Source organism: Dipodomys merriami, unplaced genomic scaffold, assembly GCF_024711535.1.
Source record: "Dipodomys merriami isolate MVZ:Mamm:240054 unplaced genomic scaffold, mDipMer1.0.p SCAF_11, whole genome shotgun sequence".
NCBI lineage: Eukaryota > Metazoa > Chordata > Mammalia > Rodentia > Heteromyidae > Dipodomys > Dipodomys merriami.
Window position 1 is genome coordinate 43,561,578 of NW_027202382.1, and position 111,877 is coordinate 43,673,454.

Below are 111,877 nucleotides of genomic sequence, written 5' to 3' on the forward strand. Positions count from 1 at the left end.
TCTGTAGATCTGATGATTTTAAAAATTAGTTATTTCCAAATTGATCTATAGATTCAATGCAATTAAAATAAAAACCTCAGCAGGTATTTTTCTCCCTAGAAATTTACAAGCTGGTTCCAAAGTTAAGATAGAATGTCAAGGACAAAATACAAAGGTCAAAATAATTTTGAGAAACATTGGGCAGTGTGGATCAGCATTAGAGCATCTGAATAGCATGCTTGAAGCCCTGGGCTACAATACCAGCACCAAGATTAAACAGATAAAAGCAAGCCAGATAAGTGGCTCATCACCATAATCCTAGATACTTGGCAGATAGAAATGGGAAGAATTGAGGTGAGAGGCCAGCCTAGCCATAAGGTTCATGAGCCCTCAATCAAGAAAGCTGACTATACTAGTGTGTGTACCTATCATTGCCATCTACATAGAAAACATAAATAGGAAGCTCATGGTCTGGCTATTAATGCAAGACCCCTGCCTTTGTGCAATTATGTCAATGCTTATTATATATTTCATACAAAGGTATTTATTTATTTATTTTTGCCAGTCTGAGGCTTGAACTCAGGGCCTGGGTGCTGTCCCTGAACTTCTTTAGCTCAAGGCTAGCACTCTACCACCTCCGGCTTTTTCTGCTTATGTGGGGCTGAGGAACTGAACCCAGGGTCTCATGCATGCACTCTACCACTGGGCCATCTTCCCCAGAGATGAGAATGTTAAGGACTTCCCCTGACCAGGCTAGCCTCAAATTGTGATCCTCAGATCAAGGTTGAGATTCTGAGACACTTATCTACCATTAACGACCAAAAGGCCAGAAATGGAGCCCTAGCTCAAGTTGTAGAGCGACAGCCTTCAGCACAAAAGCTCAGGGTCAGTGCTGCCTGAGCACTGAGTGCAAGCCCCAGGACTGACTGGCACCAAAAGAATAAAAAAGAGAAAGAAAAAGAAACCGAACAGTAGCTCATGCCTGTAATCCCAGCTATCAGGAGGCTGAGAGCTGAGGATTATAGTACAAAACCAGCTTGGGCAGGAAAGTCCTTGAGACTCTTGTAAGGTCTGAACAGGTACACCTCCCTCCCTCTTTTTTTTTTTTTTTTTTTAAGTTATTTATTTATTGTCAGTTCTGGGGCTTGAACTCAGGGCCTGGGCACAGTCTTTGAGCTGCTTTTGCCACTTCTGGCGTTTTCTGTTTATGTGGTGCTGAGGAATTGAACCCAGGGCCTCATGCATGAAAGGCAAGCACTCTACTACTGAGCCACCTTTCCAGCCCCTCCCTCCCTCCCTCCTGGCTAAGTTTCTGCCCAGTATCTGTTACCTAGGTAACTGGCAGACCTGGAAGCAGTCACCTTCCCCTCCTGGGCCAGTCACATCCTGGGCCACTTCTGGTTACAAGCCTCCCATCTGACCTTAGGAGGGTCCCAGGCCCTGATGTCACATCCGGATCCAGTGTGGCTACACCTTTCCCCCACCTGGCCACATGGCCTAGGCCTGTCGTTGGCCTAGATAACTCCTGGCCCAGCGGTGGATCCTTCCCCCACCGGGGCAGCAGATGAACTTCTTCTCCTGCCTGAATAGCGCATGGTGTTCTCATCCGTGAAACCTACCTATTTAATATACCTTACGACTCTTTTTTTTTTTTTGTCGGTCGTGGGGCTTGAACTGGGCGCCGTCCCTCAGCTCTTCAGCTCAAGGCGAGCGCTCTACCACTTCAGCCACAGCGCCACTTCCGGTTTTCTGGTGGTTTATTGGATAGGAGTCTCATGAACTTTCCAGCCGGGGCTGGCTTTGAACCGTGATCCTCAGATCTCAGCTCCTGAGAAGCTAGGATGACAGGCGGGAGCCACCTCCCTGCCCCTTACAACTCTTATCTCCAATGAAGAGCTGAGGGACGGCGCCCAGGCCCAGAGTTCAAGCCCCACGACTGCAAATACTAAGAAAAGGAAAAAAAAAAAGTTCCCGGAAGCTCAGGAAAGCACACGAGGCGCGCGCAGAGCGCATGCGCAGCGCGGGGGGGGGGGGGATGCTCCGCACGTGACTGTGGGCGGGGCCGGGCAGGTCGGAACGCGCACCGCTCACGGGTTTGTTTCCGGCCGGAGGCTTTCGCGGAGCGCCCCGCGTCCCCGGGGGGCGGCGGTGACTCCCGAGCCTGCACAGGCACCCGGGGGTTCAGAAGTCAACGCCATGTCGAGTCTGCACAAGAGCCGGTAAGGGGCCCCCGAGCCCGATCGCCCCGGCTGCCCCCGGCTAAGCGCCGGGGCTGCGGTGCAGGGCGGGCCGGCGCCTGCGCAGCCCGGAGTGCAAGGCCCGGCCGAGGGTCGCGGGGGCCTCCGCCTCGCCCCGGGGCCTGTGGGCCCGAGGGGAGGAGTAGCCGAGCCGTAGAGTCCCCGCGGACGTGGCCCTCCCTGGCCCGAACCTCCTCCCTTCCCGAGATGTCCGCCTCTTCCAGCATCTGCCCCCAGCACCCCCCCCCACCCCGTGCCCCTTTCTTCCTAGAAACCCGAGAACCAGCCTGGCCTCCCCCTGGTCACGTCTTGCAGCGTTGGGCAATTTTTTTTCCTCCTTTTTTTCCCCTCTTCTTCCTCTAGTAGTTACTATTTATCTTTGTCCTTGCCCGAGGACAGGCCTGGAAGACTTATAATAGTTACTTTTCTGAACGTGGAAACTGCGGGCAGATTGCACAAACCCATTGTTTGCTAATCCAGTTACTCCCAATTCCTAGAATTGCTTGAGTCTCGTAGTAGTAGCTGTAATCTGGGCTACTCTTGGCCTTTTTGTAGTGTTCAATAAATAAACGCCAGCTCTCTGGATAGTAGAGAATGCTTTAATTAAGTAATTTACTTTTTGTGCCAATACTGGAGCCTGAACTCAGGGCCTAGGCACTGCACCTGAGCTTTTTTTTTTTTTTTTTTTTTTTGCCAGTCATGGGGCCTGAACTCTGGGCCTGAGCTCTGTCCCTCAGCTCTTCAGCTCAAGGCTAGCGCTCTACCACTTGAACCACAGCACCACTTCTGGCTTTTCTTTTCTGCTTATGTGGTGCTGAGGAATCGAACCCAGGGCTTCATGCATGCAAGGCAAGCGATCTACCACTGAGCCTCGTTCCCAGCCCACCCCTGAGCTTTTTTTGCTCAAAGCTAGCACTCTTGCCCTTCAGCCTCAGCTTCACTTCTGGCTTTTTGGTGGTTGTTCAGAGATAAGCATTTTATGCCCTGGCTGGCTTTGAACCATGATCTGAGATAAAGCCTCCTGAATAGGCTTAGCAAATGCTTAATTTTATAGTGCTCATTCCAGTGCCCTATAGACAAGAAAACTGCTCAGATCTCTTATTTATTCATTTATTTATTCATTTATTTATTCATTTATTTATTTACTTATTTTGCCAGTCCTGGGCTTGAACTCGGGCCTGGACACTGTTGCTGAGCTGCCACTTGAGCCACAGCATCACTTCTGGCTTTCTCTGTTTATGTGGTACTGGGGGATCAAACCCAGGGTTTCATGCATGCTAGGCAAACACTGTACCACTAAGCTGCATTCCCAGCCCTCTCTCCTATCTTTTGATGGCCTCCCCGTTCCTGGGTTTAATGAAATGATCATTACACTGGTGGTATGAGGGGGGGGGGCTGCAGTCTTGGGGTCTAAGTGTGCTCCAGTTACCTCCCTCTCCTCCTTTGTAGGATTGCAGATTTCCAGGATGTCCTGAAGGAGCCCTCAATTGCTTTGGAAAAGCTTCGGGAACTCAGTTTTAGTGGTAAGAAGCAACTACAGCATTATGGCTAGGATGGGGAGGGGAAGGTGTCAAGGTTTTATCTGGTCAGTTCTAGAAGCCAGACTGACCCTTAGGGTCTAATTCAGAGCCGTTTCCCAGAGGAGTGGTGGCCACAGTTACACCTGGGGGAAGAGGCAGCAGTTCCTCAGTCACTGGAGAGCCCAAGATGGAGAAGGAGGGTGGGGAGACCTTTGGATCCTGGTCAGGCCTTTCTTCAGTCCTCAACTCTCTTCCTGCATTACAGAATTTGGTTAGCTGCGGTATGTTTCTTGGTTCCCTCTCTGGTTTGGGGGTCGAAGCCAACAGTGAACTTTGGTTCATAGTAAAATTCCAGAACATTGGCTTGAAAGAAGGAACTGAATGAACCTCAGCCATTTTGAACTTTGCCCTCCCTGACATGGTTAATTTTCCAGTGTGAAGATAACTTGTTGTTGGTGGTGGTGTTTTTTCCTGTCTTTAAAAATTACCCAAAGTGACTGGGCATGGTGGTATGTGCCTATTAATCTTACCCACAGAGGAAAGCCTAAATGGGATTGTGGTCCAGGCTGGCCCTCCTGGGGTGGGAGTGTGTGTGAGCCCTATCTCAGTTAACCAGAGCAAAAAGAGCTGGAAGTGAGGTTCAGATAGTAAAGGACCAGTTTAACAAGTGGGAGGCCCTGAGTTCAAAACTCTGTTTTACCACCAAAAAAAAAAAATCCCCAAGTGTTGTGTAGCTCCCTAACTCCCTGCCACTACCCTGTCCCTGGCAAGGCTTTTATGTTGCCCTGTCCTTCCCATGCAGATACTGAGTGGGCCCTGGCTGATGTAATTGTACCAGGGAAGGCATCACAATAGCTGCTCACAAGAAGAATTGGGCTGTTAGTTTTGGAGTGGTGCTGAGGCCCCAAAGAGGTAGCAGTATCTGATCATAGTAAAGAATTTGGGCTTACGTCAGATCTGCATTCAAGTTCTTGGTTATGTGTGTGCATGTATGCCAGTACTGGGGCTTGAACTCAGGGCCTCGTGTTCTCCCTCCACTTTTTCTATCAAAGGTGGTGTACTACCACTTATATAACTCCACTTCTGACTTTTTGCTGGTTAATTGTCAGTGAGATTTTCATGGGCTTTTTTTTTTTTTTTTTTTTTTTTTGCTACTGGTCCTGGGGCTTAAACTCAGGGTCCGGGCACTGTTTCTGAGCTGCTTTTTCTCAAGTCTAGCACTCTACAACTTGAGCCTCACTCAGCTCCACTTCTGGCTTTTGGTGGTTAATTAGAGATAAAGAGTTTCACAGACTTTCCTGCTCAGCTTGGCTTTGAATAGCAGTCCGCAGATGTCAGCCTCCTGAGTAGCTAGGAATACAGGGATGAGCCACTGGTGCCTAGCTATAGTGGATCCTTCAAGGGGGGGAAAAAAATCTCAAGGTGTTATCCTCAAAAGAACATTCCATCCCGGGTGCCAGTAGCTCACACCTGTAAGCCTAGCTACTTAGGAGGCTGAGATCTGAGGATCTCGGTTCAAAGCCAGCTCGGGCAGAAAAGTCTGTGAAACTCTTTTTTTTTTTTGGGGGGGGGTGTCGGTCGTGGGGCTTGAACTCTGGGCCTGAGCTCTGTCCCTCAGCTCTTCAGCTCAAGGCTAGCGCTTTACCACTTGAGCTACAGTGCCACTTCCAGTTTTAGGGTGGTTTATTGGTGATAAGAATTTCACGGACTTTCCTGCCCAGGCTGGCTTTGAATTGAGATCCTCAGATCTCAACCTCCTGAGTAGCTGGGATTACAGGTATGAGCCACCAGCGCGCGGCTGTGAAACTCTTATCTCCAATAAACCACCAGAAAACCAGAAATGTATTTATGGCTCAAGTGGTAAAGCACTTTCTTTGAGCTGAAGAGCTGAGGGACAGCACCCAGGCCCAGAGTTCAGCCCATGACTGACAAAAAAAAAAAAAAAAAAGAACATTCCAAATGGAAGGTACTCTGGGCAAAGGCTGGGGCCATGGACAGAGATTACACACAGTATCAGCCTCCAGCCTGGAAGTGTCTGGTGGAAAATGATCCTAAAGAAAAATTTCTTGCTCTCCCTGCGCCCTGCCAACTGGTTCCAAGACAGAGGGCTGGGGGTCCTGGGAGTCTGGCCTGTAGTGATCTGTGCCTGCTGTGTCCACAGGCATTCCCTTTGAGGGCGGACTGCGGTGCCTCTGCTGGAAGGTGGGTGTGCCTGAGGTGGGCTGCTCTGCTCTGGGTCCCTGGGTTCCTGCATGGGCCATCCCCACCCCAGCTCCTTACGTCTGTTCTGCACCTTTGCTTGCTTGACTGACGACGTTTTTCTGCAAGTTCTAGGATCCGTCTGTCCTTTTGGCATCCCCTCTAGTTCCCCTTGGAAGACGGGACGATATTGCCAATAAAGAAATGTTATGGCTGGGTGCCAGTGGCTCATGCTTATAATCCTAGCTACTCAGGAGCTGAGATCTGAGGATCATGGTTCAAAGCAGGAAGGTCCATAAGACTCTTATCTCAAATTAATCACCAGAAAACCTGAAGTGGCGCTGTGGCTCAAGTGGTAGAGTTCTTACCTTAAGCTGAAGAGCTCAGGGACAGCGCCCAGGCCTAGAGTTCAAGCCCCACAACCTACCAAAAAAAAAAAAAAAAAGAAATGTTATGGAAATGATGTTTGTTGGGACCAAGGAAAGGCTGGGTTGTGCTGGAATCCATGAGCAGAACAGGAGGGGAATCCCCGGGGCATGCTTCCCAGCCCCTTGGAGTTTCAGGTTCCATTATCATTTGGAAGAATCTGTGTAAGGAAAAGCAGAGGGAAGCACTCTGGGACGCAGGAGGCGGGAGGCAGTGGAGAGGAAAGGGAAGCTATGCTGCCTCAGTTCCTTGGTGTCTGCCATCTTGTGTGTGTTCGGCTTTACGAAGCCTTTTCATGAGAAGCCCATCGATGTCCACCTGCTGTCCAGGGTAGGGGCAGGTGACATCATAGCTGTGCCCCTCTCTTGTGCAGATCCTCTTGAACTACCTCCCCTTGGAGAGAGCTTCATGGACCTCCATCCTGGCCAAACAGAGGTAAGGCCTGGGAATGGGAGACTGGTGATGGGAGACCCCAGACAGAAGCAGTCTTTGCCTTCTTTGCTAATTCTCTGGTCTGAGCTCTCTGGGCACCTTCGGGAATCACGTGTTCTCATCTTTCCCGTAGGGAGCTGTACTCTCAGTTCCTGAGGGAAATGATCATCCAGCCTGGCATTGCCAAGGCCAACTTGGGGGTATCCAGGGAAGACGTGACCTTTGAGGACCACGTGAGTAGGGGAGAGGGAGCCCTTGGGTCAGGCAAGGTTGGTCTGCTGGAGGATGGGTGCAGCCTGGCCTTGGTCTCTGTGGGCCCTGCCAGGACCTCCTGTCTGCAGTGTTGCCCAGCCCTGGACATTGTCTCACCCTGTTTCATCAGAGTCTTAATGGATAGGCCCTGAGCCTAGTCAGTTACACAGCAGTGAAACCAGTGTCAGATGGGCCCATGGGCATCCCTGCCCCAGGTGCTCGGCAGGCACTGTCCCCACAGCCCTCATCCCTGGGCTTTTTTCTTTTTTGTCATGGGACTTGAACTCTGGGGCTGGGCGCTGTCCCTCAGCTCTTCAGCTCAAGGCTAGCGCTCTACCACTTGAGCCACATGGCCGTTTCCCATTTTCTGGTGGTTTATTGGAAATAAGAATCTCACAGACTTTGGGGCTGGGAAGGTGGTTCAATGGTAGAGTGCTTGCCTTGCATGTATGAGACCCTGGGTTCAATTCCTCAGCACCACCACATAAACAGAAAAAGCTGGAAGTGGAGCTATGACTCTAGTGGTAGAGCGCTAGCCTTGAGCTGAAGAGCTGAGGGACAGTGCCTAGGCCAGAGTTCAAGTCCCACAACCGACCAAAAAAAAAAAAAAAAAAAGGAATCTCACAGACTTTGCTGCCCAGGGTTGGCTTTGAATCTCGGTCCTCAGATGTCAGCCTCTTGAGTAGCTAGGATGACAGGTCTGAGCCACCGGTGCCCAGCGTTTTTCTTTTCTTTTTTTTTTTTTTTTTTTGGGTCTGGTCATGGGCCTGAACTCTGGGCCTGAGCGCTGTCCCTCAGCTCTTCAGCTAAAGGCTAGCAGCACTCTACCACTTGAGCCATAGCGCCACTTCTGGTTTTTTTTTTTTTTCTGGTTATGTGGTGCTGAGGAATCGAACTCAGGGCCTCATGCATGCAAGGCAAGCACTCTACCACTGAGCCACCTTCCCAGCCCCCCCCCCCTTTTTTTTTTTTTTTTAATTAAGACTCACTGTGTAGCACAGGCTGGCCCTGATCCTCTTGCTTTAGCTTCCAGAGTGCTGGGATTACAGGTATGTGCCATCATGCCTGGCTAAATTTTTTTTGTTGTTTCTATTTTTCTCCCCCAATTGCTAGGGTGCTGGTACTGGAACCTGGGGTGTCATGCATGCTAGGTTAGCACTCCTGGCCTAGCCACACCTTTGCCTCTCTCCTCCTCAGTCCTTGAGGAAGGTTACCAGGACTATATAGTTGATGGGATTCAAAACGGGGCAAGCAGGATCGACTGACTGCCTGATTGGTCGGGAGGGAGCCCTGTTCTCTCCTGAAATACTCAGCAGCTCCCTGGATGCTCAGCAATAGAGATGAACTGGCCTCCAGATAGAAGTTTAAGGACAGGGCTGGGAAGGTGGCTCAGTGGTAGAGCGCTTGCCTTGCATGCATGAAGCCCTGGGTTCAATTCCCCAGCACCACATAAGCAAAAAGAAAAAAAGTCGGAAGTGGCATTGTGGCTTAAGTGGTAGAGTGCTAGCCTTGAGCTGAAGAGCTGAGGGACAGCGCCCAGGCCCAGAGTTCAGGCCCCACGATCGGACCCAAAAAGAAAAAAAAAAAAAAAAGTTTAAGGACCACCCAAAGCAGGGCAAATGAGACTCAAGAGTCCTGATGGACATTCATTCACTCATTCATTCACTCAGCAGCACTTAGTGAGCACATGCAGTCCGCAGGCTCTAGTAAGGGCAGTGTGCAGAAGGAACAGTCTTCTAGGCATGCTATACTCAGCACAGCATTCAGGGCTCACTGCCAATTGAGTCTGAAGGGGATTGAGGCCCTGGGAAGCCCTGTGCTGCCACTGAGCAGCCGTGCTGAGGCGCTGTCTCTGGACCAGAGCTGGGTCTGTGGTGGATGGTGAGGGGGAGGAGGACACTGCTGAGGCTCCAACCTGGGGTGGCCCAAGCCGGGCCTCAGACCAAGCAGCACCTCTCTCCCCACAGCCCCTCAACCCCAACCCCGACAGCAGGTGGAACACTTACTTCAGGGACAATGAAGTGTTGCTGCAGATCGACAAGGATGTCCGGTAAGAGGCACGGGGAGGGCTGGGAAGGTGGCTCAATGGTACAGCGCTTGCCTTGCGTGCATGAGGCCCTGGGTTCTATTCCTCAGCACCATATAAGCAGAAAAAAGCCAGAAGTGGAGCTGTGGCTCAAGTGGTAGAGTGCTAGCCTTGAGCTGAAGAGCTGAGGGATAGTGCTCAGGCCCAGAGTTCAGGCCCCACGACTGACAAAAAAAAAAAAGACATGGGGACTGGCCACTGTCCCATGGCTGTGGGGCTCAGGGCCTCCTTACCCTTGCCTTGTTCCATTGGTTCCTGGCGTTGATGGTCCGTCTGATTACGCATTCCACAGTTACCAATCTCTGTGCCAGGCTCAAGGTTGAGCACTGGACCCACGGCCATGGTCTCTTTCCGGAAAGAGCTGTGGGCTGTGGGTGGAGAGTGATGGCAAAGCAGGCTTGCAGCCAGCACTGTGGTAAGTGTTTGGGGGGATGTGGTGGGGGTGCAGGGGATAGACAGGGCAGCCCTGTGAGCATACAAGGCCAGAAACGTTTTGGGAGCCTTGTTGAGGCCAACGGACGAAAGGCCAGGGTTGGACTTTAGGCTTGATCCCAAGGGCAGTTGTATAAAGGTCAGCAAGTGGTCTGGGAATGTGGAGTAGTGGTAAAGTGCTTGCCTAGCATGCATAAGGCCCTGTGTTCAATTCCTCAGTACATATAAACAGAAAAAGCCAAAAGTAGCACTGTAGCTCAATTAGTAGAGTGCTAACCTTGAGCAAAAGAAGCTCAGGAACAGTGCCCAGGCCCTGAGTGCAAGCCCCAGGACTGGCAAAAAACAAAAATAAGCAAAGGTCAGCAAGTAAAGGTCAAACCTGAGTTCTCAAGTGATGGGTGTGTATCTTTCCCCTCAGTGAAGAAATACTGGCTGCCGGGCGCTGGTGGTTCACGCCTGTAACACTAGGTACTCAGGAGGCTGAGATCTGAGAATCATGGTTCAAAGCCAGCTGGGGAAGGAAAGTCTGTGAGACTTATCTCCAATTAAGCACCAGAAAAGCAGAGCTGAAGAGCTCAGGACACGCCCAGGTCCAGAGTTCAAGCCCCCAACCAACAAAAAGAAAAAGAAAAAAAAAAAAAATACTGGGAAGCTGGCTGTGTCACCCTGTTTCCTGGGGAGCCTGGCAGCCAGAGGAGCTAGAAGGAAGGAACATCCACAGGACAACGGGATGGGGAAGAGCTCTGGAGCCTGTTTGTTTGGTTCCACTTACGAGCATTGTTAGTGCTTAGCTGTGTGGCTTTGTACAGGTGGCTCAGGCTCTCTGGCCCTGAATAACTATATCTGGGAATGGGAGTGAGACAGCGGAGGTGAGGGTTGTGAAGCCATGCCTGGGCCTCCGCCGTAAGGCTGGCCCCAGCGCAACAGCGGGGCCTCAGAACTGTTGGGCTGAGGCAGGCCCCACTGCTCACTGTCACCCTAGCGATGCCAGAAGCCGACATCTGAGGCTATGACTCAAAGCCAGCCTGGACAGAAAAGTCTGGGAGACTCTTACCTCCACGGAATACAAAAAAGCTGACGTGGCTCATGTAGTAGAGGACTAGCCTTGAGCAAAAAAGCTAAGGGAAAGCACCCAGGCCCTGATTCAAGCCCCAGTACTGGTACACATGCATGTGCACCCACGTGCACACACACACAATCATCAGTTCACCATTAGAGGGGCTCTCTTGAGCTCACCCCTCTGCCTAGAGCAGCCTGCCCAAGCTGCCTCCACACGCTCCTTCAGCATTCCCAAGGCGCAGCTCTCAGTTGCTCACACAGGCCAGGTGCGCCCTTGCTTGGCTGATTGGTCAAGGAATTGCCGTGTGAGGAGGGTGGATAGAACCCTCCTGAGATGGAAAGGGCTCCAGCATACACAGGGAGACAAGATACTCCAGCATTCATGGAATACGTTGACTGCAAACACCATGCACGTAGTGTAGGGAGGAGAGGAGCAGAGCTGAGAATGAGCAGGGCTCCTTGTAGAGAAGGAAACTGAGCAGGGCCTGGAAGGAAGAAGAGGGCAGGGAGGCCCAGAGCTGCATAGAAGAGCCTGCTAGGCCCAGGGAACAGCCTGAGTGCCCTGTGGCTTGAGAAGGCGGGTGGCAGGATACAGATAAGAGGGAGATCCTGCTCACCCCCACTGTCCAGGCCCCTGCCCAGATGGCCCCAGGAAGCCCCAACACAGAGTACTCTGTCTTGTTGTTTGGTGTTGCTGTAGCCTCTACCCAGAAGGTACTCTAATGGCCCTGTGTAAGTCTAGAACCATGTGCCCAGCGGGGCCTGGTCCCTTCAGAGGCTGGCCACCTCCTGATGCACTTCTGCCTTTCCCACACTCCTCTTCCCACTCAGTTCATGGCACTTTGCACATGCCCCTGCCCCGTCTGTCCATTCATCCATCTGTCTGTCTCTCTGTCTCTCTCTTCTTTCATGTGCTAGGGCTTGAACTCAGGGCCTGGGCACTGTCCCTGAGGTTCTTTTCCTCAAGGCTAGCCCTCTACCACTCGAGCCACAACACCATTTCTGGCTGTTTCTGTGTATGTGTCACTGAGGATTGGAACCCAGGTCTTCATGCAGATTAGGCAAGTGCTCCCTAAGCAACCACTAAGCAACATTCCCAGCCCCACGGCCCACTTTCTTTGGTCAGGGTGTGCTTACTGTATACAAAGGAGCTTCATTATAGCTTTGCCATGCATGAGTATAATATATTTTGACCACTCACCCACTTCATGTCCTATCTCCTTAACTGAACTGCTGTCTCTTCCTTTTTTTGGTCAGTCATGGGGCTTGGACTCTAGGCTTCAGTGATGTCCCTCAGCTCTTAACTCAAGACAAGCCCTCTACCACTTGTGCCATAGCACCACTTCTGGTTTTTTCCTAGTGGTTTATTGGAGATAAGAGTCTCATGAACTTTCCGGCCTGGGCTGGCTTTGAACCATGATCCTCAGATTCAGCCTCCTGAGTAGCTAGAATTGGAGATGTGAGCCACCAGCACCCAGCTCTCTTTTTTTGTTAATAATTTTTAAATTGAAAAAAAAAATAATTTTTAAATTGTTATAAAGGTGATGTGCAGAGGGATGAACTCTTTATTGCCAGTCACACAATGGATAACATTCTTCTGTGTATGTATGTGTAGATAATTATGTATGTATAAAATAATATATATGTGGGGCTGGGAAGGTGGCTCAGTGGTAGAGTGCTTGCCTTGCATGCATGAGGCCCTGGGTTTGATTCCTTAGTTCCACAGAAATAGAAAAAGCTGGAAGTCATGCTGTGGCTCAAGCAGTATAGCACTAGCCTTGAGCTGAAGAACTGAGGGACAGTGCCCAGGCCCAGAGTTCAAGCCCCATGACCAACAAAAAAAACAAAAAACATATATGCAGGGGCTGGGAAGGTGGCTCAGTGGTAGCGTGCTTGACTTGCATGCATGAGGCCCTGGGTTCAATTCCTCAACACCACATAAGCAGAAAAAGCTGGAAGTGGGGCTGACACTCAAGTGGTAGAGTGCTAGCCTTCAGCTGAAGAGCTGAGGGACAGCTCCCAGGCCCAGAGTTCAGGCCCCACGACCGACAAAAAAAAAAACAACAACAACCATATATGCATACTTCTTTTGTAAGGAGGGTTGAACCAAGGGCTTTATCCATGCTAGGTAAGCATTGTACCTCTGAGCTACATCCTTAGCCCATATATTTTTTTGTGTGTGCCAGTCCTGGGGCTTGAACTTAGGGTCTGGGTGCTGACCCTGAGCTCATTTGCTCAAGGCTAATGCTCTACCACTTTGAGCCACAGTTCTGCTTCTGGTTTTCTAGTGGTTAATTGGAGAAAAGAATCTCACAGACTTTCCTGCCCAATCTGGCTTTGAACCACAATCCTCAGATCTCATCCCCCTGAGTAGCTAGGATTACAGGTGTAAGCCACTGATACCCAGCCATATATTTAAAATAGAGTCATGGTTGTAGTTTAAAAGAAGACGTGTGTGTGTGTGTGTGTGTGTGTGTGTGTGTGTGTGTGTGTGTGTGTGTGTGTGTGTGTGTGTGTGTGTGTGTGTGTGTGTGTGTGTGTGTGTGTGTGTGTGTGTGTGTGTGTGCGTGTGTGCGTGCTATACTGGGGCTTAAACTCCTGGGCCTTGGTGCTGTCCCTTAACTTTTTAGTAAAGCTAAAGGCTGGTGCTCTACCATTTCCAGCTTAAACTTTCCTATCTAGGCTAGCTTCGAACTATGATCCTCAGATCCCAGCCTCTTGAGTAATGAAGATTACAAGCAAAAAGACTTTTTTTTTTTTTTTTTTTTTTTGCACCATCTCTGGGGCTTGAGCTCGGGGCCTTGGCACTATCTCTGAGCTTCTTTTTTTTTTTGTGTGTGTGGGGGGGGTCCAGTCGTGGGGCCTGAACTCTGGGCCTGGGCGCTGTCTCTCAGCTCTTCAGCTCAAGGCTAGCGCTCTACCACTTGAGCCACAGCGCCACTTCTGGCTTTTTTCTTTTTGCTTATGTGGTGCTGAGGAATGGAACCCAGGGCCTCAGGCATGCAAGGCAAGCGCTCTACCACTGAGCCACCTTCCCAGCTCCTCTCTGAGCTTCTTTTGCTCAAGACTAGCACTCTACCACTCTACCACGTGCGCCACAGCATCACTTCCAGCTTTTTCTGTGTGTGTGGTACTGAGGAATCAAACGAAGGGCTTCATGCGTGCTAGACAAGCACTCTGGGGCTGGGAAGGTGGATCAGTGGTAGAGCGCTTGCCTTGCATGCATGACGCCCTGGGTTCCATTCCTCAGCACCACATAAGCAGAAAAAAAAAAAGCCGGAAGTGGTGCTATGGCTCAAGTGGTAGTGTGGTAGCCTTGAGCTGAAGAGCTGAGGGACAGCGCCCAGGCCCAGAGTTCAGGCCCCATGACTGGACCCAAAAAAATATAAATAAAATAAAAATAAAAAAATAAATAGACAAGCACTCTACCACTGAGCCATATTCCCAGCCCAAGAAGACACTTTTTTTTTTTTTTTTGGGTCCGGTTGTGGGGCCTGAACTCTGGGCCTGGGCGCTGTCCCTCAGCAATTCAGCTCAAGGCTAGCACTCTACCACTTGAGCCACAGCGTCACTTCCGGCTTTTTCCTTTTTTGCTTATGTGGTGCTGAGGAATCGAACCCAGGGCCTCATGCATGCAAGGCAAGCGCTCTACCACTGAGCCACCTTCCCAGCCCAAGAAGACACTTTTTAAAAGTATGTATATGAGCTGGGTGCTAGTGGCTCACACCTGTAATCTTTGCTACTGAGGGTCTAGGTTCGAGCATAGTCCAGGAGACACTTATCTCCAATTAACCACCAGAAAACCAGAAGTGGTGCTGAGGCTTAAAGTGGTAGAGCACTAGCCTTGAGCAAAAAAGCTCAGGGACAGCACCAGGCCCTTTGTTTAAACCCCATGACCCACCAAAACAAAACAAAAAACTGTGAGCGGGGCAGCGGTGGCTCATGCCTGTAATCCTACTCAGGAGGCTGAGATCTGAGAATCACAGTTCAAAGCCATTCTGGGCAGGAAAGTCCGTGAGACTCTTATCTCCAATAAACCACTAGAAAACCGGAAGTGGTGCTGTGGCTCAAGCAGTAGAGTGCTTGTCTTGAGCTGAAGAGCTGAGGGACAGTGCCCAGGCCCAGAGTTCAAGCCCCACAGTCAACAAAAAAATAAAAAACAAACCAAAAAACCTGTGTATATGTTTCTTTGCAAATATGTATAAAATATGAGTGTATAGGATAAATGACTAGTGCTGTTCTTTGAAAAAGCATGTTTTCTTGATTAAAAGCTTATAGTTGAAAACAGACAGGGTTAAGTGTAGGTCAGTGGTGAAGCACATACCTCACGTGTGCCAGGCTCTGGGTTCTGTCCCCAGCACTGAAAAAAAGCCCGGTACACAGAACCCAACTGCTTCTGGGGTCGTACAGGGCTAGACCAGCCAGCACCTCCACCGTGAGTGAAGTGTACTCTTCTGTTCCCTCTTGACAGGAGGCTGTGTCCAGATATGTCCTTCTTCCAGAGGGCCACAGAGTACCCTTGCCTCCTCATCCTGGACCCCCAGAATGAATTTGAGACCCTTCGTAAGCGTGTTGAACAGACAACGCTGAAATCCCAGACAGTGGCCCGGAACCGGAGTGGAGTCACAAATGTAAGCATGAGCTGCCCTCCCTGCACTCTGAACAGCCTGTCACGCTCGGCCTCGCTGGACCACTGGCCATAGGACGTGAGCCCATGTCCACTTGCCCTCCACATGGTCCTGCACAGCCTCCGTCCCTGGGGCTTTCTTTTTTTTGTTGGCCGGGGGCTTGAACTCTGGGCCTGGGCGCTGTCCCTCAGCTCTTCAGCTCAAGGTGAGCACTCTGTCACTTGATTCACAGCGCTGCTTCTGGTTTTCTGGTGGTTAATTGGATATAAGAGTCAAATGGAGTTTCCTGTCCAGGCTGGCTTTGAACCACAATCCTCAGATCTCAGCCTCCTGAGTAGCTAGGATTACAGGCTAGCTTTTTGCTAGTTATATTGGTGATGAAGTCTCACAGACTCTTCTGCTCAGACTAGCTTTGAACTGAGATCATCTAGATTTCTACTTCCCAAGTAGTTGGATTATAGGTATGAGCTGCAGGTGTGTGTGAGTGCGTGTGTGCGCGCGCACGTGCGTGTGTCTTTTTTGCTTAAGGTTGATGTTCTTTCAGTTGAGCCACACCTCTACAGGTGTGTGAGTGTGTGTGTGTGCGCGCGCGTGCGTGCGTGTTTGTGTCTTTTTTGCTCAAGGTTGATGTTCTTTCAGTTGAGCCATAACTCTACTTATGTCTTTTGGATTAGTTGGCAACAAGAGTCTCATGGACTTTCTGCCTGGGCTGGCTTTTGACCTCGATCCTCTGTCCGTTGTCAGTGTCATATTGCTTTGTGTGTGGCAGAAAGTTTCAGGTGCCTGACCCCTACAGCAGGTACCTCAGCAGGCCTCTCCTGAGAACAAGGGTGTCCTCTGGCCTCCTTGCCCATCTTTTTTTTTTTTGGGGGGGGGGTCCGGTCGTGGGGCCTAAACTCTAGGCCTGGGCGCTGTCCCTCAGCTCTTCAGCTCAAAGCTAGCACTCTACCACTTGAGTCACAGCGCCACTTCCGGCTTTTTTCTTTTTGCTTAAGTGGTGCTGAGGAATCGAACCCAGGGCCTCATGCATGCAAGGCAAGCGCTCTACTACTGAGCCACCTTTCCAGCCCCTCCTTGCCCATCTAAGAGGGTGCATTTCAGAACACCACCTGGTATTCCGTCCACAACACATTGAGATCAGCTGGGAGATTCTCCACTGTGGCAGGAGCAGCTATGGTTTTATTTCAGACCAGGACCAGGCAGGATTTGCTCCTTGCAGCAGGAAGTTCTGCTTCTCTGCCTCCAACAATTTACTTTTTCTTTTTTCTTTTTCTTTTTTTTTTTTTTTTTTTTTTTTGTCGGCCGTGGGGCTTGAACTCTGGGCCTGGGCGCTGTCCCTCAGCGCTTCAGCTCAAGGCGAGCGCTCTACCACTTGAGCTACAGCGCCACTTCAGGTTTTCTGGTGGTTTATTGGAGATACGAGTCTCACGGTCTCTCCTGCCCGGGCTGGCTTTGAACCTCGATCCTCAGATCTCAGCCTCCTGAGTAGCTAGGATTACAGGCGTGAGCCACCAATGCCCGGCTTACTTTTTCTTTTTTAAGTGCCAGTACTGAGGCTTAAACTCAGAGCCTGATTGCTGTCTACCACTTGAGCCACACCTCCACTTCCAGCTTTTTTTGATAGCTAATTGGAGAAGAGATTCTCACAGCCTTACTACCTGGGCTGGCTTTGAACTGTGAGCATCAGTTACTATCCTCCTCAATAGCTAGGATTACAGAAGTTAGCCACCAGTGCCTCACTACCACTTTACATTTTGAGATGTCTCAGCTCATCGTCTGTTTTTGACATATTGATGATGTTTGTTCTTTTTTTTTTTGGTGGGTCATGGGCCCTGAACTCCGGGACTGGGTACCATCCCTCAGCTCTTCAGCTCAAGGCTGGTGCTCTACCACTTGAGCCACAGTGCCACCTCCAGCTTTTTCTGCTTATGTGGTGCTGAGGAATCAAACCCAGGGCCTCATGCATGCAAGGCAAGTACTGTACCACTGAGTCACTTTGCCAGCCCCATATTGAAGGTTTTTAATCTGAAGTGTGATTGCAATTTAAGAAAAAGTAAAATGTTGCTGATTGCCAGTGGCTCACACCTGTAACCCTAGCTACATAGGAGGCTGACATCTGCGATTGTGGTTCAACGCCAGCCTAGACAGGAATGTCTGTAAGGCACTTATCTCCAATTAACCAGGAAAAAAAAAAAAAAAACAGAAGCAGATCTCAAGTGAAAGAGCATCACCTTCAAACAAAATGAGCTTAGGGCCAGGCACGTAGTTGTGACTCGAGCCTGTAATCCAACTACTCAGGCTGAGATCTGTGATTGAAGTTCTGTGCCAGCCTAGGCTAAAGTCTATGAAACTCATTTCCAATTAATCACCAGAAAGCAAGAAGTGTCTCTGTGGCTCAAAGTAGTAGAACACTGGCCTTGAGCATAAAGCACAGGGATAGGATTCAGGCCTTGAGTTCATGCCCTAGGACTGGCATGCACGCACATGTGCACACGCACACACACACATTTTAAATACATATCTAGATATTTTTTCTCTTACAGTTGTATTTAAATAACTAGCATTTGGTCAAGATACTGATGTTTCTACCATGCAGAACATTCTTCCTTGCCCCTTCCTCGTACTCTCAATTCAGAGGAAAAGCAACATTCTGGTTTTAGTTCCATAAATAATAATACCCCAGCTCCACTGTCTGGCAGCATCTCCCTGACTCTAGGTTTGCCTGCTTATTCCCATGGTGGTTTTGGCACACACTTCGATGCCCCTCGGTGCTCCCTGGCAAAGCTGTGTATTTCTCCCCAGATGAGCTCCCCGCACAAGAATCCTGCGCCAGCCCTGAACGAGTACGCAGTGCTGCCCAACGGCTGCGAAGCCCACTGGGAGGTGGTGGAGCGGATCTTGTTCATCTACGCCAAGCTCAACCCCGGCATCGCGTACGTGCAGGGCATGAACGAGATCGTGGGGCCTCTCTACTACACCTTTGCCACTGACCCCAACAGTGAGTGGAAAGGTAGGCATGCCCACCACTTACATCCCCCTTTGCTGGCTCCCGGGACAAAAACTTCCAGGGCCATGTGAAACTATGGGTCTTGTCCTTCCCAGGTCTCCATTCTTCCTCTGCCAGATGTGGGGTCAGACTGGTTCGTATCCAGCTCTGCCTTCTAGAGTGACGCCATATACATATTTGCCACTTAATTTCTGGTAGAAGAGATGAGATGTATGCATAGGAAGCTGGATGACAAAATTTTTTAATTGCCACCTAGAAAACATAGAAGAAATTGCTGTATTGGGGCTGGGAAGGTGGCTCAGTGGTAGAGCGCTTGCCTTGCATGCCTGAGGCCCTGGGTTCGATTCCTCAGCACCACATAAGCAAAAAGAAAAAAGCCGGAAGTGGCGTTGTGGCTCAAGTGGTAGAGCGCTAGCCTTGAGCTAAAGAGCTCAGGGACAGCGCCCAGGCCCAGAGTTTAGGCCCCACAACCGGACCAAAAAAAAAAAAAAAAAAAATTGCTGTATGAAGGCTGCCACTGGTGGTTCACACCTGCAATCCTAGCTACTCAGAAAGTTGAGGGGGCTGGGAGGGGGGCTCAGTGGTAGAGTGCTTGGCCTTGTATGCATGAGGCCCTGGGTTCGATTCCTTAGCATCACATGAGCAGAAAAAGCCAAAAGTGAGCTGTGGTTCAAGTGGTAGAGTGCTAACCTTGAGCTGAAGAGCTGAGGAATAGTGCCCAGGCCCAGAGTTCAGGCCCCATGACCAACAACAACAACAAAAAAGTTGATATCTCAGGATCAGAGTTCAAAGCCAGTGCAGGCAGAAAAGTCTAGGAGACATCTCCAATTCTCCACCATAAAGGTGGAAGTGGAGGTGTGGCTACAGTAGTGGAGTGCCAGTCTTGAGTGAAAAAGCCAGGCAAGGGAGTTAGGCCCTGAGTTCAAGCCTCAGAAGAGGCACAAAAAAAAGACAAAAGGTAATTTCTATTTGAGTGCACGTTTGTCACGATGCGCAGGGAGCGGAGGTGTCGAGGTTGAGGGCTCACCTGTGGGTGGCCAGGGACAAGAGAATAGAGCGGCGTGGAGACCCTTGGAGGTGGGGTGAGGGGCTCTGGGGAGGGCCTCCCGTCCTCGCCAGGCCCACCCTCTGCCGTCTCCCCCAGAGCACGCCGAGGCGGACACCTTCTTCTGCTTCACCAACCTCATGGCCGAGATCCGGGACAACTTCATCAAGAGCCTGGATGACTCACAGTGCGGCATCACCTACAAGATGGAGAAGGTGTACTCCACCTTGAAGGAGAAGGACGTGGAGCTCTACCTGAAACTGGTAAGGCCTCCCACAGCCTGGGGCAGGGGCCAGGGGGTAGAGGACAGGAGGCACGGCAGGCTGGGGCCAGGGCGAGGTGGACAGCTGCCGCTGCTGGCATACACCAGCCAATACACGTGCCGTGCTGGTCCACACCCTAGGACACAGACAGGCCTGGGCCACCCAGCATCCCTGCCTTTGGGGAGGAGGAAGTCTAGAGTGTTGCCCATTTGTGCCAGGCACAGGCACTGAGTGAGGTGAGCCTGGCAAGTCCCAAGTCACAAGAGCAGTGTTCACCTTCGCTCACAATGGTTACTGTCCTGGCACTCCGTGTTTACATCAGAAAACAGCTCTGTAGAGGAAGATAGATGTTTGTTTGTTCGTTTTTTTTTTTTTGGGTCCGATTGTGGGACCTGAACTCTGGCCCTCAGCTCTTCAGCTCAAGGCTAGTGCTCTACCACTTGAGCCACAGCACCACTTCCGGCTTTTTCTGCTTATGTGGTGCTGAGGAATCAAACCCAGGGCCTCAGGCATGAAAGGCAAGCACTCTACCACTGAGCCACCTTCCCAGCCCGGAAAATAGATGTTTCTGTATAAACTGTTTTGTAAAAAAGAAAAAATAGACGCTTGCTTTTTAAATCCAGAATGCCATTTTGCTATTTATAGCATTTTGTTTTTTCAGTTAATATTCATTGTGGCTGGCCAGAGGGCTCTGCTATGATGGGAATTAGTGCCTGTGGGACATTTCACATCCTGAGCACGAGACTAGGTTAGAGGCATGGCTCAAGTGCTAGCAACCATTAGCTAGCTGTGAGCAAGAGAGCCAAGTGAGTGCAAGGTCCTGAGTTCGAGCCTGGTACTAGCAAAATAAAAAATCAAAATAAATTAAAAAAGATCAGTCTTGGGGCTGGGGGTTTAGCCCAGCGGAAGGCGCCCACCTGGCGTGTGCAAAGCCCTGGGTTCGGTCCTCAGCGTTTTGACTAACCGCAGGTCCTTTACTACCTAAGTCCAGCATTTGGCCAGAGTCTGACAGACTTTTCTGCCCAAGCAGACTTCAAACTGAGCCTCAGATTACAGCCTCCTCAGTAGCTAGGAATCCACGTACAAATCATACCTACACAGGGTTCTAGCAGAACACAAGGTGTCATTTGCAAGTCAGCAGAGCTTGGATAGAACCCAGGGCTTCTGGCATCATTGGCCAGCGGGAGGCTGAGCCAGGCTCCGGCAGAGCCAGCGCCAGCTCCGTTCCCTGGGCAGCCCAGTGGCCCACAGGTGCTGCATCCTCCGCGTGGAGCCTGGCCTGCTTCTGACCCACACTCACTGGCAGGCTGCCCCAAAGTCATGGCAGCTGGCCAGCATGGGAGCCTGTACCCCACCTCTGTCTCCCCAGCAAGAGCAGAACATCAAGCCCCAGTTCTTTGCCTTCCGCTGGCTGACGCTGCTGCTGTCCCAGGAGTTCCTGCTGCCCGATGTCATCCGCATCTGGGACTCTCTCTTCGCTGACGACAACCGCTTTGACTTCCTCCTCCTGGTGTGCTGTGCCATGCTCATGTGAGTTCACCCATGGCCTGGCCAGACAGGAAGCTCTTTGCCCTAGGGGTGGACAGGCCTGGGCTCTCTGGGCTGGAGAGGGCCGGGGGTGGTGAGGGGGAAGTGGGAGGGCCGCAGGGGGAAGTGGGAGGGCCTCAGGGCACTGGGTCCCAGCACCCAGGCTCTTTGTTCTCCTCAGACTGATCCGGGAGCAGCTCCTGGAAGGGGATTTCACGGTCAACATGCGGCTCCTGCAGGTAACGGGCATGCGCGGGAATCCCCACTTCAGTCATGAGGCTGACCCTTAGCAAGCCCCGCCCAGTGCCGGCCATCATGGCGAGCTGCAGTTAGCAACAGAATAGTGTACTGGGGTCTAGTGTCCAGACCCCTGAGGCAGGTCTGGTTTGGATCTGGGTCTGAATCCTGGTCATCCATTGATCTCCAGTATTGGGTGGCCTTGAGTAATGGCTGACCTCTAAATCATGTGCTCTCCATAAGGTGACCATGCCCAGAACACAGATCCTTAGTAACCCTGCTCAGAGCTAAGAATGCCGTGTGCTCCCAGGGCTCCTGTGAGTTCGTGCCCTTGTTCTGCTCATGTCATGTGACCTGAGCCCACGGCCTCTCTAGGCCCGCTTCATCATTGCCTGGCTAAGCGTGGGCTGCCAGTAATTTCCCTAACTAGATCTCTAAACCAGGCAGTCTCGGTGACTGTCCTAGGGTGGTTGAGATGGGTGTTAAGACTCCGGGTTGGGTTTGGGCTGCAGCAGGGAGGTCCTGGGCCCAGGCAAGATTTTGGGGTGTAATATTGGCTTGGTTAACGACGTGCCAGGGTTGGGGCAGATGGACCAGTGCCTGGTGTTGTATGGTCCCTGCCCCTGATGCCCACGCATGGTGACAGGTCCCACTGGGGAGCAGTGGGTGTGGCCAAGGCAGCAAAGGCTGAGTGTATTATTGCCTTTCCCATGCCCAGGATTATCCCATCACGGACGTCTGCCAGATCCTACAGAAAGCCAAGGAGCTCCAAGACTCAAAGTAGCCTTGCAGCAAGAGGCCTGGCCTGGGGAGGGCAGTTCCCCACCTGGCTTCCAGGACCACCCGCCAGGGGGAGGCTGCAGCTCAGCCTGGCTCCCAGGCACACCGCTGGGCGGCACTGCACTGTGCTTCATCCCAGCCACGCAGCCCTGCTGCCTCTCTGCCCTTCAGCCGTGCGCCATCTTCCCAGGCTGTTGAACAGGGCTCCAGGGCCCAAACGGGCTGTGCCATTCGGGGCACCGGAGGGCTGGCAGGGCTCCCTCCTGCCTCTGCCCCTCTGCTCTTCCTTCCTACTTCCGGCCTTCTGGGCACTGGTCAGCTGGTGTGCTAGGCAAATGGGCCAGATACCACGTTGGGCTTGGTGCTCAGGCCTCCCTTGGGGGAAGCCACACCGAAGGAGCCCAGTGACTGCCAGGCCCACGTCCCCCCTCTGCCCCTCCCACCGAGAGTGGCATGTGTGTCCCCTAGGCGTCTCTGCTTGTCTTTGTGTGTTAGGGGTGGGGTGAGGACCCCAAAGGTATTGGGGTCCCTATAGGTCCCTGCTCCCCCTTCTCTGGCTCTCTACCTCTGTCCCTCCCACCTCTTTCTAGAGTGTGAGTGTTGCTGTATCTTCCGTACTCGCTGCTCTCTTGGGGTGCCTTATCCTGAGCCTCCTGAACGCTCCTCCCCTTTGCTCCCATGAAGCCAGAAGGCAGAAGGTGGAGTCTGGCTCACCTAGGCTCCTGGAGGTCAACTTTGGCCTTGGTATCCTGTTCCCATCCCCCAGCCTGAGACTCCCAGGTTCCCCAGGCTGGGAGGGAATTCTCGGGGTGTCACCAGAGGGCCCTGGTCCTGTTCCCTGTGACAGAAATCTTGGAAACCAAAAGCTGCCGAAAAGCTGTGGCCCGAGAAGCTTTGCTCCCCATGCCGGTTCTGTGTAAGAACGGAGGGAGTGTGGGCTCCTGGGAGCGTTCCCAGTGGCCTTTGTGTCTCGGAGAACAAGGTTATTAAGGCCATTCTGGGCCAGGCATGCAGGACCTGAGGAGCCCCCGAGGTCCAGGCGTAGCTGACCCCGGCTAGCTAGCCTGGGTACTGTCAGTGCCTGGAGACCATGTCTGTACCTGCTGCCCCTCACTTCCACCAAGGCTGAGAGATGTGCTGGCCCATTCTTGGCCACCTCTGCTTGGCTCTGCCCAGGAATTAGGACAGGTGCACCTGCACAGGTGCCGCTGGGCACTCTTGGCTCTTCAAGGAATGGGTTCTTCTAACCACACTGTCTCTCCTTTGTTGAGGGGGTAATGGAGCAAGGGTCCTCACCACCTCACACTGGCCAGCAGGAGCTGGACCTCAGTAGGCTTTTCTGGGCTGGTGGCAGGTCCTCCGCTGCCCCCAGGCCTTTGTGTAGGCTTTGAGTAGAGGCTTCTAGGGCTTGATGGCCTGCCTTTGTCAGCCCTCAGCACAGCACTAGGATGTTTTGTTTTGTTTACTATTTATTCAGACTCCTGGCTAAGAATTGCACATTAGCAAGTGCTTTGGAGATTGGGGGTGGTGCCTGGTTTTATTTCCCAGGGTCTACAGCCCATCCTCAGCCTGGGGGGCCTCCCCTCTCAGCAGATCCTGGCTGACAGAACAAGAACGCAGTGTTGGGAACACCAGAGCTGGTGTCCTTAGCCATGGGCAGACACTTCCGCCATCTGGTCAACCCTCAACCCAGAACCTGACCCCTTCATACCTGAGACCTGGGCCACTGCCTGGCGCCCAACAGACACTGCCCAGGATGCCTGATTCCTCTTGCCTTCCCCACCTTCCTTCCTGGGGTTATACTACTTGAATCACTGCTTCTGATTTGCCTTGTCCTTGAGGTGAAGGTTGTAAGCACAGGGACCACGTCTTGGTTAGGCTGAGCTCTCCTGGGGGTGCTGCCTGAGGACAGAACCTGCCCTCCATTCTGCTCCAGATTTTCCAGCGAGGGCTACAAAGTTGGGATGCCGTTAGCTTCCATGGGGGAAGCCGCCCCAGGATTACAGACACAGAGATGGAGCTGTGGGAGGCCCGCAGGCCGCAGTCCGGAGGGTCAGCATGTTAGTCTGCTTTAGGTTTTTCATCTGTTTTGTTCTTTGAATCAGTGCTGTTGATGAGTTGTCTTTAATAAATCATGTGTTCTTTGCAATGGCTGTTTGTGCTCTGATGGGCTGACACCCCAGAGATCCTGACCTATGGGAGAATGAGCCAGGATGAGGTTGAAAGAAGGCCAGGAAAACCTTGTTGCTAAACTTGTAGTTCAGTCCCAGTCTGAACTATGGCTATGGATGAGGAAGGAGGCCTGACAAGGCTATGGCCAGCTTATATTTGTTTAAGAACCAGAAGGGAGCTGGGCACCGGTGGCTCACACCTGTTATCCTAGCTACTCAGGAAGCTGAGATCCAAGGATTGCGGTTCAAAGCCAGCCCGGGCAGGAAAGTTTCACGGACTCATGAAACTTATCTCCAATAAACCACCAGAAAATCGAAAGTAGTGCTATAGCTCAAGTGGTAGAGCGCTAGCCTTGAGCTGAAGAGCTGAGGGACAGCGCCTGGGCCCAGAGTTCAAGTCCCACAACTGACAAAAAAACAAAAAACAAACAAAAAAAACAGGAGGGCCTCACTGTAGCTTAGAAACTTCTGGAACTTGGGCTGGGAAGGTGGCTCAGTGGTAGAGCGCTTGCCTTGCAAGCCTGAGGCCCTGGGTTCGATTCCTCAGCACCACATAAGCAAAAAGAAAAGCCGGAAGTGGCGCTGTGGCTCAAGTGGTAGAATGCTAGCCTTGAGCTGAAGAGCTGAGGGACAGCGCCCAGGCTCAGAGTTCAGGCCCCACGACCGGACCCAAAAAAAAAAAAAAAATCTGGAACTTATAATACCATGCTAGGCTCTTTTTTCTTTTTTCATTTTCCCCAGTGGCCACATTTAAAAACCTTTACACTATATCTGTAGATACAGAGAGCTGGGTGCCAATAACCTTAGCTATTCAGGAGAATGAGATATGAAGATTGCAGATTGAAGCCAGCATGGGCAAGAAAGACTATGAAACTCTTAACCTTTAATTAACCATCAAAAAGCTGGAAACAGTTGTGACTCAAGTGGTAGATTGCTAACCTTGAGCTAAAGGACTGTCCAGTCCCTGAATTCAAACTAGGATAGCTTTGAACTGTGATCCTCAGATCTCAGCCTCCTGAGTAGGATTACAGGCATGAGCCATCGGCGTCTGGCTGGGGATTTAGGTTTGAAGCCAACCCAGGCAGAAAAGTCTGTGATACATATCCGAAATAACCAGCAAAAAGCTGGGCTGGTGACATAGCTCAAGTGGTAGAGCATCAGCCTACACAAGCATAAGGTCCTGTGGTAGAACCCTAGTACTGCAAAGAAAAAAAAGGGAGGGGGGCTGTGGCTGTGTTTCTAGTTGTAGAGCCCATACTTAAGAGTCAGGTCCTAGGTTCAATCTCAAAAAAAAAAAAAAAAAAAAAAAAGGGCTGAGAAGGTGGCTCATTGGTAGAGTGCTTGCCTTGCATGCATGAGGCCCTGGGTTTGATTCCTTAGCACCACATAAGCAGGAAAAAAAAAGCCGGAAGTGGTGCTGTGGCTCAAGTGGTAGGATGCTAGCTAGCCTTGAGCTGAAGAGCGGAGGGACAGTGCCCAGGCCCAGAGTTCAGGCCCACGACTGGACCCTCCCCCCCCCCCCAAAAAAAATGCACCATACTATTATATCAATTTATAATCCATGAAAATTTCAGAAACAGGCTGGGAAGGTGGCTCAGTGGTAGAGCACTTGCCTTGCATGCATGAGGCCCTGGGTTCGATTCCTCAGCACCACATAAGCAGAAAAAACCAGAAGTGGGGCTGAGGTTCAAGTGGTAGACCACTAGTCTACAGTTAAAGAGCTGAGGGACAGCGCCCAGGCGCAGAATTCAGGCCCCACGACAGACAAGAAAAAAGAAAATTTCAGAAACATCCATGATACCCTTACAATCCAGAGAAAAATCACTGATAAAATGTCTTTTCTTTTTGTTCCTGTCCTGGGGCTTGAACTCAGGGCCTGGGTGCTGTCCTGTGCTTTGTTTTGTCAAGGGCTAGTATTCCCACAGCTGGTGCTCTATACTTGAGCCACAGCTCCACTTGCAGATTTTTTTTTTTGGGTCCAGTCGTGGGGCCTGAATTCTGGGCCTGGGCGCTGTCCCTCAGCTCTTCAGCTCAAGGCTAGAGCTCTACCACAGCGCCACTTCCGGCTTTTTTTTTTTCTTTTTGCTTATGTGGTGCTGAGGAATCGAACCCAGGGCCTCAGGCATGCAAGGCAAGCGCTCTACCACTGAGCCACCCTCCCAGCCCCCACTTGCAGGTTTTTGATGGGTATTTGGAGGTAAAGAATCTCTAGGACTAACCTTCCTGGTCTGGTTTCAAACCACAATCTTCAGATCTCAGTCTCCAGCTAGGATTATAGACATGAGCCCTGGTGCTCAGCAAAACTCTCATCTCCAAACAACCAGCATAAAACTGGAAGTGGAGCTGTGGCTCAAGTATAGAGCACCCGCTGTGGGGGGAAAAAGCTGATCTGGAACACAAGTCCTTGAGTTCAAAAACTCCTGGCACTGTTGGCTCAATGCCTGTGATTCTAGCTACCCAGAAGGCAGAGACCTAAGGATTACAGTTCCAAGTCAGCCTAGGCAGGAGATGTCTGCGAGACTGATTTTTTGTGGGTTGTTGAACTCAGAGCCTAGGTGCTGTCCTTGAACTAGTGTTCTACTACTTTGAGCCATAGCATCATGTCCAATTTCGTGGTAGTCAATTAGAGATAAGAGTTTCACAGGGCTGGGAGTGTGGCTTACTGGTAAAGTGCTTGCCTACCATGCATGAGGCCCTGGGTTCCATTCTTCAGTACCAACAAGAGTCTTAACAGATTTTCGTGTCATGGCTGACTTTGAATCACAATTCTCAGATCTCTGTCTCTTGAGTGATTAGGATTACAAGTGTGAGCCACCTGTACCTGGCATCTGCAAGACTCATCTCTAATTAACAACCAAAAAGCTGGAAGGAACTGTGGTTCAAGTGGTAGAGCTTCAGCCTTAAGCTAAGGGACATTGTCCAGGTATACTTCAAGTCCCATTACTGGTACATAAGCATGCAGCTTGTTTTACACACACACACACACACACACACCAACAGAGTTTTGCAGGACAGACCACTCCCAAATGAAGATAATCACCTATAAAGATAAGGGTACAAGCTGGGCGCCGGTGGCTCACGCCTGTAATCCTAGCTACTCAGGAGGCTGAGATCTGAGGATTGCGGTTCAAAGCCAGCCCAGGCAGGAAAGTCCATGAGACTCCTATCTCCAATAAATTACCAGAAAACCGGAAGTGGCGGTGTAGCTCAAGTGGTAGAGCGCTCGCCTTGAGCTGAAGAGCTGAGGGACAGCGCCCAGGCACAGAGTTCAAGACCCACGACCGACAAAAAAAAAAAAAAAAAGATAAGGGTACATTCTGGAACCAGAATAATAATTTGTCTCCCTCAAGTAATAACAGCCATAACTTTTGAACCAGGAGAACCAGTGCTCAGGTAATGAATGACCAGCCAGGCCACACCTGGAACTGGAACGCTATGCATCCCTTTCATCCCCAGTTCCTAATTACTCCTCTATTTAAACCTAACACTTAAGTCTGTACCCCAAAGATGGCTGAAGGTAAAAGTATCCCTTTCCCATGGCATCTGCCAGTTAAGAATCTTTCTCCAGCCTTCGTGTCTCTAGTTTGCTACAGGGTCTAGTGACCAGACTGATATATTCCTTCCTAATAGATTTTTCCTATCATTTTCACTATTATTTGCATTGTGTCTGAATTCTCTGGGTATGAATGTGTGCACATGTGTGTGTATGCTGCATAACTACACTGATCTCTACATACAGATTATATATAGTCTATATATAATTTTTATTTCAGCCTTCCAAGTGCTGGGATTACAGATGTGCACTCTTGCACATGACTTTAATTTTTATTTTTTTGTTAGTCGTGTGGAACTCAAGGCCTGTTCTGTATGTGTATGTGTGTGTGTGTGTATATATATATATATATATATATATATATATATATATATATATATATATATATATATACATATATACACTTATACATATACATATACAGAACAAGTTTCTGTTTCAGCCAGCAGTTAGCATCCATATGAAATATGAAAACCCTTGCTGATCTAGAATTTATTGCTTATTTTGTGGTTGGTAGGATAGACGGAGGTCTGGTAAACCGGATCCCTCGTCCCGTTCAGGCAACTGGAAGCTCCCTCGTAGCTATTTTGAGGATTAAATGAAGCCGCGCTCAAAGGCTCAAAGCGCTTGACACTTGGACAGCATTTTGCGACCGGAAGTTTTGCACATGCGCAACGTTAGAGTTTGGCCCAGGAGACGCATGGATGGGCGGGGCCAGGCCTGTCATCGGCCAATCAGCCGTTGAGGCGGTGGTGCCACGCCTTTCCAGGTCCGGGTTTCAGAAGGGCAAAGTAAGGGCAATGGGACCGGCGCCCGGTTCTAGTCCAAGCCTTCCCTAGCCTGAGCCCTAGCTCCCGTGCGCGCTTTCGAGCGGAAGGCGGCCGGGCATCCCGCCCTCCTCGGGCTCCTCTGCTCAGTTCCGCGCTGGGCCTCGCTCCCCCGGGCCGGGCCATGGGCGCGCTGCGCACCGGCCTGGCGTTGGCCCTGGGCGCGGGTCTGGGCGCGGCCGCCGAGCGCTGGCGGCGGGGGCGGGCGGACACGCGGGCGGGCCCGGGGCTGCTGGCTCGGCTGCCCGTGCTGCCGGTGGCGGCGGCGGCCGAGCTGCCTGCCCTGCCCGGGGGGCCCGGGGGGCCCGGGGGCCGCGGCGCGGCCGAGCTCGCCAAGTACGGGCTGCCCGGCGTGGCGCAGCTCAAGAGCCGCGAGTCGTACGCGCTGTGCTACGACCCGCGCACCCGCGGCGCGCTCTGGGTGATCGAGCAGCTACGGCCCGAGCGGCTCCGCGGCGACGGCGACCGCCGCCAGTGCGACTTCCGCGAGGACGACTCCGTGCACGCCTACCACCGCGCCACCAACGCCGACTACCGCGGCAGCGGCTTCGACCGCGGCCACCTCGCCGCGGCCGCCAACCACCGCTGGAGCCAGAAGGCCATGGACGACACCTTCTACCTGAGCAACGTCGCGCCCCAGGTAGCGCCGGGCCCCGCTCCTGGCGGCCGATCGCGGGGCTCCCTCGAGCCCCGGCACGTGCGGCCCCGGGCAGCTCCCGGAGGCGCGCCGCGGCCGGCCCGGCCCGGATCGGCGCGCGTTCCCGGCGGCAGGGGAGCCCCCGGCGCATCCACGGTCTCGTTTCGTGTCGTGGAACGGGGTCAGGGATGTCTCACCCCTCTCTTCCGGCGTGGCCGTGGACACACGCGCCGCTTCCGGCCCATCATTAGTTATAATGTGGGAATTTGGCTGGGAGAGGCCCAGTCGCTGGCCCAGGGTCACGCAGCTGAAGAGCCCAGCTGTGTAGAGCCAAGCTTTTGGCCTTTGTCTGCACTGCCTGCAAGCAGCTGCCAGGAAATCGATCCGCACATTGGCTAGCTATTGGTGCCAGTCACTGCACTCCGGACATGCTGTCCTCACTCTAGCCAGCTTCCCAGCAGGGTTCTGGCACCTCTGGATGGAAACGAGTGGGGCTCTGGCGTGACCCCTCTCAAGGTTAGGTATAGCCGAGCCTCTCTGAACAGCCAGGGGCTCTGCCCCTTCCTTTGAGCTGGGAGACTGGTGGGGTGGGTGCAGGAGGGACCCGTGACAGGGGTGGGTGGCACTCAAGCCAGGCCTGCTCAGGCTTCACCCTCATGGCCATCAGGTCTGGGAGTGGCCCCTTCCTTGGTGTCCTCCAGACGCTTGTCCACCCCACAAGGCGTGGGGCAGCTGGGGTGGATGGGAGAGGGGGTCCCAGGTATGGTTCCCCTGAGCACCACTTCCCCCACCAGGTGCCTCACCTCAACCAGAACGCCTGGAACAACCTGGAGAAGTACAGCCGCAGCCTGGCCCGCACCTACCAAAACGTCTATGTCTGCACAGGGCCACTCTTCCTGCCCAGGTGAGGCGGCAACCAGACAGCCAACTTAGTGATAGGCTCTGGGTCATCCCATCTGGTTTCTGGCAAGTTCTGTCAAGTTCCCCTGTTTGATGGGTACTGGGTAAGTCAGGATCTATTTTGCCATGACTCCAGTCTTGCTTTTTACTTGCTAATTGGAGATGGAGTCTCCAGACTTTGGTGGCTTCCAAATCCAATCCTTCAGGTCTCAGCCTCCTTTAGTATTACAGGTATGGGTCCTGTAATATGGGTCCCCCTCCCCCTCTTTTTTTGGTCAGTTGTGGAGCTTGAACTCAGGGCCTGGGTGCTGTCCCTTATCCTCTGTGTTCAAGCTCAAGACTAGTATTCTACCAACTGAGCCACAGTGCCACTTCCAGTTTTTGAGTGGTTAATTCAATGTCTCATAATGATTTTTCTTTCTCATTGGCTTAGAACCATGATTCTCAGCCTCCTGAGAAGCTAAGATTACAGGCATGAGCTGTCCGCACCCAGCTCAGGTTTCCCCTTTTGATGTCTATAAAGATCTTAGGGTGTCTTCCTTGCCCATCTTTGCCCTGCTGTGGTACACCAAGCCCTACATCTTTCACCCAGTCCTGTGTTGTCCCTTGATAGGTCCCCCATGCCTCAAGCTCTTACCTTCCCACCCTGCTGTGCGGAGTACTTCCTCCACCTGAGCCCACCAGAGACTAGGGGACTGTTGGCATCAGTGATTTTTCTGGTCTGCAGAGACCTGGCCCTGTAAGGCGGCGTGGAACCCAGGACTTACTGTCTAGTCCCTGGGAGCCATGGGCAAATGACCTCCATGTGCTCTGTAAAAAGGGGATAAGGCCTGGGACAGTTCCTGGAGACACTCACTCAGCAGTATACGTGGCAAGGACTTAGCACAGGCAAGCCAAGGTGGCATCTGGGGTGCCATAAGTGCAATGGAGGCAAATGCCAAGGGGAAACCAGAAGCCTTTTGCCGGTACCTGCCTGCCACGTGGTTGTCACAGCCCTTGCCCGCCTGGTACGCCACTTCCACCTGCAGGGGTGGGTGTGAAAACAAGAGAGCCAACTCTTCCAGCAGTGTTTATTGCCTCCCATTCTGCCTGACCTACGAGAACTCTGCAGGGTTCTCAGCCTCAAGGAAGGGCATAGAAGTCTCCTGAGGAAGCAGGCTCCAGGCTTCCTGGAGGTGGCCTTGGGTACAACCAGAACCCCTGGCCAAGTGTGCCTGTCTGCTCACAGGACGGAGGCCGACGGAAAGTCCTATGTGAAGTACCAGGTGATTGGCAGGAACCACGTGGCGGTGCCCACACACTTCTTCAAGGTGCTGATCCTGGAGGCAGCAGGCGGGCAAATCGAGCTGCGCTCCTACGTGATGCCCAATGCCCCTGTGGACGAGACTCTCCCACTGGAGCGCTTCCTGGTGCCCATCGAGAGCATCGAGCGGGCCTCGGGGCTGCTCTTTGTGCCCAACATCCTGGCCAGAGCTGGGAGCCTGAAGGCCATCACAGCCGGCAGCAAGTGAGGGCAGCAGCTGAGAGCCGGGGGTGTCGGGGCGGGTCACAGTAAAGCTGGTTATTTTTGGAGACGAGCTCGGCTGTCTGTCCCAGGTGACAGGGGAATCTGCCTTCACTGCCGCTTCATCTGTGTCCCGATGACACAGCCGTCAGGAGAGCCGGGCACCGGCCTGTGTGAGGCCGGGTTGCAGGGTGGCCAGCGAGATGAGGATGGCTTCCTGGAAGAGAGGCACACACCGGGCTGTGGCCTGGGAGGCTGGCGTCTAGCTGCCCAGCTCCTGCCTGATTCCAGAGCCCAAGGTCAAAGGCCATGCTTATGCTGGTGAGAGGACAGTCTACTGCTCTGTCCTCCGTCAAACGGGGGTGCTGGCACTGATGCCCACTGAGGGCCAGGTGGGCAAGATGGTGCGCAGGAGTTCTTGGTCCCCAGGCTCAGCACTTGGCCTCCAGGAAGAGATAGATCGGGGCGGTCACTATGTGGTCACCATGTCTGAGGCAGACAGGAGCAATGGAGCCGGAGCAGTGGCAGGGTCAGAGCCCTGCGGACCTTAGGCACACAGGTCGGGGCTCCCTGATCTCAGGGCACACTGTTCCTCAGGACAGTACACAGGGGGCTCGAGGGGAGAGCCGCCATGCCCACACACAAGGAGGTGGCAGAAGCCGGGGCACTGAGGAACTTGGCATGCTGAGGGGACAGAGGCCCTGGGCAGGAGCGGGCAGGTCACCTGGGTCCCTGAGCCTGGGAGCATAGGACCATAACCCAGGACTTAGGACTCACAACTGTGTTGTTGTCCCCTCGCCCCCCCCAGCCCATGGGAACTGGTGCAGCAGTGGGGTGCAGGGGGGCTCACCTCAGTGCGGATGGTGCGGCTGCCCTGGCCAGGACACGTGTTGACGTACAGGTCAAAGAGGACACTGGGTTCCACCACGTCCAGGTTGGGGTCAGCATCCACTCCAGTTTCTAGTCCTTGCAGGCCCCCAAAAACCACTAGTGCATGCCTGGCACATGGGAGGGTCACAGACTTCTCAGAGCCCCACTGGACCCCTGAAAAAGCCCCTGGGTGGCAGCGCCCCACACACAGGTCCAGCCTGTGCACTTCCTCCCTGGCCTCCATGCCAGGTGGCACCTACCTGAAGCTAGGCAGCTGGGCGGAGGCCACATCAGAGCCTCGCTCCGACGTCCCGATGGTCAGGTCATAGCCATCCTGGAAGGGTGACTCGGTGAACACGGCACCTTGATGGGGGGGAGCAGCGCAGTGGGACCCCGCTCTGGCTATGTGTACCCAGCATTCCTGCGGGGCAGGGTGGGGCACAGCCAGGCCTTACACTGTTCATGGGAGGCTGAGGGCTGGACCCAGTGAGGTTACGGGGTAGGCAGGAGATGCTGCAGGAAATGCAGGTCCACGACCAATTACCCACCCATGATCCTCCTCTTCAGATGCACCTAACAGCACCTCAGGCAGCGCGCTCAGAGAGACAGGCCCAGAGGACAACCTCTGGGGATAAGCCCAGGACCCTGGGATGACTTCTGTGTCCAGCAAGGTGCCCTGCTGCCTCCCAGATGAGGTATGGGGGCCAGACAAACACTCGGGGGATGAAAGCCATCCTTACTGAGGCAGGAGGCCAGTCGGACGGTGTAGCCCCAATAGAGACCGGCCTTGGTGCGGGGGTCCTGCGAAGACACAACTGTTCCCCGGTAGGTCTTGCATTCTGGAGGGAGAACACACTGTAGGTGAGGCGGGGGACAGGGAGAAAGAAGGAGGAGGATTTGAACCCTTGTTCTGGCTAGGATACCAGAGAGCCTGGGGAAGCTTCCAGATACCTGGGAGCTGTTTCTGGTCCAATCTCACGGTTACGCGAAGCCCAGGCTCCAGGTTCTTATCAATCTTCACCTCCTGGGGAGAAGACAGAAGAAATGGGTCGAACTGTGGGTCTCTGCAGGACTAGCAAGAGATCCGAGGAGTCCAGGTCTACCTACCAACCCCCCTCCTCCATCCGGTCCCAGACTGCTCACAGGGGACCATTCACGTACAACCACCAACACAACACAGGCACTGGTGTTTGATGCCTGTAATCCTTGCCTCAGCCTCAGGAGTCTGAGATCTGAGGATCACAGTTCGAAGCCAGCCCAGGCAAGAAATTAACCAGCAAAAAAGCTGGACGTGGAGGTGTGGCTCCATGGCATGCTGTGGCAACTTACACTTGAGCACAATGTAGGTAGGGTCTCACTTTATGCTGAGACTAGAGTAGGCTGGAACCCTGCTGTCCATCCCCGCGACACTCGGGTGCATAATGGACCCAGCCATCGTGCTTCCTCTGTAGCTGGGATGACAGATGCATGCCACTATGTCTGGATATTGTTTGAGATGAAGTCTCACAAATGTCTTTTTGCCTGGGATGGCCTCAAAGCACTATCCTCCCAATCTCTGCCTCCCAAGTTACTAGGATTATAGGTGCTAGTCACCAGTGCCCTTTTTGAGGAGGTATCTCACATAATTAAGTGTTTCTGTCTCTATCAAAAACTTGAGAGTAAACAGTAAATTAATACTCCAATCTCCAGCCTGGCTCTACAGCAACGTGGAGAGGTACCTGGGTGATTTTTAACTTGTTATTCACAGTCTAGATTCGTTTTGACCATGAGAAAGGTCGGCTCTCTGCTGAGTGATACCCCCAGCCCATGGCCTCGTCTCTTGGCTTGCTTATTCAGATGGCCCTCTACCATTTAAGCCACAGCTCCATCCCTGCTTTTTGCTAGTCATTCTGGAGATGGAATCTCCAGGACTTTTCAGCCCAGGATGGCTTCGTTGTAATATCCTCAGCATCTCAGCCTTCTAAGGAGCTAGGATTACAAGTGTGAGACACTGGCACCTGTCTGACTTAATTTTTTTTTTTTTTGGTCGGTTGTGGGGCTTGAACTCTGGGCATGGGCACTGTCCCTGCACTCTTCAGCTCAAGGTGAGCACTCTACCACTTTGAACCGTGACCCTCAGATCTCAGCCTCCTGAGTAGCTAGGATTATAGGTGTGAGCCACTGACACCCAGCTTGGCTTCATTTCTTGAGTCCTGTATTTGGCACTTTTCAGGCCTAAATTTGCATCAATAGAGTTTTTCATTTTACAGGCTGGTCCAGGGTGTAGGTCCCTACCCAGATGCCCTTGCCTGCTGTCTGTAGCTGCCGAGTGTCCGAGACTGAGGTACACCATAGCACACCTCCCACTCCTACCTTCTTCATGCCACAGTTGACAAAGGAGCCATGGCCTAGCCGGGTGGGCCGGTCCACCACGACGCCCTCACGGAACTCTGATTCCTCATCCTGGCGCATGTGGTGGGGGCTGTCCAAGGGGTTGAGAAGCCCTAGGGGTAAGGGGGCAAGAAAAGCCATGGGAACCATGGGTCACAAACCTGCTTGACTCCAAGCTCAGGCTTCCTCCTTAGACCCGCTCTCCCACATGGACAGTGAATGGGGACTGGACGATTTCTCCATGTCTGGGGACAGTCCAGAGGACACAGGGGTCCGGCTGACCAGCCACCAGCCATACCTGCAAACTGTAGATCCTGGTGCTTAGGGAAAAACGCCTTTCTCAGGTACCTAGTAAAGAATGTGGCTCTTAGCTGGGCACTGGTGGCCCAGGCCTGTAATCTTATCTACTCAGGAGGCTGAGATCTGTGGATTACAGTTTGAAGCCAACCCTGGCAGGAGAGTCCATGAAACTCATCCACAATTAACCACCAAAAAACTGGAAGTGGAGCTCTAACTAAAATGGTAGAGTGCCAGCCTTGAGTGAAAAAGCTAAGGGACAGCACCTAGGCCCTGAGTTCCAGCCCCAGGAACAGCACACACCAAAAAGGAATGTGGTTCTCAGCAGGTCCCCAGGAAGGCCTCCTCCTAGCTGTCAGCCCTCCTGCACACCAAGGGAAGTCACTGCCTTACTGTGGACACTCGAGGTACTGCAGGATGCGAGCCAGCTGTACACACGCCTGCCCCTTCTTGCCGACCCCCTTGAATTCCCCTTCCACGGTCCTGGAGACAGAAAGACAGGGCTCAAGATCCAACCGCTACCTGGGAATGCAGCTCAGTATAGTAGTAAGGAATGTGTTCTGGTATGGGCAAAGCCTGAGTTTAGAGCTAGGTGCTAGAGGCTCACACCTGTAATCCTAGCTACTCAGCAAACTGAGATCAGAGGATCACAGTTCAAAGCAGCTCAGGAAGAAATGTCCTTAAGATCCTTATCTCCAATTAATGACCAAAAAGCTAGAAGTGGAGCTGTGGCTCAAGTGGCAGAGCACTATGCCTTGAGTAAAAAAGAGCTTGAGGGTCTGGGAAGGTGGCTCAGTGGTACAGCGCTTGCCTTGCATGCATGAGGCCCTGGGTTCAATTCCTCAGCACCACATAAGCAAAAAGAAAAAAGCCGGAAGTGGCGCTGTGGCTCAAGTGGTAGAGCGCTAGCCTTGAGCTGAAGAGCTGAGGGACAGCGCCCAGCCCAGAGTTCAGGCCCCACAAAAAAAAAAAAAGCTTGAGCTGAATTTAAACCCCAGTACCAGTATACACAAAAAAGGGGGAAAAAAAAAAAATCGGAACTATAATCCCCTTCAAGAGTTGCCCCGCCCAGTCTGACCCCTATATCACCTCCCTGTCTTCCACCACAGTATGAAGCCAGCCAACCCTGGCAGCTCCTCCCCCTCCCTGAGCCCCAGTACCCTGGAGGTGGGTCCTTACTTGGCATCTTGGCCTTCCTCATCAAACACCACAATCTCGTCCACACAGAAGATGGCGCAGGCTCTGGCGATCTGGCCAGCCAGGTAGGTGCGAAGCTCTGGTGACTGGGCATTGTCTAAGATGGAGCCCGGCAGGGCCACACTCAGGGTGTAGGGCCGTCCTGAGTAGGGCAAGTGCTCTGGGTTAAGGTGAGCCGGGACTCCACCCTCCTCTGCCTCCTCAGTCCCCGGGTCACAGATTTACCAACCGGGAAAGATTCTAACATAAGCAAAACAAATCCACTTCCCTTCCCTGGGTCTCAATTTCTCCAAGGGGAAAATGGACATGGTGGTCTGAGCAGGGGCAGGCCAGGAAGTGGGTAAAAGCCGAGGGTTCAGTCCACCTCCTCAGGCTTTCTCCTGCCTTATTCTCCAGAAGCCAGATGGGAATAATAAGGAGCTAGTATCAATAAGCTGACACAGTAGGTTCATCTCCATGGGTTCTACGTCTGTTGATTCAACCAGCCATAGCTGAATTACTTTAGGCAAGAGCTAGTACTCAAGTGTACTCCAAACATTCATGAGGCCCAGAGTTCCATCCTTACCACCATTTAGGAAATGAAGGTAATTGGGTGTCTCGTGTCTATAAGCCTAGCTACTCAGGAGGCTGAGATTTGAGGACTGAGGTTTGAAGCCAGCCAGGGCAGGAAAGTCTATGAGACTTTTTTTCTTGTCACTTGTGGGGCTTGAACTCAAGGCCTGGGCGCTTTCCCTGAGCTTTTTCACTCAAGGCTAAAGCTCTATCACTTTGAATTACAGTACCACTTCTGCCTTTCTGGTAGTTAATTGGAAGTAAGAGTCTCCTGGGCTGAGCACTGGTGGCTCATGCCTGTAATCCTAGCTACTCAGGAGGCTGAGATCTGAGGATCATGGTTCAAAGCCAGCCCTGGCAGGAAAGTCTGTGAGACTCTAGTTTCCAACAAACCACTCAGAAAACCAGAAGTGGCACAGTGGCTCAAATGGTAGAGCGCTAGCCTTGAGCTGAAGAGCTGAGGGACAGTGCTTAAGCCCAGAGTTCAAGCCCCATGACAGACAAAAAAAAAGTCTCCTGTACTTTCCTTCCCTAGCTGGCTTTAAATCTTAGATCTCAGCCTCCTGAGTAGCTAGAATCACAGCCATGAGCCACCAGCACTGCAATACTAGATTTTGTTGTTGTTGGTCGTGGGGCTTGAACTCTGGGCCTGGGCGCTGTCAGAGCTCTTTAGCTCAAGGTTTGAGCCACAGCGCCACCTTTGGACTGGCTTTGAACTACAATCTTCAGAACTCAGCCTCTGAGTAGCTAGGATTACAGGCATGAGCGATTTCTATGAGACTCACCAATAAACTACTCAGACAAATGCAGAAAGTAGCACTGTGGCTTAAGTGATAGGGCACTAATTAGCCTTGAGCAAAAGAAGCTCAAGGATAGGCTGGGAATGTGGCTTAGTGGTAGAGTTCTTGACTAGAATGCATGAAGTCCTGGGTTCAATTCTTCAGTATCACATAAAAAAAGCCTGAGTGGGGCTATGGCTCAGGTGGTAGAGTGCTAGCCTTGAGCAAAAGAAGCTAGGGACAGGGCTGGGAAGGTGGTTCAATGGTAGAGTGCTTGCCCTGCATGCATGAGGCCCTCAGCACCACATAAGCAGAAAAAGCCAGAAGTGGTTGCTGTGGCTCAGGTGGTAGGGTGGTACCCTTGAGCTGAAGAGCTGAGGGACAGCACCCAAACCCCGAGTTCAAGACTCAGGAATAACAAAGAATAGTGTCCTAGTTTTCCTGCCAGGACTAGGGGGTAGGGGAGTAGGGAGAAGGAGGTAGGAAAGGAAAAAAAAAGTTCTAGAGGTATAAAGTATATGTTTTGTGTGTATGTGTGAGTGTGTGCATGTGTGCACTATCTAGTACTAGAGCTTGAACTCAGGGCGTCACACTCTCACTTGGCTTTTTTGTTCAAGGCTGGCACTCAGCACTTGAGCCGCATCTTCATTTCTAACTTTTTGCTAGTTAACTGGAGATAAGAGAGATGGGTGACAATGTTGTCAGACACTTTGTACTCATATATTGTTTTGTAGAATGGGAACTTCTTTGTACAGCTACTTAAATAAAAGAAATGTAAAAAAAAAAGTTTCACAGACTTTGGGCTGGCTTTGAACCTTGATATCAGATCTCAGCCTGAGTAGCAATGATTATAAGCATTTGTCATCAGTACCCAGCAATTTAAATTTTTTTTTTTTTTTGGGTCCAGTCGTGGCCTGAACTCTGGGCCTGAGCACTGTCCCTCAGCTCTTCAGCTAGGGCTCTACCACTTGAGCCACAGCGCCACTTCCGGCTTTTTTCTTTTTGCTTATGTGGTGCTGAGGAATCAAACTCAGGGCCTCGGGCATGCAAGGCAAGTACTCTACCACTGAGCCACATTCCCAGCCCAGCAACTTAATCTTGAATGCTTGAATCTCCTTAAGTAGAAGGTTAGGACTGGGAGGTTTTCTGGGCCTCAGTTTATCAGGTCACAATGTGTGAACCCACTGGTCCCTAAGGGCTTTTATAGGTGACATTCTGTTCCCTGCCTTCAGACAAGACAGCTGCTCAGGCAATAACCCATACGCCTCCCAAGACCCAGCCTTGTACCCTGGTCCTTCCTCTGGGCAGCTGCCTCTTCTTCCTCCTTCTGCCGCTTGGTCTGCTCCTCTTGTGCTCGCTGCTTTTCAAGCTTTTTGGTCATCTTAAGGTCCTTCCATTTCTTTTTCTCTTCTTTCTCTGAACAAGAGAACGAACACCCTGACTGATGGGGACAGAAGGAGTTGGAAGTAGTGAGGGCATAGTTCCCTCTCAGTGAGTCATCCTCGCCTCAGGGAGGCTAGGGATGAGCAGATAGAACTCTCTCCCCCCTCCCTCCGGCCCTGTGTCCCTTCCCACTGCTGGAGTGGTCCTCAGGCCGGGTGGCACAGATGCTTTCTTACCCCTTACTTACTCTGTTGCTTCCATTTTCGCCATTCAACCCTTTGGCCATGTTCACCCTGGAGAAGGAAAAAGAGCAGGATTAAGATGAGGGGCTGGGAGACCCCTCTCAAATGCTAAAGTCCTTGCCTAGCAAATCTGAAGCTTTGAGTTCAAATGGCAGTCCTATCAAAGGGGGGAAGGAGGCACTGAAGACTGAATGTGGTGGCCCACATCTGTAATACCCTAGCTATAAGGGAGACATAGCCAGTCAAAAGTAGAAGATCGTATCTGAAAATAACGAACAAAAGGTGCTGGAGGTGTGGTTCAAGTGGTAGAGAGCCCGTCTAGCAAGTGTGGCTCTGAGTTCAAACCCCAGTATCATCCCCACTGTGGGGGGGTGGGGGTGGGGCTGAAAGGCGACATCTGTGCGGGGAGGACGCTTGCTGCTCCCTCTAAACCGAGACAGAGGGAAGCCAGGGAACCCCTGAACACTGCCACCCCAAACACCGGGATCAGGACAGGCACACTGTGAGCAATAATTGCTGAGTGCGTCATCAAGAGAAGGAACTGAGGCACGGTCGCTACGAAAGATCTCGTGATTGCGAGCAGGGTCCCGGGTCAAAGAACCACCCGGAGGGGCCCGGCCCTGGGGTGAGCCCTGCCCGGGATGCCGGCGGGGAGCACGCGGCGCCCAGCCTGGGAGACTCGGGACTCGGCTGAGTGGCGCGCGGGCGGCGGGAGGAGGGCGGCGGGGGCGCCCGCCCCGGCCCCACGGCGCTCGCTCTCACCTTAGCCCCGGAGCCGCTAGAACCCGACCGCCGCCACCTACCGGGCCGCAGGGCCGCTTCCTCCCGCGATCCGCCATGTTCCGCTGAGCGACTTAGGCCACGCCCCTGCCAATCAGACCCTTACCTTCCGGCCACACCCTCCGAATTCGTCCAATCGGAGGCCCAGTGGCTCGCGGGGGCGTGGTCTGGGCGCCAATCTGCCAGGGGATTGGACGGCGCGGCGCCTCGGGGCAGCCCGCGGCCTCGCAGCGTGGCCGGGAGCCTCGGCCGCCGCTCTCCTCGTCCGAGCAGGCGCCGTGCTCACAACTCGCTCAGCGCCCTTTTATTTATTTTTTTCGTACCCGTCCTAGGGCTCGAACTCAAAGCTGTTGCTCCACCACGTGAGCCACAGTTCCACTTCTGTCTTTTTTTTTTTTTTTTTTTTTTTTTTTTTAATTTTTTTTTTATTGTAGAGATACTATACAGAGGGTTACAGTTACATGAGTGAGGTAATGAGTACACTTCCACTTCCTCTTGAACATTGTTACCCCCTCCACTTCTGTCTTTTTGATGGAGATAAGAGTCTTACAGGCCAGGCCGGGCGCCAATGGCTTACGCCTGTAATCCTAGCTATCCAGGAGGCTGAGATCTGAGGATCGCGGTTCAAAGCCAGCCGGGACAGGAAAGGCCGTGAGACTCTTTAATAAATCACCAGAAAACCGGAAGTGGGGCTGGGAAGGTGGCTCAGTGGTAGAGCGCTTGCCTTGCATGCATGAGGGACAGCGCCCAGGCCGAGTTTAATACCACGACAGACAAAAAAAAAGGGGGGAGGGGAGTCTTACAGACTTATAGCCTGGTAAGCAGCTAGGATGACAGGTGTGAGCCACGGCACCAGCTAGGGTTCTCTTTGGGTTGTTCCTTTTTATGGATTTGGACTAACTTCAGTCATGTATCCACCATTGCAGTGAACATTGAATATGTAATTTCATTGCCCCAAATCCTGTAAATCTTGTCATTCATTTATCATCCCGCTTTAGCACAGGCAACTGCTGATTTTGGGTTTTTTTTAAATTATCTCTACCCAGGCACTGGTGGCTCATGCCTGTAATCCTAGCTACTCAGGAGGCTGCAATCTGAGGATCATGGTTCAAAGCCAGCACAAGCAGGAAAGTTTGTGAGACTCTTATCTCCAATAAACCTCCAGAAAAACGAGTGGCGCTGTGGCTCAAGTGGTAGAGCTCCAGCCTTGAGCTGAAGAGCTGAGGAACAGCGCTCAGGCCCAGAGTTCAAGCCTCAAGGCCAAAATCCACAACAAAAAGGTGTTGCTGGGCACCAGGGGCGCACACATAATTCTAGCTTCTTAGGTGACTCAGATAGGAAGACTAAGGTTCAAGACCAGCATGGACAGAAAAGTCTGTGAAACTCTGCCTCTAAAACAACCAATAAGGGGCTGGGAAGGTGGCTCAGTGGTAGAGCACTTGCCTTGCATGCCTGAGGCCCTGGGTTTGATTCCTCAGCACCACATAAGCAAAAAGAAAAAAGCTAGAAGTGGCACTGTGGCTCAAGTGGTAGAGTGCTAGCCTTGAGCTGAAGAGTTGAGGGACAGCGCCCAGGCCCAGAGTTCAGGCCCCGTGACCGGATCCAAAAAAATAAAATAGAATAAAACAACCAGTAAAAAGCCAGGATGGAGGTGTAGCTCAAGTGGTAGAGTGCTTACTGATTATGCAAGCCAAGGAAGCTCTAGACTGAGTTTAAATATCACCCTCTACCTACACCTGGCACCCTCTCCCCCCAAAAATTTAGGTTTGTTATTCAGTCTAGTACCTCCTTTCTTTAAGGAAGAAGTGAAGCAGGTCTGGCTGAAAAGTTCTGATCTTTTAATTCCAGGTACAAAGTATCTCGTGTGTGTGTGTGTGTGTGTGTGTGTGTGTGTGTGTGTGTGTGTGTGTGTGTGTGTGTGTGTGTGTGTGTGTGTGTACATGCATGCGTGTGATGCTCCAGGTACAAAGTATCTCGTGTGTGTGTGTGTGTGTGTGTGTGTGTGTGTGTACATGCATGCGTGTGTGTGCCCACTTTTTGGTGGTTAATTGGAATTTCCTATCTGGGATGGTTTCAAACCACCATCCTCAGATCTTAGCCTCCTGAGTAGCAAAAACTCCCAGCACTCAAGAATTTCCACATATGAGGTTTTTTTTGTTTTTTGTTTTACCATCAATGACCATATATATATATATATATATATATATATATATATATATATATATTTTTTTTTTTTTTTTTTAATTACACTGAGTGTTCCATTAGCTCCCTGGATTGAACATAGGACCACCAATGCATTCAGGGGCTGCCCTGGCTCTCCAGCAGATCACACACTTCTGGCTTTTGCAGAGTGGCCTTGTACCCCTTTCTCCCTTCCTTCCTCCCTCCTGAGACCCCTCCCCTCGGGCTTCCCAATGGAAGAGAATGCTGGCTGGAGCCCAGCCAGCCAGCCAGCACCTGTAGAGGGCTCCTGTAGTGGGCACTCCCAACTCCTATTGGAGATCCCATTCATGAGCCCAGTGACTCTTGAAGTCTCTCCCATTCTGACCAAGGCCCAATTGACCTTCTATACCAGAGTGAAACAGAGATAGACAGCCATCCAGAGGTTCAATAACTTAAGCCTTTATTATGGATAAAAGAACTCAATCCTGAGGCCAGCATCCTGAGGACCAGACAAGATAAGGAGAGGTGGAGAGGACCCTGAGCAACTCTGGGACCAGGACAGGGACAGGGCTGGGAATTCAGGCCTGATACTCTGCCCTTTCTGTCCCAGCCATGGCTGAACACCCAAAAGAGGCAACCCTACAACTTATTAAAGAGAGCGATAGGAGGAGGCTAAAGTGAGGCCCCCTTCAACTCTGACTCAGGAGTCAGGCACTTCGGGAGGGGACGCCTAAGTCTCCTGAAAAAGGGGAGCTCCTCCCTGACATCCCAAGTCCCATCCTCCAGTGTCAGACTGGTTAGAACCAGGTTGAAGCCAGGTACCAGAGAGGTGGCATTAGGGCTTGAGCTCTGCCTTCCAGTTCTGCAGCTTCTCATCCATGGCCCGGAGTGTGCCTTCATTCTGTACAGACACACATCAGTCCTTCCTCTTTCCCACCTTGTAGCCTGTTGAGGCAGGTTCCCCCCCCCCCCCCCCCGCCCCAGCCTTCCCTTCTTCCCTTACCTTCACAAAACAGAAGCGGATGTAGTGGTCAAAATCCATCTGATGTGGCCTACTGTAGAAGATGGACACCGGGATGGCCACCAGGCCCTGGGGGAGGAGGAGGAAGACCAGGCTGGGGGACAGGGAGCTTCCAGGGAGGGTGGTAAGGAATGTTGGTTCCAGCATACCCGCCCCCCAAATGATGTATCCATATCAGCTCAAAGGAAAGGAACCCCAGGACATTATACCAGGTCCCTGCGGGTGAAGGAGAGATGGGCAGCAGGAGAGGGCAGAGCCAGGGAAGAAATAAGCCTGGCCAGGACCTGGTGGCTCATGCCTATAATCCTAGCTACTCAAGAGGTGAAAGCCAGCTGGTTCAAAGCCAGCCCTGGCAGCAAAGTCCATGAGACTCTGATCTCCAGTTAACCCCCAGGGGGAATAAAAAAACCAGAAGTGGTGCTGTGGCTCAAGTGGTAGAGTGCTAGCCTTGAGCTAAAGAGCTGAGGCCCAGAGTTCAGGCCCCACAACCAACCAAAAAAAAAAAAAAGAAAGAAGCCTTAAAGTCTGAGACCTGAGGGCTGGGAAGGTGGCTCAGTGGTAGAGTGCTTGTCTAGCATAAATGAAGCCCTGGGTTTGATTCCTCAGTACCACATAAACAGAAAAAGCCAGAAGCGGCACTGTGGCTCAAGTGGTAGAACGCTAACCTTCAGCTAAAGAGCTCAAGGACAAAGCCCAGGCCTAGAGTTCAAGCCCCCCAAGACCGACAAAAAAAAAAAAATAGTTTGAGACCTGAACTGGTGGACTTCAGAGATGATTGATGAGCTGTAGGTAAGGCTGAGCACACAGTGGGTCAGGAATTCCTGCCAGCCAATAGGGTATTTTATGCAAATTAGAAATACGTTTGTCTTTTGTTTGTTGTTTTGGGCCAGGAAGTACTAGGGCTTGAATTCAGGTCAGGGCCTTGTGCTCTCACTTGGCTTTTCGCCCAAGGTCAATGTTTTACTTGAGCCACAGCTTTACTTCTGGCTTTTCGGTGTTTAGTTAGTTGGAAATAAGAGTCTCACGGACTTTCCTACCAGGCTGGCTTTGAACCATGATCCTCAGATCTCAGCCTCCAGAGCAGCTAGGATTACAGGTGTGAGCCACAGGTGTGAGCCACCAGGCGCCTGGCCTCTTCCCTGTTTTTGACTAGATATAAACTGTTCCATTGTTCATAGCAGGCTCTACTGGTATTCCCTTAGTTGAACATCACCAATCCGTGCACAACGTGTACGACCATAACCAAGCAGCAGGGCAGACACCAGGCCCACCTTGTTCTTGATCATCCATTTGACGAAGCGTCTGTCATAGGGTTCGTCTGCAGCACCAGGCAAGTCAGGCATCTTGTTCTCTGGGGGACAGAAGTCATGCTGAGCCCTCAGTGGCTCTGAAAGCCGCCAAGCCTGAGAAGTGTGGTCGGTTCACTCACTGATCTGCAGGATGTCTGTGATGAGGAAGTAGCTGCCCTGGGGGATGATGGGATCCAGGCCCACAGACCGCAGGCTGCGGATCATGTGGTCCCGGTTGCGCTGCATGGCCTGGGGAAGCTGCACAAAGTAGCTGCTGGGCTGGCCCAAGTGTCTCAGCTCCTGCTCAAAGCTCTTGGCGACTGCAGCCTGAGCAGGGTGGATACACAGGTCAGCTGTGTCAGGGCTCTGGATCGGCTGTCTCTCCCTGTCACCTCCCTGAGGCCCCTCACTGCTCACCTGCGCCTGGGTGGGACAGTGGTAGACAGAGTTCTGGTGCACAGTCCTCAAGTGCTTCATGATATGATCCGGACCCAAGACCCAGCCTACCTGAACCAGGACCACAGGTAGGGGTGAGGCCCTGATAGCTGGGCCCAGGCCCAGCTGCCATCTCCTACCTGAGACAGGGTCGGGGAGGGGCCCCCAAAGTGCCCCACTCACCTTCCAGCCTGTGGCACTAAAGGTTTTGCCCGCACTGCCGATGGTCAGGGTCCGTTCCCACATGCCAGGGAGGCTGGCTGTCCAAGGGCAAAGAACACGTTGCTGAGATGAGGAAGGGCAGGAGGGGCAGCCTGGACCCAGGAATTGGGGATCAGGGGAGAAGGGAAGGAGGGGTGGCCTGGGCTGTGGGGACCAGGACAGACTGTCAGAGCTGTGGACTTTATAGACTCTGAACTCACCAGGCTACTGGAACTGTTGGGATTTTTTTTGGGTTTTTTTGGTCAGTTGTGGGGCTCGAACTCTGGGTATGGGCGCTGTCCCTCAGCTCTTCAGCTCAAGGCTGGCGCTCTACCACTTGAGACACAGCACCACTTCTGGCCTTTTCTGGTTATGTGGTGCTGAGGAATCAAACCCAGGGCCTCATGCATGCAAGGCAAGCACTCTACCACTGAGCCACCTTCCCAGCCCAGCAGGAACTATTTGATCTCAAGTTTATAACACCCTTGGGAGACAGATGCCACTTGGCTCTTGATTTGGAGAAAGGTACTGATGCCAGCTATGTAAACCCACGGCCCTGGGTTCTTATCATGAGGCCCAGGCCTCCTGCCTCCCAGAATAGCATGGGCTCAAGGCTCAGCCTCCAGCATGCTGGGGAAGGCCTGTCACGTGGCTCACCGATGCTGATGTGCTGGTGCTCGTCATAGACCAGCCATTGGTAGACCTCGTCAGAGATGCACAGCACGTCATGCTGCTGACACAGGCTGGCCACCAGCTCCAATTCTGACTTCGAGAACACCTGTGAGATCCAGAAGGGCCCAGGCCTGTAGTGGTACTGTTGGTATGCAGCCGATCTGGGTACCAGGGCTCCCTGAGACCCCTCTTGAACTTCCACCATGGGACCTGGGAAGTGGGTCCTGTTTTGAAGCCTTACTTTATAAAGATCAAAGTGATCAGTCACCTGTGGCTCACACTCATCATCCTAGCTACTCAGGAGGCTGAGCTCTGAGGACTGTAGTTTGAAGCCAGCCGAGGTAGGAAAGTCCATGAGACTTTTATCTCCCATAACCCATCAAAAAGCTGAGAGAAAAGTTGTGGCTCAAGTAGTAGAGCACTAGCCTTGAGTTAGAAAAAAAAAAAAAAAAAAAAGCTACAAGCCAGGCATCAGTGGCTCATGCCTATAATCCTAGCTACTCAGGAGGTGAGATCTGAGGATCTCGGTTCAAAGCCAGCCTGGGCAGGAAAGTCCGTGAGACTCTTATCTCCCATAACCCATCAAAAAGCTGAGAGAATCGCCGGGCGCTGGTGGCTCACGCCTGTAATCCTAGCTACTCAGGAGGCTGAGATCTGAGGATCGCGGTTCAAAGCCAGCCCGGGCAGGAGAGACCATGAGACTCCTATCTCCAATAAACCACCAGAAAACCGGAAGTGGCGCTGTAGCTCAAGTGGTAGAGCGCTCGCCTTGAGCTGAAGAGCTGAGGGACAGCGCCCAGGCCTGGAGTTCAAGCCCCATGACCGACAAAAAAAAAAAAAAAAAGCTGAGAGAAAAGTTGTGGCTCAAGTAGTAGAGCACTAGCCTTGAGTTAGAAAAAAAAAAAAAAAAAAAAAAGCTACAAGCCGGGCATCAGTGGCTCATGCCTATAATCCTAGCTACTCAGGAGGTAAGATCTGAGGATCTCGGTTCAAAGCCAGCCTGGGCAGGAAAGTCCGTGAGACTCTTATCTCCAATAAACCACCAGAAAACCACAAGTGGTGCTGTGGCTCAAGCGGTAGAGCACTCACCTTGAAGAGAACAGGGACAGTGCCCAAGCCCAGAGTTCAAGCCCCACAACTGACCAAAAAAAAGCTACAGGACAGCACCCAAGCCCTGGATTCCAGCTCCAGGACTGGGGTGGGGGGAGAGGAAGCATTCCAAGGCCACTGAGGGGTGTTAAAGGGATTCCTGCCCCAGGCCTTGGGACCCTAAGTTCAGCTCTACTTCCCAGATAGACTGAGGCCCCAAACAAAGACCAGCTAGAGAGCAAGGGTGCCAGCCCAGCCCGCAGGGCTCCCCGGTCTGAGTTCTCCCAGGTACCTTTCCCAGGGGATTGTTGGGTGTATTGAGGACCAAAGCTTTGGTACGGGATGTGAACTTGCTGGCCAGTTCTGTGGGGTCCAGCTGCCAGTCACTGCTGAGTTTCAGTCCGCCCTCAGGGGTGTGGCTCTGCAGGAGGAGGTGGGAGACGAGGCAGAACTTACCTGACAGCATGTTGTCCTGTGCCCACCTTGGCACCGCAGGGGCTCTGGCACCACTCCACCTTGCCCACCTTGCGCTCCTTCCTTCTTTCTCGCTGTCCCACATCCCAGGCCCAGCCCACTCCTTGGCGCTCCCGTGCCCCACTCAGCACTCTTACCGGTTTCAGGGACACAAACACAGGGCGACCCCCGGCCATCAGTGTCATGGGCTCATAACAGTCAAAGAAGGGTTCAATAATGATGACCTGGTGCAAGGGTCAGATCGGCTGGGGTTGCCACTTCCTGGACCCCACCCCAGCCCCCCAACCCAGCTCAAGACACACCACTCACCTCATCACCTTCATCCACCAGGGCCTGGAAAGCTGTGAACAGGGCTCCATAGGCACCCACCGTCACCAGCACATTCTTGAGTGGATCCAACTCCTGGCCCAGCAGCTTGCCAAAGAAATCTGCCAGGATCCTGGTCAGGGGTGGGTAACCCTGCCAGGATAGCAGGATCAGCCACTTAGCTCACCCTGGTCCCCCCTAATCTCTTCTCCTCTGCCCCCAGGCCATTGTAGACCCTTCCACAAAGCCTGGGGTCTGAGTCAGCTCCTGTGTGTTGAGCTGTTTCTTATCCCCAGCAGCCTGCACCAAGGAGCCTGGGGTTGTAGCTCCATGGTAGAACCATGCTCCAGGCCCTAGGTTCAATCCCCAGCAATGCAAAATGCCCATGACATACTTTTCTTAGTGCTGGTCCTGGGGCTTGAACTCAGGGCCTGAGCTCTGTCCCTGAGCTTCTTTTTGCTCAGCACCACTTCCAGCTTTTTCTGAGTAGTTTATTGGAGATAAGAGTCTCCCTAAGCCAGACGCTTCTGGCTTATGCCTGTAATCCTAGCTCCTCAGGAGGCTGAGATCTGAGAATGGTGGTTCAAAACCAGCCCAGGCAAAAGAGCTCAGGGACAGCATCCAGGTCCTGAGTTCAAGCCCCACAACCAACAAAAAACAAACAAACAAAAAACACAAAAAACAAAAGCTTTAAGAATCTTCCCAACCAAGTTCAGAGGCCACATTCCCAGGTGGCTTCCTGTCTCCCCTCACTTCCCTTTCCCAGGTTTCATTTGGTCCTTCCCCTCCCATGTTCCATCCCTCAAAACATGGACCAGCTACCGGGGTCATGACTGATTCCTGACTGACCTCCCCACTGAGCCACAAGGCCCAGGGCCTGGGATAGAAGAGACACTCAGTAAAATCTCTACTTCAGTCCCACTGAATTCCCCACATCTGCTCCATGAGCCCTGATGCCTATGGCACCTTGACGTCCTCAAAGGCCTATTCCATTCTTCCTCAGGGGCATCCAGAGAAGCAGAGAAACTCACAAACGCCATGGTGTACTGGTTGAGCATTATATCCCCGCTGATGGCCTGCTGAAAAGCTTCCAGAGCGAAGTCTGGGGGTGAGAAGTCAGGGAAGCCCTGGCCCAAGTTGACGGCATTATACTGACTGGCCAACCTAGTAAACTCCACCCTGGAACAAACACAGAGTTAGGGCACAGAGAGCATGAACAGAGCTGTTCTACAAAGTTGGGAAAACTGCCTCTGTCCCTGGACAGCAAGTCACCGAGGGAGCCAGGTACCATGGCAGTCACTGGTGGAACAGCCAGAGCATTTCAAACGTCTTGGGCTACAAGTCACACAGGAAACAAAAGTGTCTTTCTGACTTAGCCTGTTCCAGCCTGTGTCAGCCTACTCTTTCATTCTTATCTTCACCATGCGGGAAATGGAACCCAAGGCCTTAAACATGACCACAAGTCTCCACCATGGAGCTACACCCTATCTAACTCATTCTATCTTTAAAAACATCTGTTGAGGGGCTGGGAAGGTGGCTCAGTGGTAGAGTGCTTGCCTTGCATGCCTGAGGCCCTGGGTTCGATTCCTCAGCACCACATAAGAAAAAAGAAAAAAGCCGGAAGTGGCGCTGTGGCTCAAGTGGTAGAGCGCTAGCCTTGCGCTGAAGAGCTGAGGGACAGCGCCCAGGCTCAGAGTTCAGGCCCCACGACCGGACCCAAAAAAAAAAAACCATCTGTTGACAACCTCATGAATATTTTCCTAACACTGATGATGAAATCTTTCTTACGCATCTCTCCACTGCATGTACTATATGAGTAACAAAAAGAAAATCTTTTTACCTTCTAAACAAGTCCAAATATGTGTGTGCACATATGTATGCACACGTGTGTGTGTAGACACCCGTGTGCATGCATGTGCACACGAACCAGTACTAAGGCTTGAACTCAGGACCTAAGCACTGACCTTGAGAATTTATTTTATTTTATTTTTTTTGGATTCGGTCATGGGGCCTGAACTCTGGGCCTGGGCGCTGTCCCTCAGCTCTTCAGCTCAAGGCTAGCGCTCTACCACTTGAGCCACAGCGCCACTTCTGGCTTTTTTCTTTTTGCTTATGTGGTGCTGAGGAATCGAACCCAGGGCCTCAGGAATGCAAGGCAAGCGCTCTACCACTGAGCCACCTTCCCAGCCCTGACCCTGAGAATTTTTACTCAAGGCTGGTGCTCTACCACTTGAGCCACAGCTCTACTTCTAGCTTTTTGGTGGTTAATTGGAGATAAGAGTAGTCTCATGGACTTTCCTGCCAGGGACTAGCTTCAAACTGTGATCTTTAGATCTCAACCTGCTGAGTAGCTAGGATTATAGGTGGGAGCCACTGGGGCCTGGCTAGATACAATTTTAAAAATTATATATATGTATGTATACATACACACACATAGAGACACATTTGGTGGAATGGTAGCCACACACGCAGGTCAGTGGTGATTCAGAAGAGCATGTCTCCTGGTATTGGTGCTATTTACACACTTAACTTCATCCTCCCAAGGCCTCCCATGGAGGTAGAACTGTCGCCGTGTGAGCTGGGAGCTGAGGCTGCACCAGATGAGTTCTTACATGTCCCAGCATCACAGCCAAGCAAACTGAAGAGGAGGCTGGGGGCCAGCTTGTTTCCTTGGGCCTGGCCTCTCCTGGCTCAGGCTGTCATTACTGCAAGCCAGCGAGGGTGAGCCCATGGCTGAGGGGACACCCACGTTCCTCCCAAGTCCATCATCTCACCAGGGGTTGTGGTCAATCCCGTCCAGGCGGTGGGCCTGCAGTCGCTTGGCCATGGTGAGCTGGAGAGAGTGAAGGCTGGTGTCAGGATCGCCCAGGAGCGGCTGTCTGGGAAGCTCCAGGGAGCCCAGGGCTGTGCACCAGAGGTTCACACACCCTGGCAGGCTCCAACCTGCTTCCATTTCCTGCTCCTACTCCCCCCTGACTGGCCCCTCCCCTTTTCACCTAGCTTCCTGCAGCCACAGTGCCCATGGGGTCCACCAGCCCCCCTTAGAGTGCGACCCAGGAGGGGCTGAGGACTGACGAAGAGATGTGGCTGGGAGGGGGTGTGGAACGGGACAGCGGGGACAGCAGCACTTTCCATGTGGGGAGCTCTTCCCAGGCTCCTCTGTTGAATGCTCAGGCTGAACTGGCTGGGCACACTGACAAATGAGAGAAAGGAGGTGTGTGTGTGTGTGTGTGTGTGTGTGTGTGTGTGTGTGTGTGTGTGTGTGTGTGTGTGTGTGTGTGTGTGTGTGTGTGTGTGTGTGTGTGTGTGTGTGTGTGTGTGTGTGTGTGTGTGTGTGTGTGTGTGTGTGTGTGTGTGTGTGTGTGTGAAGTGTGATGTGTTCAAGGTCACATGACAAAGTCACCCAACCTCAGGCCTGTCTGCCCCCAGGCTGAAGTGTGACTCTGGGAGGAGGAGAGGGACAGTCACACAGGCCTGGAAGGGTCTCCAGGATCCCCACCCCCCTGTCCCTCAGCTTGAGAGCCACCAAACCCAGCCAGCCTCAGCTGGTGATAGTGGAAGGGGGACCCGGCTCCTCTGGGCTTTAACCGGTGGCTTGTGGTCCCTCAGGACCCTCTGCTCCAGTGGGCTGGCGGGTCCTGGGCAGGTGGCAGAGCCCGGTCTCTACCATCCTGGCAACTCTCTGATGTGGCTGAAGCCCTGCAGGGGGTCAGGACCTGCTCAGCACCCACCGGAGGAGCCACGAGCGCCCCAGGCAGCAGTGAAGACAGGAGGCTCGTGGAGGCTCAGGACCCTGACCATGGGTGGTCAGAGAAGAAGCCACCCAGGACCCTGTCAGGGTATCTGTGACGCCAATGTGGGGCCTTGGAGACCCTCCCCCATGCTGTAGAATGAACTCAGGGCCTTGTGCTTAGTTACAGCCCAGTCTTCTTTTTCCCCAATGTATTTTTCATATAAATCTCAAAGTAACTGGCTTTTTTTTTTGGGGGGGGTCCGGTCATGGGGTCTGAACTCTGGGCCTGGGCACTGTCCCTCAGCTCTTCAGCTCAAGGTGAGTGCGCTACCCCTTAAGCCACAGCCCCACTTCTGGTTTTCTGGTGGGTCACTGGAGATTAGAGTCTCAGGGACTTTCTTGCCCAGGCTAGCTTTGAACCATGATCCTCACTCAGGCTCCTGAGTAGCTAAGATTACAGGCGTGAGCCACCAGCGCCCGGTTCTAACTGGCTTTTCTAATTCAAGCTCAAGGGCTTTTTTTTTTTTTTTTTTTTTTTAAGTTCAAGGATGGCCTTGAAATTAAAAAATCTTGTTAACTTTTGCCTGGCCTCAAATCACAATCCTTATGCCTTGAGTGACCTTCAGCCGTGGCAGGCCGTGCTTGGGTGGATGGGGAAGGTGCCTGCTCTTGGGCTAATGCGTGAGTCATGGGCCCTGTGGTGAGCCAGGTGCTGGCTGGGCACGGGGAAGCTGGGAGCAGGAGCAGCACCCAGGCGATCATTCCTGCAGCAGAAGCGTTACCCATTTCCAGAACAGAGAAGCAAGGCGAGGGAGGCACAGCCTGCTGCACTCAGGGAGGCCTTCCTGGAAGAACAGGCTCATGCAAAGAAGCAAGCCAGGACCAAGCCAGTCACCAGGATCCCCAAGCCATGAGGTGGGGCTGGGTAGGGCACTTACAGTCTGATGCAAGCACCGGGTGAGCGAGGCTCCGACCTTCTTCCCCCAGAGCGGCCCCACCAGGTGCCCAGAGATGGCTGCTGCACTCCTGAACATGCCTCCTAGATCCACAGGGAGGGACGCTCTGACTCCCCGCCAGGGGTAGAGGAGAAGGGTAGAGAGCCTAAGCCAGGAAATGACACCAAGCTAGGACTAGAGCCCCCTCCCACACCAGTTCTAACAACAGCACGTGTCCCCAAGCCAGGCAGGCACCAAATACTTCATTGCATGATTATTTTAATCAGTCCTTGCACACGCGTGCGCACACACACACACACACACACACACACACACACACACACACACAGAAAAAATGTAATCATTTCTGTTGTTGGATAACAAAAGGACCCAGGTGAGAACCACTGACAGCATCATCTCAAATCATGGTTCAACAATGGAAACGCCCACCACCTGCCACAATCCTAACAGCCCAACACTGGTGGCTCATACTTGTAATCTCAGATACTCAAGAGGCTGAGATCTGAGGATCATGGGTCAAAACCAGCCCAGACAAGAAAGTCCATCAGACTTATTTCCAGTTAACAACCAAAAAGCTGGGAGTAGAGCTGTGGCTCAAATGGTAGAACAAAAATGTTCAAGAACAGTACCCAGGCTCTGAGTTAAGTCCTAGGACTTGTACCCACATTTTCTTGGGAGGGTAAGAAACCTTGCTCTGAGAATGTCAGGTTTGTATATAGAAAACAGTTAAAAGCCAGGTGCAGTGGCTCACGCCTGTAACCCTAGTGATTCAGGAGGCTGAGATCTGAGAATCACAGTTCGAAGCCAGGCCACTGGTAAAGTCTGTGAGACTCTGGGCTGGGAAGGTGGCTCAGTGGTAAAGTGCTTGCCTTGCATGCATGAGGCTCTGGGTTCGATTCCTCAGCACCATATAAGCAGAAAAAAATCCAGAAGTGGCGCTGTGGCTCAAGTGGTAGAGTGCTAGCCTTGAGCTGAGGAGCTGAGGGACAGTGCCCAGGCCCAGAGTTCAGGCCCCACCACCGACAAAAAAAAAAAAAGTCTGTGATACTCTTATCTACAGTTAATCACCAAAAAGCCAGAAGTGGAATTGCAGCACAAGTAGTGGAGTGCTAGCATTAAGCAAAGAAACTAAGGGACAGAGCCCAGGCTCTGAGTTCAAAATGCAGGACTGGCAAAAATAAAAGGGAAAGCCAGGCACTGGTAATCCTAGCTACTCAGGAGGCTGAGATCTGAGGATCACAGTTCAAAGTCAGCCCAGGCAGGAAAGTCCATGAGACTCTTATCTCCAATTAGCCACCAGAAAACTGGAAATGGCGCTGTGGCTCAAGCAGTAGAGTGCTCACCTTGAGCTGATGAGCTGAGGCACCGCGCCCAAGTTCAGAATTCAAACCCCAGGACCGACCAAAAATAAATAAATAAATAATAAATAAAAGGAGCCGGGCGCTGGTGGCTCACGCCTGTAATCCTAGCTACTCAGGAGGCTGAGATCTGAGGATCGAGGTTCAAAGCCAGCCCGGGCAGGAGAGACCGTGAGACTCCTATCTCCAATAAACCACCAGAAAACCGGAAGTGGCTCTGTAAGCTCAAGTGGTAGAGCGCTCGCCTTGAGCTGAAGAGCTGAGGGACAGCGCCCAGGCCCAGAGTTCAAGCCCCACAACTGACCAAAAAAAAAAAAAAAAAAAAAAGGAGAGGGGGAGAAGGTAATACAAGCCAGGTACTGGTGGCTTATGCCTATAATCCTAGTTATTCAGGAGGCTGAAATCTAAGAATCAAGGTTGAAGCCAGCCCAGGGGGCTGAGATAGTGGCTCAGCGGTAGAGCGCTTGCCTTGCATACATGAGGCCCTGGGTTCAATTCCTCAGCACCACATAAGCAAAAAGAAAAAAGCCGGAAGTGGCACTGTGGCTCAAGTGGTAGAGCGCTAGCCTTGAGCTGAAGAGCTGAGGGACAGCACCCAGGCCCAGAGTTCAGGCCCCATGACAGGACCAAAAACAAACAACAAACAAGAAGCCAGCCCAGGCAGGAAAGATCATGAGACTCATCTCCAATAACCTACTCAGAAAAAGCTGGAAGTGGCACTGTGACTCAAGTGGTAGTGTACTAGCCTTGAGCACAAAAAAAGCTCAGGGACAGTGCCAGGCTCAGAGTTCAAGCCCCAGAATCAGCATACACAAAAAAATGCAAATTATATAAACACTTAAGGTTGATGTGAGAGGGTCACTGATATTTTGAACCGTGTCATCAAGGGACTGGTATTATTTAACTAAACTTCCATTAGCTAAACCTGCAACTATCAGAATTATGTAAAGCAGAGACTGCTTGATTCTGTTGTTATGCCTGTGCACACACTGTTTCATGTGATTCCATCAATTATTAACCATACCACTCCTAGGCATCTATCCTGAACATCATGAACCCAGATATGCTAAGGACACCTGCACATCCATGTTCATTGCCGCACTATTCACAATACCCAAGATACAGAAACAGCCCAGATGTCCCCCAATAGATGAATGGATCCAAAAAGTCTGGTACCTATACACAATGAAATTTTTTTTTTTTTTTTTTTTTTTTGGTCGGTCGTGGGGCTTGAACTCTGGGCCTGGGTGCTGTCCCTCAGCTCTTCAGCTCAAGTCGAGCGTTCTACCACTTGAGCTACAGCACCACTTCCGGTTTTCTAGTGGTTTATTGGAGATAGTAGTCTCACGGTCTTTCCTGCCCGGGCTGGCTTTGAACCGCGATTCTCAGATCTCAGCCTCCTGAGTAGCTAGGATTACAGGCGTGAGCCACCGGCGCCCGGCTACACAATGAAATTTTAAACAGCCATTAGAAGGAATAAAATAATGTCGTTGGTAGGGAAATGGATGGAACTGGAACAACTCATGTTAAGTGACGTAAGCCAAGATCAGAGAGACAAATGGCTCATGTTCTATCTGATAAGTTAGATCTAAAATGCACTGGGATATGAAAAATTATACGGGATTCTAGATACATACAGTGAGACCAAAAGAGGATACTCTTAGAAGAGAAATACAGGGCTGGGAAGGTGGCTCAGTGGTAAGCGCGCTTGCCTTGCATGCATGAGGCCCTGGGTTCGATTCCTCAGCACCACATAAGCAAACAGAAAAAAGCCGGAAGTGGTACTGTGGCTCAAGTGGTAGAGCACTAGCCTTGAGCTGAAGAGCTGAGGGACAGCGCCCAGGCCCAGAATTCAGGCCCCACAACCGGACCCCAAAAAAAAAAAAAGAAAGAAAGAAAGAAAGAAATACAAAGGCGCAATGCCTAAATGCCTCTTCATATTTATATAAAATAATAGACATACTGAAACAAACTCTAAGATATGGAAATAAAATACTGTTTTTTAAGTTTTTAAGATTATTCTGTCTTATTTTCCTTATGTATGGTTATTCACGTGCATATCTTCGGGTGGGGGGGGGGCGGAGACACAGAACTCCAGGGAAAAAGGGTGAAAAAGTGCAGCAGTGGAGCTCACTGAACATTGATGAAAGTGAACTATACAGCTTGTAAGTGGAGATGGGAGGGAGGGACTTGGAGAGAGTGAGGGAACAGAAGACACTGTACTAAAGGAATGTACAGCCAAGCACTGGTGGCTCACGCCTGTAATCCTAGCTACTCAGGAGGCTGAGATCTGAGGATCACGGTTCAAAGCCAGCCCGGGCAAGAAAGTCCATGAGACTCTTATCTCCAATTAACCACCAGAAAACTAGAAGTGGCGCTGTGGTTCAAGTGGTATAGTGCTAGCCTTGAGCTGAAGAGCTGAGGGACAGCGCCCAGGCCCAGAGTTCAAGACCCATAACTGACAAAAAAAAAGAAAAAAGAAAAGAAAAGAAATGTACTCATTACTTGACTCATGTAATTGTAATCTCTCTGTACATCACCTCTATAATAACAGTACTGCGATTTGAACTCAGGGCCTCGATCTTGCCTGGCATTTTCACTCTAGGTTGGCATGCTACCACTTGGGCCACAGCTTTGCTTCTTGCTTTTTTTTTTTTTTTTTTTTTTTTTGCTTTTTGCTAGTTATTTACAGATAAGAGTTGCATGGACTTTTCTGCCTTGGCTGGTTTCAAACCATGATTCTCAGTTCTCAGCCTCCTGAATAGCTAGTATTACAGACATGAGCCACTACCAACTGGTGTCTACTTACCATTATCTTTACTTTTTTTTTTTTTGTCTGAGACTGAGACTCAAATTTGATATGTGATGCTTTTTTATGGCACTCTACCATCTGAATCACACCTCCAACGATAATGGTTTTTAATGAGTTAGTGAGGCTGGAGATTTGGTAGAGTACTTTCTTTCTTTTTTTGGGGGGGGGAAGAGTCCAGTCGTGGGGCCTGAACTCTGGGCCTGGGCGCTGTCCCTCAGCTCTTCAGCTCAAGGCTAGCACTCTACCACTTGAGCCACAGCACCACTTCCGCCTTTTTTCTTTTTGCTTAGTGGTGCTAAGGAATCGAACCCAGGGCCTCAGGCATGCAAGGCAAGCGCTCTACCACTGAGCCACCTTCCCAGCCCTGGTAGGGTACTTTCTTAACATACATAATACCCTGGGTTCAATCATTCTGGTTGAATCTTTTGTGTGGTAAAACAAAAACAACAGCTAGCCAGACCCAGTAGCTCAGGCCTCTTATGATAGCTGCTTAGAATGCAGAGATCAGAGCTAGGCACTGGTGGCTCAAGCCTGTAATCTAACTACTCAGAAGACTGAGGTCTGAGGATCGAGATTCCAAGCCAGCGGAGGCAGGAAAGTCCATGAGACTCTTATCTCCAATAAACTAATCAGAAGTGACACTGTGGCTCAAGTAGTAGAGCACTAGCCTTGAGCACAAAGAGGCTCAGGGACAGCACAGTTCCAGGAAAAGCCAAGCAGTTTCATGAGAACCCCATCAAGCAATAGTTTCATGAGACTCCCATCTCAACTTATAAGCTGAGTGTGGTAACACAGTACCTGTCATCCAGTTATATAGGAAGTAAAAACAGGAGGATCACAGCTCAGGCTGGCAGTTACAAAGTAACTGAAGGGGCTGGAAATGTGGCTTAGCGGTAGAGTGCTTGCCTAGATGCATGAAGCCCTGGGTTCGATTCCTTAGTACCATATAAATAAAAAAGCTGGAAGTGGTGCTCTGGTTCAAGTGGTAGAGTGCTAGCCTTGAGCAAAAGAAGCTAACGGACAGTCCCCAAGCCCTGAGTTCAAGCACCAGGACTGCCAAAAAAAAAATAATAATAACTGAAGCCAGGCACTGGTGGCTCATGCCTATAATCCTAGCTACTCAGGAGGCTGAGATCTAAGGATCATGGTTCAAAGCCAGCCCAAGCTGAAAAAAATCCCCATGAGACTCTTATCTCCAATTAAGCACTAGAAAATCAGAAGTGGCTCTGTGGCTCAGAGTGGTAGAGCATTAGTCTTGAGCAAAAGAGCTCAGGGACAGTGTCCAGGTCCTGAGTTCAAGCCCCATAGCTGGCAATAAATAAATAATAGAAGCAAAAAGGGTTAGAGGCATGGCACAAGTGGTAGAACACCTGCCCAGCAAGCATAAGGTCCTGAGGTTAAATTCAAGTAACCCACCCCCCACCAAAAAAATTCGAAGGCTGTTACTTTTTGTGGAGACGGATGAGTGGGTTGCTGAGGTGAGGAGGAGGACGAGAAAAGACTGCACAGACAGACAGACAGGCCCAAGGGATCTTTGGGCACAACTATAGTGTGGGAAAAAGGGCACAAGTCCATAAATCTACTTAACATTAATTGTACTCTTCATACAAGAGAATTTCATTGTATGTACTAAAATTCAATGTTGCTGCTAATGACACACACACACAGACACACACTCACACACACACACACACAGACAGACACACACACACACACACACACCCAAGAGTGTATGAAGCTTAGACTCCAAATGACACACACACACACACACACACACACACACACACACACACACACACACAAGAGTGTATGAAGCTTAGACTCCAAAACCAGACAGAATTTGTTCAGAGTACTTATTACCTGTGTGACTTGTGGCAACTTACTAAAACCTTTCTAGAATCACTTCTGAAAGGGAGAGTAATGATGATAGCTCATGTGTGGCTCCCAGGGCTGGACTGAGACATGAAGGCAGCATTAAAAGCTGTTAGGTGGGCTGGGAAGGTGGCTCAGTGGTAGAGCGCTTACCTTGCATGCATGAGGCCCTAGGTTCGATTCCTCAGCACCATATAATCAGAAAAGGCTGGAAGTGGCACTGTGGCTCAAGTGGTAGAGTGCCAGCCTTAAGCTGAAGAGCTGAGGGACAGCGCCCAGGCCTAGAGTTCAAGACCCACGACTGACCAAAAACAAAAAAACAAGCCCTGGGGCTGGGAAGTTGGCTCAGTGGTAGAGCGCTTGCCTTGCATGCCTGAGGCCCTGGGTTCAATTCCTCAGCACCACATAAGCAAAAAGAAAAAACCCAGAAGTGGCGCTGTGACTCAAGTGGTAGAGCGCTAGCCTTGAGCTGAAGAGCTGAGGGACAGCGCCCAGGCCCAGAGTTCAGGCCCCATGACCGGACCCAAAAAAAAACAAGGCCTTAGGTGTGCTAAATGTTTAACAAATGCCATTGGCTATGGGCCTACAACCCTAGATACTCAGAACTGAGGTCCAGGGCATCACAGTTTGAGGCCAAGTTGTGCAGAAAAGTCCTTGAGACCCTGATTCCAAAATAAACAGCAAAATAAATAAATGCAGAAAAGTCCTTGAGACCCTGATTCCAAAATAAACAGCAAAATAAATAAATCCAGCAAAAAGCAGGGCTGGAGGGGTGGCTTAAGTGGAAGAGTGACAGCTAAGCAAGTAAGCCCTAAGAAACTCTTGAGTTCAAGCCCCTGAACCAGTAAGGAAAGAAAGAGGGGGGGCGGGGAAGGACTCGGCATTAATATGGCAATGGGGCAGCTCCAGTCTGTGGGTAGCCTCAAAGAGACCAGGCCTCCAGAGCTGCTGGGGAGCCTTGAGGACACAGCCTGCCACACATCTAAGATATGTTGCATTTATGGATGTCAAGCCAGTGCCTTCCCCAACACATCTCCACCGCCGTGGGCAGATCATGGTCACCAGCCTGGCCACAAAGCATATATTTGACCCCTGGGCACCGGGAGTGCTTCAGTGACCAAAGCCCTCAGTGGACATCAGATAAGCTCCTGTACCCTGGAGGGCCCCATTGGACCCACTTGTCCCGGCAACCTATATTGACAGTGGACAAAGTGCACCGCCTCTTGATAGAGTTCAGCCTTTGGACTTGGTCTGCATTGTATGTTCTGTATTGTAGCCTCCATGTCAGCTCGTGTGTGTGTGTGTGTGTGTGTGTGTGTACACATGTGTGCATGTACATCAGTATTAGGTCTTGAACTCAGGGCCTGAATGTTGTCCCTAGCTTTTTCATCCAAGACTAGCATTTAACCACTGGAGCCACAGCTTCACTTCCTGCTTGTTTGTTAACTGGAGATAGGAGTCTCACAGACTTTCGTGACTGGGCTGGATTTGCTCAGCCTCCTGATTAGCTTCTTCTTGGCTGCATAGATTTTTATCTACCTATGTACCAGCGCTGCCCCCTGCCTGGCATACCCTGAAAACCAACCCACTGGCAGGGAGGGCCAAGCTCATCTGCCACCTCTCAGAAGGTGGGGCCCACAGGTGAGAGGCCCAGGAGAACACCTGTGTACTCACCTGACCCTGACTGAAGTTGAGCAGAGTGACAATGAGCCAGGGGCCCTTGGGGCAGCGCCACTCACTGTAATCTGTGCCTTGTGAAATGTGCCCAGCCCTGTACCCCAGGCCAACTAATCAGCCTGGGTGAAATCACAGGGATCTGCAGAGGTTAAAAGAAGCCTGAGACTCAGTGATCAGGATCAGAGATGCGGCAGCTGATCGCCCACCATGAGAAGGTACCCACCCACCTGGAAACACCCATCAAACACCTACCTAAATACCCATAAACCATATCTTGGAAGGCAGACTTTGAACAACAATCTTCCACCTTCTGGTCCAGCCAACTTTCCAAACAGTCATTTTCTACAACTCAAAGGCTTATCTCTCTAGCTAATTGGCCTCTCTCCATGCTGAGAGCAACAGACGTGGGTTGGGTAATGTCACCCTAGCCAAGGAGGAGACTCTGATTGGTGCTACTTGGCCCCAAAGCAGAACACAGCTGATTCAGCCCAGATGGCCCACACTGGGGTTCAGGAATTGCTCATCTCCTCCCAAAGCCCAAATGCTTTCCACTTTCCTCCGTGTTCTAGGAGGGAGGTTCCCTATCCTCTATCACACTTGTAACACTAGCTACTCAGGAGGCTGAGATCTGAGGATCACAGTTCAAGATCAGCCTGAATAGGAAAGTCTATGTGATTCTTCTCTCCAAATAACTATCAAAAAGCTGAAAGTAGAGCTGTGGCTCAAGTGGTAGAGTGCTACCCTGAGCAAAAGAAGCTCAGGGACAGTGACAAAGCCCTGAGTTCAAGCCTCAGGAGTGGCACAAGAAGAAACAATCCAAGCATCAAAAAAAACCACCTTTAATGTAGAAAGCATGCATTAGGTTCTCAGCTGCAATAACCTGTCATTGACAATAAACTACTATCTTAAAACCTATAAAACAGCCGGGCGCTGGTGGCTCACGCCTGTAATCCTAGCTACTCAGAAGGCTGAGATCTGAGGATCGAGGTTCAAAGCCAGCCCGGGCAGGAGAGACCGTAAGACTCCTATCTCCAATAACCCACCAGAAAACCGGAAGTGGCACTGTAGCTCAAGTGGTAGAGCGCTCGCTTTGAGCTGAAGAGCTGAGGAGGGACAGCGCCCAGGCCCAGAGTTCAAGCCCCACGACTGACAAAAAACAAAACAAAACAAAACAAAAAAACCCTATAAAACAGTAGCCAGGCTCTGGTGGTTCATGCCTGTAATCCTAGCTACTCAGGAGGCTGAGATCTGAGGATCGTGGTTCAAAGCCAGCCCAGGCAGGAAAGACTGTGAGACTCCTATCTCCAATAAACCACCAGAAAACCGGAAGTGGCGCTGTAGCTCAAGTGGTAGAGCGCTCGCCTTGAGCTGAAGAGCTGAGGGACAGCGCCGAAGCCCAGAGTTCAAGCCCCACGGCCAACCGAAAAAAAACAAACCTATAAAACGGGCTTGGGAAGGTGGCTCAGTGGTACAGTGCTTGCCTTGTATGCATGAAGCCCTGGGTTCGATTCCTTAGCACCACAAAAGCAGAAAAGAGCTGGTAGTGGTACTGTGGCTCAAGTAGTAGAGCACTACTAGCCTTGAGCTGAAGAGCTGAGGGACAGTGGACCAGGCCCAGAGTTCAGGCCCCACAACTGACAAGAAAAAAAACACTATAAAACTGCATATAATTTTGTCTTAATTTTTGTCAGATAAATAAATCCACACCATTTTTCTCATCCGGGCAAAAAAAAAAAAAAAAAAAAAGACAAACATTTGGGGGAATCATAGATTACCCTACAGGAACTGAAGACTTCAGGACATCTCATGAACATACAGAATGAGATCCAGTCATCATGACCTTGGCCTTGGCAGAGGAGAGAAAAACACTGCAAGTTTCCCTCCCACGGGGTTGATGGTGTCCCTAGTGAGACACCTCTTAACTCCTGGCACAGAACGTAGACCCCACATTAACATCTCCTCCCAAGGACAGTTTGTCACACGAAAAACCCACAGAGATTCAGGAAGCCAGCGGGCTGTGGGTGAAGATCCCACAAATTTTCCAAGTGGAGAAGCTGAGGCTCCGAGCAAAGAAAACAACTCACCAAGTCAGAGTCCCAGAAACACAGGAAGTCACACAGGAGCTCACAGCTGCTGCCTCTGTCCAGGAGGGAGGACCTGGGACCAGACCAGTGGCTTGGAAAGCTTTCAGGGAACTGACAGTGCCCTCCAGCAATGGGATGTGGCCACCTTGGCTGGGACAGGAGGGGAGGGAAGGGGAGGAGCCACCTCTCCTGTGACAGCTTCAGTGATCTGGCCACCTATCAGAGGTCAACTCCCTCCTGGCAGCTAAGTGTCCAGGCACAGTCAGTGTGGGCACCCAGTGATCTAGCTGTCTGCTGTCAGGAGTCAGCTGTCCTTCTGGAACACAGGCAGTATGAGAGCCCTGATCAGTGAAAACAACTGAGGACAGCAGGAGGCTCCAATCCTGAGACAGGATGCCTTTGTTTCATGAAGGACTGCTACTCTGGGCTGGGATGGAAGGGGAAGATCAGGGCAGAGGAAAGACCTTGTCATTGCTCTTATCCCTCCTCTGGTCCTCTGTTGCCCCCAGGTGGATTACAAGCCAGGAGCCTGAGGAAGTTGGGGAGCAAGTGTGGAGATCATGGGCAGTCCTTACTGTGACTCCCAATCCAGGAGAAAGGTCAGAGGTGAGACGGAAGGGCTCAAACCCACACATTCTCTTTTTTTTTTTTTTTGCCGGTCGTGGACCTGAACTCTGGGCCTAGGTGCTGTCTCTCAGCCCTTCAGCTCAAGGCAAGCACTTGAGCCACAGCGCCACTTCTGGCTTTTTCTGTTTATGTGGTGCTGAGGAATCGAACCCAGGGCCTCATGCATGCAAGGCAAGCACTCTACCACTGAGCCACCTTCCCAGCCCTCAAACCCACACATTCTCTGATTAAATGTTTCCCTTCCCGCTCAGTGCTCAAAGGCAGGGTCCAGGGAAGCCCTGACTGCTTGAATCAGCTCCAGCCTCAGTGTTTGTCCTTTCAGACATTCTGCACATTTCTCAGTCCCAGATTAAAAGTCATATTCTGGGAAAGGTCTCTCTGACTCCATCCTGGGTGCTTCTGTGTCCCCTCTTGTCCTCAAGACCCTCAACATGGGAACAAACCATTAGGCTGTCTGCTGCCCTCATTTCACCCACAGGACAGGATCTGTATGTGAATCTTTAGCTTCTGGCAGCCCACCCAGCTGCCAGTAAGTCCCAAAGCATGGGGGCTGATGATCCCAGGAAGCTGAGAGAGACCCTGGGCCCCAAGAGCCTTTGCAGGGTGAGAAACATGGAGACTAAGTAGGATTTGGCTTTAGGTGAATTTCTCAACTCTCTGGGCCTCACTTTCACATCTTAACATGTGACTGCTGTGTGTAAGAGATCGAAGTTTAACATGTGGGCCACTGTCTGTTATTGTGGTTGTGGATGTTGGCTTTCCAGCAAGACATGAGCTGGGACAGGACAGGCTTACAGTCTCAAGGCATAAAGAGCAGTAGCTTTGACTTTCATTCTAGGCTCTGGCCACCTCTGCACACCATCCTTCAGTTTGTCTAGTATGTCCAGGGACAGGTTCTAATGCAGCCTTGCATGAATGACAACACAGTTTCCGGTAGGAGTAGGAGGAGCCAGGCCTCCTGCTATAGCCTATAATCCTCTAGCTGTCAAAGGACAATTTCTCCACTTCCTAGCTGAAAGACCGCAAAATTCTGTAATCCCTCTGAGGCGTCTCTTCTATTATAAGAGAAAACAAGACTTTCCAGCAGGAGAGCTGAAACTTGGGATTAGCTCAACAGGCAACTTCATCCTTTTATTTGGAATAATTGGCACATGGCAGTAAAATCCTTCCCCCTTGCAGGGTACCAGGACACCAGTTCTCCTGTGTGAACCCCAGTTAACACTTGTGCCAGCATCTTATCAGACAGCTGGCAGACACACCCACAGACAGCACACGAAGCACAGCACAGCTCCAGCGTCGGTTCTTTCTGGCTCTTTTTTAAAATTTTCATCTAAGGCCTGTGGGAAGTCGTCCTGCATTAGTGCAGACTGAGCACTGGTTTCCTCTGAGTGCATGCAAAGTTCTGCCATCACTCCTGTCCCCTGAGATTCCGCTGGCCCAGGAAGATCTATGGAAATGTGGAGCTGGCGACCCAGGACCTCTCCATCCCCAGCTGCGCCCGGCACTCGCTGCTACCTGGGGTTTCATCTTGGGGGGGGGGTCGGGATGAAGCCTGGGGAGGGGAGGGCAGGGAGGAGGAGGGTGGGAGGGTGTCGGGGGTGCGGAGCACACCGGCCCCGCGGGTCCCCAGACAAGGTGCGCACAGCACTTGCCAAGCTGGCCCAGGACCGTTCAAACATTCGGCGGCGCCACACACCACGCCTGAGCAGCACCAAACACACGCACCGAGGACTCTGGCACCATCGAGCTCCGAGCCCCTGTCATCAGTACTTACCAGTGCCGATGGACGGCCAGGCGGCGGCCACGCGGGGCAATCAAACTGGATCCCTTGGCAGACTCAATGCGAAGCACATCCTTCAGGTTGCAGGGGCCGCTGTTCCTTTAAGAGGCCGAGCGCTGGGGGGCGCTACTTCCGCCCAAGAGCAACATGGCGCTGAGAGGCGAAGAAGAGGGCGGAGGGGACCCGGTTCACTGAGGCCTCCAAGGCCCGGCCGCCGCGTTCGCGCCCGGCGTGACGTCACTTCCGGGGCGGGGCGGCCGAGTGGTGCAGAGAGGGACAAACAAAAGGGAGCGCGGCGGCCGGCGGCGGCGGCGGCGGTGGCTGCGTCCTCGGTTCCGCGGCGGCGAGTCGGGGCGGCCATGCACGGCGAGCCCAGGTGAGTGGGACGCGGATCCCACTCCGGTGCTCCCGGGCCGGCGCGGGCCCTGCCCGCTGCGGTGGTCAGCGGCCGCCCGGCCCCGCTGGGCCCCGCTCCCGTCCTCCCTCCCGGACACCCCGTGTCTCCCGTGCTCGGCCCCGGATGGGCGCCCCTCCGCACACACTCGCCGCCCCCCGCCCCGGGGCCACTGCTGACTTCTTTCCCTGCCAGCTTTCCACTTCCTTTTTTGCCAGTCCTGAGCCACTCTGTGGTCAAGGCTAGTGCTCTACCATTTGAGCCACAGCGCCAGAGTCACTTCTGGCTTTTTTATTTTATGTGGTATTCAGGAATCGAACCCAGGGCTTCATGCATGCTAGGCAAGCGCTCTACCACTAAGCCACATTCCCAGTCCATTTTCTTTTTTTGTTTGTTTGCCAGTCCTGGGGCTTGAACTCAGAATCTGGACCCTGTCCCTGAGCCTCTCTGTGCTCAAGGCTAGCATCCTACCACATGAGCTACAACTCCACTTCCAGCTTTTTCTGTTCATGTGGTACTGAGGAATCGAACCTAGGACTTCATGTATGCTAGGCAAGCACTCTACCACTGAGCCACATTCCCAGCCCCCAGCTTTTCACTTTCTTCCAAAGATATCCCACGCCTTTCTCCTAGGATCCCAGCACCCTCCTCTTCCCTTGTGCCTCTCGTCCCTCCTCTTTCTCCTTGACCAGCTGGGACAGTGTCCTGTTGTGGGGGCATGATCCCTGCCTCCGTGAAGGTTGAGTCTTTGGTGGCTTTGGAGGGAAGGCCAGGACAGATTGAGGCATGGTAGAATAGGAATAGAGCATGGTAAATGGCTACCCGGAATATAAAAAAGTTAAACTTAAAGCAAATACAAGAGATATTCATCTATCTACTTCCCTGATTAAAGGACCAGCTGGGGGCAGGTGGCTCACACCTGTAATCCTAGCTACTCAGGAGGCTGAGATTTGAGAATTGCAGTTCAAAGCCAGCCCAGGCAGGAAAGTGGGTGAGACTTCAATTAACCACTAGAAAACTGGAAGTTGCACTGTGGCTCAAGTGGTAGAGTGCTAGCCTTGAGCTGAAGAGCTCAGGGACAATGCCCAAGCAGAGTTCAAGCCCCAGGACTTACAAAAACAAAACAAACAAAAACAGAAGCACTATCTATGCTCCAAAGAAAAGCAACAGGATGCATTCCTTCCTGGGTAATGCATTTCTCACTCCAGGAATTAACATTTGTTTGGCAGGATGTATGCCTTCCTGAGAGATAAGTTCACCCAAAGTCATGAAAGAGTGGGACCCAGAGTGTAAATAAGGAGAATGGTCAGCAAAAGCCAGGAACTTAAAAAGTGTTAATAATACCAAGAGTGATAGAGAAAGGTAATTCAATTGCAAGAAACAGAGAAGCCACATTTTGAGAGGGCCAATTGGGAATCTTTTTTTTTTTTTTTGTCAGTTGTGGGGCCTGAACTCTGGGCCTGGGCAGTATCCCTCAGTTCTTCAGCTCAAGGCTAGTGTTCTACCACTTGAGCCACAGTGCTACTTCCAGCTTTTTCTGCTTATGTGGTGCTGAGGAATCGAACCCAGGGCCTCATGCATGCAAGGCAAGCACTCTACTACTGAGCCACTTGCCAACTGGAATCTTTTTTTTTTTTTTTTTGTCCGTCCTGGGGCTTGAGCTCTGAGATTCTGTCCCAGCTCTGTCCCTCAGCTCTTCAGCTCAAGGTGAGCAATCTATCACTTAAGCCACAGTGCCTCTTCCAGTTTTCTGGTGATTTATTAGAGATAGAGTCTCATAGACTTTCCTGCCTGGGCTGGCTTTGAGCTGTGATCCTTAGATCTCAGCCTCCTGAATAGCTAGGATTACAGGTGTAAGTCACTGGCACCTAGCAAAGTGGAAATCTTTATTAGAAAGCCAGTGAATGCAGGTAGACTCCAATTACAATGGCCTGCAGCCTCTTGAATACACTTAACACTTAGAAAACTAAGCCAGGAGAACAAGAGAGGACAAAAAGAGCAGAAGAACAATACCAACAAACCAGATCAAATCCAATGGAGAGCTCATGTGAGATGCTGTGGTGACCAGAGGACACTGGAGACATGAGGCATGGTGTAATGGTGTCTGAACTGGTCTGGGTTTTTGTTTTTGTTTTTGTTTTTGGTCGGTCGTGGGGCTTGAACTCTGGGCTTGGGCGCTGTCCCTCAGCTCTTCAGCTCAAGGCGAGCGCTCTACCACTTGAGCTACAGCGCCACTTCCAGGTTTCTGGTGGTTTATTGGAGATAGGAGTCTCACAGTCTCAGTCTCTCTTGCCCGGGCTGGCTTTGAACCTCGATCCTCAGATCTCAGCCTCCTGAGTAGCTAGGATTACAGGCGTGAGCCACCAGTGCCCGGCTGGTCTGAGTTTAAATAGGGTCAGGTCAGGGGGCAGGGTCACAGGGAGCTTGAAAGTTCCTGACCCAAGATTGGCAGGCCCAGTAACATATTGTCCATGTCCCCGCCCCACCCTCTAGGAATTCTGGCATGCCTATCACCTGGGAGGTAGGACTTCTCCTTCCTCCTCTATGAAGACAAGATAGTACCAGCTAAACATAATTCCCTATTCATCACATGACCAAGATGGTGCCAGCTAGGCCCTGCCTCCCTATTTTCTTCTCTTTTTTTTTTTTTTTTTTTGGTCAGTCTTGGGGCTTGAACTCTAGACTTGAGTGCTGTCCCTGTGCTCTTCAGCTCAAGGTAAGCGCTCTACCACTTTAGCCACAGCACCACTTCCAGTTTTCTAGTGGTTTATTGTAGATAAGAATCTCATGGACTTTCCTGCCTGGGCTGGCCTTGAACTGTGGTCCTCAGATCTCAGCCTCCTGAGTAGCTAGGATTACAGGCGTGAGCCGCTATTGCTCAGCTCCTTTCCTATCTTGAAGTCAGCCTCCCTGCCTTTACCATATAAATACTACTGACAGCCAAAGAGCTGTGTGTCTCTTCTTTAGAGCATCAGCACCTGCTAGTGTGTATTGGCCTTTTTGCATGCCTGTTCATCTGCATAACTGCTTGCTTGCTTACTTTCTTGGGTCCGGTCGTGGGGCCTGAACTTGGCCTGGGCGCTGTCCCTCAGCTCTTCAGCTCAAGGCTAGCGCTTTACCATTTGAGCCACAGTGCCACTTCTGGCTTTTTTCTTTTTGCTTATGTGGTGCTGAAGAATCGAACCCAGGGCCTCAGGCGTGCAAGGCAAGCGCTCTACCACTGAGCCACCTTCCCAGCCCAAGTCCCTACTTTTAAAGGAAAATTTCACAAACCTGTATCCGGTGGCAAGACTTGTGCTGGAGGCCTGGGGATGATGGCTCTCCTGCCCCCCCCCCCCCATCTTCCCAGTCTTAAAGAGTGTGTCTAGGGTGAGGTCAGGTGTGATGAGGTCAGAGCCCTGCCATCTGATGAGCTTCGGGAGAGATGCACGTAGAGACCTGGCTGGGCACAAGCGCTGGCCTCTGGTCCTAGGTCTGCCTTTTATACCAGATGCACATGAATGATAGGATCTCTGCTTTCCAAGGCAAGGAGACAGTCTGATCTGATCAGCTGGAGTCAGCATGTCCCAAACCGACCCCACCCATTGCAAACCCTACTATTCTCCTCCTCAGCTTCATCTACCAGGGTCTGGAAGGCTGTGAACAGGAGGCATTTACTATCACTCCTGGCCCAGTAGCTTGCCAAAGAAATCTGCCAGAAGCAGGGCACCAGTGGCTCATGCCTCTAATCCTAGCTATTCAAGAGGCTGAGATCTGAGGATCGAGGTTCAAAGCCAGCCCGGGCAGGAAAGTCTCTAAGACTCTTATCTCCAATAAACCACCAGAAAACCGGAAATGGCTTTGTGGCTCAAGCGGTAGAGCGCTCACCCTAAGCTAAAGAGCTGAGGGACAGCACCCAGGCCCAGAGTTCAAGCCCCATGACCAACACACACACACACACACACACACACACACACACACACACACACACACACACACACACACACACACACACACACACACACACACACACACACACACACACACACACACACACACACACACACACACACACACACACACACACACACACGAAATCTGCCAGGATCTGGTCAGGGGTGGGTAACCCTGCCAGGACACTCAGCTCACTCAGCCACTCAGCTCACCCTTGTCTCCCCAACTCTTCTCACCTACCCCCAGGCCATTGTAGACCCTTCCACAAAGCGTGGGGTCTGAGTCAGCTCCTGTGTCTGAGCTGTTTCCTGTCTCCATCAGCCTGTGCCAAGGAGCCTGTCTATGCCGAGCCCTATTCATGACTAGGAAGTGGTAGGGTAGCAGACAGGATGTTACCTCTGTCAATTCAAGGTGGTGGAGTCTGGTAGGAAGGCAGTGGGAACTGCCTATTTCCTGCACATGGCTGCATGTTTGATACACAGAGTTGGGCCTCTCCGATCCAGCAGCCTTGAAGACAGGAATAGCACTCATGATACAGCTTTGGAAGCACCTCACTTTGGAAGAATATTGGGTCCATATGTTTATGGACTTGAGGACTTGAATCAAATGCTCAAGATATGGAGCAGAAATCACAACTGAGGCTGGCTGGGCTAAAATCCTGGGGCGCTGCCCTATGAACTGTGTGAGAACCCAGGGATCTTGATTCCAAGAAAGGCCTGCCTTCTCCCCAAGAGGCCAGGAAATTTATTAAGACCAGAGCTGAAAGGCTTCCATAGCGAAGTCAGTGCTAAAAAGTCAGGGAAGCCCTGACCCAAGTCCAAGACATTCGCCTGACCTCATGGTAGGGTTGCTGTGGTAGTCACTGGACCATTTAACTTGGTCAAAGAGCTGCCTCTAGACCTGTGACTATTTATTTTCTTTTTTTTTTTTTTTTTTTTGGATCCAGTCATGGGGCTTGAACTCTTGGCCTGGGCATTGTCCCTCAGCTCTTTAGCTCAAGGCTAGCGCTCTACCACTTGAGCCATAGTGCCACTTCTGGCTTTTTTTTCTTTTTGCTTATGTGGTGTAGAGGAATCGAACCCAGGGCCTCATGCATGCAAGGCAAGCACTCTACCACTGAGCCACTTTCCCAGCCCCACCTGTGACTGTTTCCAGCATAGATGAACATGCTTGGGACTGTCCTAGAAAGCCACAGTTGTAGCCAGGTGCCGGTGGCTCACGCCTGTAATCCTAGCTACTCAGGAGGCTGAGATCTGAGGATCAAAGTGGTTCAAAGCCAGCCCAGGCAGGAAAGTTTGTGAGACTCTAGAGAACTGCCACGCCACATACACTTGGTTGAAACTTTTGGAATGAAAGGTTCTGGACAGTAGTGGAGCCTGGCATAGACTCAAGCCCCAGGCATCCCCCAGGAGTTGGTAGAGAACTGGATTCCCTAAAAAAGACAATCTGGTCAGACTTAACCCGTTGTTCTCTGAGAAAGAGACATTCCAGTGTGACTGCTGCTCACCACAGTGACCCAGGGCCCAGTGGCAGGATGCCTGCCCAATTCAGGCCTGCCATTGTACACAACAACTCTTGTTTCCTCCTCTAACAAGCAGCTCAGTATCCAACCACCATGGGAACCCAGTCCGAGAGGCTCAATGGAGAGGAAGCTGCCGAAGCAAGCGTTTGGAAAGGAGCAGAGATCACAGCAGGCAAAGCAGCCATGAAGATGTGTCTGCAAGGAGTCCTTAGCTGGGTTCAGCAAAGAGAGGCCAGTGCAGGTGGGCGGAGCACTTCCATAAAGCTGCCTGTGGTGGATAGATGGCTTCTGATTTGACCTCGACAACAGAATAAGGGACTGCAAGTTCAATGAATAGTCTCTGGCCAGAGAAACAAGGTCAAACACTTAAGTTTCTTCACTTCCAGTGGTTCCTGGTATTTCCAGCTGAGTGGACATCTTTCTGTGACCAGTGGGTGCCACGCCACCTTCTGCGGAGTCTGCGTGAGATTGTGTTGGACAAAGAGCTTCAAGGAAGCATGCCCCCAGGAAGGGGGTGTTGGTTCAAGGCTTCTCATACACTCGGCTGCACCTTTATAGCCTCTACCTTTATTCTTACTATATTCTTCTTGGCTGTACATTTGTTGCCTTTATTCTCGTTTTGGCTATTTTTCTATTGATCCGTGAACAGAGCATGTTGTATTTTTCCAGTCCAATAGAGATGGCTTCTCTAAGTAATAAAGACTAAGGCCAAAGATTAAATGTGGGCAATCCCCCAATCAATCTATCATCTGATGTGACGTTGCCTCCAGAAACTCCTACAACTTCACAAGCGGTTTTGCAGCTCATGAATAGTAAATATAGAGACTTAAAATTTCTAGATATGTCCAACAGACAAAATCAATAAACTAAACTAAGTTAGAAAGAGTTATCCCAGTAGTTTAGAGAGTTCTAAAAAAGAAGGGACCTGCCGGGCACTGGTGGCTCACGCCTGTAATCCTAGCTACTCAGGAGGCTGAGATCTGAGGATCACGGTTCAAAGCCAGCCCGGGCAGGAGAGACCGTGAGACTCCTATCTCCAATAAAACCACCAGAAAACCAGAAGTGGCGCTGTAGCTCAAGTGGTAGAGCACTCGCCTTGAGCTGAAGAGCTAAGGGACAACGCCCAGGCCCAGAGTTCAAGCCCCACGACCGACAAAAAAAAAAAAAAAAAAAAAAAAAGAAGGGACCTCTGATTATAAATGAAAACGAAATATTCTCCCAACAGTTATGATTATAGTCCAACTTACGTTATAGGGAATAGATGGTATTTTCACACAAAATATAAAGTTAGTGACATATTTCCTGAACCAACCAAGAACTATTTCCTTATACAGGAGCTTATAAAGATGAAATTAGTTGGATAAAATTAAAAAGAGTATAATGTAAGTACAGCCCTGTCTTAGGTTTGTTAATTATTAAACATAAAAAAGGCTGAATAGATGACGTATTCTATTAAACAATATGCTAGACTTGTTTCGCACCACTTAGCTTAAACAGTTGGTGGGATAGTCATTAATTTTCATGTAATTCATCAATGCTTTGCCTTTAAAAAATTGATTACATGCTTAAATAAACAAAGAATCTATGTCACAATCACACACTGTATAAAAATGTTAATTCTCCTCAATAAAGATACACTCAGATGCAACTCTTTTGAGTCTGTGTCTGTTTGTCACTTCGCCGCCTCCTTTGCCCACCTATCCCGAGATCCCTGTCCCGTCAGTCCCAGTGCTCTGGCCGAGCTGGTCCGTCGCAGAGAACCACTCTAGAAACCACTAGAAAACTGGAAGTGGCGCTGTGGCTTAAGTGGTAGAGCACTTGCCTTGAGATGAAGAACAGTGCCCAGGCCCAGAGTCCAAGCCCCATAGCTGCAAAAAAAAAAGCTGAAAGTGGAGCTGTGGCTCAAATGGTAGAGTGCTAGTCTTTTTATTTTTTGAGTGAAAAAGCAAAAGCACAGTGCCCATGCTTTGAATTCAAGCCCCAGTACTGACACAGAAAGAAGACCAAAAAAGGCAAGATGCAGCTGGGCACTAGTGGCTCACATCTGTAATCCTAGCTACTCAGGAGGCTGAGATCTGAGGATCAAAGCCAGTTCAAAGCCAGCCTGGGCAGGAAAGTTTGTGAGACTCTTATCTCCAATTAAACACAAGAAAACCGGAAGGGACGCTATGGCTCAAGTGGCAGGACTCTAGCCTTTAGCTGAAGAGCTCTGGGACAGCGCCCAGGCCCAGAATTCAAGCCCCAGGACCAACAAAAAAGAAAAGAAAGAAAAGCACCTGAATAGAGGGATCCAGGCCTGTAGTCCCCGCTGCGTGGGAGTGCGTGGGTTTACAAGTGTGAGACCAACCTGATCTGTGGTCCAGGAGCAGGAGGGGGCCACCTGGGCTGGGAGGGGAGGGGAGGAGCTGCCTCTTCTGTGAGAGCGCAGTGATCTGGCAGGCCAGCAGGGGTCAGGCGCCCTCCTGGCAGTCTGAACCCTGATCAGCGAAAGCAGCTGAGGACAGCCAGAGCCTCCAGTCCTGAGACAGGACACCTTTCTTTGTGTCCCCAAGGACTGCTGCTCTGGGCTGGGATGAAAGGGGGAGATCAGGGAGAGGGACGACCTTGTCATTGCTCTTATCCCTCCTCTGGTCCTCTGTCACCCCCAGCTGGACTACAAATCATGGGCCTGAGGTGCTAGAGAAGTTGGGGAGCCCTTACTGGAGCTTCCAATCCAGGAGAAAAGTCAGAGGTAAGACTGAAGTTCTCAACCCTGAGTATTGTCTGATCAGATGTTTTTCCCCTCCACCCTCTTAGTGTCCAGAGGGAGGGCCACGAGGAGCCCTGACTGCTTGATTCAGCTCCAGCTGCAGTTTGCCCTTCTAAACATTCTGCATGAGCATACACACGTGTGTGTGCACGCGTGTGCGTGAGGCAGGTTGTAAGGAGCTCCAGGGCCTGACCTGAAGTCCAACCTGGGTTAACATATGAGAGCTGTCCCCTTCCCTTGCAACAAAAACTTGACAAAAGAATGTGATGAGCAAGCATGTTGAGGTAGTTTCTTTTGCCAGTCCTGGGGCTTGAACTCAGGGCCTAGACACTGTTCCTGAGTTTCTTTTGCTCAAGGTTAGCACTCTACCACTTGAGCCACATCACCACTTCTGGCTTTTTCTGTTTATGAGGTACTGAGGATTCAAACCCAGGGCTTCATGCATGCTATGCACGCACTCTCCCACTGAGCCACCATCCCAGCCTCCCACGTTGATTTTTTTTTTCTTTTTTTGTTGGTCATGTGGCTTGAACTCTGGGCCTGGATGCTGTCCCTCAGCTCTTCACCTCAAGGCAAGCACTCTGCCACCTGAGCCACAGCACCACTTCTGGTTTTCTGGTGATTCATTGGAGATAAGAATCTCACGGACTTTCCTGCCCATGCTGACTTTGAACCGTGATCCTCAGTTCTCAGCCTCCTGAGTAGCTAGGTTTACAGGAGTGAGCCACTGGTATCCAGTACACACGTTGTGACAGACTGACAGCAAAGACTACAGACTACAAAATAGTCTGTATAATACAGGATCTGCATGGTAAAAACTTTCCTACTGCATGTTGTACCCAGGTGTGTCTTTCCTATGACTGAATGTGAGTAGAAAGTGATTGGAAGAAAACTAATGAAAATTCTCACACACTGCAGTCTCAATGGGATAGGATAACGGGCGATTCTGTTTCTTTTTTTGGGTCCGGTCGTGGGGCCTGAACTCTGGGCCTGGGCGCTGTCCCTCAGCTCTTCAGCTCAAGGCTAGCACTCTACCACTTGAGCCACAGCTCCACTTCCGGCTTTTTTTTCTTTTTGCTTATGTGGTGCTGAGGAATCAAATCCAGGGCCTCATGCATGCAAGGCAAGCCCTCTACCACTGAGCCACCTTCCCAGCCCTAACAGGCAATTCTGGTTCTGAGTTTTTCTGCTTTTCTATGTTTGGGGGACAGGGTGAAGTAAATTTTTAAAATATAATTTTTTTTTTGTTGGTCTTGTTGCTTGAACTCTGGGTTTGGGCGCTGTCCCTGCACTTTTCAGTTCAAGGCAAGTGCTCTACCATTTGAGCCACAGTGCTACTTCCAGTTTTCTAGTTGTTTATTAGAGATAAGAGACTCATGGACTTTCCTGCCTGGGCTGGCTTTGAACCGTGATCCTTAGATCTCAGCCTACTGAGTAGCTAGGATTACAGGTGTGGGCCACTGGTGCCCAGCTAAAATATAATTTTATTATTATTGTTTTTTGGTTGGTCGTGGGGCTTGAACTCTGGGCCTAGGTGCTGTCCCTTAGCTCTTCAGCTCAAGGCTAGTGCTTTACCACTTGAGTCACAGCACCACTTCCAGCTTTTTCTGCTTATGTGGTGCTGAGGAATCGAACCCAGGACATCTTGCATGCAAGGCAAGCACTCTACCATGGAGCCACCTTCCCAGCCCCACATTTTTTTTTTTTGACAAATTTTCAGATATACTGTTTTTGTGTTTTATTTTTTTTTTCCTTTGGTGCTGGTTCTGGGACTTGAACTCAAGAACTGGGTGCTGTTCCTGAGTTTTTATTTATTTATCCCAAGGCTAGTGGTCTACCACTGGAGCTATAGCTCCGGCATTTTGATAGTTAATTGGAAGGAAAAGCCTCATGGACTTTCCTATGTAGGCTGGCTTTGGACAGTGATCCTCAGATCTCAGCTTCCTCAATAGGTAGGATTTTAGTTGTGAGTCACAGTTGCCTGGCATTACACTAAGCACTTTCTTTTTTTTTTATTATTGTGAAAATACCGTACAGAGGGGTTACAATTACATGGGCAAGGTAATGAGTACATTTCTTATCAAGCATTGTTGCCTCTTCCTTTGTTACCCCTTACCATCCCTTCCCATCTCCCCCCTCTTTTTTCGTTTTTTTTTTTTTTTTTTTGCCAATCTTGGGTCTTGAACTTAGGCCCTGGACACTGTCCATGAGCCTCTCTGTGCTCAAGGCTAGCATTCTACCACTTGAGCCACAACACTACTTCCAGCTTTTTCTGTGTATGTGGTGCTGAAGAATCGATCCCAGGGCCTCAGGCATGCAAGGCAAGCGCTCTACCACTGAGCCACCTTCCTAGCCCCTCAGATGATTTTTCACTTCTACCTTCCCTTTCTACCTTCTCTGAATTTAGTGGTGAGCCTCTTTTCTGGCAAGGGCCACTTGAATGTAACATCACACACGGGCCATACAAGATTTTTAATACAAGCAGACAGTGGAGGTCAGCTGAGGAGAAGCATTCGAGAAGCACGTGTCTATCCTGTCAGGTACCAAATGATGCTGGTGGATGGGGCTTCCCCTCCCCTGAGAGCATCCGCTGCTCTGAATTCCTGGACCAGTCCATAAAGTACCAGCATCCCTTATACTCCACAGCAAACTTCTGTTGAACTGGGGTGCAGAATGGTTTTACAAATGAAGTGGGATGCATTGGAGGCACAGGGGTGGGCGGAGATTGGGGTAAGGTGAGAGGAGTGGAGGGTATGGACTGCTGGGGAGAGGATAGAAGTGAGTGGAGTCACACAGGTTGCCGTGTGACCCAGCATTATCTTATCTATACAAATATTCAACAGTCCAGGTACTCCTATCATTTTATCAGGGCAATTCTACCACTGAGTATGAGGAGCCTCGCATGGACTAGCTGACCAATAAGTGGCGCTGTGGCTCAAGTGGTAGAGCGCTAGCCTTGAACTGAAGAGCTGAGGGACAAAACCCAGGACCAGAGTTCAAGCCCTAAGACCAACAAAAACAAAAGAAACAGCCTCATCATTGGCCCAGTAATCCTAGCTATTTAGAAGACTGAGATTGGAGAATGGCGTTCAAAGCCAGTCCTGGCAGCAAAGTCTGTGAAATACTTAATCTCCAACTAAACAGCAAATAGCCTGGAGTGGGGCTGGAAAGGTGGTTCAGTGGTAGAGTACTTGCCTTGCATGCATGAGGCCCTGGGTTCGATTCCTCAGCACCACATAAGCAGAAAAAGCTGGAAGTGGTACTATGGCTCAAGTGGTAGAGTGCTCGCTTTGAGCTGAAGAGCTGAGGGACAGCGCCCAGACCCAGAGTTCAAAACCCAGGACTGACAAAAAAAAAAAAAAAAAGATACCATTGTGTTCATCTGTTTATTCTCAGCAGATGGCACACAGCCACCCCACAGCAAGCACACATTGTTCAATGCCTCATTGAACTCTGTTGTGGGCTGTTCTGAATGCTACACACACACATACACACAGCGGGGTATGGACTTCCATCCATCCATCCCCAAAGTAAAACCTCAGAAAGGGGATGACTAATTGAAGGGCCGTTTAACCAGTGTGGGCCTTAACAAAGAGTCCCTACAAATCAATAATAAAAAGATCAATCAGGGCTGGGAAGTTGACACAGTGATAGAATGCTTGCCTTGCATGCATGAGGCCCTGAGTTGGATTCCTCAACACCGCATAAGCAGAAAAAGCTGGAAGTGGAGCTGTGGCTCAAGTGGTAGAGCGCTAGCCTTGAGCTGAAGAGCTGAGGGACAGTGCCCAGGCCCAGAGTACAGGCCCCACGATTGACCAAAAAAAAAAAAAAAAATCAATCACAATGAGGGGGAAAAGTGAGCCAAAGTCATTGAGAAATTCACACCACAGAATGGAAACAGTCTGGGACAGGGGTGTGTGTTAACTGTCCTGTGATCCTCTGTCGCCCCCACCTGGATAACAAACTAGAAGCAGGGGCCGGGAGGAGGTTGGGGATTAACTGTGGAGGTAAAGGGTGGGCCCTCACTAGGGGGCACCTCCTCCCTGAGGAAGCAGGCTGTGCTCAGAGGTCACTGGAGGTCTCAGACCTGGACATCATCTGATCAGATCTGTTTCTCCCCTCTGTGCACCTCAGAAGCCTTGTCTGCTTGTCTCCAGCCTCAGTATTTGCCTTCACAGATAGACTGTACACTTCTCAGTTCCAGATTAAAAGTCTCCACACCAGGTGCTCCTGTGCTGCTCTTGTCCCTAAGACTCTAAACCTAGGGGCAAACCACTGGAATGTCTGCTGCCCTCACTCCACCCACTGGACTGAAACTTGCCAAATCCTGAATGTTGATGATCCCAGCTGAGGGAGAGACTGTGGGACCCAAGAACCTCTCCTGAGCAGGAAGAGTGAGCCCCTGTAGGAATCACTTTTGGGCAACTTTCTCAGCCTCTGACTCACCTATGTATAAAATGGGATTGGTATAACCAGGCATGGTGGGTCATGCCAGTAATCCAAGCTACTTGGGATGCCAGGATCGGAGGATTAGGAAGCTGAGACTGGAAGATTACTACTTGAAGCTAGCCTTACCCCTTTCCTCCCACAACCAAAACAACAAAACAGAAAAAAAAAAACAACTAGATGTTTGCTGTGTTAGCTTCCAACTGTGATCTACAGATCTCAGCTTCGTGAGTAGCTTGGATTATAGGCATGAGCCATAGAAGATCAGCTAGAGTTTACTCTTCTGTATACACTGTTCAGTTCTGTGGCTTGACCTATGATGACCCTGGGTGCTGCCCTCCCCTTCTGCCCCCGCCCCCAGCTCTACAGCTCAAGGAAACGCTCTAACACTTGAACCACAGGGCCATCTCCAGTTTTCAGGTGATTAATTGGAGATAAAAGTCTCATGGACTTTCCTGCCCCGGCTGGTTTTGAACCATAATCCTCAGATCTAAGCCTCTTGAGTAGCTAGGATTACAGGTGCCTGAGCTTCTTTTGCTCAAGGCAAGCACTTCACCACTTGAGCCATGGTGCCACCTCCAGACTATTCTGGTACTGAGGAATAGAACCCAGGGCTTCATGCATGCTACGCAAGCATTTTACCACTCAGCCACATTCCCAGCTCTGCTATATATTCTTACTACTCGGGTTCCCTTGCTTGAGATTTTGCTTGCTCTGATGCAAAACCATATTAATCCTGCCTTCCGGTAATACTCAGACAGTCCAGGTGATAATTTCTTCAGGGTGCACACACCTGCAGATACACACCCACACCCGCAGCCCAAAGCTGTCCTTCCTGTTTCTTACCTTTTCATCTAAGGAATTGGAAGTCGTCCAGTATTAGTGCACAGTGAATACGTTTTGTCCAATTTATTAGCGTTTTGCATGTGTGTGTGCTGGTACCGGGGGGCTTGAACTCAGGCCCTGGGAGCTACTCCTGAGCTTTTGTTTTTTGATCAGGGCTAAGGCCCCACCACTTGAGTCACACCCCCCACTTCCGGCTTTTTCCTGGTTAATTGGAGATGAAAGTCCCAGGGACTTTCCTGCCCGCGCTGTTTTCGAACCTTGATCCTCAGATCTCAGCCTCCTTGAGAAACAAGGATTATAGATGTGCGGTCATCCGCGCGGGGTCATGAGCTACTTTCAGCTGAGTTGCCATTCGTTACGCCCGTCTGCCTGGGGCACGATCTGTGGACGTGTGGAGCCGGAGACCGAGGAGCTGGGGGCCTGGCTACGGCCCAGCTCCGCCCGGCCTCCGCGGTTCCCTCGGGCTCGGTCGGGACAGCCGCGGGGAAGCCGGAGTGGGAAGGCGCGAATCTGCCCCGCGGGAGCCTCAGTCTTTGCGGGCAGCCTCTGAACACCCAATGCACCCGTCATTGTGCCACCATCCAGCTCAGAACTCTTCACGGGTCTCCCCGGGCTCGCCCCCGACTCCGCGCAGCCACCGTCGGTAACCAGGTGATCCCGTCCCTCCGAGTCTCAGCGTAGCCAGATTCTAGCGGCCTCTGGCCCCTTAAGGAGACGCAGCCCGGGCTCCGTTAGTCCCGCCCAGAAAAGGCTTTGGCGCAGGCGCACGGCGCCGAGTCTCCGGCAACCTCCCGCAGCTCTCTTTATAAACATGGCGAGGCCCAGGCCGCCGCGTTCGCGCCCGGAGTGACGTCACTTCCGGGGCGGAGGCGGCCGAGTGGTGCAGTGAGGGACAAACAAAAGGAGGCGCCGGTGGAGCGCGGCGTCCGGCGGCGGCAGCGGCGGCGGCGAGACGGGGCGGCAGAGGCGGCCGGGGGCTGGGGCTGCCTGCCGGGCGGCCGTGCGCGGCGAGCCCAGGTGAGTGGGGCACGGGGCGCGAGCTGTCACCTCGCGGATCCCACTCGGGTGCCCCCCACTCCGGTGCTCCCCGGCCGGCGTCCGGCTCCACACATCCCGGGCCGGCGCGGGCCCTGCCCGCCGGCGCCCTCCACCTGTGCGGTGGTCAGCGGCCGCCCGGCCCAGCATGGGCCCCGCTCCCGTCCTTCCGCCGGGGCCGCGGCGCGCGAGCCCCCTCCCGGGCACCCCCGGAGTTTCCGCCTGGCTCCCCGAGACCCCTCGTCATCGGCCGGGTTCCCCCGGATTGGCGCCCCTCCGCACACACTCGCCCGCTCGCACTGGTTCCACCGCCAGCCCCTCTCCCCGCCAGCTTTTCATTTTCTGTGAAAGATTTCCCCTAGCTGTCTTCTCCTAGGATCCCAGCACCCTCCTCTTCCCTATGCCCCTTGTCCCCCCTTCCTGCTCCTTGACTAGCGGGGACAGTGTCTTGCCGTGGGGGTGGGATCCCTGCCTGGGCCCTTGGGACTTGTCTGGTCTGGGGTCCCCGGGATGAGCCGTTCGGGACAGGAGACCCTAGGCCCTGCCCCTGGTTCTTTGCATCCAGTAGGGTCGAGAGTGCTCGATTTAGAGAGGTCCTGGCCTGGCCTAGATAGGGAGGAGCTGGACATCCAGCCAAAGTGGTCCCAGGCAGAAGGGACTTCAGAAGTGAGGGTGGGGATGGTTCTTGGGGCTCGTGATTCTGCTGCTTTGTTGACTGACTCTCACTCTTAGTCTGGATAGGAGTGGACAGGGATGGTCTGGTTCTCCCCGGATGCAGTTTTGCCTTTTTGGGGAATGAGATGTGGGCTAGGGACCCTGTTGGGTCCGGGGCTAAGAGGGTGGGTGAGCCCTAGGAGATCCACACTCCAACTGTGTCCTTTTCCTGCCCTCTCTTTTGGTGCCTTTGAGGAAGAGCGGTTGTAGGAGAGATTGGGAAGCTCAGGGAAATTGTAGCAGAGGAGGAATTTGGAGTCCCAACGACCTGTGCCACCTTGGAAGGGTTTAGTAAGCCTTTCAACCATGTCACACTGTATTCTGCCCTTTGGAGAAGACAGACTGACAGATACTGCAGGAAAGAGAAGAGAAGGGCCCCGGGGATAGTTCCAGTGAATGCAAGGGAGAGTGCTTTCAGAGGCTCTGGGATGCCGGTGGCTCAGCCACTGTGGGGATGCCTGGGAGAAGGTCATGTCCTGTGGGGAGGAAGGGCAGATGACTTTTGCTGGAGGAGACACTGGTGCTGAGGGCTGCCCTGCCTCTCCACCTCCCCAGTTTTTAAATTTTATTTATTTTTTGTCGGTCGTGGGTCTTGAACTCTGGGCTTGGGCTCTGGCCCTCAGCTCTTCAGCTTAAGGTGAGCACTCTATACGGCTTTAGCCACAGCGCCACTTCCGGTTTTCTGGTGGTTTATTGGAGATAGGAATCTCACAGACTTTCCTGCCTGAGCTGGCTTTGAACCGCGATCCTCAGATCTCAGCCTCCTAAGTAGCTAGGAGCCACTGGCTGCCTCCCTAGTTTTTGAGTGTACTTGGCATGGGTCTGATCCCCCTTCGCTGCCCAAGGATTGTGGGGCGCAGGGTAGGGGCCTCAGAAATATTTGTGATTTCCCCCCCTAGAACTCAAGTAGATGCTTCATTCTCTGTGACTTGGGCACACCCCCTAGGAAACAGTTTCTTTGCCAGGTTGAAAGGCCTTTCTGAAAGTTGTGCCAGTGGAGCAGGACTTGGCAGGTGTTTGGGGTGCTGCCCAACAGGTCTTAAACTTCTCCCAGAAAGAAGGAATTAGTCTGTTCTTGAATCCCTCTCCTCAGAGTGCAGTCTTTGACGTGGGGGTACTGGTGGGCAGACCTCATGGGACTTAGGTGGGATAGGTGTGGGACTGTAGAGCTCCCTCATCCTGTAATACTTGCCTGCCCTGGACTAAGACTGGTGGTCTCTGGCTCCTCAGAGCTTCAGTCAGGAGAAGGATAGCAAGACCCATAAGCTGACTGCCAGACAGCCTGAGTGATGACAGAAATGGTAGCGTGGCAGCCTACAGGGGGGAGGGGCTAGCTTGGGGTTAATATACAGGGGCACTCAGGAATGTTCCAGAAGAGAGACACTATCGGAATCAGTGAGATCTGAGTCCAGTGGTAGTCCCAGCTGTCACAGACAAGTGACTGCCCTGTTGTCCAGCCTCAGGGGTATCTCTGCTTACTAAGGAGGTGGGTGGGGCACAGATGGCCTGAATGACCTCTGAACTTTGCCAGCTCAAAGTGCTTTACTGCCTGGCTAAGGTCACCTGTGGGATGGCTGCCTGTGGAGCCCAGACCTCCCAGAACAGGACCTGGTGCTATGCAGGTGTCATAAATGTTCTGTGGTGTGAATAATGAAAACCTCCCAACCTTTCTATAAGGGACCCCCATCTATTGGGCTCTGTTGACTGTGCCCCACTTTCTGGCTAACTCCTTCCTACCACTATGACCTTCCCCAGTCGCTGTGCCATGCTCCTGTCCCCGGAGTCACCAGGCACCTCTTTTCCCAGGAAGCCTCTGCTCACCCCTCTGCTCTGGGTAGTCTAGTGCTGGTTCTGGATCCCACTCCTTGGCCCTGTCTTGGGGATTCATCGAGATACCAGGGTCTGCCTGGGAGGCACCTTGTTCAAGCCAGCCTGGGCCCCTGGCACCACCAGGCTCTCCATAAATGCTGGCAGTGCACTGATATCTCCGAGAGGCACACACGTGCATGCTGACGGCAGCTCTTACTTCCTCCTAGGGTGGCAGCGTCCATGGAGCAAAAGGAATGCCGAGACCGTGGGCACTCCGACTGGGGCCAGCCTCAGCATCCACAGCCAACACACAGATAGCAGAGCCGCCTCGGGGTAAGGCCCACACCAGCCTCGCTCAGCTGCTTCCCTCTGGCAGGGAGCAAAGACTGGCAGTTCCATTCCTACAGTCTTTTGCTTCCTTACTGTAGGCCCAGGGGACCTGGGACAAAGTGGGCAGCTGAGTGGCATCTGCTTGCTGTGTTCTTTGAATTCAGTGTTACTGCACTGAACCTCTGTTTTTCTCCCTTCCCCCCCCCCCCCCGCATCTTATCAGTGTGGGTTGCTAAAAATGTTGCCTCATGACATATTTCCCAAGGTGTGTTCTGTGGGACACAGGTTCTTTAGTCCCAGCGGTTAGATAGTTCTGGGAAACAAGCTCATGCAGGACTTCTCAGAGCTTTGAATGCATCACACTGAGCACCATGAGTGAGAGAGGGAGCTAGTAAGGCATGTTTCCTTGCACTTGATAACAGGAGATATGGAGGCAGCGTTTCTTGAACTTTTAGAAAAAGGTTCCCAGGGTAGGAGATACACTGATGTTAGACTCAACTGCCAGGTGCTTGTTGGGTGGCTGTGCCTAGTCACTGAACCTGTATGAGCCTCAGATTCCTCATCTTTAAAAGGAGAGAACTGAAACTGGGTGTGGTAGCACATGCCTATAATCCTGGCACTCAGGAGGCTGAAGCCAAATATTGCAGAACACTTGACTGGTGTTCCACGGGTAAGCCCTGGGTACAATCCCTAGCGTTGCCATGAGGAGGTAGCTCTGTGGCGGAGCACTCATAAAACATTTGTAGCATAGGCCCTGGATTTTGGTCCCTAGTGCCGCAAAAACAAGAAAGGAGCCAGGGGTGGGGGTAGAAGTGGGGTACTCTACTTCCCTTCAACAGGTTTTTTTTTTTTTTTTTTAATTGTGAAAATACCGTACAGAGGGGAGACAATTACATGGGCAAGATAACGAGTACATTTCTTATCAAGCATTGTTGCCTCCTCCATTGTTTCCCCTTTCCATCTCCCCACCCCCACCCCCTTCAGCAGGTTTTTTTTGTTTGTTTGTTTTGTTTTTTGGTCCGGTCGTGGGGCCTGAACTCTGGGCCTGGGCACTGTCCCTCAGCTCTTCAGCTCAAGGCTAGCACTCTACCACTTGAGCCACAGCGCCACTTCCGGCTTCTTTCTTTTTGCTTATATGGTGCTGAGGAATCAAACCCAGGGCCTCATGCATGCAAGGCAAGCGCTCTACCACTGAGCCACCGTCCCAACCCCTTCAGCAGGTTTTGAGGGCTAAAGACATTGACATGGAAAAGATACCTGAGAAAGTGCCCCCTGCCCAGAGCTGGCCTGTATACACTCTGCTGGTGTCATTTGCAAAACACATCTGAATGTCTGATCCCTTGTCACTGCTTAGGCAGGGGGCAGATGTAGAGACTGAGGCTCATAGTAAGGAGACTGTACACCTAAACCCTTCAGAAAGGAAGGCAAAGTTGCCAACTTGAACTAGGATCCTGCAATGTTGAGCCCAGTCCTTTGTTCTTGCCAGAACTGTTAGCCTGTACCTCTCCCCTCAGTCCTTCCTGAAAAAGACAGGTGCCTCCCCAGTCTGGACATATATCTTTTTTTTTTTTTTCTTTTCTTGGTAGGTTATGGGACTTGAATTCAGGGCCTGAGCCCTGTCCCTGATCTCTTTTGCTCAAGACTAGCACTTTTCCACTTTGAGCCACAGCTCCACTTCCAGTTTTCTGGTTGTTAACTGGAGGTAGGAGTCTCACAGACTTTCCTGCCCAGGCTGGCTTTGAACCATAATCCTTAGATCTCAGCTTTCTATGATTACAGGATTGAGCCACTAGTGCCTGGCCCCTTTGGATTCTTTTTTTTTTTTTTTGGCCAGTCCTGGAGCTTGAATTCAGGGCCTGGGCACTGTCCTTGAGCCTCTCTGTGTTCAAGGCTAGCATTCTACTACTTGAACCAAAGTGCCACTTCTGGCTTTTTTCTGTTTATGTGGTACTGAGGAATCAAACCCAGGGCTTCATGCATGCTAGGCAAGCACTCTACCACTAAGCCACATTCCTAGCCCCATGTTGGATTCTTAATGTCCAGAAAGGTAATATCTCCCCTGGTCCTCATCTTCAAAAATGAGAATGGGGTATGAGAGGTGCACCCCTTCCCCCATCTCTTATTAACTACAGTGCATTGATGTTCATGCAAATCAGGTTGTGTTTGAGCTGCCAATTTGTGCTGTCTTTTTCTTCATGGAATGGTTTCCCTGGACCCCTTTCCTGGGCTAGAGACAGATCTGGTGTGACCGATTCTTTCTCAACCCTCTGCTGGCTGTGCTGGGTTTTCCTGGTGGTTTCTGGGCATTCACAGCAGCAGAGGAAGACAGGAAGTGCCTGGTGTGTGAAGCTGTCCACACTTCTGTTTATTGGAACAAGGTCAGCAGTCCCTGGCCCTGCCCTGTGGGAGCTTCCTGTTGGTTTTGAGGAATTCTGCCCAGTCTTGCTGGGTGATGATGAGCAGGAAGCAGCAGCTCCTACTCTTGGGAGAGGGAAATTCCTTGCATGTGCCAGAGGCGGCTGACAGGTCCTTGGAGTTGGACCTGCAGGTTTGGCCTCCCTGTTAGCCTAAAATAGCTCAGATTGGAGTAACCCGGGGACACACATGAGTAGAGGGGCTTCCTGGTCATTGTGTGTGCCTGAGTTTGGCTCCTCCTGGACCTTTGGGAACAAGCTGGTACTGACTCAATTTGCCTTTACATAGCCTAAAGTAAGTTTTGGTTCTGGCTCTTTTTAGAGTGCTTCTTTCAGCCTTTTGGAAGGCTGGGCAGATGAGAAGTAGGAAAGACCTGCTCCTTGAACCAGAGTTTTAAAAGTGTCCTTTTGGGGCACAGCTAACCTTGGGATGGGTTTCATAAGAGATTTCAAGCTTGGCAGCCTCTGTCTGTGGGGCCAGAAAGATGCTGTGCTGGATGAGGCCGGGAATGAGGTGTTTTCTGGAATTCCTCATCTCCATGTCACCTGCAGTTTTCCTGGGCTCCCTGCCCCCAGCAAGCTCTGTGCCTCACACAGAAGACATTGCTTAGCAGAGAACCCCATGAGCCTGCATGGTGTTCAGCTCCCCAGCTTCTCCTCCCTACAGCAGTGCAGGAGCGTGCTGGAGTCCCCCTGCTGAGTGCAGTGCAGGTACTTCTCCCCCTCACCCCGCCACACCCTGTTGCGGGACCATCCTTTAACCACTGGACAGGAGGAGACAGGGCCCAGAGGGGTGAGGTCTCTTGTATGGAAGGCATACAACTTACAAGTGACACCAAACCAAGAGGAGGGGTGGCTTGGCAGCCTGTCTTATTCTATTCCTTCCTCTGTTGCTTCTTTTCTTCTCTAAGCATTTGAGGGACGCTTTCAGAGTCACCCAGGGATCCTGCTTAAAATGCTGGGCTCAGGCTAGTGGTAGAGTACTTGCCTAGCATGCATGAGGCCCTGGGCTCGATTCCTTGGTACAACATTAAACAAGTAAATAAAATTAGTTAACCAAAAAGAAATAAAATGCTGAGCTCCTGGGTAACCACCGCAGACCTGGATGCTGCTCTGAAGCTAGACCTAGGGATTATACCTGGTGGGAGCTGTCCTGGCATGGTCAGGTGGACTGTGGGTCACTGGCCAGAGGCCTCTCTTCTAGCCCTAGCACCTCCTTCTGCTGTATGAGGCCATCTGCTGCCTGCACCCAAACCCTTGGAGGAGCAGGTCCATACCCCACCTAGGTCCAAGACATTTTCAGTGATTTCGTGTGTGTGTGTGTGTGTGTGTGTGTGTGTGTGTGTGTGTGTGTGTGTGTGTGTGTGTGTGTGTGTGTGTGTGTGTGTGTGTGTGTGTGTGTGTGTGTGTGTGTGTGTGTGTGTGTGTGTGTGTGTGTGTGTGTGTGTGTGTGTCCTTATGGAAGACACATGGGAATGAGGTTTCTAGAAAGACTTCCTCCCAGCCACAAACACTCCCTGCTGCTGCTCCCAGTGCATTTCTATCACATCTCTCATCTTGCAGCAAGTTCTTCTGTGTCTCAATGTCTCTCGAGGGCTTCAAACCTCAAAATTAAATTGCCTGCTGCAGTATTGCCACACGCCTGGAGTGATGTTACGCAGGAGTAAAAGTGGCTGTAAAATTCCACGGCTTTCACACGCACCTGGACACCTCAGGCTCAGCTGCCAAACCTGCACCCTCTGACAGTCAGATGACCCATGGGCTGGTGGGGGCGGGGCAGGCGGGATCCTGGCCCTGCAGGGCCTTCTCTGGCTCCCAACTGCCTCTGGGAATCAGGGAATCTACTCCCCACCGAGGCCCAAGAGTGGGCAGTTCAGCCTCAACATCCCCTCCCTTTCTCCCCCCCCCCCCCCACCCGCCCCACTAGGACCTCAGAGGAAGATGTCCAAAGCCCTCTGGGTCTCACACATTACATATCTAGGAAGGCCCGCAGGTGGTTTTAGCAGGTGACCTGTTTTGAAGGTGTTCCAGAGCCTTGGTCCCAGAGCTGGCTTCCTTCCAGAGTTTTTCTTTTTCTTCTTTCTTTCTTTCTTTCCCTTCCTTCCTTCCTTCCTTCCCTCCTTCCTTCCTTCCTTCCTTCCTTCCTTCCTTCCTTCCGATACTGAACTTGAACTTGAACTCAGGGCCTGTCCTTTAGCTTTTTCATTCAAGGCTGTCATTCTACCATTTGAGCCATACCTCCACTGTGGCTTTTTGCTGATGAATTGGAATCTCTTGGATTTGTCTGTCTGAGCTGCTGGCTCAAAGGAGTCTTGATCCTCCAATTTCAGCCTCCTGGGTGCTAGGATTACACAGTAAGCCACCAGTGGCCAGACCAAAGGTTTCTTTGTTTTGTTTTGTTTTGTTTTAACACTTGAAAGACCAGAGGCATCTAAAAATGCTCTGCTAGGGATCCCTGAAAGCTGCTAAAACCTGTTTCTAAACATCCCTCAGGAAAAGGGGTTGGGCTATGTAGACCCCAGGGGACCTGCTTGCCTCAGAGGCAACTTTGCACAAAGACAAGTCCGCTCTGGGTACTTTCCCCCTCCCTTCGGGATGTATGGGAGGGCAGGGCTCTTTACTTCTGGGTCTCAAACTTCATATTGCAAAGAGATTGATGAAAGCCGGCACTGGTGGCTCACACCTGTAATCCTAGCTATTCAGGAGGCTGAGATCTGAATATCACAGTTCAAAGTCAACCTGGGCAGGAAAGTCCATGAGACTCTTATCTCCAATGAACCACCAGAAAACCAGAAATGGTGTGGAGGCTCAAGTGATAGAACACTAGCCTTGAGCTGAAGAGCTGAGGGACAGGGCCCAAGCCCAGAGTTCAAGCCCCACAACTGACAAGAACGAAGAGAGCGAGCGAGACAGAGACAGAGGAAGGGGGAGAGAGAGAGGGAGGGAGGGGGGAGGGAGATGAGACTTTCTATGACAGGAACAGCAGTAAAATACCAGGAGCAGTACTGTGGGATATGCCTGTAGTTCTTGCTACTTGGGATGCTGAGGCAGGAGGATCACTTGAACCCATGAACTGCAATTGCTTGAGCCAGTCTAGGGAATAGAACGAGACACCCCCACCTCCCAGCCTCACACAAACACAAATACTAACAGCAGCAAGTGTTACAGACCCTGCATGTCAGGCAGGGTCTAAAACTTTATGGGGGCTGCCTCATTCACTGCTCGCCACTGCCTGCTTTACAGATGAGGAAAACAGCCCACTCGGTACCATGACTTTCCTCAGGCCACACTGGCGAGGTCAGAAGCCATAGGGTTGTCTGCCAGGAGACAGGGAGCTGAGCCTAAGGAAGGGGGGTGCTGAGGGTAGGCCCCCCCCATACTGGGCTCAGCAATGGGGACCCTCACCCTTCACCCTGGAATGTGGGCCACACCTTTGCAGGTTTGGAGGAGGTAAGACCTGTTTGGGAACCTGTGCCGCCAAGTAACTAACAATAGTTTGGAGTTGATACTTGCTTCCCTCCCCCTCACACCCAGTCTCCCCTCAGTTCTTCCCCAGGAAGTGAGGGTGTGCCTTTGCAGGGTAGGACCCAGCCCACAACACCCCAGCCTGGAAGCCTCTGACTCACCCCGCTGGGTGTGGGGGCCTGGCGGGCAGTGCCCTCCCTGCTCTTAGATTGGATGGGGGGGGTGAGATCTTCTCCCCTCAGGGCTGGGCATCAGAGAGCAGGGCTCTCCCTTGGAGCAGGGCTTCCCCTGGGTTTCTGGAGCCTCAAGAGCAGTCCTTGCCCCTCCCTGGGAGAATCTTGGAGGGACAGCCTCTCATCTGCGCGTGCTGTGCTGTGTTAGTATGCTGTGCCAGCCTCCTGCCTCCTCCTGTGCCTGCAGGGAAGTTTTCCTTGGGCTGTTTGTGGTGTAACAAAAGACTCTCTGTGCCCTGTTTACCCGCCAGCTCCCAGGGCCTGCTGCCCAGGTGTGGGAGCGGTCAAATCTCCACAGGTCCATGTGGTGTCTAGGTATGCTTGGGTGGTCTCCCCCTGCGTACAAGGGGCTTCATGGCACATCTTTGGCTCCCTTCCCTGTTTGTAAGAAGCATCAAGAAGAATTGAAGCTGGGCACAGTAGGATACTCCTGTAGTCCCAACTACTCAGGAGGTGGGGCCTGAGGATCACACAAGCCCAGGACTCTGAGGCCAGCCTGAGCAACATAGTGAGACCCCATCTCTCAAAAAGGAAAGAAAAGGAAATGAGGGGCAGATCATGTGGATTGGGGTGGGTGCAAAAATGCTGGTTCTAAGAGCACTTGGCCAGTTCTCTGCCTTTCATTCAAGAGGGGACCAAGAGGTCCTGGGGCTCTTCCCAGACTTTGGCTTATGGCTTAGCTCTCATCTAGTTCTGTCCCCACCGAGTTATGTATGGGAGGGTCTTTACTGGGGCTCACATGGTACCACCAGCTATTGAATGCCCACATAACCCAATTGCCAACTGTGATGGTCTCACCTTACAGATGGGGAAACTGAGGCTCCGAGGTACCAGTGAGGAAGCCGTGGGCTCGGCATGTGAGCTAGTAGACTCTAGTCTGGGGGAGCCTGCATTCTCCTCTGCCCTGTGCCTCATTCTCATGTAGTGGGGTCCAGGGACCTGTTACAGGGCAGCCAGAGGCACAGGGGCTGGGCTTTCTAACAAGGTAGATTCTGCTCATAAATCCTTTTAGAACCTTCAGAAGCCACAGGATGAAGAAGATCTCTTGATAATTTTCTAAGTATTTTTTCTTACAAACATGCCATCCTTAAATTATAAGGACACATAATGTCGACAGCCTTTTTGTTCTTACCCACACAGAGTTTCTGTCGAGTTCTCTAGACACTTTCCCACAGATAGAGTAATAAGGTTGCTGTTGTGTGGGTACTTGGCCTTGAACTCAGGTCTGGCCTTACTCTTTTTTTGCTCACAGCTAGGACTCTAGCACTCTACCACTTGAACCCATACCCATACCTCCACTTCCACCTTGTGTATGTATTTGCCTGGGCTGGCTTCAAACCTCAATTCTCATATCCCAGCTTTCTGAATAGTTAGGATTATAGGATTATAGGCATGAGCCACCAGCATGCAACTAGTGATAGTTTTTTCACGGTCATGGGGCTTGAACTCTGAGCCTGGGTGCTGTCCCTCAGCTCTTCAGCTCAAGGCTAGTGCTCTAGCTCTTGAGCCACAGTGCCACTTCCAGCCTTTTCTGCTTATGTGGTGCTGAGGAATCGAACCCAGGGCCTCATGCATGCAGGGCAAGCACTCTTCCACTGAGCCACCTTCCCAGCCCTAGTAATAGGTTTTTTACAGGTAGTTTTGGTTCCTCCCTACTCCCCCCTCCACCCTTTTTCTTCTTGAACTTAGGACCTTGTGCTCAGCTTTTTTTTCCACAAACAGCTAGAGTTTTACAACACTTTTTTCCTAATTGTTTTTATTATGGTCAAATCCCTTATCACCCGTGTTTCATCATGCAGTGTCATTAGGCACATTCCTGTCTGTGCAGCTATACCACAATCCAGCTCCAGAACCTTCTGTCTTGTTAAAGTGAAACTGACCCATTAGCCACCATCTCTGCAGTTCTTCCTCCCACTCCACTTTCTGTCTGAACTGACCCATTAGTACTGCAGGGATACAAAACCCTGCAGTATTTGTCCTTTCATGACTGGTTTCTTTTGTGGATCAGACATTTTAATGCAATTATCTGCAACTTTGTGTGTGCGTACCAGAGCTTGAACTCGGGCCTTGTGCTCCGGCTTTTTTCACCTCCCACAGGTGGCGTTCTACCATTTGAGTCACACATATGGTCCAGCATTTTAGAGTCTCTTGGACTTTTCTACCCAGCTTTGGCTTTGAACCTTAATCCTCAGACTTCTGCCTCCTGAGGGAGCTAAGATGACAGGTGTGAGCTTCCGGTGCCCAGTATTCATCAGCCACTTTTTAAAACCTAATTATTGTTTAAAATTTTTTTAATTTTAATTTTTGCCAGTCCTGGGGCAAATCAGGACCTGGGCACTATCTCTGAGCTTCTTTTGCTCAAGGCTAGTACTCTACCACTTGAGCCATAGCACCACTTCTGGCTTTTTCTGTTTATGTGGTACTGAGGAATCAAACCCAGGGCTTTGTGCATGCTAGACAAGCATTCTACCACTAAGCCACATTCCCAGCCCAAACCTTTTTTTTTTTTTTTTGTCAGTCATGGGGCCTGAACTCTGGGCCTGAGCGCTGTCCCTCAACTCTTCAGCTCAAGTCTAGCGCTCTACCACTTGAGCCACAGTACCACTTCCAGCTTTTTCTGCTTATGTGGCATTGAAAAATTGAACCCAAGGCCTCATGCATGCAAGGCAAGCACTATACCACTGAGCCACCTTCCCAGCCCCAAAACTAATTATTTTCTTTCTTTCTTTCTTTCTTTTTTGGTCGTGGGGCTTGAACTCTGGGCTTGGGCGCTGTCCTTGTGCTCTTCAGCTCAAGGCAAGCTCTCTACTGCTTGAGCCACAGCACCACTTCTGGTTTTCTAGTGGTGTATTGGAGATAAGAGTCTCATGGACTTTCCTGCCAGGCTAGCTTTGAACCGTGATCCTCAGATCTCACCCTCCTGAGTAGCTAGGATTACAGGCATGAGCCACCTGCGCCCGGCTCCTAATTTTTTCTTAAACCACCACTTGGGGGCTGGGAAGGTGGCTCAGTGGTAGAGCGCTTGCCTTGCAAGCTTGAGGCCCTGGGTTCGATTCCTCAGCACCATATAAGCAAAAAGAAAAAAGCCGGAAGTGGCGCTGTGGCTCAAGTGGTAGAGCGCTAGCCTTGAGCTGAAGAGCTGAGGGACAGCGCCCAGGCCCAGAGTTCAGGCCCCACAACCGGACCCAAAAAAAAAAAAAAAAAAAAACACCACTTGGGCCACTTCCATGATGAAGGTAGCATGTTTTCTGCATACAATTTGTAAAAGAAGAGGCCTGGCACTGGACATTGATGAAAGTGAACTAACCAATTCAAAGGCAGTGATGGGAGGGAGGGAATAAGAGAGAAAGAGGGAACAGCTGGTACTAAGGAAAAGGAAAAAAAATACATATCACCCAATCTGGAAGAAATAGTTTTACTGTTAAAGTGCGTAGAGTTCATAAGCTTTCTAGATTAGAATGATGATTATCATTGTGAAGGTTAAAATGTGTTTGTGACTTTAGCTAAGTATACTACACCACAGTACTGTGAAATTTATGTCATCTCAATAAAGAAGTCTGGGAGGCGGGAGGAAGCAGAGGCCTGAGCTAAACTTGCCTGTGGTCACAGAATTTTTTTCATGTATAGCTGAATTTGAACTGATTTGTTCCCCTACTCCAGAGCCCATATTGTTTGCCTTCCCCCCAGACCCACCTGCAACCAGCAGGAGAATGGGGCTCTTCTAGCCATTCATTTGCCCCTCTCTGGGATATGGATGCCCAGGTCTGCTGCAAGATCCTGTTCTGTGTCTCCGTCAGGTCTGTACAGCCTACAGGAATAGTTTGTCCCTTGTCTCAGGTGTTCCTGCCTCTTCCTGAGCCCTGGGCAGAATCAGGCAAAAGGCTAACTTAAGTTCCACAGTGTCCTCAGGAGAGGTGTGGACAGGCTGGAGGGAGGAGGTGCATCTGCGGCCAAGTCACTCACACAGTAGCTGCTGCTGCAGGTGTAAAGATGGGGAGAGAACCAATCACTTATGGGTCAGAATCCATGATGGTAGCTCACGCTTGTCATCCTAGCTACTCAGGAGGCTGACATCTGAGGATCACAGCTCAAAGCTAGCCCAGGTAGGAAAGTCTGTGAGACTCTTATCTCCAATTAACCCACAAAAAGCCACCACTGGAATTGCGGCTCAAGTGGTAGAGTACCAGACTTGGGTGAAAAAACTAAGGGACCATGCCCAGGCCCTGAGTTCACACCCTAATACCATCACCAAAAAAAAAAGAAGATCCATAATTTTTTTTTTTTTAATTTGGTCAGTTGTGGGCTTGAACTCAGGGCCTGGGTGCTATCCCTGAGCTCTTTTGGTCAAGGCTAGTGCTCTTCCACTTTGAGCTACAGCTCCACTTCTGGTGGTTAATTGGAGAGAAGAGTCTCACAGATTTTCCTGCCCTGCTAGCTTTGAACCATGATCCTCAGATCTCAACCTCCTGAGTAGCTAGGATTACAGGAGTGAGCCATCCGCTCCTGGCTCATGATTGTTTCAAGAGTGTTTTTTTGTTGTTGTTTTTGTTGGTTGTGGGGCTTAAATTCTGGTCCTGGGTGTTGTCCCTCAGCTCTTCAGCTCAAGGCTAGCATCTACTTCTTGAGCCACAGCACCACTGCCAGCTTTTTCTGCTTAGGTGGTGCTGAGGAATCAATCAAACCCAGGGCCTCATGCATGCAAGACAAGTATTCTACCACTGAACCACCTTCCCAGCCCCTGTTTTAATAGTTTTGTATGATGGAATAGTTTAGAGATATGTAAAGACCAAGCTTTGTTCTGCGGAAATTATTGCAGACATATGCATGTGCATGCACACACATGTACACACACGTACACACACACACACACTCTCTCTCTCTCTCTCTCTCTCTCTCTCTCTCTGTTTTCTTCTTGCCCTAAAGTAAATCCTTTTGTTGGCTTGAGGACTTTTGGAGAGGAGTTGGTACTTTGTTTTGTTTTTTGTTTTTTGTTTTTTGTCGGTTGTGGGGCCTGAACTCGGCCTGGGTGCTGTCCCTCAGCTCTTCAGCTGTAGACTAGCGCCCTACCACTTGAGCCTCAGCCCCACTTCTGTTTTTTCTGCTTATGTGGTGCTGAGGAATCGAACTGAGGACCTCATGCATACAAGGCAAGCAGTCTACCACTGAGCCACCTTCCCAGCCCCCGGTACTTTTTTTTTTGTCGGTTGTGGGGCTTGAACTCTAGGCCTAGGCACTGTCCCTCAGCTGTTCAGCTCAAGGTGAGCTCTCTACCACTTGAGCCACAGCGCCACTTCCGGTTTTCTGATGGTTAATTGGAGCTAAGACTCTCATGGACTTTCCTGCACAGGCTGGCTTTGAACTGTTATCCTTAGATCTCAGCCTCCTGAGTAGCTAGGATTATAGGTGTGAGCTACCTGGCTAGGACTTGGTTCTTTGTACCTGGGTATGTATGGTACAAAAAGCTGATACTGTGTGTATCACTGTAGAGCTTGTTTTGGGGTTTATCAATATTGATACTTATTGCCATAGTTCATGGTTTTGGTTTTTTGTTTTTGTTGGTCATGGGGCCTGGACTCTGGGCCTGGGCGCTGTCCCTAAGCTCTTCAGCTCAAGGCTAGCGCTCTACCACTTGAGCTACAGTGCCACTTCTGGCTTTTTCTGCTTATGTAGTGCTGAGGAATCGAACCCAGGGCCTCATGCTTGCAAGACAAGCACTCTTACCACTGAGCCACCTTCCCAGCCTGGTTTTTTGTTGCTTGAACTCTGGTACTGGGCACTGTCCCTCAGTTCTTCAGCTTAAGGCAAGCACTCTACTGCTTGAGCCACAGCACCACTTCTAGTTTTCCAGTGGTTTATTGGAGATAAGAGTCTCACAGACTTTCCTGCTTGGGCTGGCTTTGAACCATGATCCTCAGAATCTTATCCTCCTAGGTATGAGCCACTGGCTCCCAGCTAAAGTAAGTTTTTAATCATGAAGATAATGCATGCTGGTGAAAAGTCCAAGCTTCCATTTTAAGTCTCTGCCTCTTGTTCTCCATTGGAGAGGCCTCCCCATGGTGCAGGAGATGTTGGTTGATGGCTTAGCAACAGGCTCCTGTTTTATTAGAATTCTGCTCTCAGCCTCTCCACAGGGCAGTTGACCAAGAGCTGCGTCATCTGCTGCACAGGTCCTGTTCTACGCTAGTCTCTTTCCCGCTGCTGTGCCCGGCCCTCCTGTCTCTCCGCCAGGCGTCCGGGTGGCTTGCTTGCTTCTGTTTCCTTCCTCCTCTCCCATGCACTTTGATTTTTTCTTTCTTTTTACTTTTGTGTGTCTGTGTGCACATGTGCCAGGGATTGAATTCGGTCTCACACCTGCTAGGCAGGCACACTATCCTTCGAGTCATACCTCCGTCCCCTTTATGCCTTGGTCATGTTTGAGGTAGGGTTTCACTTTATACTCAGGCCAGCCTGGGCTGTCCTTCTCCTATTTGTGCTTCCCTGTGTCGCTGCCAGTGACAGCCATTGGGAGAGAGACAGAGGAGTCGTGAGAACTTTGATGGTGGAGCCGGCCTCCAACTCTGATCTCCCAGTGTCTGCATCCCAAGTAGCTAGATTACAGGTTTGCGCCACCATGCCCACGTGGTTCACACACACTTTTCACTCACTCACCAAGAGTGAGACCAGGCCTGTTCTGGGATGGCGTGGGGTCAGGATTCATTTTTGTTCTCCACCTCTTGCTTCTTTACACCTCAGGCTCAGACCCTGAACCGGGCGCTGGGGAGTGTTGAATACTGCACATTGGACTGGAGGGTCTCTAAGCTCCAGAAAGGTGAAGTTACCTGCCCAAGGTCACACTGCACGTGAGAGGCAGGTGCCGGCTGTGCTGGCTATTCGTCCTCTCAGCCCCCAGCACACTGTGTGGGACTTGCTCTCCATTCACCCAGGACAGTCCTGACCGCTCCACAGGGCATTTGCACCATGCCCATGCTCAGGTGGGGAAACCAGAGTGCTGGGGAGGGCGTCCTGTGCCTGGGTAGTGCCTCTCCCTCCCTCTCCCCGCGGGGGGTGGTGAGGGGGGCGGGGCTGCTCAGGAGGACACTAGTCTAGAACAGAGTGGAGCTACTGCCCCACGGGCCTTAGTTTCACTTTTTCTTTCTTTCTTTTTTTTTTTTGTCTGTTGTGGGGCTTGAACTCAAGGCCTGGGCGCTGTCCCTGAGCTCTTTTTGCCTAAGGCTGTCACTCTACCACTTTGAGCCACAGCACCACTTCCAGTTTTCTGTTGGTTAATTGGAGATAAGAGTCTCACAGACTTTTCTGCCTGCACGGTCTCTGAATTGTGATTCTCAGATCTTGGCCTCCTCAGCCACGATGATGGAAGTGAGCCACCAGTCCCTGGCTTAGATTCATGTTTTATATAATATAGGTACATCACTGACAATTTTTTTTGGGGGGGTCAGTCGTGGAGCTTGAACTCTGGGCCTGGACGCTGTCCCTCAGCTCTTAAACTCAAAGCTAGCATCCTTCCACTTGAACCACATTATCACTTCCAGTTTTCTGAGTGGTTTATTGGAAATAAGAGTCTCATGGACTTTCCTGCCCAGGCTGGCATGCTCGGATCTCAGCCTCCTGAGTAGCTAGGATTACAGGCCTGAACCACCGGCGCATGGCCAAGGACAGATTCTCTGCTCCCTTCCAAACAGGGACTCTGAGGCCCTGGAACAGGAGCTCCTCAAGAGATGAGATATCCTAGCTGGGCGCTGGTGGCTCACTCCTGTAATCCTAGCTACTTAGGAGGCTGAGATCTGAGGTTTGCAGTTCAAAGCCAGCCGGAGCAGGTAAGTCCCCATGAGACTCTGATTTCTACTTAACCCCCAGAAAACCAGAAGTGGCTCTGTGGCTCAAATGGTAGAGCACTCGCCTTGAGCTGAAAAGCTAAGGGACAGTGCCCAGGCCCTGAGTTCAAACCCTCTCCCCCCCCAAAAAAAGGAGATGAGATATCCACATCTATGGCAGCCTGTGCCAGCTGTGGAGGGCTGAGCTCAGTGAGGGGACAGGTGCCAGGCCTGTGGGACACTTTGTTCTAGTGTGGAGAAAGACCCTGCTCCTTCCCTCGGGGGCTTTCCCATCCCACCTGGCTATGCAGGGACAGGGACAGCCAGTTGTATAAGGACATCTGGTCTGTGGGCTCACTGGTCCAGTGGCTGCCAGAGGAGGCAGCTTGTCTGGGTCTTACTTCAAATCCTGCTTCTGAGGTTATTCCTGTCACTAACAGGCAGTGAAGTTTGCCAAATGACTTCTCCTGAGCCTCATTGTGTGAAAAGACACTTGAGAGTACTATTTAGCCTTATAAAAGAAAGATTCTGTGCATATATGTGTGTGTGTATATGTGTGTGCATGCATTCTGGTACTGGGACTTAAACTCTGGGCCTGGGCGCTGTCCCTGAGCTTTTCAGCTCAGGGTGAATGCTCTACTACTTAAGCCACTGTCCCACATCCAGTTTTCTGGTGGTTGAGTGGAAATCAGAGTCTCACGGACATTCCTGCCCTGGCTGACTTTGAACCACATGATCCTCAGCTCTCAGACTCCTGAGTAACTAGGATTACAGGTGTGAGCCACCAGGGCACCCAGCTGGAGCTACAGTTTTACTTGGGGTTTTTTTTGGTGGTTAATCGGAGATAAGAGTCTCACAGACTTTCCTGTCTGGATTGGCCAGGATCCTCCACTCTCGTCCTCCTGAGCTCAGTAAGGAGAATTACAAGTGTGAGCCCCTGGTGCCCAGCAAAAGAAAGAACTTCTGAAATGCGCTACAGTGTGGATGTGCATTAAAGACAGTTAAGCAAGCAGCGCTCAACAGTGAGGACCAGGCATTGTATGAAGCCTGGAGTCAGGTTCACAGCCAGGGGGAGGGGAGGTGTGCGGGGGGGGGGGGGGGGGGAGGGGGGGAAGGGGCTGGGGTCTCCAGCACAGTGTTAGCTCAGGAGAGGAAGAGCCTGTGCCAATGGTGATGCAACATTGTGATATGCTTAATGCCATCCACGAGGACGCTGAGTTGTGGGAAAATGGAAAATTGGGAGTAGGTAGAAAACAGTTAAAAACATGGCCCCCTGGCTTGTTATGGAGGTGATATGGGCCCCTGAGTCGCAGTCTGGAGGGAGGAGCTGCGCTAACTGAGGTGCTTAGTCATCTCAGTCACCCCTTCCTAGACAGGCCCTGCACCTGGGCACCCTTGGCCCTCCCCAAGGCAGGGGAGGGGAGAGGAAGGGAGGGGAGAGGAAGGGAGGGGCCACATCTGGTAGCCATACTCAAGCCATTAGCCACCTGAAACTGCCACCCCACCACACCCAGGTCCCCTGCCCAGACAGGGCTCCTCTTTACAGCCTTTGGGAACATTTCTGCTCTGCGTTTATGGAGCACTGACTGGCTGTGCTCTAGGGGCATCTGGCCTGGCCCAGGCAAGGTGGAAGTGTAGGGCAGCTGTACCGGCCTGCCCTGGCCACCCACCCCCCAGCACCAGTTGGTGTAAAGGCATGCACTTACATTCTGCAGACTTCCAGCAATTGGACCTGCACCACCTCCTGGCTGCCTGTCCTTTGTTCCCAGCAGGAGTCACCTCCCCCGAGACCCCATCAGGAGAGGGCTGTGGTCCAGAGTCTCACAGCAGGTGAGGATGCAGTGGGGGTGTGCTGGGGGGTGATGGTCACCCCTCAGGGCAGTCTGGCTCAAGCTGGGTGAGGCTCCTGCTGGACTCCAGCCCTGAACCTTCTTAGCACTAATCAGCGGCAGGCTCTGCCTCCGGATCCCACATCCTCCTCCGCTCGCATCCACTCTGACTGAGGACCCTAAGGGGCTAGGCCCCTTGGACACTTTTATGTATGTGTTCTGGTCCTGGCCTTGAACTCAGGGCCTGGGTGCTACCCCTGAGCTTTTTTGATCACTGCTAGTGCTCTACCACTTGAACCACAGCTCCACTTCTGTGTTTGTTTGTTTTTTGTTTGTTTTTTTGGGTCCGGTCGTGGGGCCTGAACTCTGGGCCTGGGCGCTGTCCCTCAGCACTTCAGCTCAAGGCTAGCGCTCTACCACTTGAGCCACAGTGCCACTTCCAGCCTTTTTCTTTTTTACCTATGTGGTGCTGAGGAATCGAACCCAGGGCCTCATGCATGCAAGGCAAGCGCTCTACCACTGAGCCACCTTCCCAGCCCCTCCACTTCTGTATTTTAAAGGCGGTTAATTGGAGATAAGACTCTTATGGACTTTCCTGCCCCAGCTGGCTTCAAACCTCGTTCCTCAGATCTCAGTCTCCTGAGTAGCTAGGATTACAGGTGTGAGCTACCAGCATCCAGCCCTGTGCTTCTTTTGAAGGCTAGTACTCTACCACTTGAGAAACAGCACCACTTATATCTTTTTCTGTTTATGTGGTACTGAGGAATGGAACCCAGGGCTTCATGTATGCTAGACAAGCACTCTACCACTGAGCCACCTTCCCAACCTGCTTGGACAATTCTATTGCCGCCTCAGAACCTAGACGAGAGCTGACAGAGGTGAGGGTATGCTTTATGATGGGGAAGGGGCGGCAGCTGAGTGGGAAGGATTCCTTCCTTCCTTCCTTCCTTCCTTTTTTTTTTTTTTTTTTTGCTCCAGTCCTGGGCCTTGAACTCAGAGCGTGGGCACTGTCCCTGCGCTCCTTTTGCTCAAGGCTAGCATTCTACCACTTGAGCCACAGCTCCACTTCTGGCTTTTTCTTTTTTCTTTTTTTGGGTCCAGTCATGGGGCCTGAACTCTGGGCCTGGGCGCTGTCCCTCAGCTCTTCAGCTCAAGGCTAGCGCTCTACCACTTGAGCCACAGCACCACTTCTGGCTTTTTTTCTTTTTGCTTATGTGGTGCTGAGGAATCGAACCCAGGGCCTCATGCATGCAAGGCAAGCACTCTACCACTGAGCCACCTTCCCAGTCCTCTGGCTTTTTCTGATTAGTAGTACTGAGGAATGGAACCCAGGGCTTCATGCATGCTAGGCAAGCACTCTACCACTAAGCCACCTTCCCAATCTGGAAGGACTGCTTTCTACCTTAGGGGTGGTCTACCTCGTGGAACTCCAGGCTTCCTCACCTGCACAGTGGGGCTGTGCAGCAGGGCCCTGGGCCCTGAGGGCTCAGGCCGCTCCTGTGCAAAGGGCTGGCCATTCTCCACCCACTGACACCTGCTACACAGCCAGGGGAGGATGGTAGGAGGAAAGCCACATCCTGCCTGTCAGAACACTCCACGCCCAAAAGGCTGCCGCTCTGCTCTTGCCTGTCTCCAGCTTTCCTGGGGCAGGCTGTGGCCCTGGACCAGGCCTCCAGGAGCCCACAGCGATGGCCAGCGGTGTGACTCAGAGGCCCCGCACCCACTGTGTGCCTCTCTCCCAGGCGTGTGGGTGGTGTGTTGAGCCAGTTGGTCATTAGAGGGCCGGGGCCTTCCTGAGTCCAGGCCTCAATAGGAGGACTCACCCCAGGTGGCTGCCGGCCCAGGATGGGTGGCGGTGTCTGCTGGCCCTGGGCTGACCTGATCCTGGGAACCCGGGGGTGTCCGGTGGAAGCTGGACCCCTGTATCCTGATTACATTTGACATCACCCGTATCAGGCACCACCTGAGGGAGGGACTGCCGTGGGAACCCAGCCACTCAGCAGTAGTGGTCTTGGGTGATGAGTCCCCCCTCCTTGAGCCTTTGTTTCCCCATCTATGGAATGGAGCTAAGGAATTCTTGCCCAGAGGGGTCAGGAATTCTGTGGGAGCCTTCACAGGAGGGGCCTGCCTGGTGCCTGGCACCTGTCTAGGCCTTCAGCACCACTGCCACCTCTACTAAATGCCTCCGTGCCACCTCCTTCACACAGGGCCTGGGCTGCCACCTGTCCGTGCGCACCCCTGCAGCATGGGCCCGAGCACTTTGCAGACAGTTCCTGCCAGGAAGGATTTGTTAGAAGTGCCATGAGCAACACTCCCAGCACTGACGTGAAGGCAGCCTGTCTCTTCCCCTGGCACCTGTTCCTCTCCCAGGAGAAATAGAAATAGATACAGCTAATTAGTACTTGGGTACTTAAAATGATTTGGTCCAAAATCTAGATTTCTAAGCTAGGAAATAATGATGTAAAGTAAAAGCACATTTTTTCCTTACTTTTTTTTTTTTTTGTGGTGGTATTAGGACTCGAATTCAGAGCCTCGTGTACTTGCTCAGCTTTTGTTTTTTTTTTGTTGTTTTTTACTCAAGGTTGGTGCTCTATCACTTGAACCATGTCTCTAGTCCAGCATTTTTGTTGGTTAATTGAAGATAAGAGTCTTGAGGATTTGTCTGCCCTGGATGGCTTTGAACCTCAATCCTCAGATCTTAGCCTCCTAAGTAACTAAGATTATAGGCATGATATATAGCCATTACTATCATCTGGTCAATTTTGTGTGTATGTGTGCTGGTCTTGGGGTTTGAACTCAGGGCCTGGGTGTTGTACCTGAGCTCTTTTGCTTAAGGCTAGCACTGTACCACTCTAGCCACAGCTCTGCTTCTGGCTTTCTGTTGGTTAATTGGAGATAAGAGTTTCTCTGTCTTTCCTGCCCTGGCTGCCCTTTTTTTTTTTGGGGGGGGGGGTCAGTCGTGGGGCTTGAACTCTGGGTTTGGACACTGTCCCTGCGCTCTTCAGCTCAAGGCGAGCGCTCTACCACTTGAGCCACAGCTCTACTTCCAGTTTTCTAGAGGTTTATTGGAGATAAGAGTCTTACAGACTTTTCCTGCCCAGGCTGGCTTTGAACCATGATCCTCAGATCTCAGCCTCCTGCGTGGCTAGGATTACAGGGGTGAGCCACTGGCACCCAGCCCCTGGCTGTCTATGAACCACAATCTTCAGATCTTAGTCTCCTGAGCAGCTAGGATTACAGGTTTGAGCCACTGGTGGTGGGCTTCAGTTTTTACTTTTAAAATGCATAGAAAGGTCAGGACAATTATTACTTAGTGGAAAGGTCACAGTGGGTAGCCCTGGGGTGGATTTACTCTGCCTTTCTTATTTAGATCTCTCTCTCTTTTTTTTTTTTTCCTCTTCCAAATGTGCTCCAGCAAGTACTGAATGACATGTTTCCCCTCTTGTTTAGCAGGGGTGGCCATGTAGGCCAAGGACAGGCCCCACACACCCAGCCTCACTTGGCTGGATACAGCCTTTTGTGTGACATCGGCTGCATTTCCCGAATGTGGCTTCTAATCATTAGAGTCACTGAAGTCATGTCTTAACCAGATTCCCAGGTGCCTCGTGAGTCCGGCCAGATTGTATTCCACAGGGGAAAATCTGCCGGCTGTGTTTCCAGGTCATAGCAGAGAAGGGCCAGGGTGCCTGTCATCTCCCTCATTCCCCTGTCCTCATGCGCCCCAAAGGATCTCTTGCTGTGTGTGAGCAGCCCCGCTTCCCAGCACCCCACAGTTATACCCACACATACAACATACCCACACAGAAGAAGGTTTGTGGGGCAATACTGAGGTTTGAACTCAGGACTTCACACTTGCTAGGCAGGCACTCTACAGCTGAGCTGTACTTTAGCTCTTTTTTTGTAGTGCTTATTTGGAGATTGGATCTTTTTTTCCCCCACATGTGTGCTTTGGTCACGATCCTTTTATGCTCACTGTTGTTGCTAGGAAACTGTTGTCCCACATGCCCAGCTTCTTTTTTTTTTTTTTTTTTGTCGGTCGTGGGGCTTGAACTCTGGGCCTGGGCGCTGTCCCTCAGCTCTTCAGCTCAAGGCGAGCACTCTACCACTTGAGCTACAGCGCCACTTCCGGTTTTCTGGTGGTTTATTGGAGATAGGAGTCTCACGGTCTCTCCTGCCCGGGCTGGCTTTGAACCGAGATCCTCAGATCTCAGCCTCCTGAGTAGCTAGGATTACAGGCGTGAGCCACCAGCGCCCGGCTTATGCCCAGCTTCTTGAGCCATTGAAATGGAGTCTCTTGAACTTTTCTGCCCAGACTAGCCTGGAACTGTGGTCCTCCTGACCTTAGTCCCTGGGGTGGCTGGGATAGAGAAGCACACCACTGCGCTCTTCAAGATCCACGGCACCCTGCTTTTGGTTGACTCTTGGTCTTGCAAACTTTTGTATTTTGATGGTACTGAAGTTTGAACTCAGTGCCTTATGATTACTCTGTTTGCTTGATTGGTGCTTTACCCCTTGAGTCAAGCTTTCAGCTCTGCTTTTGGCCCTTTGCTGGTTATTTTGGAGATGAAGCCTCACAGAGGTTGTTTTGCCCTAGCTGGCTTTAAATGTGATCCTCTTGATCTTAGCCTCCCAGGTAGCTAGGATTACAGGAGTGAACTTGCACACATGTAGTTTGTAAGCTATGCTTTCCTCTAGCTGTACAAATCCCTTTTGAGGATTGCTGCAGTTTCTCTGTGGCTGGTTCCCAGGCTCCGAGTTTTACCCAGGCTCCTTTGGTCTGTGTGATTGGTCCATGGATATTCCAGCCCCCCTCCCCTTCCCACCCTCCGGAATTCCCACATGCCCTGAGTGGAATGCAGGAGGGGGAGGAGGAGGCTGTGTCAGCACCAGCCCTGCCTCCCCCAGGCACCCTTTTCCTGTCTTTTAATCAGAGAGGCTGCCACCTCCCCTGGGGCGGTTTCCCAGCCCACCCTTGGCCACATGGTTTCCACAGAGTCATCTGGTGGTCACCTTGGAGTGACCAAGTGATGTAAGATGGGAGTGTGTGGATGATGGAGGAATTTTTCATTGCTTCCTTCCGCTGATCCTCAGATGGCAGGAACGTCAGGGCCCCTCCCAATAATCCGCTCCTGTGGGTGCCTTGCAGGTTGAAACATGATTCCCGTGACAGAGCTCCGCTACTTTGCGGACACGCAGCCCGCTTACCGGATCCTGAAGCCGTGGTGGGATGTGTTCACCGACTACATCTCCATTGTCATGCTTATGATCGCTGTCTTCGGCGGGACGCTGCAGGTCACACAGGACAAGATGATCTGCCTGCCTTGTAAATGGGTCACCAGGGACTCCTGCAATGACTCATTCCGGGGCTGGGCGGCCCCCAGTCCGGAGCCCACCTATCCCAACTCCACAATCCTGCCAAGCCCCGACACAGGTCCCACGGGCATCAAGTACGACCTGGACCGCCACCAGTACAACTACGTGGACGCTGTGTGCTATGAGAACCGCCTACACTGGTTTGCCAAGTACTTCCCCTACCTCGTACTGCTGCACACGCTCATCTTCCTGGCCTGTAGCAACTTCTGGTTCAAGTTCCCACGCACCAGCTCGAAGCTGGAGCACTTTGTGTCTATCCTGCTCAAGTGCTTTGATTCACCTTGGACCACAAGGGCCCTGTCCGAGACCGTGGTGGAGGAGAGCGACCCCAAGCCAGCCTTCAGCAAGATGAACGGCTCCATGGACAAGAAGTCCTCGACCGTGAGCGAGGACGTGGAGGCCACCGTGCCCATGCTTCAGCGGACCAAGTCGAGGATTGAGCAGGGCATCGTGGACCGCTCTGAGACGGGTGTGCTGGACAAGAAGGAGGGGGAGCAGGCCAAGGCACTGTTTGAGAAGGTGAAGAAGTTCCGAACGCACGTGGAGGAGGGTGACATCGTGTACCGCCTGTACATGCGGCAGACCATCATCAAAGTGATCAAGTTCATCCTCATCATCTGCTACACTGTCTACTACGTGCACAACATCAAGTTTGACGTGGACTGCACCGTGGACATCGAGAGCCTGACGGGCTACCGTACCTACCGCTGCGCCCATCCTCTGGCCACACTCTTCAAGATCCTAGCGTCCTTCTACATCAGCCTCGTCATCTTCTACGGCCTCATCTGCATGTACACACTGTGGTGGATGCTGCGGCGCTCGCTCAAGAAGTACTCGTTTGAGTCGATCCGGGAGGAGAGCAGCTATAGCGACATCCCCGACGTCAAGAACGACTTCGCCTTCATGCTGCACCTCATCGACCAGTACGACCCACTCTACTCCAAGCGCTTCGCCGTCTTCCTGTCAGAAGTGAGTGAGAACAAGCTGCGGCAGCTGAACCTCAACAACGAGTGGACCCTGGACAAGCTGCGGCAGCGGCTCACCAAGAACGCCCAGGACAAGCTGGAGCTGCACCTGTTCATGCTCAGCGGCATCCCTGACACTGTGTTCGACCTGGTCGAGCTGGAGGTCCTGAAGCTGGAGCTCATCCCCGATGTGACCATCCCACCCAGCATTGCCCAGCTCACGGGCCTCAAGGAGCTGTGGCTGTACCACACGGCTGCTAAGATCGAGGCTCCGGCCCTGGCCTTCCTTCGGGAGAACCTGCGGGCACTGCACATCAAGTTCACCGACATCAAGGAGATCCCGCTGTGGATCTACAGCCTCAAGACGCTAGAGGAACTGCACCTGACGGGCAACCTGAGTGCAGAGAACAACCGCTACATCGTCATTGACGGGCTGCGGGAGCTCAAGCGCCTCAAGGTGCTACGGCTCAAGAGCAACCTGAGCAAGCTGCCCCAGGTGGTCACGGACGTGGGTGTGCACCTGCAGAAGCTGTCCATCAACAACGAGGGCACCAAGCTCATCGTCCTCAACAGCCTCAAGAAGATGGTGAACCTGACCGAGCTGGAGCTGATCCGCTGCGACCTGGAGCGCATCCCCCACTCCATCTTCAGCCTGCACAACCTGCAGGAGATCGACCTCAAGGACAACAACCTGAAGACCATTGAGGAGATCATCAGCTTCCAGCACCTGCACCGTCTCACCTGCCTTAAGCTGTGGTACAACCACATCGCCTACATCCCCATCCAGATTGGCAACCTTACCAACCTGGAGCGCCTCTATCTAAACCGCAACAAGATCGAGAAGATCCCCACCCAGCTCTTCTACTGCCGCAAGCTGCGCTACCTGGACCTCAGCCACAACAACCTGACCTTCCTCCCCGCTGACATCGGCCTCCTGCAGAACCTCCAGAATCTGGCTGTCACAGCCAATCGGGTGAGTGGCCCGCACACAGCAGGGCCCAGGGGCCCGGTGTCTCAGAATAGAGAGGATTTGATTGTAGTCCTCACCCGGAACCCGGTGCTTATTTCAGGTTCAGACTCCCAGATCCCTGGGCTGGGAAGGTGGCTCAGTGGTAGAGCGCTTGCCTTGCATGCCTGAGGCCCTGGGTTCCATTCCTCAGCACCACATAAGCAAAAAGAAAAAAGCCCGAAGTGGCGCTATGGCTCGAGTGGTAGAGAGCTAGCCTTGAGCTGAAGAGCTGAGGGACAGCACCCAGGCCCAGAGTTCAGGCCACACGACTGGACCCCCCAAAAAAACAACAAAAAACAGATTCCCAGATCCCATCCCAGACGGGCCAAACGAGAATCTTATCCCTGGGGTAGGAACCTGACTGTGTCACAAATGCTACGGATTTCTCAGCAGAGGTGGTATGGGTGGGCTGGGTCTATCCCCAAGGTGACCTTGAGCCTAGTTCCTCTTGGGCAGCAGGTACAAGACCCAGGCTTCTCTCTCAGGGCTGGGGGGGGGGGGGGGGGGAGAGGCAGGACTTAGCCTGGAGCTTGTTTCCTCCCTCAGTTTGGATTGGAAGCCAAGGAGCCCATCTGGGTTCTGTCCCTATGGCCTGAGCTGGCTGGGGTAAAGGCAGAGCCCCCTCCATCTCCCGGCATCCCTCACTCCCCCTCTGTGTCTGGGCAGTGATGGGCAGAGATGGCCTGAGATGGTTGCTGGCTTGTCACCACCTGCCTTCCCAGGGGAAACTGTAGGCAGAAAGACCACGGCAGGCTGGCATGGAGGAAGACACTCGGTCTATTGGGGGTCACCATGTGCTAGTAGCGTTCCTGGCTTACTTGGGTGAGGCGGAGGGGCTCCTGCAGTTCTGTGGCGTGTCCTCTGCCGTGGAGACCACACAGGCCCTGGGTGCTCCCCTCCCCCTGCTGGAGGAGCTTCAGGGGCGAGGAAGCATGAAGTAGTAGCCCCTGGTGCTGCGGACCCTGTGACATCCCCCCCTCCCTCTCCCTCCAGGAGCTCCCAGTAGCCCTGAGGCCCTGTGTGCCCCTCCTGGGCTCCAGCATGGCCAGCCCATCCAGTCCTTCTCTAGCATTACTGAGGCTGGAAGGCCTCAGTCCACCAACACTACAAGCCTCTATCCCCAAGCCTCCCTCTGCAGACCAGGACAGAGTGCAACAGATCCTCCCTCCCTCCCCCAGCCAGCACTCCTCTGACCTTGAAGCCTGTTCAAGGACAAGGATCCATCTCAGACTGGGTAGACTTGCCCCTTCTCGAATGCCAGGAGGGGACACTGAGTGGCTGACATGAGGAGCAGTAGGATCTGTGGGTCCATTGAGCAGGGAGATGGGAATTCCAAGAGGGAAGAGCCACATTGGAGAAGCTGGGTAGACTTGCCCCTTTTCAAATGCCAGGAGGGGACACTGAGTGGCTCCTGGTGGCACACAGCTGGAGCCCAGTTGCCCAGGGGTTGAGTCAGAATTCTACCAGTCCCCATTCTCCAGATACCCGCTCAGCCCAGGTACCAGGCTGGGCTTTGCTGCTGGAGGGTGTAGTGGGGCCCATCCCCCTCCTTCCCCAGGTCCTCACTCAGGGCTTGCCTGTTAGTGTCGTGCTTGTTGGCTGAGGTCACCCCTCAGGAAAGGCACTGGCGGGTCCAGCTGTTCTGGAGGAAGGAGACCCTCGACACCCTGTTTAGCACACCGCTTAATCACATCCTGTCCCCGCCCACTGGAGCACCCAGGCCTTTAGAGGGAAAAGGTCTGCTTGGGCTGATTGTGGGCAGGCAGCGCCTGCCCCCCGCCCCCCCCCCCACACACACACCTTGTAGGCCACAGGCCTGGCTTCTTGTCAGCCATCCTAGACTGTGGTGGAAAGGGAAGGGCCGATGTGGCCTGGCTGTAGACCTGGGGTCCTGAGTTTTCCGGGTTCACACTCAAGCTAATGAATGCTTCCATATGGCGGGTGTCCCTTCCTCCTGATCTGGCTCATGCTTCCGAGAGCTCCCAAAGTCCAGCTGTGCTGGAGGTGCCCAGGCTCTGGATGATGGAGGCCCACCGGACGCAAGCCTCAGCCCTCTGTACTGAGCCTCTCACAGAGAGGAGGGACTTGGAAGGGCGTGTCACCTGTCCCTGGAGGGAGGGCTGGACAGCAGGCTGAAATGAGCTGCCCCTGGAATGTGGACTTTCCCCCAAGGACAGAGGACAGAGACAGGGCTGCGCTCAGGGTCTGAAGGAGGCTCCTGTCTGTTTCAGTGTGGCTGGACACCTTGCCAGCCCATAAACTGATGCCCGCCAGCAGCGTGGCTCTTTTGCCTAACAAATAACAGTGTTCCCAGAAGGCTGAGTGATTGCAGGGCTGAAGGATGGAGTGACTCACCATTTAGCAAGGTTACTTTTTGTGTGGTTTTGCTCTGGGGCGCTGGGAATCAAACCCAAGGCCTCACATGTGCTAAGTATGCACCACAGTACCACTAACCTGTACCTGCAGCACGAAGCAAGGTTTTGTTTGTTTCTCCTGGGGTTTAAACTCAGGGCCTGGTGCTTGTTAGACAAGTGCTCTACCACTTCAGCCATCCATGTCTCAAACCTTGAGAGACATGTTTCTACTGTTTCTGCCACCAGGGGTAAGGCCAACAGTGAGGAGGGAGGGAGGCCTCAACTGGCCAAGGCTTCTGGGGACAGAAATGTGGCTGGATTTGGAGTGGGGCCCATGGGTGGCCAGGGAGTCTCGCTAGGTGAAGGGTCATTGGAAGAGACCATTGGAAGAAGGGGGAATGTATGGCCGCACTGAGTCATCTTCATCCTCTCCACGCTTGTGGGTGAAGAGGGTCCTTCACACAATCACCCAGGCATTGGACAAGGTAGAGGAGGAAGGTCTAGCTGTGACTCGGGGTGAAAGACCAGAAAGGGGTATAACTGCTGACAGCCACACAGTCAAGGTGGACAGAAGGACAGCAGCAAGGTTATGGTGGGCTGAGAGATGGCATCATTCCAGATGGTGGATCGAACACCAAGGCCATTTCAGCACTGATGGAGGACTACAGGGCTTTCTGAGGGGGACACTGGGAGATGACTGTAGGCTGTCAGTGGACCAGGGACACTTGTGCAAGAAGGGACAGGTAGGCCATGGTGGGAGCCACACTACTGAGTGGGGGACAAGCTATCGGCAAAGGCAGCTTGGTTTGGGGAAGGGGAACCTTCAGGGAGAGATCTGGAGCCAGGCTGACGTCCTGTACATCTCAGCTCTGTGGTATTGGGGTCCAAGGCTGCAAAAAGGTCCTCAGGGGTGTCAAAGCCAAGGGGAAAACTGAGGCCCGAGAGGGGAGGAGGGGCCTCCAGCATCTGGCAGACTAGAGATTGGCTGAGTGAAGAAGGAAGGCTTGTCTCCTGACCTGACTTGTTCAGAGACAGTGGCCAGACCCTGAATTCAAGCCCCAGGACTGGCACAATAATCATAGAATGGGGGTGGGAAGGTGGCTCAGTGGTAGAGTGCTTGCCTTGCATGCATGAGGCCCTGGGTTCAATTCCTCAGCACCACATAAGCAGAAAAAAAAAGCCGGAAGTGGCATTGTGGCTTAAGTGGTAGAGCACTAGCCTTGAGCTGAAGAGCTGAGGGACAGTGCCCAGGCCCAGAGTTCAGGCCCCACAACCGGCCAAAAAAAAAAAAAAAAAAAAAAAAATTCATAGAGTGTTTAAGCCAGACAGGACCAAAGAGCCTGGCCCCCTGTGAGCCCTCGGGGTCAGACCAGTATTGAGGAGGTGGTTGCTGCCAGTGTGGTACCCCTCAGAGTGCCAGGTGCTGGGAGCCTGCAGACCCACCTTGACCTCGTAGAACCTGAAGGCCCAATGATTCGTAGTATGAGTAGGGATGTGGGGGGCTGTGAGGCCCAGCATTAGTGGTATGAGTGGGAATGTAGGAAGCTGTGGGTCCCCGGAGGTCAGGAAAGCTTCCTGGAGGAAGTGTCTACAGGAACGGGACCTAATGAACAGACCCTGGCCCAGATTATACCAGTGCCAGGCTCCCAAAGGGCTGGAGTGGGGACCAGAGAAGGTGTGGGAGGAGGAAGGGGAGCCCCGAGGCCCCACCCCAGCCACACACAGCTCACCAGGCCCTCTGGCTCCTCCCGCAGATCGAGGCGCTCCCTCCAGAGCTCTTCCAGTGCCGGAAGCTGCGGGCCCTGCACCTGGGCAACAACGTGCTGCAGTCCCTGCCCTCGCGGGTGGGTGAGCTGACCAACCTGACACAGATCGAGCTGCGGGGCAACAGGCTGGAGTGCCTGCCCGTGGAGCTGGGCGAGTGCCCGCTGCTCAAGCGCAGTGGCCTGGTGGTGGAGGAGGACTTGTTCAACACGCTGCCGCCCGAGGTGAAGGAGCGGCTCTGGAGGGCCGACAAGGAGCAGGCCTGAGCAGGGCATCCGCCAGCTAACAGCGGGACCCCCTCCACGCCCACCCCGGCCAGCAGCCAGGCCCCTCCGGGGCTCCTCTGGACAGCAGCCCAAGTTCAGCAGGCAGAGCGGGGGGGCCGGGCCTGAGCCAGGCCAGGTGAGAAGACAGTGTCCGAGGGGCTGGCCCCTCCTGCCCGGTGGGGCAGGCGCCCAGCTCAGGGCACCTATATGGACAATCAGGGTCTCCACCCTGGGGGCATCTCTGTCTGGGATCAGAGGCCATGCCGGCGCCAGCGGCCCAGGGACTGGAACTCATTAGCTCTTGGTATTTATTTCCCTCCACCTCCCTCCTCTTCCTTCCAGATCACACACATTCCCACGAAAACTCAGCTCTGTCTCCGAGCAGGCCAGTGTTTCCCCTCTTCCTTTTGGGGTGATACCCACAGAAGTGGGTGCCCACTCACACTTGGTTGAGTGGTGGAGGACGAGCAGCTGCAAGGGCCCCAGGCCGGGCTCTGGTGTTGGAGCGGAGAGCACAGAGCCCGTTGCAGGGTAGCAGGGCTGGGCCTGGGTCCTGCTCGATCAGTTCTTGTGACAGTTTTAGATTTTTAATTAAAAACAACAACAACAACATTTTTTTAAGCTTTGAAAATGGATGGTTTGGGTATTAAAAAGAAAAGAAAAAAAATGACACTAAAGGCCAGTGAGTTGGAGTCTGGGGCGGGGTGCAGTTTCCTTTCAGCTCAGCATTGAATTGTATTTCCTGTCTCAGGCCAGGGCCCAGGCTGTCTTCCCAATCTGGCGTGACCTTGGTCCCCAAGTTCTGTTTGTTCCTCGTCTCTCCTGGGATGGGAACTTTATTTTTGTTTTTGTGTTTTTAGTTTTTTGGGGGGGTGTCTTTTCTTTCTCTTCCATGGGTCTTGGCAGGCACTTATTTTTTGTGACTGTCAGCCCGAGAGAATGTTCTGGAGCTGCCAAGAAGGGAGGAGACTGGGGTTGGTTTGCAGAAGGAATGGTGCTCCATCCTCCCCTTACTCCTCTCCCTTCCTTGCTGCCCTCTCTCCTCTCCCCCCCCCCCGTCCCCCACAGTGTTAAGGAGCCCTGGGGGAGCTGCTTTGCCCAGACTTTGTTTCCCCACCGCTGGCCTAGCCTCCGCTGCTTACACTGGCCCTGTCACCACTGGTCGTTCACCAAGAGCAGAGATTTAGAGGCGGTTGGCTGGGGAGGTCACTGCCAGGAGGGCAGGCTCCCCTGTTCTGGGTCCCAAGCCAGTTTCCTTCCTGGGTGCCTGGTGGCAGGAAGCTACCCTGCTTTAGATCAATCACTTGGGTCCCTACTTTAGAAGGGTCCCCGCCTTAGATCAATCACGTGGACACTAAGGCACATTTTAGCGACCCTTTGTTTTAATAATTATGTTCGTCCGTCTGTCCATTTGTGTTCTCTGCGTCGTGTCATTGGATGTAATCCTCAGCAAAGATGCAACCATGAAGCAATCCGTTACACAAGGGTCTGAACTTGTAGACTCAGTTCAAATATCAAATAAATCTATAACACCACAAAGCCTGTAGGGGTCTCCATGAGGGCTGGGGGCTTCCCTTCTGGCTCTGAAGTCTGCCAGCCCCGTTGGCTAGCTGGTTGAGGAACCAGTTCTTGCGTCTCTGGCCCATGACACCTGGAGCTCCTTCGAGGCAGAGGGTGAGAGCTAGACAGAAAACCTGGGTCAGGTGTAGGGCCTGGCCAGGAGCCCACAGCTGCTCATCCCAGTCACCTGTGGTTGGGCCCTCATAAACTTTGATGGGTTAGAGGCCACTGAGGAGGAGCCACAGTTGAAGACCCCAGCCCAGCCCAGTCATCCTGTGTGGGAAGCCAGGCAGGACCTTTCCCGTCTGCAGTCTCTGTTTCTCCATCTGTATAAGG

At 51.9% G+C, this 111,877-nt stretch overlaps 5 protein-coding genes across 14 annotated transcripts; 3 read left to right on the top strand and 2 right to left on the bottom strand.

Moving 5' to 3' along the window:
• Window positions 1-2,062: 2,062 nt before the first annotated feature.
• Tbc1d13 (TBC1 domain family member 13) lies at window positions 2,063-24,258 on the top strand. 2 transcript variants are annotated; one of them, XM_070014778.1, is made up of 12 exons: window positions 2,063-2,198; window positions 3,666-3,739; window positions 5,898-5,938; window positions 6,735-6,796; window positions 6,927-7,026; window positions 9,013-9,095; window positions 15,094-15,253; window positions 18,053-18,260; window positions 19,402-19,565; window positions 20,935-21,095; window positions 21,274-21,331; window positions 22,048-24,258. In XM_070014778.1, exons 1-12 carry the CDS (start codon window positions 2,176-2,178, stop codon window positions 22,111-22,113), a joined length of 1,200 nt encoding a protein of 399 aa, XP_069870879.1. In that variant the 5' UTR covers window positions 2,063-2,175; the 3' UTR covers window positions 22,114-24,258. The 2 variants fall into 2 exon arrangements, with proteins under 2 accessions (XP_069870879.1, XP_069870880.1); XM_070014779.1 differs by lacking the exons at window positions 2,063-2,198; window positions 5,898-5,938.
• A 4,337-nt stretch (window positions 24,259-28,595) lies between these two features.
• On the top strand, window positions 28,596-31,769 carry Endog (endonuclease G). The gene is made up of 3 exons (XM_070014790.1): window positions 28,596-29,300; window positions 30,092-30,201; window positions 31,426-31,769. Exons 1-3 carry the CDS (start codon window positions 28,785-28,787, stop codon window positions 31,706-31,708), a joined length of 909 nt encoding a protein of 302 aa, XP_069870891.1. The 5' UTR covers window positions 28,596-28,784; the 3' UTR covers window positions 31,709-31,769.
• On the bottom strand, window positions 31,256-40,271 carry Spout1 (SPOUT domain containing methyltransferase 1). 2 transcript variants are annotated; one of them, XM_070014788.1, is made up of 12 exons: window positions 40,195-40,271; window positions 39,397-39,442; window positions 39,054-39,182; window positions 36,418-36,577; window positions 35,632-35,721; window positions 35,240-35,289; window positions 34,924-35,054; window positions 33,523-33,595; window positions 33,312-33,410; window positions 32,832-32,934; window positions 32,552-32,699; window positions 31,256-31,918 (listed from the first exon to the last, which is right to left on the bottom strand). In XM_070014788.1, exons 1-12 carry the CDS (start codon window positions 40,228-40,230, stop codon window positions 31,850-31,852), a joined length of 1,134 nt encoding a protein of 377 aa, XP_069870889.1. In that variant the 5' UTR covers window positions 40,231-40,271; the 3' UTR covers window positions 31,256-31,849. The 2 variants fall into 2 exon arrangements, with proteins under 2 accessions (XP_069870889.1, XP_069870890.1); XM_070014789.1 differs by lacking the exon at window positions 40,195-40,271 and having other exon boundaries at window positions 39,386-39,442.
• A 2,500-nt stretch (window positions 40,272-42,771) lies between these two features.
• On the bottom strand, window positions 42,772-64,902 carry Kyat1 (kynurenine aminotransferase 1). 7 transcript variants are annotated; one of them, XM_070014784.1, is made up of 14 exons: window positions 64,715-64,902; window positions 52,493-52,593; window positions 50,596-50,654; window positions 48,853-49,000; window positions 47,825-47,974; window positions 47,653-47,739; window positions 47,334-47,462; window positions 45,938-46,058; window positions 45,263-45,339; window positions 45,062-45,151; window positions 44,785-44,971; window positions 44,627-44,706; window positions 43,338-43,424; window positions 42,772-43,235 (listed from the first exon to the last, which is right to left on the bottom strand). In XM_070014784.1, the coding sequence occupies exons 2-14, from the start codon at window positions 52,586-52,588 to the stop codon at window positions 43,170-43,172; spliced, it is 1,377 nt and encodes a 458-aa protein (XP_069870885.1). In that variant the 5' UTR covers window positions 52,589-52,593; window positions 64,715-64,902; the 3' UTR covers window positions 42,772-43,169. The 7 variants fall into 7 exon arrangements, with proteins under 7 accessions (XP_069870885.1, XP_069870881.1, XP_069870882.1 ...); XM_070014780.1 differs by having other exon boundaries at window positions 52,493-52,655; XM_070014781.1 differs by lacking the exon at window positions 64,715-64,902 and adding an exon at window positions 62,314-62,392 and having other exon boundaries at window positions 52,493-52,655.
• Window positions 64,903-79,481: 14,579 nt separating this feature from the next.
• On the top strand, window positions 79,482-111,520 carry Lrrc8a (leucine rich repeat containing 8 VRAC subunit A). 2 transcript variants are annotated; one of them, XM_070014793.1, is made up of 5 exons: window positions 79,482-79,627; window positions 82,396-82,501; window positions 98,137-98,251; window positions 103,397-105,561; window positions 109,706-111,520. In XM_070014793.1, exons 4-5 carry the CDS (start codon window positions 103,405-103,407, stop codon window positions 109,979-109,981), a joined length of 2,433 nt encoding a protein of 810 aa, XP_069870894.1. In that variant the 5' UTR covers window positions 79,482-79,627; window positions 82,396-82,501; window positions 98,137-98,251; window positions 103,397-103,404; the 3' UTR covers window positions 109,982-111,520. The 2 variants fall into 2 exon arrangements, with proteins under 2 accessions (XP_069870894.1, XP_069870892.1); XM_070014791.1 differs by lacking the exon at window positions 98,137-98,251.
• The last annotated feature ends 357 nt before the right edge of the window (window positions 111,521-111,877 follow it).

What these genes read in the sequence shown, in the direction of transcription:
- Lrrc8a (XM_070014793.1), top strand. Translation starts at nt 103,405, where the DNA reads ATGATTCCCGTGACAGAGCTCCGCTACTTTGCGGACACGCAGCCCGCT. An exon ending in TGGCTGTCACAGCCAATCGG is followed by an intron (nt 105,562 to 109,705) that starts GTGAGTGGCCCG and finishes CTCCTCCCGCAG; the next exon opens with ATCGAGGCGCTCCCTCCAGA.
- Kyat1 (XM_070014784.1), bottom strand. Translation starts at nt 52,588, where the DNA reads ATGTTCAGGAGTGCAGCAGCCATCTCTGGGCACCTGGTGGGGCCGCTC. An exon ending in CCCGGTGCTTGCATCAGACT is followed by an intron (nt 50,655 to 52,492) that starts GTAAGTGCCCTA and finishes CACTCTCTCCAG; the next exon opens with CTCACCATGGCCAAGCGACT. An exon ending in ACTGTCCCACCCAGGCGCAG is followed by an intron (nt 44,972 to 45,061) that starts GTGAGCAGTGAG and finishes CACCCTGCTCAG; the next exon opens with GCTGCAGTCGCCAAGAGCTT.
- Endog (XM_070014790.1), top strand. Translation starts at nt 28,785, where the DNA reads ATGGGCGCGCTGCGCACCGGCCTGGCGTTGGCCCTGGGCGCGGGTCTG. An exon ending in TGAGCAACGTCGCGCCCCAG is followed by an intron (nt 29,301 to 30,091) that starts GTAGCGCCGGGC and finishes TTCCCCCACCAG; the next exon opens with GTGCCTCACCTCAACCAGAA. An exon ending in GGGCCACTCTTCCTGCCCAG is followed by an intron (nt 30,202 to 31,425) that starts GTGAGGCGGCAA and finishes GTCTGCTCACAG; the next exon opens with GACGGAGGCCGACGGAAAGT.
- Spout1 (XM_070014788.1), bottom strand. Translation starts at nt 40,230, where the DNA reads ATGGCGGATCGCGGGAGGAAGCGGCCCTGCGGCCCG. An exon ending in CAGTACCTCGAGTGTCCACA is followed by an intron (nt 35,290 to 35,631) that starts GTAAGGCAGTGA and finishes ATTCTTTACTAG; the next exon opens with GTACCTGAGAAAGGCGTTTT. An exon ending in GCCGCACCATCCGCACTGAG is followed by an intron (nt 31,919 to 32,551) that starts GTGAGCCCCCCT and finishes CCTCTCTTCCAG; the next exon opens with GAAGCCATCCTCATCTCGCT.
- Tbc1d13 (XM_070014778.1), top strand. Translation starts at nt 2,176, where the DNA reads ATGTCGAGTCTGCACAAGAGCCG. An exon ending in TGCGGTGCCTCTGCTGGAAG is followed by an intron (nt 5,939 to 6,734) that starts GTGGGTGTGCCT and finishes TCTCTTGTGCAG; the next exon opens with ATCCTCTTGAACTACCTCCC. An exon ending in TCCATCCTGGCCAAACAGAG is followed by an intron (nt 6,797 to 6,926) that starts GTAAGGCCTGGG and finishes TCTTTCCCGTAG; the next exon opens with GGAGCTGTACTCTCAGTTCC.